This window comes from Molossus molossus, unplaced genomic scaffold, assembly GCF_014108415.1.
Source record: "Molossus molossus isolate mMolMol1 unplaced genomic scaffold, mMolMol1.p scaffold_m16_p_7, whole genome shotgun sequence".
NCBI classification, from domain to species: Eukaryota; Metazoa; Chordata; class Mammalia; order Chiroptera; family Molossidae; genus Molossus; species Molossus molossus.
This window is the reverse complement of record NW_023425401.1, coordinates 15,435,738-15,579,916: the sequence shown is the minus strand read 5'-3', so window position 1 is coordinate 15,579,916 and position 144,179 is coordinate 15,435,738. Positions and strand designations below refer to the sequence as shown.

At 42.8% G+C, this 144,179-nt stretch overlaps 2 protein-coding genes across 4 annotated transcripts; one reads left to right on the top strand and one right to left on the bottom strand.

Annotated features, from left to right (window-relative positions):
* Positions 1–30,770: 30,770 nt before the first annotated feature.
* Positions 30,771–71,141, top strand: MPP6 (membrane palmitoylated protein 6). Of its 3 annotated transcripts, none has more exons than XM_036247426.1 (13): positions 30,771–30,871; positions 32,041–32,159; positions 40,190–40,342; positions 44,649–44,798; positions 45,598–45,825; positions 54,433–54,474; positions 55,912–56,043; positions 58,174–58,273; positions 58,609–58,677; positions 60,474–60,635; positions 66,281–66,483; positions 68,827–68,955; positions 69,968–71,141. In XM_036247426.1, the coding sequence occupies exons 1-13, from the start codon at positions 30,835–30,837 to the stop codon at positions 70,142–70,144; spliced, it is 1,701 nt and encodes a 566-aa protein (XP_036103319.1). In that variant the 5' UTR covers positions 30,771–30,834; the 3' UTR covers positions 70,145–71,141. The 3 variants fall into 3 exon arrangements, with proteins under 3 accessions (XP_036103319.1, XP_036103318.1, XP_036103320.1); XM_036247425.1 differs by having other exon boundaries at positions 32,038–32,159; XM_036247427.1 differs by lacking the exon at positions 54,433–54,474 and having other exon boundaries at positions 32,038–32,159; positions 69,968–70,406.
* Positions 71,142–79,187: 8,046 nt separating this feature from the next.
* On the bottom strand, positions 79,188–129,635 carry GSDME (gasdermin E). The gene is made up of 10 exons (XM_036247016.1): positions 129,582–129,635; positions 123,184–123,413; positions 118,449–118,641; positions 98,207–98,378; positions 96,486–96,606; positions 92,080–92,250; positions 90,082–90,209; positions 88,160–88,355; positions 83,203–83,276; positions 79,188–80,031 (listed from the first exon to the last, which is right to left on the bottom strand). Exons 2-10 carry the CDS (start codon positions 123,392–123,394, stop codon positions 79,798–79,800), a joined length of 1,500 nt encoding a protein of 499 aa, XP_036102909.1. The 5' UTR covers positions 123,395–123,413; positions 129,582–129,635; the 3' UTR covers positions 79,188–79,797.
* Positions 129,636–144,179: the final 14,544 nt, after the last annotated feature.

Below are 144,179 nucleotides of genomic sequence, written 5' to 3'. Positions count from 1 at the left end.
AAGTTAATAAAATTTTATTCAAAGCAGGGCTACTACATTGTGAAAGCAAATTAGGAACAGCATTACTTATTTGAGTGGTTTTAAAAAAAGAATCTCTGTACATCTGACTTTTCTCTGGCTGAGTTCTGCACTTGAACCAGAATACTTATGGATATAGTATGGAGCAGGGACTAGGGTGGAGAAAGGTTGGAGGTTAGTAGACAATTAAGAGGCTTTTAATTTTTTTGTTTGTTTATTTTTAGAGAGAGAGGAAGGGAGAGGGAGAGAGAGTTAAAAACATCCATGAGAGAGAACATCATCCAGCCGCCTCCTGCATGCCTCAAACTGGGCTTTGGCCCACAACCTGTGCCCTGACCGGGAATCAAACTGGTGACCTCCTGGTGCATGCGATGCTCAACCACTGAGCCACAGCGGCCAGGCGACAATTAAGAGGTTTTTAAATGGCTCGGGGCAAAAGAAGATAAAAATTCTAAAGCAGAAGTTGGAGAGTAAAAGTTGAGTTGAGGGTGACTTTGAGATTTAGGAAGCTTGAAAGAAGTATGAAAAGATTTGGAGAAGAATTAGATATCTGGAGGGTAGGGAAAAGAGAGATGATTCTGAGATTTTGAGCTTTGAGGAATGGATAGGTGGTGATGTCATAATAGAGCTAGAATCTATAGTAGGAGGAGTAGGCTTGGTTAGGATGTGTAGTTTTGAAAATGGTACAGGCAACATCTTCAGGACTCCCAGGAGAAGTATGTTAAAGTATTCAAGAAAGGTGAGACCTGAAACTCAGATTTGGAAATTATATTCTGGTATAGAAACTTGTTGAAGCCCTGGGAGTGAATGAGATCACTCAAGAAAAGAATGAAAACCTGAGGGACATTAGCAGTGATGGTCTGACCTCAAGCAGTATGTGTGATTAGGCCTTTCCCAAACTATTCAGGAAGTGTGAGGTGCAGTGATAGGAAGACAGTAATGGCTGAGATGGGGAGGGTGAACTGAAGAAATGATGCCCAGTGTGGCCATTTTGTCCTGCTGACCTATATTCAAATGAGTGCAGGCAAGTGATAGCTAGGCCACTGGGTGAATCTTTTTTCACTAAGTCTAAAGGTAAACTCCACCATTAGTGCCATTTTATCAAATGTAACCTACCATATAAAGGAAGTTCTGTTAAAGCAGGAAACTATCATTATAGAAAATGACTTGTTCAACATTCTGCAAGATTTGAAACAATATGACTATGTAATCTTTTAAAAATGTATAAAAGACTACACAGTTTACTATATTGTTAGTTCATTTTGTTACCAACGTTCTCAAAATATCGGTTCCAGCTCAATCATTAATGGCTAGAAATGAAGGGCTGGTAAGGATATCCTATTGGTCTAGTGTTCATGCTTGCTATAGGGAAGTTCACAGTGAGAAAAAGATTAAAGTAGTACCAGTGTTCAATTGTCATTTCATCTATATAGAATGCTTTTTCACCACTTTGAACATATTGCATATTCCTTAAGTTTCTTACAACCGGGAAGTCTTCCAGATAAGAAATGTGAGGTTAAAGCCTAAAATAATCTCTCCTTTTGGATAGGATATATAGTACCTCTTTAGGCTGTCTAAATTTCTAAAACTTGGTTAAATAATTAGTAAGCCTATTCTGTGTAAGGTTTTTGTCTGGGCACATGGAATCGAAGTGTTCTAACATTTGGACTATGTTTTGACATTTCACGCAAGGAACCCTGACGTGGGGAGCCGTGTTCCCCTGTCTTCTTACCTGTCCAGAGGGCACGACTGAGGGTGGCATTGTACCTGTGAGAAGAGAATGTTTTCCCCCATCAAAAAAATGTTTGTGCTTATTGTTAACACAGTGCCTGGTATTTACTTGTATGCAATGTTTTGCTCAGTGCTTCAAAGGCTGGTATAAGTAGAATTAAAGGACAGTACAACCTGAGTGTTAAGTGAGAGAAAAATAAAATGTTACAAACGGATAGCTAATTCCAGTAGTTTATACAGTATTTTTAGAGAGATCTGTCTCACATTAGTATAACATAGTGCTATTATCTGAATTGTATTTGATGACAGGTCAATGAGTTTTGAGCCGCAGCTCCTCGTTAGCGTGGAACTGGCGGTGTGTGAGTTCAGGGCAGTGATTGGGTTGACACTGCGTAAACATAGCATCAAGTAGAAGCAGTTTTATGATTAACTAAGATCGACGAAAAAGTTTCCTTTTATACCTATAATGTAGAGAATATACATATCTTTTAAAAATGAAAAGATTCTTTATAAACTTTATTGATTTTTGCACATTATATTTTGGTGGAATGTTTTTGCGAAAATATATATCATACTATAATGTATACAAAGAAGAATATGATAAAGCATGTCATCCAAGGACAGTTTGGTCTCTCCCAGGCTTTTGCCTTAAAAAAAAAAGTCCTGTTTGTTTTCAACTTTAGAAGAATGATTACAATTCTCTGATTTTTCTGCATTCAAACTGGTTGCTCTTTACACATGCGAGATGTATTTTTGTAGGTTTTAATTTTTTATTAAAATTGTTAATGCATGTATAGATGAAAGACCAACAGTATTCCCCAGTTCTCTTTATCTCTCATTTCTTGCTCCCCAGAGGCTGTTACTTTGAACTTTTTAGCAGATTCTCTTGCATTTAGCTCCATATCAGTAAGTGGAATATTTAATGTTGCGGATTCTTGATTTCTCAGTTTTGATCATTATGGGCGAGGAGGACTTAACTCTTTTTCCACTCTATCCTCCTTCCCCTGGCCCTCTCTCTCTACATATATTTCATATACACTTCTTTTTTTGTTAATCCTCACCTGAGGATATTTTTCCATTCATTTATAGAGAGTAGAAGAGAGGGGAAGGGAAAGAGGAAGAGGGAGAGAGAGAGAGAAACATCACTGTGAGAGATACACATCAATTGGTTGTTTCCTGCAGGTGCCCCAACTGGTGCTGGGGATGGAACCTGCAACCCAGGTACGTGCCTTTGACTGGGAATGGAACCCGAGACCCTCCGGTGTTTGGGCCAATACTCCAACCACTGAGCAACACCAGCCAGGGCACCGTATATGTTTCTGATCCTTCAATTCCCCCAACATAATTATATTAGTAATTTTTATTAGATCAATATTTGTTAATTGGCCCACTAGTAAATTCTAGTTACCTTTCTCCATTCCTGCATTTTTATTTTCTTGGAATTAATATTTATTTGCTTAGTTTTTCATATGTTCTACTTATCGATAATCCAACCCCAAAATCTTGGCTAGTTTTTTAAATCACCTTTCAGTGTGTTTATTCAAATTTATCAACTTCATTTTCTTGAAGGTGCCACCCCTGGAGCCTTCTGACCCGTCCAATATGGACTCATCACTCTCCATACCTGGTACACACTTATCATTTGAGACTCACCTTTGCCTATCTCCTGGATTGGGTCTTCTAGTTCTTGTATCTCATATCTTCCCTTTTCTATTTTTTCTGTTTCTTAGGGGGTAGCATGTCTTTATTTATTTTTTTTAATCTTGTGTTTGTGGTAGATTAATTTTGTGAAATGTCATAAGCAAGTCTGAAAATTATTTTTAACCTCAGACTTGATTGATAGTTTGTCAAGGTAAAGAATTTTAGGGTGGAAATGTTTTTATTTTTATTTTTCTATTTATGTTTTAAATTTTTTTTCTTTATTGACTTTAGAGAGAGAGGAAGGGAGAAGGGGAGAGAGAGAGAAACATTGATGGGGGAGAACATCGGTTGGCCACCTCCTGCATGCCCCCCACTGGGGATTTGGCCCACAACCTGGGCATGTGCCCTGACGGAATCAAACCTGCAACCTCTTGGTGCATGGGTCGACACTCAACCACTGAGCCACACTGGCTGGGCTAGGGTGGAAATGTTTTTAAATGCATCATTTCATTGTCTTCCACTTTTGATGTCATCATTGAAAGGTTCAAAAGCACTTTGGCTCCTGATTCTTGACATGTGTTTTCTTTCTCTTGTCTATTGGTGTTCAGAAATTCCTCGATGATGTGTCTTGGTGTGAGCCTATTTCCATTGTTGCACTGGGCACCCCATACCCCATTTAGTCCAGCAATTCATGGCTTTCGGTTTAGGGGAGTAGTATTTCATTAATGTTGCCCACCCCTCCATTTTCTATTCTTCTTTCTATAATTCTTACTTAGTGCCCTCTACCAGGTCCTCTAGTTGCCTCCTCTCTTATTTTTCTGCCTCTGTGCTTTTCTGCTTTTTGGTATTTCTCCAAATTTGTCTTCCATGATTTCTATTGAATGTTTTATTTCTGCTTTTGCTTTTTTATTTCCAAGAGTTCTTTTGTTTACCCTGGATGTTCCTCTTCTATAGCCATCTTATTCTTGTTTCATGAATACAGTATTCTCTTCTTGTTCCTCTGAGAAGTTTACTGTTTTCTTCACTCTGAATAGTTTCAAGTAGATTTTACCTGTTTGGTGGTTTATTCTCATCTCTGTCTTTCATGTTGCAGGCTTTTCTCAGCATCTAGTACCCCAGGGTCATTAGCTCACTGTTAAGAGAGAAGCTCTTTTTGCATTTTGAGCTTCTCTGTTGCCATTCTCCGACTTCACTGTTTGGGGTTAATACCTGATCTCCAGTCCATGTCTTTCCCTTAGGCTGGTTGTATGCTCTAGAGAATTCCTTTTACATCTGCCTGGAAGGCAAAGACCAGGCTAGAGGCTTCTGATAGTTAAAGAGGAGGAACAGGCAAAGGGGTTGTCTCAGTGTCTGACAATCCCATTTCCATATGATTTCATTGCCCTGTGTCTAGATACACTTTTTAACACCTCCCCCCCTCCCCCCGAACGTAAACCTCTATTTTTTAGTCCTGTGTGGTGGAGGGTGAGGGGCCAACAATTATTACCCTGCAAGGAGGATGGGGTTGAATTATTGATAAGTAGTATAATGAAAACCTAAGCAAATAAATGGTGATTCCAAGAAAAAAATACAGGAATAGAGAAAGGTAACTGCAGTTTACTAATGGATTGGCTAATGAATACTGACCTGATAATACCTGGGTCTCCTTATTGTAGTTCACCTAACCTCAAGTAATTTGTGCTGCCTTTGGAAGATTTTGTTGTATGAGTAAAATTTTTTCTTTCCTAGCTGCTACTTTTGAGTTTGACCAATTTGGGACTACTAAATCAGTTTCTCTTTTGTCTGTATGTTTTATAGCTTTCAAAGTCAACTTTTCTCTCAGATTTGCCCCATCTTTGTAAATGTATCCCTTTCGAAGTAAAATACAGACACACATCTTTATTACAGTTAGGAAAGGTTTTAAGTGAGAGCAAAATTAGATGAGTTTAATTTATCTTTACCTAGAAAATTTGATTTGTCCTTTTAAATAAATGTATTTGTTCATTTTACTTTTGTATTTCTATTTACTTTTTTTCAAGCTTGACACTTGATTTTGTCAAATCCAAGCACACCAAAATTTTGCTGTTTGAGGGGGAAGGGTGACTACTAGAAAAACATGCTTAATTTTAATTTTAAATTATGCCTTGGGGAAAAGGATCTGTGATAAAGAGCACCCTTCAACTTTCCCTTCTAAAATAAGATAATTTGCCCTAAGAGCCGCTACAGCCATCCATGTCTTGCTCCAATTCCAGTTTTTCTTTGTACCACTTGAACGTTACAGTAAGAAGTGAGTTGGCTCCTTTGGCATACTGGTGCTACTGCAAACTGAGGCTAATCCCATAGTGACTTTGTTTTTTCACTTCGGTATATGTCAGTTAGTGATTATACAAAACTTTGTCTTCAATTTGAGCTGAAAGCTAGGTAATAAAGAGGACAAATAATTCAGAGCATTAGGTGAGCATATACTAAGCATTTGTTGAGTACCTATTCTATACAAGGCCTATACTGGTAGCTATAATAGAAGAGAAAGCTCTTGTTCTTTGAGAGGCTATAATGTAATCAAGAGAAAAAAGGAGCATACATGAAATGCCTAGTGAATGCTGGAAAACCATTCTTCTCCCTTGTTTTACTAAATATTTTTGTTTAAAATAATTGGGAAAATAAATTATGAATGTATTTCCTTTGGATCTTGGCTTCTCTTATTAATCATTATACTAGATTTTTTGGAATTGTATAATGTACAGTGACATAATTAAAATGTGTATGTTTTCACTTTTTCTTCAGCATTCTCTTCTTCTTGATAATTGCTTTTAATCCTAAATGATTAAGCAAAGAATATGAAAGAAGAAAAATTAATAATTTGAAAAAGAAGGGTACGTTTTATATTTAATACTTCCTTTTCTTTCTCTTCAGATTTCAGTAAACACATTTGATTTATTAGCTATTTACCTTTTCCTGTTCAGGGAGACAGAGGTCATGATATAGAGTGGTGAGAAGTATGTTAACCTGCTGTCGTTCTGTGTCATCCAGCATCTCTGGATGCTTCTGATTGCACATAGTTTCTCATGGCCATTTCTGGCCATTAGCCTTGCTTGTATTCTAGTCACCTGTTGTTCTCGGAGGAATTATTTCAGTCAACTGCTGCCCCTGTGCATGTTATCACTGCTACTCACTTTCTTTCATCGTTTTGAATTTTGCAACTGCTTCCAAGTTTCTGAAGGATACTTCTGATTCCATTACTGTATCCAGATACTTGGCATGGCAGTATAAATGAGGAGGGTGGCTGGTGTTGATCCGTAGAAATTTGTGCCTGCTCCTTCAGGGCTAAAATCAATAAAGTCATGCTGCATAGTGGTGAGACTGGTATTAGAAACCACATTTTCTCATGCCCGGTGCTCTCTCCACTGACCAAACGAGATTATTTCATGATTTTTCTTCACTTGTTGAAATGCAAGCTCTCAGTGACAGAATGGAGCTCATCAGATCTGTATGTTCTTGGCCAGTCTCTTGCAAAATGTCCTGATTTGTTATCCTTCTTGTCTCTCAGACATTTTCCTTCTTTAACTTTAGGGAAAGTACTGAGGTTGTTTTGTAGAGGGATCACCTGTGAGGAATGCAGCCTGTGATCTGTGATTACAGCTGAAAAAGATGCGCATAGTTTGGGATCAGTTGAACTGAACTCTTGATTTTTTTCCCTCTCTCTCTTGTTGGCCCACCTCTGACATGTCTCTTAAACATTTGGGGCCTCATTTTTCTCATCTATAAAATGGAGATAATACCTATCCCATCCAGCTTACGGTCATTTCTAAGGCTAAAATGAGATAGAAAATGTAGGTAAAGGCAATAATCTATACAAAAGGTGATTATTATTTGAACTCAAGTAGTGACTTGGAGCAACACTTAGGATTCACTAAGTTAGGGAAATTGCAATAACAAATATTGAAGTGATGAATCTAGGTAGGAGACAATGGACAACTGGCCTAAAAATGAAATTAAAATAAGATAGTCCGTGTATCTACAGTGGTAGCAGGCATAGTTCAATGATGAAGGAGTTGTAAAGAATAAGGAATTGTTAAGACTTCTCCTGATACAACTTGATGGCTTTTGGTTATATTAATATGTATAGATGTGTTTACATTAGCAGAAAATCTAAGTGAACCTTTATAAAAGGGACTCCTTAAAACAGCAATAGTAAGAAATTTTACTTCAGTCATTTAGTATAAATAGAAAACATTGTCTATTTTATCATTTTACAATTGTGTGAGAGTAATACAGAGTATTATAGGAGAGTAAGAAAAGTCATCTGGCCTGATAAGTATTTATCAAGAATCTATATAGAATTTAATTCTTAGTAATCTCAAACAAGTACCCTGGAGCTACACATAGCAACTATAGATTTCATTGTGTGTGTGTGTGTGTGTGTGTGTGTGTGTGTGTGGCTAAAAGTGGAAGGTAAGTTGCTTTGATGTATTCCTACAGTGTCTTGAAGACTTTTTAGTTTTTGAAATCTGTAAAGGTTATGATTAAGGTACAAGTAGAAAAATCATCTGATTTGTTGGGTGAAATTTAAAGAATTAAGAGTAATTGTTAATGAGTTTCATTTATTGTAATTCTTAACTATAGGCATTAAAGAAGTCTTGTAACTTGAAGTGCACCTGTTAAAGTAATTAAAAGGTATTATTTAATGTGACAGACTGAACTGGCTTACTAGAAAAGAAAGCCATGATAAAAAGTACAAATGAATACATAAGGAATGGGTATTTAGGGATGAAGTGTTCCATATAAGTAGGTTATCTTTGGAGAGACAGATTCATGACTTGAGAAATAAGGCTATGCATTTTTGCCTAATAAAATCTTATATATAAGGGTACTTAATTTTATTAGGTAAAGTGATTATCCTTAATTCTTATGAGTCTATAAAACCTCTAGGAACCTTAATGATACTGACTCTCCAAATACACAGTTCATAGCTTGAGTAACCCATTTGTTAAGTTACTGTTTTGCTACACAGGTATACATAAATATATTAATTTTGGAACAATTTCCAAGAACCTTTTTAACTAACCCTTCTTTCAATCTCTGTTCCTTCCCCCTTAGGGTAATAATTATTACACTTTGTTTTCTATCTTTCTAGACTTAATTCTATATATTTATATATTTGTACCTGTGGAAAATATAAAGTACTATTTTGTGTGGTTCACTTCTCTAAATATCACATAATACGATCTCCATGATACTTGCTTCTTTTTTCACAGAAAAATGTGTTTTGGAGAGTTTTTCAATGTTAGAACATGTAAAACCACTTTCTTTTCATTGTTGAAGATTATTCATAGGTGGGTATTTAGTAATTCTCCTGCTGAGGAATATTGATGTTGTTTCTATTTTTTCCCATGTTTTCCATTAATGTCACAACACGCATCTGAAATATTGTCTCATTAGGAGCAGTATTACCAGTTATCATGATAATCTCTCTTGATAATGAATTGTGACAGTGAAATTTTAGTGTGGTGAAAACTGAAAATATTTCATTACAAACATTACTTGAATTCTGATAATGGTGGTATGAAGAGTCTGGCACTTCCTCTCTGTAGAAAGCAAATATAAAACTGGACATATTACTGAGAACAGCCACTTAGGAATATTGGAAATTGACCAAAGGCAATTAAAAAATGGATCTTGCAGAACTGTTAGGGCTTGGAGTGAGAGCAGTGTGAGTCTGTGGCCTTCCTGCCTGGGGTCTGTCCAGATTGCTTCCCAGCTGTACCCCAGCCATAGCCCCCTGAGGTGGTGAGAGCTGAAGTTTTACTGACTTGGAGCTGGCTGAGAAAACCAACACCTTTGTTGCCAAAGTGGGGTTGGGGTATTCAGTGGAGAGATGGTGTATTGTACTTATTCCACTTTATGGAACCCTTTGTAAGTTAGGTTGATTCAAGAAAGGGGTTGAGAGAGAGGACACAGAAACCTGTGGCTTTGCTGGTGAAAAGGAGTGGATTTTGTTGGAAAAAGATGGGGAAAACCTGCCTCAGTAGCTGAAGGTTGTGGACCTGTTTTGGGTGAACAGTGGAACAGTAGAAATTTAATAGGGAAATCCTAGAAATAAGACCCACAGAATGGCTGTGATAGGCTCTCCACACAGCTCCAGTTGATTTGAAACTACACATGTGGAGGGGAGACCCAAGGGAGCCTGGAGAACTGGCGGCAACTGTGAATGCATTCCCCAATCTGTACATAAATCAACTGGCAGAGGTGGGAGTCTTACAGACTTGAGATGTTTGAGCATAAGCTTTGCCCTAGTCAGCTGGCTGAGGATTAAGCTATACAGACATAGGCACAACCCCTAGGAAGCCAGGCTAAAATATAAAAATAAGAATTAAAAAAATGGAACAGAGATGTCCCAACTGCCTACCATGGAGGGAAACAGATTCTGCAGTTTAAATTTAGATGAATTACTAAAAAAGACTCAACAACTCTGAAAGATAAAATGAATCTAGAGTTGTAATAATATATTAAAGGTTCAGTTTTCAACCAAAAACTGCTGGAAGGAAGGAAGGAAATGGGGAAATGAAAAGAAAAAAGAAAAACCAGGAAAATGTAACCCCCCATAATCAGGAAAAAACTGTCAGTGAAAACTGACTGAGTGGGCTTGATGTTGGATTTAACAAAGACTTCAAATTGGCTGTTTTATATATGTTCAAAGAATTAAAGGACAGTAAGTTCACAATACTCAACAAATAAATATTTCCAATAGAGAAATTAGAAAAGAAAAACCAAATAGAAATTTTAGATTTGAAAAGTACAATAATTGAAATGAAAAATTCACTGGATAGTCTGAACAGCAGATTTAAGGTGACAGTGAACATGTGAAGATCAATAAGTGTTCAATTCAAAGAAGAAAGAAAAAAGTTAAGACGAGTAAACAGAGCCTCAGAGACCTGTTGGACAGTGTTAATGCATCTCAACACATGTGTAATGAGAGTTCCAGATAGGAAGGAAGGAAAGGGACAGAAAAAAATATTTGAAGACATAATGGCACCCCAAATTTAGTGGAAAACATAACTTACAAAGGGTTCCATAAAGTGGAATAAGTACAGTACACCATCTCTCCACTGAATACAGCTAAAAACTGGGCAGAATACAGGAGTAGCTATTTGTAGATTCTGAAAGTAGGCTAGTTGGAGAAGACAACCAAAAATTTAAGTACCACTGAATCCGTGGTTAGGTTACCTTTTTGTTGTTGTATTTCCTGACCAGGCCCAAACCCAGAAGTGGGCATCAGAATGAACAGAGAACACTCCAGAAAACCTCTGGTTCTGACTTAAAAAGCAAGATGCCGGCGAGAATGCAGAAATCTCTTTTTATGTTTTGAGTTCTTTTGCACTCCAGCCCCCAGGAAATCCTTTGGCAGTGGTATTGAAGCAGCTACAACAGCCAAGATGAGCCTAATTAAAACTCCAAGGGAGGCCCAGCCGTGTGGCTTGGTGAATTGGGTGTTGTCTCATGGACTGAGAGGTCCCTATTCAATTCCTAGTCAGGACACATGCCCAGGTTGTGGGTTCTGGGCTCCATCACCAGTATGGGGTGTGCAGGAGGCAGCGGATTGCTGTCTCTCTCACATTGATGTTTCTTATCTCTCTGTCCCATCCTCCCTCTCAAAAAAATCAGTGAAATACATTTTTTAAAAAAACTCTAAGGGAGGAAACCTTCCTCTTCATTTGGAGGAGTTGGGGTTTTTTTTGTTTGTTTTGTTTTTCCTTTCTGGGTTCTCTGGCCTCCTGAACTAGGTCATGAGTGCAGTTTTAGTGAGTATATGGCAGAATAGGTTAAACAAAGCCTGAGATTTCTGGCCAGAGGACTGGTAAATCCCAGAGAACCAGAAGTATTTGAATTATGGAGAGAGAGGGGGTCTGGAAAGAGACTCCTTAAATAGTTTATGCACTCCTGGGCTCACCTGTGAGCTGGGCAGTGTGGCTCTGACCCTGGAGACCATGCACAGGTGTTGAGTACTGAAATACTGATAGAATACCACCCACGTCTCAGACTGGCTAGTGTGCTTCCTGTGGGAGAGTCCAGATGACATCGTGAAAGTTTAGAACAGTTCAGTAGTTTCTTATAAAGTTAAACTATGCTTATCATGTCACCCAGCAGTCCCACTGCTAGGCACTCACCCAAGAGAAATGAAAACAAGTTCACAAACAAGGGTGAGATAAGCATGGAAGACTAAACTAAAATGGCATTGGTACCTCAGAAGGTTAGAATTCAGCAGAGCCAATTGCTTGTGAAAACAGCAACATCAACACTCTCCACAAGATTTCAACGAGACACAGGAGTTTCATAACATAATATTAAGAATGTACAGGATACAACCCCAAATCACTTTGCATATGAAGAACCAGGAAAATTGCAAGTCACATAGGCAGAGGTAATCAACAGACTCCAACACAAACGACACAGATGCAGGAATCACCTGAGAAAGATTTAAAGCAACTGTTCATACAAAATAAGGTCAGAGTCTCTTGAAATGAATGGAAATATAGAATGTCTCATTAAAAAAATAAAAAAGCTCTGGCCCTTTTGCTCAGCAGTTAGAGCATGGGCCTGTGGACCAGAGTTGTGGTTTTGATTCCGGTCAAGGGCACAAACCTTGGTTGTGGTTTGGTCCCTGCCCCTTGTTAGGATCGTGAGGGAGGCAACCAGTCTATGTGTCTCTCTCATGTTGATGCTCCCCTTTTCCCCCACTCTGTCTGAAGATAAATGGAAAAAAATATATCCTCAGGTGAGGATTAAAAAAAAGAAAGAAAAATATGGATAATTTGGGATTGAAAAATACAATAACAAAACTCATTGGATAAATTGGAGATGACAAAGAGTCTATGAACTTGGAGATAGAGGAATAGAAATTTATTCACATTAAATAACAGGAAAAAGGTTGAAAGAAAAATAAGCAGAACTTCAGAGACCTGTTGGACCGTACCAGAAAGTCTAATATTTTGTTTCATCATCACACACCCAAAAGTAAAGAAGAAACAATATTGTGCAGAAAAATATATTTGAAGAAACTGGCTAAAAACTTACAGAATTTAGTGAAAGATATAAACCTGTAGATGCAAGAGGGTCAGTGAACCTCAAATAGGATAAGCCTAATGAAATTTATGTCCAGATATATCATAATCAAACTGCTGATAACAAGACAAAGGAAAAAAATACTGAAAAAAGCCACTAATAACTATTTGAATGATGTGGATTTCTCATCAGAGACCGTAGAGGCCAGAAGGAAGTAAACAGTATTTTAAATATGCTGGAAGTTGGGTTGGGGGGTGGGGATTAATTCAGATTTGAAAATGTTCTCCAGAACCTGCCTTTTTATTTTTTAGAGAGGACTTCTTTTTGAAAGCATTACATGTAATAGGAAATTGTTGCTAAGAGGTAAGATTGCCAGAAAATTAACACTAACTGCTTTTGCAAGGCACTTGGTTTAAAATAGGAATATTGATAAGTTCATTATAAACGGTGGCTCACTTTCTGAATTAAACTTGTCACCCAAAGATGACAAGGTACAAAGAGATAGGTTATGATGATGAAATTAGGAGAACCTTTCATTTTTTTTTCCTTTCTATTGAATTTATTAGGGTGACACTGGTTAAAATGACACAGGTTTCAGGTCCACAATTCTACAACACATCATCTGCATACTGTATTGTGTGTTCCCCACCCCAAGTCAAGTCTCTGTCCCATCACCATTTATCCCCCATATACCATCCTCCACCTCCCCCCCCATCCCTTCCACATAGCAATCATGACACTGTTGTCCATGTCCATGAGCTTTTTTTCTTTTCTTTTTTGCTCAATCCTTCTACCCCCTCCACCCAGTCCCCCACTCCCTGACAGATCCAGTTTTGTTGCTGCCTCTGCTGTGTCTGGGTGCATGTAGGAAGGACCATGCTGTTCACCAAGCCCGGCTTTGACCGGCACCTCTTCCAGGCCCAGGGGAGGTCAGCAAAAGTCTCAAAGCACCCAGATAGCCACCTCTGCCTGCCTGCTGCATGTTAGGCTGTCACTGAAATAGCCTCTGGCTGTACTCCTCAGCAGGGCATAAACTCCACAGGGTGGGACTATACCCCCCACCCCCTCTGCTGAGTGCTCCACCCAAGAAAGATGGCTTCTGCGGTAAGGGAGAATGGCTTAGCACAGGTATCCTGATGACTGACCCTTCACCTCTTTCCACTGAACCACAGATTCCAGACTGTCCTCTTGCAACTCTAGTCTGTTCCACCATCCTGCTGCCAGAGCTCAGAGTGGCTGTGAATAAAATTTTGTGTTGGCCTTTTAAGAAGGTGCCTGTGTCTCTGGCTCTCTCCCTGGCTGATGGAAACCCCACTGCTTTTCACAGCCAGATGTTATATGGGCACCTCTTCCTGGCTTTGGTGCTCAGTGCTGGGAAGCCTGACTTTAGGTTGAGACCCCATGTTTCTTTTTTTTTTTAATCCTCACCCGAGGACATTTTTTGATATTTTGTTCAGATAGAGTGGGAGGGAGAGAGAGGAAGAGAGAGAGAGAGAGAGAAACATCGACGTGAACGGGACACATTGAGTGGCTGCCACCTGCACGACCCATCCAAGGCTGGGGACAAACTGCAACCAAGGTACGTGCCCTTAGCAGGAACCGAACCTGGGTCTCTCCGGACCGCAGGCCGACGCTCTAACCACTGAGCAAAACCGGCCAGGGAAAGACCCCATGTTTCTTAGGGTGAACCCCCAAACTCCCACCCCCCGCACTATAATGGAGATATTCCTCCAGAACCTCAACTGTTACCCATGGGAGTAGGGCCAACCCTTTTCACATGTCTGCACTTCCTTCCAATCTTGATGTGGCTTCTAGAAATCCTTGGTTATAAGGCTTTTCTACAGCTAGTCTTCAGTTGGCTTTTCAGGATGATTGTTGTTATTTAGTTGTAATTCCAGTTTGTTCCTGGGAGGAGGTGAGTGTAGCTTTCACCTGTTTCACTGCTGTCTTGGGTCCTAACTAATTAAATTGTTTAAAAACATTGTTTTTAAGAGAAATTGTAATTAACTTGATGTTATTGAGATTCTGATTGTAACCCAGATTATAACTGCAAAAAATGGAAGCAACCTGCACATCTTTATCGATAGAGGACAGATTAAATAAATTTGATAAATCTGTATAGTGAAGTATTGAAGGGAATGAGCCCCAATATGGAAAAATCACTAGATTATTTTATTACTAAGCAAAATAATCACATACATGTAATTAAAAGGATAGATTTAAATACAGGCATACATTTCATCTGAAAGGCTAGAAAGGACTCTCTTTGAAGGAGATCATTCTTTGTGTTTATTAAAAACTATTTCAATATGGTTAGATTTTCTTGTACCACATTTGTATATGCCCACATATACACATATTTGTATGTATATAAGTGAGTGAATGTATAATGGCTTTTAGAAATAAAATATGTAAAAACTGTTAAACTCATTTCTCATCAAAACTTTTGATATTTTTACTCCATTATCTTCTGGTATTCAGTATTAGCAGTAATAAATGTCATGGAAGTCTAATTATTGTTCCTTTTACGTATCTCTGAATATCTTCATTTTCTCTTTTAATTCTCAGCATTTTTAAGTTTTATTTAGATGTATCCATATCTGGGTCTTTTTCATTCTATCTGCTCTGCGCTTGGCAAGCCTTTTATTTTGAAGTTTCATTTAAAACTCAGGGCCATTTTTTTCTGGTATTTCTTCAACTATTTCCTTCCCTTCTCTGATTTTGTCTTGTGAAACTCCTGGTAGGCACTGTTGGTGTTGGCCTATATGTTTTCAGTTTTCTCATATTTTCCATCTTTTCTTCTTTGCTCTGCATTTGGGAGTTCACTTTAATTTGATTTTCCCAATTAGCAATTTCAACTTTATTCTGTCAATTAGTGTAATGTGTGATTTTTATACAATGTGACAATATTTTAATTGCCAGGAACTTTTTCTTCTTCTCGGGTTGCTCCATTTTGTCTGAGTGGCTCATTCCTTATGAGTGTAGTAGACTCTCATGTACCTCTGAGAAGGCTAATAAAAATAAAATTTAAAGTTCTGTTCTCAACACCATCTGTTTCCCCTTAGTTTAGTCTGTTCAGCTCTGTCCACTGTCACTGATATTTCCTTCAGATGTCTGGTGATCTGGAATAGTTGGCCGATATTTATAAATGAGGGGGTAGGTTGATTAATCCAGAATATATACCTGATGAGGATCTCCTCTGTAGTTGTGTAGGCTGTCCCCCACACCCAAGCCCTCTCTCTGAAATAGGAAGGTGTGAGTAGGACTGAGGAAGTGTGATGAGCCTGTCCTCAGGCAGGCCTCCTTCAGAGTGTAGGCAAGAGCAGGTGAGCACACTGGGAACCCTTACAGAGCTAAATTAAGAATTTACCGTGGAGATAGAACATATGAATATCAGTGCAGTGCTTTAAGCTGGCAGAACAGAAAGGGAGAAGGGTTAGGAAGGTGGTAAGGGGAAGTTTTAGTTGTGATAATTGTGGGACACTACAGACATTTGGCAGAGAACAGTCCTGTGTAAAAAGGAATTTTTGCTCCCCAAATGCCAAGTTTCCTGTTTCAGAAACACTGCTTTAGTGTATTCACTCCTGTATTTAGTGTATTCACTCCTGTACAGTCTTTTTTCCTCCATCCCCACCTCCTTTAGTATCTGTTAGGAAGAACCAGATTTACCTCCGCGTCTGCACTCAGCACCTGTGTTAGGGACCCTTCCCACTCACAGAACGAACACCTAGTATAGACATTTGTTGTGAATGGGTTCTTTAATTGCCCTGAATGGCTGCCTGTCCTTTTCCTTTGTTGACTCCAAGCTTAGAATTTCCTAGGAATGCTTTGGGAAATACAGCTCCACATTTTGTTTTAAGGCTTTAAATGTTGATCATGAATTCAAGAATTTCAGGATGAACTGAGTTTTGTTATTTCCACTAGGATATCTCCCACTGGTGTCTCACTACTTTGCCATCTGTTTTAATTAATTAATTTTTTTTCTTTATTGATTTCAAAGAGAGGAAGGGAAAATGAGAGAGAGAGAGATAGGAATGTCTATGAGAGAGAACATTGATTGGCCGCCTCCTGCATGCTCCCCAACTGGGGACTAGGCCCACAACCTGGACATGTGCTCTGACCAGGAATTGAACCGGTGACCTCCTGGTGCATGGGTCGATGCTCAACCACCAAGGCACACCAGCCAGGCTGCCATCTTCTTATCATTCCGCCATCTCCATCAAAGAAAGAGTTAACATGTTGCCCTGGTTAGTTTGCTCAGCGGTTAGAGCTTTGGCCTGTGGAACAAAGAGTCATGGGTTCAATTTTGGTCAAGGGCACGCACCTTGGTTGCGGTTTGTCTCCAGCCTTGGTCGGGGTCGATTAGGAGGTAACCATTCGATGTGTCTCTCTCATGTCGATGTTTCTCTCTTTCTCTTTCCCGTCCTCCCTCCTTCCCACTGTATCTGAAGATAAATGGAAAAATATCCTCGAGTAGGCATTAAAAAAGAAGTTAACATTTTACTCCCTCAATGTTAATAATGCACTAGGAAGTATTGTTCTAAGAATTTCCATGTATTATTTAACAGCAGCAACCCATTGTCATTCTCCTCATAACAGATGGAAGAAGCTGACTTGGGGAGGTTGTCCTTGACGCAGGTTTTCCAGACTAGCGGAGTGGCAGAGTCCAGGCTCGTAACCGCTGTACTGTATCACCCAACTCTGTGATTCCATCGTGCTGTTCTTATTGTGCTTTCTATGTGTTTGCATGTTTTGTTCTGTGCCGGACTGAATTTTTGGAGGAAAGAGTATCTCTATGCTCATTAACATCTAACATTGTGCCTGGCCCATAAGCCACTCAGTTAATGTTGAATAAATTAACTGAACACTTTGAAACTTTTACTTTTCTTCTTTGATTCAGTATATCCGAATTACAATTTTAAAATATTAGTTAGCTAAGGTATTGACAGCATATAGTCATATTATAGAAGAAGTTATTTTATTAACTAAGAGTTTACAAGAACTCTACTGTCATGGTCAAATCAGTGTGAAAATAGTTGTGTCAAAATTTAACTTCAACCTGGCTGGTGTAGCTCAGTGATTGAGCATCAACCCATGCACAAAGAGGTCGCAGGTTTGATTCCCAGTCAGGGCACATGCCCAGGTTGTGGGCCAAATCCCCAGTGAGGGCATGCAGGAGGCAGCCAATCGATGTTCTCTCTCATCAATGTTTCTATCTCTCTCTCCCTCTTCCTTCCTCTCTCTCTCAAATCAATAAAGAAAAAAAAATTTTTTTTTAACTTCAGAGAAACCTGATTTGCCCTGACCAGTTTAGCTCAGCGGTTAGAGCATCAGCCCATGAACCAGAGAGTCTTGGGTTCAATTCCAGTCAAGGGCATGTACCTCAGTTGTGGTTCGGTTCCCAGCCCTGGTCAGGGTCATGCAGGAGGCAATCAATTGATGTGTCTCCCTCACATCGATGTTTCTCTCTCTCCCTCTCTTTCCCTCCCTCCCACTCTATCTGAAGATGAATGGAAAAATATCCTGGGGTGAGGATTAAAAAAAAAAAAAGACCAAAGAAACCTGACTTGATTCACATTTCAACAGGTTCTTTTTTTCTAGATCACTTCTCGGAAACAGATTTTTAAAAGAATTTTGCTGCTCTATTGCAAACATATTAGAAGTAGTCTGACTGACTTTTAGCTGCCTCCTTTGAAAGTATACCTAAATCTTTACAAAAGCACACAGAATGAGATTGTGGTTTTCATTTCCTGGGTTCTGTAAATTATTCAGCATGGTTCTAGTGAAACAATTGTTATTTTATCTAAAAAATGCTTGCAGAAATAATTTTTAACACTCTATGGAACCTTAATTTACCTGTCATTTTAATTGGAGAATTCAATTTGTTGAATTGGAATGAATATGCCACCAAATGTGGTTATAAAAGGATTTTTACAATTAAATTAGGCTCTAGTTCTAATTTATTAAGACTAGCTTATTTAATTACTAAGAGTTCTAAAACTGGGTAGAAATGCTTTTGTAAAACAGTTGTAGAAAGCTTTTAGAACAGAATGTAGGTGAGTAAATACCATTTATTTTATTAAATTTGCTTCACATACTAGACTATACGTAGTTAGAACTACATTTATAGTTAAGAAGTGTTGCTTTGAAAGCTTGCCATTTTAGCAGACTGACCATTGAAAGAGATACCACTTCCTTCTTTATGGCTTGTACAATGTTTGGGAAATCGATAGCTTTAAGATTACTGTTTTCTAAACACATTTTGCTAATTCCAAGTATTATGGAGATGTTTTATTTATAAATAACAATATTTAAACTATTCTTAATTTTGGTGACAGAAAAATGTTGCATTTTTGTGACTGGAACTATATATATTATCAAGAACTTAGGATGTGCCCAGCCAGTGTGGCTCAGTAGATTGAGCATCATCCCATGGACTGAGAGGTTCCAGTTCAATTCCCGGTCAGGGCACATGACCAGTTTGTGGGTTTGATTCCCGGTAGGGGGTGTGCAGGAGGCAGCCAGTCAATGTTTTTCATACATGCTTCTTTCTCTCTCTCCCTCTAAAAAAAAAAATTTAAAAAAAACAAACAGAACTTATGATGTACCAGACTTTGAGCTATTTGCCGGGAATATAGGTTTGAACAAGACAGACACATTTTTTTGTTCATCAGAGTTAGTTTAGAAAATAAATTATACATATTAGGAGACTTTATCCTAATTGAGGCAGCCAGGGACATAGCTATTCTGCTGCTGAAGGGTGTACATGAATTAGGTAAACTAAGGTGGTGGTTATGCACATGTGGTGAGTGCCGGGAGGACTTTGCATCAGGCAGAAAGATGGATATAGCTAAAGCCAGAAAAGGGTGGTATAGATTGAATCTAGCAATGTATTAAAGAGTTTATAGGCCATAAATTTCCTTTTTGGTATCTACCTATCTATCAATCAGTCAATCAACTACGTAGGAGGCTTTTATGCTAGTCTGGGCAATAAATGATTTTGGCTAGGACTCATAAGAAGGTGATGGAAAGAAATTGTTGGATTTCACAACTATTTTAGAAGGTAGAATACTACTTCCTTTGTTCTAAGTTAGTTTCTGTTCTTAGCACTTTCAGACTTTCCAATATTTATGCTGTGTAGATTTTTGTCCATTTTTCCCCCTTTAGCCATTCTCTTATTCTTGTGGGTTTTGTTTTTTTATATATATACTGTCATTAATACTTTGCTGCTGTTTTAATAGAGATTCTGAAAGGAAAGAACATAATCTCAATTTGTCAATCTACCATACTTAGTTGAACTTTACGCTCACTGGTTTGAAATGTCACCTTTAGGGTATATTAAATTCTGTTTAGCTACTGTTTCAAGATGTGTCTGCTTCTGTACCAGTACTGCATAGTTTTAATTTATAGTATTTTATACTTGATAGCTCAGGCGACTCTTTTACATTTGTGCGCTTTTCCAAATGTATTGTCTGGTTTTACTTATTTTCCCTTTCAAGTAAAATTTAGAATAACTTTATCAAAAAATCCTGTTGGGATTTAGATTTATTCACATCCTTTTTTTAAATTTTATTTTTTTAAAGATTGACTTGGAGAGACTTGACATTTTTATACTATTGAATCCTCCTATCCCACAATGTGGTGTCTTTATTTATTTATTTTAAATATTCTTTAGTATGTTTTTTTTGTGTTGTTTTTTTTTTACTGAATGTATTGGGGGAACATTGGTTAATAAAATTATATAGGTTTCTGGTGTACACTTCTATAATGCAGCATCTGTATATTGTATTGTGTGTTCATCAAGACTCCTTCTGTGTAAACATTTTTAATTTAGCCTTATACCTTATTTGTAGATTTTGTTGGTGTTGTGAATGGAATTTCTTTTTTTCCCCCAACGATGTTTTCCAATTGATTATTACAATTATTTAGGAAAACTTTTATTTTTTTCTATATTAATCTTATGTCTAGTCACTTAGCCAAACTCTTGTAACTAGAATAATTTCGCAACTGATTCCTTGAGATTTTCTAAGTAGATTGTTATCTGTATTTTTATAAAACATGTCATGTCTTACTACATTGATTAAAATGTTCAATATAGGTTTGAAAAGTAGTCTTAGTGGGCATTCTTATCTTGTCCCTCACCTTATGGTAAATCTTCTGACATTTCTCCATTAAGTGTGATGGGTGCTTTATGTAGATGCTGCTATACAATGACTGGTTTCCTTCTATTCTTAGTATGGTAAGATCTTCCATTAGGACTGAGTTTGAATTTTATTTGATGTATTAGAAGCATTGAGATGATTGTGGGGTTCTTCTCTTACACTGAAAATATATAAAGTATATATTTTTTAATGTTGAACTATATATTACTAGGATAAACTATCGTTGGCTTTTAATCATTGTTTTTTTCTTTATTGATTTTTTAATATTTTAAAAATTATTTTTATTTATTTTTGTTACAGATGTTTCTCCTTTTTGCCCCATTGACACCCTCCTCCCAATCCCTACTTGCCCCGTACCCAGCATTGTTATCCATGTCCATTGGTTCTGCATACATGCATATAAGTTCTGTGGTTTATCTCTTCCCCCCAACCCCTCTTCTGAGGTTTGTTACTCTGTATCCTACTTCTATGTCTCTGGATCTGTTTTGTTCATCAGTTTGTTTTGTTCATTATATTCCACAAATATGTGAGATCATATGATATTTGTCTTTCTCTGATTGGCTTATTTCCCTTAGGATAATACTCTCCAGGTCCCTCTATGTCATTTCAAATGATAAGAGATCTTTCTTTCTTACAGCTGCATAGTATTCCATTGTGTCTGTGTACCACAGCTTTTTTATCCACTCATCTATTGATTGACAATTGGGCTGTTTCTAGATCTTAGCTATTGTAAATAGTGCTACTATGAACATAGGGGTACATATATTCTTTCTGATTGGTGTTTCAGGCTTCTAAGGGTATATTCGTAGAAGGGGGATCACTGGGTCAAATGGCAGTTCAATTTTTAACTTTTTGAGGTAACACCATAGTGTTTTCCATAGTGGCTGAACCAGTCCTCATTCCCACCAGCAGTGTACAGTGATACCTCGGTTCTCGAACGCCTTGACTTTCGACCAAATCGGTATTCGACCAGGAGATTCGAGAAACTTTTGTCTTGGAATCCGAACAAATATTTGGAACTCGAACTTCCGAGATGAGCCGAGTTGAGCCGAATGGCGTTCATTCGGCCCAGCGCGCCTTGCTTGCGTCATCAGTGTGAGTGCAGAGAGAGAGTCACGCTTTGTGGAGAGAGTCACGCTTTACACTGAATTTAACCCTTAGACATACTGTACACTTTTATTTCTTGTTGAGACTTATGTTTTTCTACATATTATATACAAATTAGGCCAGTAAATAGGCATTTTCTGGGGCTTGGAACGAATTAATCCAGTTTCCATTATTTCCTATTGGGTTTCATTGCTTCGGTTCTCGAACAATTTGGTTCTCGACCGTCCTCCTGGAACGAATTATGTTCGAGAACCGAGGTATCACTGTACTAGAGTCCCCTTTTCTCCATACCCTCGCCAGCACTTGTTTGATGATTTGTTGGTGGCAGCCTTTCTGACAGGTGTGAGGTGATACCTCATTGTTGTTTTAATTTGCATCTCTCTGATGATTAGTGATGTTGAGCATTTTTTTATTTGTCTCTTGGTCATTTGTATGTCCTGTTTGGAGAGGTGTCTTCTTAGGTCCTCTGCCCATTTTTTAATTGGGTTCTTTGTCTTCCTTTTGTTGAGTTGTATGAGTACTCTATATAATATTTTGGAAATTACCCCTTATCTGATGTATCGTTGGCAATTATGCTCTCCCATAAAGTAAGTTCCCTTTCCATTTTGATGGTTCTTTCTTTTGCTGTGCAGAAGATGTTTACTTTCATGTAGTCCCGCGTGTTCATTTTTTCCTTTGTTTCTCTTGTCTTAGGCATTGTATCACTGAAAATTCTGCTGCGTATGATGTCTGAAATTTTATTACCTACATTTTCTTCTAGGATTTTTATGGCTTTACGAGTCACATTTAAGTCTTTTATCCATTTTGAGTTTATTCTTGTGTAGGGTGTAAGTTGATGGTCTAGCTTCATTGTTTTTGCATGTAGCTGTCCAATTTTCCCAACACCATTTATTGAAGAGGCTGTCTTGTCTCCACTGTATGCTCTTGCCACCTTTGTTAAATATTAATTGAGCATATTGTCTTAGGTCAATGTCTGGGTTCTCTGTTCTGTTCCATTGCTCTATATGCCTGTTCTTGTGCCTGTACCAGGCTATTTTGATTACAGTGGCTTTGTAGTATAACCTCATATCTGGTATTGTGATCCCTCCTACTTGTTCTTCTTTTTCAAGATTGCTGTGGCTATCTGGGTTCATTTTTGGTTCCATATAAACTTTTGGAGTATTTGTTCTAGTTCTGTGAAGTATGTCGTTGGTATTTCGATGGGGATTGCATTGAATGTATAGATTGCTTTGGGTAGTATGGACATTTTAATGATGTTAATTCTTCCAATCCATGAACAAGGTACTGTATATGCTTCCACATTTTTCTATCTTCCTATTTCTTTTTTCAATGACCTATAGTATTCTGTGAAGAGGTCCTTTACTTCTTTGGTTAAGTTTATTCCTAGGTATCTTAATTTTTTTTGCTGCAGTGGTAAATGGGATTTTTTTTAGTTTCTTTTTCTGTGAGCTCATTGTTGGTGTATGAGTGCCAGCAATTTCTTGACGTTAATTTTGTATCCTGCTCCTTTGCCAAATTTACTTATTAAGTCTAGTAGATTTTTGATGGATTCTTTAGGGTTTTCTATGTACAATATCATATCATCTGCAAATAATGACAGTTTCACTTCCTCCTTTCCAATCTGGATCTCTTTTATTTTTTTCATGTCTAATTGCTGTGGCTAAGACTTTCAGTACTGTGTTAAATGAGTGGCAAAAGTGGGCATCCCTCTCTTTGCTGATGCCTCTGCTGATGGGTCTCAGCTGCCAGTCTGTGCTGCTGCTGCCTGGAGATGGATGTCTGCTCCCAAGTCTCAGCTGCTGTTGGGGGTGGAGCTCCATTCCTGCCCAGTCACTGCTGCTGTGGGGGAAGGTGCTGGGCTCCAGTCAGGCTGTTGCTGTGACAGATGGTGCTTGGCTCTGGCCGGTTTGGGCTACTGCAGCAGGCACCTCGATAGCACCACTACTGTGCGCTGGTCTGCCTTGACACAGTGGGGTCCACTGGACAGATGGTGCAAGGGGCTCTGGTGGACTCCAGTCGCTCGGTCCTAGCCACTCCCTGCTTCCTCCTCCCAGAGAAGACCAGCGATCTTCCAAAATGGCGGGGCCTCCTCAGGGAGGAGCCGCCTACTGCGGCGGCCGGCTGCTCCAGTCCCCAGCACAGGGACCTTCTGCCCCGCGCTTCTCCACGGCTCAAGGTTGGTCGTCCGCACTCACCTTCACTCACTCGCTGACTCACTCTCTCACACACTCACCCTCGCTCCAATCCTGCCCGCTGCCATCTGACTTTTTATTGATTTTTAGAGAGAGGAAGGGAGAGGGAGAGAGATAGAAACATCGTGAGAAAAAACATCAATTTACTGCCTCCTGCATGCCCCCCACTGGGGATCGGGTCCACAACCTGGGCACGTGCCCCACTGGGAATCGAACTGGTGACCTCTCGGTGCATGGGTTGATGCTCAACCACTGAGCCACACCGGCGGATCTCTTAATAGTTATTTTTAAAGACATTGTTAGATTCAATTTGCCGGTATGTTTAAGATATTTGCACATATACTTATCAGTAAGTTTAGTTTATAATTTTCCTTGAGTTTTAAAATCCACATAGAAGTTGGAAAGCTTTTGATCTTTTCTGTGTTTTATTTAAAAAAACATTAATGTTCTCTTTCTTGAAGTTTGATAGAATATATTCTTTTTTTTTTTTTTTGGTATGTGCCCCTAGCAGGAACCAAACCCTGGACTCTCTGGTCTGCAGGCCGATGCTCCAATTGCTGAGCCAAACGGGCCAGGGCTTTTTTTTTTTTTTTTTTTGGTAAGGCTTACCAGAGGATATTTTTTCATTTATCTTCAGATAGAGTGGGAGGGAGGGAGGGAGGGAGGGAGGGAGGGAGGGAGGGAGGGAGGGAGGGAGGGAGGGAGAAACATTTATGTGAGAGAGATACATCGATTGGCTGCCTCCTGCATGACCCCGACCAGGGCTAGGATGAACCACAACCAAGGTATGTGCCCTTGACAGAGAATCAAACCCATGACTCTCTGGTTCATGGGCCAATGCTCTAACCTCTGAGTCAAACCAGCCAGAGCTGATAGAATATATTATTAATTCTGCCCAGGGCTAACATCTTTATAAAAGTGTAGCTTTGAAAACCTTTACAACTTATTCTACTTTGAACTATTTATATTTTTATCTTTCGACTAAACTTCAATAATTGACATTTTCTAAGAAAATCTCTACTTGTCTGGATTTTAAAATAAAGTTCATTGTGTTTTCTTTTTAATGTTTATGCCCACATTTATTTTCTCATTCATTTGTAATTTGTGTCTTCTCTTTTTCAATCAGAAAGCCAAGTACTTGTCTATTTTTATTGGTCTTTTGAAAAAGTTTATTGACAAAATCTATGGTTCTTTATTTTTGAATTGATTTCTTTTCCCTTTTATTAATTTTTTTATCCATTTCTGATTTTTCTATTACCTTGTAAATTTTGGTCTTTCATGATCCATAGTAGTTTCTCATACTTTCTCTCTCACCGCACTTTTCTAGATGGAGAATTCCTCAGTTTGATCTTCCCACACATTATAATTTAATCTTTTTTCATTCTCTCTTTTGCTCTTTCTTTTCTCCCCCCACCACACCCCCAAGTAATTCTGTTTCCTTGGCAGTTAATGCTTCTGTGTTGAATTTGATGAGTTGCATTCATGCTGCTACTTTTCATAAGTGTTTTGTGATTCTTGATTTGTTCATATTCATAGTTGAAGGGTCTAAATTAAATATGTTAATTTTCCTCTAGCTCAAATTAGAATCCCATTGGTATGTCACTGAATTTAGTTTCTGATTAAAGGGTCTGTCCTCTAGGATTATGGAGGAGGAGTGGAACTTTCAAAAAAAAAAAAAACAAAAAAACTTACCTTCCTAGTTTGGAGAATTTCCTTTCTTCCTGGAATTTCTGAGTAAATTGGGACTCTTCCCTATTTTTTTTGGCTCCCAGCCAATTTTGCAAGGTTCCCACTACAGAGAACTTCTATTTCATATATTAAACTTTTACATACTCTACGGTTACCTTATGGTTTTCTCATTTATCTTGTCATGTGTTTAGGCTAATTTAGTTAAAAAGAACAATTGTATTTTTTTTAACAGTTCATGTTATTAGATAACTAATTTATAAAGTCAGACTATTGATGTGACTTGTTAGGGAAACCATTTCTTCATGCTGTCACATGTCACCCCAGTAAAAGAGGGGGGATGGGATTATGCCAGGTGTCAGAACATTATTCATTTTATTCACAGCGGTGTATAGAAGAAAGTGTTAGGACAGACCTTGTAAGGCAGGAAACTTGTGTTGATGTTTTGACATCCTGGTTTAAGTGTAGCCCCAGGGTACGTTGTTCCACACACACCCACCACCTCACCTAACCTCCCCATCAGTTTCTGTCTGCCTTTCTCACCAGTCAACCCTGAGATGCCCCAAATTGTTGCCATTTGACTATGTACAATGGGGAAGATATGGAAGATACCAAGTCCCCTCACTCCAGCTTTCACCTTTGGGATTAAACAGCCTGGAGCAGGGAAAGTAAACTGTGATCAAAACCAAGTGAGAAACTTTAAAGAAGCTTTGACATGAACATTAAGAATGACATCCACGCTCTGGCCGGTTTGGCTCAGCGGTTAGAGCTTGGCCTGTGGACAAGAGAATCCCGGGTTCGGTTCCCACTGAGAGCACGTACCTCGGTTACAGTTTGTCCCCGTCCCCAGTTGAGGTTGTGTGGGTGGCAGCCAGTCAATGTGTCTCTCTCACATCGATGTTTCTCTTTCTCTCTTTCCCCCTTCTGCTCTATCCGAAGATAAATGCAAAAATGTCCTTGGGTAAGGATTAAAAAACAAAAAAAGAATAACATCCTCCCAGCTGGTGTGGCTCAGTGGATTGAGTGTTAACCATGGACCAAGAGGTCACCCATTTGATTCCCTGTTAGGGCACATGCCTGAGTTGCGGGCTCAATCCCCAGTAGGGGGTGTGCAGAAGGCAGTGAATGGATGCCTTCTTTCTCACATTGGTGTTTCTCTCTCTCTCTTCCCTCCTTTCTCTTCTCTCTCTAAAAAAATAAATCAAACATATTAAAAACAACAAAAAAAGAATAACATCTGACTGAAACTTGAGGAAAAAAGGGCAACCAGGGAAAAGAAAGTAAAGTCTTAGCAGATGTTCTGAAACTGCCCGTAAGAAAGGGCTGGGGACTGATCCTCTGAGAGCTTTGGACTCAGTATGGCTCTGGTTGGTCCAGTCTTCACCTGCCGAGCTGGATGACCTGGGGGCTCCCTGGCAAGCATATTGCAGTCTGTCTGACTCCATCTTCATCAAGAGTCCTTCAGTTCCATCACAGAGAACTGCCCGGTATGTTGCAGTTATCTATAAAGCACTTCAATTCAAGTAAGTGCTTGGCAAGTTGACTCTTCTGACAGGATGTCAATGAGGGCCTTGCGCACACCCTCACAAGGGGTGCTGGTGTTTTAGAGATCTAGCAGGTAGGGGCAGAAATTCTTGCTCATTAGGAATGGGGGTGCCAGCCTTCACCTTGAAATGGGATCTGGACGTGGATGGCATCCAGAGCTTTCAGCCTGTTCAGGTAGTTGCACTCTGATTTCCTGGGTTTCCAGCTATAACAGTCTTGCGCCATCCTCCGCGAGGAGCTAGGGTCCATACTTGATAGATTGAAGCCTAAATAGTCGAGTATCAGTCTCCTCTTTCAAGTCTTTGGGGCATGTGTCCCACAGAGACATGAAGTCTCCTTCAAGATTTCATTGAAAAGCAATGATTTGCTTCTTCACAAAAATAACTAGCAGTACAAAGACCAGGCTGCCGTCAACCTTTGCAAGCATCACAGTCACCATGAACCACCAGTTACTGCCAGACACCAGGGCTTTCCCACCCTGTGCAGAACGTCATGGGTTTCACCAGCAATTTTCAACCATTTTCAACTTGTGGCACATGTAAACTAATTACTAACATTTTGCAGCACACCAAAAAATATGTTTTATTTTTTTGCTGATCTGACAAAAAAAAAATAGGTACAATTTTTATTCATTCACATCAGATGGATATTGTTGTGTTGGCTGTTATTTTATTTGATAGTCTAAGAGAAGAGAGGTAGGTGCCCCTTTTACTAAATAGTCAGGTGTTGCATGTTTTTAGAATTCTTGTGGTGCACCAGTGTGCATGCTGCCGCACACCAGCTGGAAATCCTGGTTACGCCATTGCCCTGCATTGTGTGCCCAGATTCCCTGGAGCTCCATAGCCATTTCCTTATGGGGAACGTCCAAGCCAGACCTGGCCTGAAAACATGGCTTTGTAGGCGGGTCTGTTGTGTTTTAATTAAAAATCTGTTAAATGTACAGATTAGTTTCAGAGTGTTTGGCAACTTGATAATATTCAAGATTCCCTTTCCAGGACATGGGATATTGACAGACTTACCAGTTTTTAATTTAATTTTGTATAATCAAAATCCAAACAATTTATGAAGATCTTCAAAATAACCAAGGGTATATTTCACAATTTCCACTACTTTTCTTCCCAGTTAATTAATTCAGTACAAATATTTAAAAAAAATTTTTTTTTTCTTTTTTTTGTTCAGATAGAGTGGGAGGGAGGGAGAGAGAGAGAAACATCGATGTGAAAGGGACACATCGAGTGGCTGCCACCCACACAACCCAACCAGGGCCGGGGACAAACTGCAACCGAGGTACGTGCCCTTATCAGGAACCGAACCCAGGTCTCTCTGGACCGCAGGCCGATGCTCTAACTGCTGAGCCAAACCGGCCAGGGCAAAAATGGTTTTTTTTCTTTATTGATTTTAGGGAGAGGGAGAGAAAGATAGAAAAAGAACATCAGTTGGTCACCTCCTGCATGCCCTGCACTGGGAATCGGGCCCACAACCTGGGCATGTGTCCTGACCAGGAATCAAACCGGTGACCATGGGTCGACGCTCAACTACTGAGCAACACCGGCCGGGCAGAAGATACATTTTTTAAAAAAAACCTTTACTACAACTGGAAATTTGAACACTAGCTAGATGTTTGATAATATTAAGGAATTATTGTATTTTTTTAGGTGCTAACAGTATTTTGTGCAAATAGTATTTTGTTTGAAAAGAATCCTGATCCTTTAGATGTATACACTGTAATATATCTGAGGTTTGCTTCAAAGTTATGTAGGGTAGAAAGCATAGATAAGTATGAAAAAGATTTTTATAAGTTGCTAATTGTTGAAGCTGACAATTATTGGGTTCATTCTATTATTTTGTCTCGATTATGTATGTTTGAAATTTGCCATAATAAAAATTAAAAATATAAATAATTGCAAATCACAATGCCAAAGGAAAGAAAATATAATAATGAAAAGAGAGCTTAAATTACACTTACATTCACAGTGTAAAAACACTCCTAAAGATTGTTGATTCTGTTGTTTCCTGCCCACTTAAAGGTACACATTGGACTGCAAACAAAATTATGATCTAGCCTTTGTTTATATTCTCTGTTTTTTAGTGTCTTCTTTCTTCTGCTTAGACAATGCCAGTTTTCCCTTAAGGACACATTTTTCTTCTGTTCACCTCCTTACATTCAAAATTGTCAGTCATTTACATATACTGAGTACCTAGTTAGCGATGAACTTTTTCTCTAGATTTAATGTACAAGAAAAGAATACTTTGGGAGGGAGTTTAGGGGTTGAAGTCAGGGATTAGATCTGATAAAGTGCTAGGAAATTATTTGATTATTTGGAAAGTTACTGATAGAACTGTGAAAAGTTTATTGGAACATTTAGAAAAAACTTATAGGAGTCCCATAAAAAATTTACCTGTTGATTTTTTTTTTTTTTTTTTAAATGCCAGTGTGGAGATAGCAGAAGGTAAGAGCTTAACCTTCTAGTATTGTAACAGAAATAAATAGATCATATCTAAGAGGGTAAATTAAAAAGTAGCAACATTAGCATATATCCAGATACATAGATGTGATTAAAAGAAACTTCAATGCGAGGTAGTTATTTTTGGAGAGGTGGGATAAGTTGAGAGAGGGGTGGATAGTATGAAACAACTGCTATATTTCATTATAAGCCACTTAGTAATACAATTTGACTTTTAAAAGTGTTATGTTTTATTTAAAATAGAAAATGAATATTAAAAATAAGTGCAATATAAGTAGACTTATTCTAAAGAAACAAGAAAAGTAGTAAAACTAATAAAGTTAATCTGAATAAAATTAAAACTGATATTGAATGAAGTTAGAGGCAGAGTGTACTTCACTTTCTTGCATGTGCATATTCAGTTGTCCCAGTACCATTTGTTGAAAAGACTGTTCTTTCCTCCATTGAATTGTCTTGTCACCCTTGTTAAAAATCAATTGACTATGAATTTATGGATTTATTTCCAGATTCTCATTTAGTTACATGTCTATCTTTATACCAGTCTTGATTTCTGTAGCTCTTTAGTCAGATTTGAAATTAAGTATGGATCTTCCAGCTTTGTTCTTTTCGAAAATTGTTTGGCTATTTTGTGTCCTCTGCATTTCTCATACGAATTTTAGTATCAGCTTATCAATTTCTGCAAAAAAAAAAAAAAAAAAAAAAAAGAAAGGCAGAGGCATCCAAGATTGTGAGAGGGATTGCAGTAAATCTGTGGATCAATTTTGTGTATATTGCTGTTACCATCTTAACAGTTTGTGAATATAGGATATCTTTCTATTATTTAAGTCTTCTTTAATTGTTTCAATGATGTTTTATAGTTTCAGTGTACAAATCTTGCACCTCTTTGGTTACATTATTTCTAATTGTTATAATTTGGATACTGTTGTAAAGGAATGGTTTTCTTAATTTCAATTTCAGGTTGTTCATTGCTGGTGTATAGAAACACAATTGATCTTTGTATTTTGATCTTGTATTCTGTAACCTTGCTGATCTCACGCATTAGTTTTAATAAATTTATTTGTATATTTCTTAGGATTTTATATATACAAAATTATATCATCTGCAAAAAAAACCAGTAATTTTATTTATTCCTTTCCAACCTTGTTGCCTTTTATTTCTTTTTCTTGCCTACCTGCCCCAGCTAGAACCTCCAGTATAGTGCTGAGTAGAAATGGCAAGAGTAGACTTCCTTGCCTCGTGCCTGATCTTATGGGAAAGCATTTAGTCTTTCACAGTGAAATATCATGTAAGCTAAAGGAGATCTATGTGAGGATATTTCCTCTTCTATTTTTAATGTTTTGTGTGTGTTTGTTTTTATCATGAAAGGATATTGGATTTTGTCAAATGCGTGTTTGTGTTTTTTTTTTTTTTTCTGTGTCTATTGAGAGATCATGTGGGTTTTTGTTGTTGTTTTTGTCCTGTTAATACAGTGTATTACATTGATAGATTGCCATATGTTGATGAACCATCCTTGCATTCCTGGGATAAATTGTACTAGTCATTATGTACAATCCTTTTCAATGTTTATGGATCTAGTTTGCTAGTCTTTTATTAAGTATTTCTGCATCTTCATTTATAAAGGGTATTGGCTACAATTTTCTTTTGATGTCTTTGTCTGCATTTGGTATCAGGATCTCATAGAATAGTTGGGAAGTGTTTCCGCCTCTCCTTTTTTGGGGGAAGAGTTTGTGAAGTATTCATTTTAATTCCCTAATGTTTGATAGAATTCACAAATGAACCCATCTCATTCTGGCATTATGAGAAGTTTTTTGATTACTAATTCAATCTATACTTTTTTATAGCTCTATTAAAATGTCATGTTTTTTCTTAAGTATTGTTTTTTTAAAAATTTTTATTGATTTTGGAGACAGAGAGAGAACTGGAAACACTGATGAGAGAGAACCTCGATTGCCTGTCTCCTGCATGTCCCCCACTAGGAATTTGGCCCACAACCTGGGCATGTGCCCTGACTGGGAATCTAACTGGTGACCTCTTGGTGCATGGGTCAACACTCAACCACTGAGACACACCGGCCAGGCCTAAGTAATGTTTTTTTTAACTTGAAGATACAAAGTTAAGTGGAAGATTGTAAGTATGTATAAGGTAGCCTTATAAAGCTCAAATTGCATATAAAAACTTGTCCTGCTACTAATTCTTGGGAATTCAATTTGAAACTTATACTGTTTAACAATTCAGTTTTTAAAAATGGGATTTTTTCAAAAGAGTGTTAATTGTTAATGCCTTTTTATTTGAATTATTTTATAGTCATATTTCATAATAAAGGTTTTTTTAAATTTATTGAGGTGACATTGGTTAATAACATATGTTTCAAGTGTACAGTTCTATGATACATCAGCTTTAATATTGCATTATGTGCTCATCAAAGGGTTTTTTACATTGTTTTTATCTCAGCAGCAATGCAGCAAGTGTTGGATAACCTTACGGAGCTGCCCCCGTCTACAGGAGCAGAAGAAATAGACCTAATTTTCCTGAAGGGAATTATGGAGAATCCTATTGTAAAATCACTTGCTAAGGTATGTTGGTTTATTCATAAGATTACTAAATTATTTTTTAAATTGTTTTTGCAGAGGTCTTTTCAGATATTACTGTTTTAGAACTTAGTCTTAGCAAATAATACTTACTGCATAATGAAATCTCACTGTACATCAGAATTGGACCACTTTGTGCCTTTTCTGTGCTGACTTTAAATATAGGATGAAATAACTCTTAATTTTAGCCTAACACATTTAACGTTTTATGGAAATTGTAACAGAACAGTTATGTTATAATGGCACCTGTGAAAAAGATCCTGGTCCTATCTCCATTTTCAACAACAGCAAGATACTGGTTTTCTTTTTCTTCTTCTTCTTTTTTTTAATTGAATTTATTGGAGTGACATTGGGCAATAAAATTATACAGGTTTCAGGGGCTGATTTTCTTATTTTATTAGATTGTGTACCTGTTTTGGACTTCTTACATTTTTTTTTTTTTTTCATTTTATCTTCAAGTAGAGTGGGAATGAGGGAGAGAGAGAGAAAGAAACACTGATGTGAGAGAGACACATTGACTGGTTGCCTCCTGCACAACCCCAACCAGGGCTGGGGACCAAACCATAACCAAGGTATGTGCCCTTGACCAGAATCGAACCCATGACTCTTTGGTCTGCGGGCCAATGCTCTAACTGCTAAGCCAAACCAACCAGGGCATGGACTTCTTATATCTTACATCTAGTACTTTTTTAAATCTTGTTTCTCTTGGATAACCCTGGTATTTTAAGTCTGTTTCCATAATCAGCTCTATAATAATCTCTTTAACTCATCTTTTATAACCATTTTAGTTCAGTTTTATTTCACTTATACTATTTTCCTGGAGTAATTTTTGTATACATCACTAAAGCTTAGTGTATTAACTGCTCACAGCCCTGCCCTCCCATTCATTCATGTTCCCCAAATGGTTCTTGCTTTAAAGAACCTATGCCGATGCCCTGGCTACTTTTGCCCAGTGGTTAGAGCTTTGTCCCATGGACCAAAGAATCTTGGGTTTGATTTGGGCCAAGGGCACATACCTCAGTTGCGGTTCGTTCCTGGACCCAGTTGGGGTTGTGCGGGAGGCAACCAATCAATGTGTCTCTTTCACATTGATGTTTCTCCCTCCCTCCCTTCCTCTCCTCCCTCCTCTCCTCCCTCCTGCTCTATCTGAAGATAAATGAAAAAATATCCTTGGGTGAGGATTTAAAAAAAAAAAAGAAGAACCTATGCCTGTGCTCTCTGACCTTTTTTTCACATCGCTATTTGTCATTCCCAGACTATTGCTTTCACCCTCTCCTGTCATCATATTTTAGCCACTTGTCTTTTTTCTGAGACTTCTGAAAAAAAAAAAATCATACCTTTTAGAAAGTTTTCTATTGGTAAGAGTGAATTAATTAATGATGCAGATTATTTATTTTATTCATAAACTTAATAATTCTAAGATCACATAATATAAAGGTTTTGGCTCCTAACTAATCCACTTGTAGATTGCCCAACTGGATATTTTGTTTATTTATTTTTTGGACATAAACTTTTTAAAAAATATACTTTTATTGATTTTTGAGAGAGAGAGAGAGATAGAGAGAGAGAGAGGGAGAGAGAGAGGGATGGAGAGAGGGAGGGAGGGAGGAAACATCGATGTATTAATTGATGGGTTGCCTTCCGTACTTGCACCAAGGGGATCTGACCACAGCCTAGTTATGTACCCTGCATGGGAATCAAAACCATAACCTTCTGGTGCATGGGCTGACTCTCCTGCCAACAGAGCCACATCAACTAGGGCAGTAATAAGTTTAAATCAGGAAATGGTAATCATTCTACTTTGTTCCTTTTTCAGGATTGTTTTGGTTATTCTAGGTCCCTTGCAATTCCATATGAATTTTAGAATGAGCTTGTCAGTTTTAACAAGGAACTCTGCAGGAATTTCAATAGGCATTGTATTCTGTAGATCATTCTGGGGGAGTGCTGCCATCTTAACAATGTTAACTCTTCAGATCCATGAACAGGAAATGGTTTTCCATTTAACTTTTCAACAATATTTGATAGTTTTCAGAGTATAAGTTTTACACTTTATTAAATTTACTCTTGAATATTTTATTTTTAATGCTATTATGTATTATTTTCTTAATTAAAAAAATTTTTATTGACATTTTAGAGAGAGGAAGGAAGAGAGAGATAGAAACATCGATGTAAGAGAGATACATTAATTGGCTGCCTCCTTCATGCCTCCTACTGGGGATCATGCTTGCCACCCGAGCATATGCCCTGACCAGGAATTGAATCGGGATCTCTTAGTCCAAGGGACAACGCTCAATCCACTGAGCCACACTAGCCAGACTATTTTCTTAATTTTATTTTTAGGTTGTTCATTGCTAATTTATAGAAGTACAATTTATTTTTGTACATTAATCTTGTATCTTACAACCTTGCTGAACATGTTTATTGGTTCTAATAGTCTTTTAGTGGATTCTTTAGACTTTTTTAAAGACAAGTCTATGAATATAGATAGTTTTACCCATTTTCTTTTTCCTATCTACATTCCTTTTATATCTTTTTCTTGATGACTGTCCTGACTCAAACACCAGTGCAAATGTTGACTAGGATGTTGAGAGGGAGAAGCGTTTATTAAATATAATAGTATTAATTATTAAATGTAATAGTAGCTGTGGGTTTTTCTAAAATCCAGTCTTGATTTTTGGCATATGATTTTATAGCAACACCTGAGAGCACGCTCACTCTTTGTAAAAGTGGCATCATACTCCATTGTATGAAAATAACAGAAATATTGTGGTTAACCTTCTGATAGATATTTAGATGGCTTTTTCTCCTACAAACCATACAGTAATGTAGAGTCTTGCTACATGTTATTTTGTACATGTATGTGTATCTTAGGATAAATCTTAGAACAGTTGCTTAATTTCGTTAGATGTGATCAAATTGCTTACCGGAGTGTTCCCATCAGAAGAGTGTGTGAGAGTGCGTATCTTCTGCCATATTCTCACCAATATGGTCTGTTTATCGGAATTTTTATTTTTGCCCGTCTGATAAGGAAAAAGTATTTTTTGTTGTCTTTTTTTAATTTTTAAATTTATCTTTATTGTTGAAAATATTACAGATGTCTCTCCCCCCACCCATGACACCCTCCTCGCCCCTCCTGCGTCCATTCACTATACTCTTGTCTGTGTCCATTGGTTATGCACCTATGCATGAAAGTTCTTTGGTTTATCTCTTCCAACCCCTTTCCTTCCCTCTGAGATTCCTCATCATGAATAAGGTGTATCTTTTCATAAGTTTAAGAGGTGTTTGAATGTTTTTTTTCTATGAACTCTTTGTTCATATTCTTTGCCCATCTCTCTTAATGTGTTGTTGATCTTTTTCTTATTGGTTTGAAGAAGACTTTTTAAATATAGGGAAATTAGTCTTTTGTCTATAATGTGATTTGTAAGAGTTTTGACCCTAGTTTGTTATTTGTATTTTGGCTTTGCTAATTTTTGACAAGAAGGAAATTTAAATGTTCATGTAGTTAATTATATTAGGTTTGTTTTTGTTTGTTTAATTTATAGCTTCCAGATTTTTTTTGTTGTTGTTGAAAATATTACATATGTTCCCCATTTTTCCTCCCATTTACCCCCTTCTTCCTATTCCTACCCCACCTCCTGCTTTCCCCAAACTAATGTCTGTGTCCATTGGTTTTGCATATATGCAAAAAAGTTCTTTGGTTTCCCTCTTCCTAACCTCCCTACCCCCCATCCCTCTGAGTTTTGTCAGTCTGTTCCCTATTTCCATGACTGTGGATCTGTTTTGATCGACAGCTTATTTATTAGATTCCACATATAAGAGAGATCATATGGTACTTGTCTTTCTCTGAGTGACTTATTTCTCTCAGCATAATCTCCAGGTCCCTTCATTTTGTTTCAAAGATAAGAGATCTTTCTTTCTTATAGCTGCATAGTATTCCATTGTGTAAATGTACCACAGCTTTTTTATCCACTCATCTACTGATGGACACTTGGGTTGTTTCAAGATCTTAAAAATGCTCAACATCTCTAATCATCAGAGAGATACAAATTAAAACAACAATGAGGTATCACCTCACACCTGTCAGAATGGTTGCCATCAACAAATCCTCAAACAACAAGTGCTGGTGAGGATGTGGAGGAAAGGGGACTCTAGTGCACTGCTGGTGGGAATGCAGACTGGTGCAGCTGTTATGCAAAACAACATGGTGCTTCCTCAAAAAATTAAAAATGGAATTGCCATTTGACCCAGTGATTCCACTTCTAGGAGTATATCCTAAGAATCCTGAAACACCAATCAGAAAGAATATATGCACCCTTATGTACATAGCTTCCAGATTTTGAATCATAATTAGATCTTTTTCTCTCAAAAACTATAAAAATACTCTTTTATATTTTCTTGAATACTAGTAAAACCACGCTTTGAAAAAACATTCTTTCTCCTTTTAAAAAATATGAAAGGTTTATATTACTAGGGGTTTTGTTTGTTTGTTTGTTTTTACACCTGTGTCATCTTCCCAATTCTACAACTATCTCTAAGAGTGGCTCAGCAGTGTCATTTAGAAGCTACCTGGGTATCTTGAGATATAATTTATCTAGTCTAAGAATTTGAACTCCTTTTGGTTAACTGAGTGATTCTGACAAATTCTTTACTCATTAGAGAATTTAACTCTGTTGGTACTTATTTCATCTATTTTTTTGTTCAGAACAAATCTTATCCTTTTTGATACAGTGTATGGAAAAGCAAAATAAAAATTGAGTTCTCCATTCCCTCTGTCTCATTTCTACTTTCTGCTCAAGTTCTAGGTTATTTTTTACTATTTGTGGATTTCTCTTCATCTTTCTTATTCTAAAGTCTCTGTATTACAAACAAGGATGACTTACTGTCAAACTAATTTCTCATTTACTGAGTTTTATTAAGAAATATTTAATGAGCAAGTGATACACAGCCATGTTCTAGGAAGACAGAAACAAAATTCATGATATTTTGTTTCTTGTTTTTAAGGGAGAAGGGCAAAATTACTAAATGGTGTATTATCATTAATACAGAACAGTATGTGTCACTTTCTATAGAGCCAACAACTCTTGTTAAAAATTTCTTTTTGTCTACAAACATGGTTTCACTGTGTTTGGGTGAAATACTCAGAAGGTCTGAAAGAACATTTTCTTCTCTGCAGTTTATTCTTCTAAGGTACAGTGGTGAGTAAGATTCTCAGAACTGGCCATGCAAGAAGGCTAGGCCACATTTGTGTCCGCTCCGAGTGTCCTGCAAAGCCAGTCATGGCATGTTCTTCCAAGCACTTGGGGCAGGTGGAATGTGTTTTTATTGAGGTATGCTAGCTTTCTAGTAGTGCTTTTTCTTAAAGGAAACAAGACCCATTTATTCCAATGCGTGTGGTTCATCTGTCCCTCTGGTCAGTGTTTCCTTTGTCCTTGGTTTGATCAGTTAAATTCCAGTTTGTACTTGTCTCTTGAAAGATACTAAATAAATTCTGACTTTAACCTTCTTTCACAAAATAGTAGAACTTAAAATATGAACCTGCATTTGCTTTCTTGGAAAAAGTGAAATTGATCTCGATTGAACCAAAGTATATTTCAGAAATGAGTTTTCCATGATAATATAATTACAGCTGTAGTTTTACTAAGAAACTTTATCTTCCTCTGAAAATTGCTGTATTGTATTGTGAAATTCTTTCCTACCACAGAACCAGTGCAGTTGATGTGACAGTATCTTCAGGCATGTTTTTTTTTATCACATAATTCTGCTTCCTCCTTGACTTCCTCTTTTCTCTCTTGCCATTAGTCTTTCCACATTCCCACCTGTCCCGACCCAGTTGGGAGCATTAAGGTAGATGAACATAGAAAGGAAGGAAGGGAGCTGTATTAGAATTTTCAAGTCAGTGACCATTTCTCTTTCTTTTTGTCTCAAAGTCTTGAATGACTCAAAGTCCACCAATGTCAAAAGTATTGTTACTGTACGCTGATCATGTGACATAGAATTGGCAAATAAGCCATTCATGATCTGCTTTCTGAAGGAAGAGATGGTCTCTATAGCTCTCACTCAGAGCAGAGGAGTTAAAGTTGAAGGGGTGGGTGGTATTCTGAACCACAGAATTACAAAACAATGATGGGAATAGATGTGGTGGAACAGAATTAACACCTCTGGACTGGAAAAGATCTGCTAAGATGCAGACTCTCTTACACATTTAAATAAATGAAAAGTGCATCATAGATTAGATTGAATAATTTAACTACAGGGTGATGGTGGCATGGCTGTTTGTGTACTGATAAAGTCAAATAAGCTATAGTAGGTAAGAGCTCAAACAGTGATATTAGCCTACCAGACTGCCACTTACCAGCATTGTGAACTTAAAGAAATCACTTTATCTCATTCTGCATCAGTGTCTGTGTCTTTAAGGTGAGGATGATAACAACATACCTATCTTTGTCAAACATACACAGACACACCCAAACCCTCAATAAATGTTAACTTTTTTTATTTTTGTCTTAACCTTTTCTGTACTCTCACAAGAATGTTAGAGTATTACAAGGTTAATGATGATAAATATTTATTAAAACAAGTATCTATATTAAAACAGTTAATAATTCTAACTTGTAAGAGTTAACTAATAATGTATATTATTTTAGTGTGTTTTTTCCCCAATGTTGATATTCATTCTGTGACATGTACTGAGTGTCTTCATTATCCTATCCTTATTGGGCTTTCAAAAAAATTAAACATTTGCTATTCTTTGTGGCATTGGTAGTCTTAATTTTTTTCTTATCTGAATCTAATAGAAACTTTTCCCTCTGTTTAAATTACATTTGGTCTTTTGACATTTTTCTTTGTTTAAAAGCAATTATTATCAGTTGACTTAAAATTTCTTCTGCCCCGGCCAGTTTTCTCAGTGGTTAGAGCATTGGCCTGAGGACCAAAGGGTCTCGGGTTCAATTTCTGGTCAAGGATAGGTACCTGGGTTGCAGGTTCGATCCCCAGCCCCAGTTGGGGTCGTGTGGGAGGCAACCAGTTGATGTATCTCTCTCACATTAGTGTTTCTCTCTCCTTCTGCCCTCCTTCCCATTCTAAAAAAAAAAAATCAATGAAAAAATATACTTGGATGAGGATTAACCAAAAAAACAAAATAATCTTCTGAGGTGTGTCTTTAAATGAAATGAATCTTAAAATATTATGTGTAAGACTTGACATCTTACATGGTTTCATTTATAAACTAAATCTTAATAATTATGCTTTGCCTATCTTCAAAATCAGACAGCAACCATTGATCAGAAAAACGAAGAAATCTAAAAGGTAAAGACCGCTCAGTGTTCATTCTCAGTTTGAATGTAAAATTCTGCTTTACTCCCACTACGAAAGGATAATTAGGACTCCTGGTTTTCTGTGACAGTGTGATTCATGGTCCATTTTATGTGGAAAAGGTTGTGAGATTTAAAAAAAACAAGCAGCTTAAGATATATAAACATGAAACGATACAGTCCTTCAAGGTCCAGTTCAAGAACTTCCTCCCCTGAGCCAATTTTGTTTGTGGTTCAAACTCTGGGTTCCCCAACATGATTTTTAAAATTATTTCAATGGTAATCTGTATAATGATTATGTTCCTATTTTTTATTTTTATTATGCTTACCATATATTTTAATAAAGCATGAACTGTATCATCTAGAGTTTGAGCCTAGACTAGAAAGTCGTTAGGAAATTCTGTTGGGTAAGAAATAAGTTTTTCAGGCTCATGAGAGGCCTATTTAGTTTTTTTCATAATTTAATTATAAAATGAGTTTTTCATGACTTAGGAATAGAGGCCAAGATTTATTATACTGCATGAATACATTTACTAAAAAAATTGATATATTGCCTCCGATTGAAGTATTAAATTTAGTTTTAATGAATCGAGTATTCAAGTCATATCTTTTAAAAGTTTATGTAAAAGAAACAAATCAAGAAGAAAACCACAGTCTAGAGCAAAACAATATGTATTATTACCTCACTGTACTGTTGTCTTTCAGGCTCATGAGAGGCTAGAAGATTCAAAACTAGAAGCTGTCAGTGACAATAACTTGGAATTAGTCAATGAAATTCTTGAAGATATCACCCCTCTAATCAATGTAGATGAAAATGTGGCAGAGCTGGTCGGTATACTCAAAGAGCCTCACTTCCAGGTAAACCTCCCTAGCCCTGTTCTCGCCAGGTCCCCTATGTTCCCAGATATTCTCCTTTAGTAATTAAGTTCAGTTTCAGATGAGGTTTTTAAATATTTAGGGCCATATTTTATAAGATGGAAATTCCAATATAGGTATTTTAATATTCCAATATTCTGACGATACATAAACAGGCACATGTAACTAATACACATTACACAAATGTCTGATGTCTGTTACAGAATTACAGCAGAATGGGTTTTTCTTTGTGTAATTAAAAAACAAACACACACCTGATTCACTATCAGACCACATGCTAGAGAAGTTTTTCCCCATGATGGTGGATTTTCTTCCTCACTAACACTCTTTCCCAGACCTCCTTGTGACCGGTCATACACATTTTCAGTATTGCTTCTAGGACTGGAGTACATTTGATGATCTGGGGACAACAGAGAGCAGTGTGAGGAGGGAAACTATTACATATTTTTGACAGGTACAAAAACTAAGTGCACTATAAGCATTGGTCTACATCAATAAAGAGTTAATCATTTTAACAAAGAAAAATCATTTTCAAAAGAGAAAGGGAGTGGGAAAGATTTCTTATAAATCTGTAATGAAGATAGTGTGGTATTGGGTCAGCATTAGAAAAATAGATTAATTGATGAGAATAGCAACCTCAGAAATATATCCAAACACGCATGACAACCTGGTCTGTGATAGAGATATTACATTTTAGTGGAGAAGGAATGAACTATTTAATAAATGGTTGTAGGATATAGAGGAATAAAGTGTCACTTGCTTTTCACTGCAAATCTTAGGGGGCAACACCTCCTTGCTTTTTCTCAATGACTTTCTGTGACTTGCCAACAATGTTATTGTAAAATATGAAGATTCACAATGAGATGGTTCCTACCTAAATCAGTATCTTAGGTACAAGAAAATGGACACCTATGAGAGACCTTTTATGCAGGGGCCATTGATTGAGGCTTTGCAAGGCATGCTAATGTATCTGGACTTGGTCCTTAGGACAGCGGGAAATCTTGGGCGGGGATGAGAGGAGGTATTGGACAGGGAGAGGTCAGATTATAGAGCTAGATTGTGAAGTACTGAGGCAAGAAATCGTGATGGCAGTATAAAAAGAGGATTTTCGAGTCTGAAGCAATAAAATCAACAGGACTTGGTGACTGGTTACATGTGACAGTTGCAGAAGAGAGATGTGGGAAGTTGATGAAGGATAGGATTTCTGACAGTGGATCGCACCCCTGAGATTAGGAACACTAGGAGAAACTGGGCATGTAAATGGTACTGGCCGTGTTAAGTTTGTGATATCTCAGGAGCTTCTGGGTAGTGCTTTCAGGCATGCTATATACATTTTTAAATAAATATATAAATTTAATAAATATACATCTATAAAAAGTTTAATAAATACATAAAATTAGAAAATAGCAACAAAAAATTTTTAAAAATACAAAAATTAAGACTGCATTCTTACTACCCAAATCACATCTTAGTGCATATTCCTCCATTTTCTATGCATAAATGTACATGTTTTTTTCCTTACTAATTGATACCATTTTTCAATCATTGATTTCCACTTTTCCATTTCAGTAGACCTCCATCTCATGTAGTGCATGTACTATATTCAAATGTGTTTATTTGATGCCAAAATATTATTTATAGCTGGTTTGTTGTACATACATGTTTCCAGCCTAGGTCCTTGTGTAGCATCTGGTTGGGTCATCCTTCTCTCCCTTGATTACGATGTTAACCTTTTGAAGAGACTGAGTCATTGCCCTATAGAATGCCCCCACTTCCTGGATATATCTGGTTGCTTCTCTACTGTGTTGTTTAGTTATCTATCCCTTCTATTTCCTGTAAACAGAAATTCTATCTAAAAGGCTGGCGATTCAAGTTAATTATTTGGAACTAAAATTCATCTTATGTGATGCAACATGAATTAAATTACATCAGAAATGTATAATGCTTGGTTGGCCCACCATTATTGATGCTGAGATTTGTCCCTTGATTAAGGGCAATGACCATCTAATCCTTCCTTTGAAAGCCTTTCCACTAGAAGTAATCTAGTGTGTTATTATTCCAGCATTATACAAATGATGTTTCCTTTCAACTATTTACCTACATTAATGATTCTGCCTGAATCAATATTTTCATTAGAGGTTGCAAAATGACATTTTTCAAACTCGCTCATTCTGCATTTATTAGTGGGTGTTCTTACATAAAGTAGAGCTCATCTTCATCAAGTATTTAGTTACTCTGTAATCCACAATCCTTCCCATTACCAATTTTCAAAGTAAAGAATTGTTTAAAGGAGCAATTTTAAATAGTAACAAATATGTTTTTTCAGTTTTTTTGTTTTTTTTTTTAAATGCTCACTCGAGGACATTTTCCCACTTTTTGTTTTGATGGAGGGAGAGGGGGGGAGAGAGAGAGAGAGAGAGAGAAACATTGATGTGAAAGGGACACATAGAGTGGTTGCCACCCACACGACCCAACCAGGGCTGGGGACAAACTGCAACCAAGGTACGTGCCCTTAGCGGGAACCGAACCCAGGTCTCTCTGTACCACGGGCCGATGCTCCAACCACTGAGCCAAACTGGCCAGGGCTCATTCTTTCTTAAATTTTTATTTTTAATAAGTTTGTATTGATTTTTTAGAGAGAGAAGAAGAGGGAGAGAGAGACATTGATGTGAGAGAGAAATATCCATCAGCTGCCTCCTGCATGCCCTCTACTGAGGCTCAAGCCTGCAACCCAGACATGTGCCCTGACTGGGAATCAAACTGGGACCTATCAGTCCATGGGGCAATGCTCAATCCACTGAGCCACCCCAGCAGGGCCAGTCTTTTGTTTTTTAAATAGCATTGTAGGGTTACGGATTTTTCATTAATTCAATAAGAGTCTGTGCTTTACAATCCTTAATACTTTGATTTTCAAATGACTATAATTTTGTTATGTTGTAGGCAAATTTTTAGTATATGAATCTGAAGCTCATGCAAGTTCTGCACCACAGATAAAAAATTGAGAATAAGCAATGTATAAATAGTGGTTCAAGTCACAATGGATAATATTTCCTAAGACAAGAGAACAGGGTAGAAACAAAGACCAGGCTACAGATTTGAGTAATTTCCAGCATTTATAGGAATAATGCTTATATATGGATTTGTACCTTTTTTCTTTTTTGAAATTTTTCTTTAGTCTCTTACACATATTTTCATGAAATAACCAAAAATTATCAATTAAACCTTTATGCTAATTATCTCTATTCTGAACCTTTTTCATATTTTGATTTATTGTTTAGAACTTGCATTTTATCCACTCAAAAAAGTTTTAAACTTAGCTTTTTGCTGAGTATACACAATTACAATACAAATAAAAAATAAAAATAAATATGCAAAAAAGTAAGAAATTCCTAGAAAACTAAATCAAAGTCATCCATGAAGATAGTAGTACATATATGGTATATGTAGAAGTTAAAGTATATTCAGGCCATCACTGGCTCATTTTGTCCACCTAAAAATGTATATTTTGTAGACTGCAACCTTTATTTCTAATATAAAATTTCCTATCACTAATATAAGATGCTAATATTTTTCTGTTTTCTATTGGACATCTTTTTAATAGATATTTTGTACATGTAATAAATATATGGTATTCTTAACATAACAATTTTAGTGTAAAAAGTAGGGCTTCTGCCAGTTGAATTGTGGGGATTGGTGGTACATACTGAATGGTAATGGTGGTGGCGACAGCGGTGGCAGTGGGTCTGGTACCTCCATTGCACCACACTTGGCAATCTAGGTTCAGTATCCATTGAACATGCCGCTTTTTTAGAGTAACAAAACTCAGTTTCTTCAAATGTTTTAAAATAAGGAATATGTACTGTTTGATGATTAAAATATGTTAATACTTCTTTTTTTTTTTTTATCCTCACCCGAGGACATTTTTCCATTTTTTGTTCAGAGAGAGCGGGAGGGAGAGAGAGGAAGAGAGAGAGAGAGAGAAACATCGACATAAAGGGACACATCGAGTGGCTGCCACCCGCATGACCAACCAGGGCCAGGGACAAACTGCAACCGAGGTACGTGCCCTTAGCGGGAACTGAACCCGGGTCTCTCTGGACCACAGGCCGACTCTCCAACCGCTGAGCCAAACCGGCCAGGGCTTTCTTAAAAAGATTCTATATACATGTGCTTTTAACTCATATTTGGGGGTTCACTAATGTAGTCCACTGGAATAATGAACTAAGTTATCTTTAATACCTTATTCCATCTGTAATTAATAACCAGTGGCTCTTTTGAATCCTTACAGTCACTCTTGGAGGCCCATGATATTGTGGCATCAAAGTGTTATGATTCACCGCCATCAAGCCCAGAAATGAATAATTCTATCAATAATCAGTTATTACCAGTAGATGCCATTCGTATTCTTGGTATTCACAAAAGAGCTGGGGAACCGTTGGTGAGTAGATAAATCAGTGCCTTCTTATATCTGAAATCTGACATACTTGTGGCTCGGTGACTATTATTATTTTTTTCTCTTCCATAACTTGTATTATTATGAAAATGTTATTTGTGTTTGCTTTATGTCTTTTTTGGCCTCTGTAAAAAATACACACCTAATGTTCTCTTACTTGATTTAGCATACAAAATTAAGCCAAGAAAAAAATTAAACTAAAATAGATGCCAGAAGAAGTTTGCTGGTGGGTAGCAAAAGTTTCAGAACATAAGTACTTTATGTTTTTCTTATGCCCTTTGAAGAAATTATCTCAGGTTGCTTGCCAATAATACTATCAAAACATGGAAGAATGCTGTTATTAAAAAGTGGAGACATGGTAGGTAGGGCTCTATAAGTAGTGAAGTTTACGATTTCCTGCTAAAATTATTATTTCTGCATCCTGACTATAAAAACAGTGAAATGGGAAAAAAGAAAAGCCAGGAACAAGACCATCAGAGTGCACAACTATCTTTTCTTGTTCCTTTGAGGTTCCTTTTATCCTGTGGAATGCAGCCTAATATATGTTTCATTTTTCAGGTTAACCTTATCATGGAAGTCCTTTTTTAAGGGTGGTATATATTGTCACAGTTGCTCATAGTTTAAGGAGATTAGAATATTGACACAGGAGTGAACATGGGTAAAACAGGAATGATTCATTCACCTACTTTTAGAATTATTTTCTTAAAAATACATATTCATGAGTACTTAAGATTTTTTTAAAAAGTCTAAAGTCGATGACAATTCCATTCCTTATTTCCTTTAGGGTGTAACATTTCGGGTTGAAAATAATGACCTGGTAATCGCCCGAATCCTTCATGGAGGCATGATAGATCGACAAGGTCTGCTTCATGTGGGAGATATCATTAAAGAAGTCAATGGCCATGAGGTTGGAAACAATCCAAAGGAGTTACAAGAATTACTGAAAAATATTAGTGGAAGTGTCACCCTAAAAATTTTACCAAGTTATAGAGATACCATTATTCCTCAACAGGTTAGTAATACAATTCTTGGTAATATTAAGAGTGCTTTTATTTCTTTAATCACACTGTTGTATACAACTTCCAGTCACTGCTCTTTTGCTAAAGAGAAGGAGTGGGGGAGGAGGAAACTGATTTAATTGTTCTGAATTGCCTTATTTTGTCATGGGTGGCTTTTTGAGTTATTAAACAATGTTATCTTACTATATAAGGAATTAGTAAAGAAGTCTCTGTGTGAATACCATGAACCTGCCATTTCATTAACATATAGCTTGGTATCAGAAAAACCATAAAGCCTTTTAGTCATTGATCTAGCAAACTTTTTTTGATACTGTTATGTTCCAGGCCCTGTGAGAGAATAATGTAATCTCGACCACCTGTAGCTGTACCTGTAGCTCAGTGTGCACGGCATGGGCTAGTGCAGCGGTTCAGCCGGTACGCCATAAGAATGCTAAACATGCCGTACCAGACTGTTCAGTCAGGGGCACTGACCTCTTTTCTCTTACTGTCAAATAAAAACATGACAACAGCCAACACAACGATATCTGTCTAGTGTGAATGAATAAAAATTTTACCTATTTTTTTTTTTGTCAGATCAGCAAAAAATAAAATAGATTTTTTTGGTGTGCCACAGAATTTTAGCAATTCGTTTATGTGTGCCATGAGGTGAAAAAGGTTGGGCCCTGGCCAGTTTGGCTCAGCGGTTAGAGCGTCAGCCTGCAGACCAGTGAGTCGCGGGTTTGATTCTGGCCAAGGGCACATATCTCAGTTGTGCTTTGTCCCTGGCCCTGGTTGGGGTTGTGTGAGAGGCAGCCACTCGATATGTCCCTTTCACATCAATGTTTCTCTCTCTCCCTCCAACTGTATCTGAACAAAAATGGAAAAATGTCCTCAGGTGAGAATAAAACAAAGAAAAAGGTTGAAAATCACTGGGCTGGAGAATGAGGCCAGAAAGAGAGGGTAAGCCCAGATTGAAAAGAATCTTAAACGCCTGGTTTGTACACATTCGATCTGTATTTTGTAACTAATTTTTAGGTTAAATAGATTTTTGAACAGGGGAATGTTTTAATGACATTGATCATTGAGCCTCATTATCTGAGTGAATTTCAAAAGAAGAGAGATGATATTGTGAAACCAGGAAGCAGATTTTTGAAGGTGTTGGGATGATTTTGAGAGGCTGTGAAGATCGTGTGGGTTCAAACACCAGTGCTGCCACTTACGAGCCTCTTTTCTCGGTGCTTCATTTTCTCTCCTGTGTAGTAGGGGTACTCTTTCTTCTCGCAAAAGGTTGTTGATGGGGATTAAAGGAGTTGATTCATGCAAAGCTCTCCTAAAAGCGCCTGGCACATTCTGAGTGCTCAACACATAGCTGCTGCTTACTGGTGTGATAGTGCTGGTGTAATACAGCCGCTTTAATGGTGAGCGCAAGAATGTTTAAACCACGCAATGCCCGGCTTTTAGTCAGGGACATTTACCTCTTTGCCCTTAGATCAGTGGTTCTCAACCTGTGGGTCGTGACCCCTTTGGGGGTCCAATGACCCTTTCACAGAGGTCGCCTAAGACATAACAGTAGCAAAATTACAGTTACAAAGTAGCAACAAAAATAATTTTATGGTTGGGGGTCACCACAACATGAGGAAAGGGTCGTGGCATTAGGAAAGTTGAGAACTACTGCCTTAGATTGTCAAATAAAAGAATGACAACAGCCCTGGCCAGTTTGGCTCAGCAGTTAGAGCGTCGGCCTGCGGTCTGGAGAGACCCGGGTTCGGTTCCCGCTAAGGGCACGTACCTCGGTTGCAGTTTGTCCCCGGCCCTGGTTGGTCGTGCGGGTGGCAGCCACTCGATGTGTCCCTTCACGTCGATGTTTCTCTCTCTCTCTCCCTCCCACTCTATCTGTACAAAAAATGGAAAAATATCCTTGGGTGAGGATAAAAAAAAAAAAAGAATAACAACAGCCAACACAATAGTAACTGTCCAGCCCGGCTAGTGTGGCTCAGTGGATTGAGCAGCATCCCATGGACTGAGAGGACCTGGTTCAATTCCTGGTCAGGGCACATGTCTGAGTTGCAGAATCGGTCCCCAGTAGAGGGCGCGCAGGAGGCAGCCGATGAATGTGTCTCTCTCACATCTATGTTTCTATCTTTCTCTCCCTACCACTCTGAAAAATCAATAAAATACATGTTTAAAAAAAAAAGTAGCTGTCCAGTGTGAATGAATCAAAATTATACCTATATTTTCTTGTCAGATTGGCAAAAAATACATTTTTTGATATGCTGCAGAATTTTAGTAATTAGTTTATATGTGCCATGACATGAAAAGCTTGAAAATCACTGGTATAATAGAATTGTAAAGGAGGAAAAGTAATGACATAATTACAAAGAAACAGTTGATGATTATGGTGGGAGTGTTGGAACTGAGAGGGTTTTCAAGCCTAGGTAATGTAGAAATAGGAAATGTCTACCAGTGTTTTTAGATGCAATTAACCATTCAGGTTTATTCCAGAAATGTATTATTTCATCTGTGAGTGAAATTGTGTTTTTTATCTAAGATACTACTGGTATATCATTGTCATACTATTAATAAGAAAATTTAAAAGGTTACTTTTTGTATTTCCATGTAATTCTTTGAAATATGTGTTGAATACCTGTTTTATAGTGTTATTCAGAAGATAGGATAGAATTTAGTCATGATTTTAGGATGTAAATTGGACTTCTGAGAATATACAGGCTTGCAATGAACTTTGGTTGTCATGAAGGTAGAAACCTTGTCTTGAAGGTAAAGAATAATGAATTGGCACATTTCCATTTGGAAAAGTAGAACCAAAGATTTAATTTTTTTAAATTATGTGTTGTGATACTTAGCTCACCAAGCCCATAATGGACTGTCACAGGAAAAATAATTTTTTCTAATATTAATAGCTAGGATTTGGCCTAAATTTCTCTGTAGATTCTACAGTTGGTGAGCTAATCTTAGACCTGTTTTAGGCATAAATCATCCCCCCCCCCCCCCCCCCCCATTCTATGCCTTCTCAAACTCTGGTTTTTATTTAGACTTTAGGTCTGGGAGAAGGGATTGAAATGGGGGAGGGGAGTCATCCAAGCCTAAGGCAGTCTCAGGCCTATCCTACCATAAGAAAGAAAAGAGACTATACCATGAAGGCTTCAAACAGGAGAGCTAAAACATTCATATTGGGACCTTTTCTACAGTGAAAGGTGAGGGAGTGCTAATTATGCTGTAAGGACAGCATAAACGAGCAGTGTCCTGGGCAAACTGTGGTCATGGTGCTTAACAGTCACTAGGGGGGAGGAAGGGCTTTTAGCCTCTCAGCTCTTTTACTAGACGCTCCACCATGTAGTCCTGCTGGGCCTGTCTCAGCTTTCCCTCTGGCTTGCTGAGAGAGAAATGAAAGCCAGGAGCTCTCCTTCTGCAGGGCGGTGTTTTTTCAAAGCCTGGCTTTTAGTCAGGGGCCAAGATAAATTTGCCAAACTTCAGGCATAATTGTGATTGGTAACAAGGAGTTGCCCTGAGATGATATATAGAGTAACAGATGATAAAACAAATATCTGCTATAGCACATGATAAAAATCTTTAGTTCTCCTTAAATTAGGAATAACTAGTATCTCTGATATCAAAGAGGTAACTGTGTTTGCCAACCAGAGAATGGTGACCTGCTTGAACAGTCTTAATACTCATACATCTCTGACAGCAAATACTTTTGCCATTATCAGCCGTGCTTAGACAGCAGGTGACAAAAGTGCCACCCAGCATCTGAGACCAGCTCGATGTCAGTAAGCTTAAGGTCACTGGCAGAAGCTGGATGGAAAAGCACCACTTGCTTTGGGGGAAGAGGGTGATATTGTTCAGAATTTTGATGAGGCTCCAACAATAAGGCCATTGGAATTGATTCAACTTCGGAAAAAAAAATTTAAAACTTCAAGAAAATTTTGTTTGGTATGTAATGAAATTCTGAGGCCCTTGAACACTGCTGCTTTTAAATGATTATTTGTATGCAATTATTTATTTGCAGTTAATTAGGCCAAAGAAGGCAACACATAAAGTTTAAAATAGATTAATAAAGTCTTTGCCTATTTTGTTTAAATAAAGAACTAGAGAATGATATTTACTAATGCCACTCCTATTCAATATTTTATTGACAGTTCAGTAAGCACAAAAAGACAAAAATAGATTATAGAAGCAAAAGGTTTGAAAAGAAGAAAACAAAACATTATTTTCAAGTAATATTTTTGGATAGAAACCCCCAAAATATAAATTATTAGAAATAATACAGTTTAGCAAGGTAATTGAAAATAAGACATACAAAAGTCAGTTGTGTTTCTGTATGTCATCAGCAAACATCTAGAAATGAAGATGAGAGAGACATTTACAGTAGAGTCAGAGAATATCACATTTTTATGTCTAGAAGTAAATCGAAAAATACTCAAGACTGCTACACAAAAAAGTTATGAAAATCTATCTATATATATCATGTTCATGGGTAAAAAGATAACATTGTGAAGATGTCAGTTTTTCTCAGATTGACTTGTACATTCAGTGCAATCCCAATAAAAATTCCAATAGGGTTTTTTATAGTATTTGATAAGATGAATAACCAAAATAGTTTTGAGTCAGAAAAGCAGAAATAGGGGCTTATTATTAAAGTGTAGGAATTAAGATATTTTCAAAAGTGGTAGTACCAATTTATGTTCCCACCAGCATTATATGAGAGTTTCAGTTACTGCACATTTTGACCAACATTTGGTATGTGCAGTCTTCATCTTACCATGATTTTAATTCACATTTTTCTAATGATCATTAACATTAAGCATCTTTTCATGTCCTTATGCCATGCTTATGTCTACTTTGGTGATATCTTCAAATCTTTTAATCTTTTTTTTTTTTTAAATAAATAGGAAGGGAGAGAGAGAAAGATCGATGTGAGAGAGAAACACTGATTGCTTGCCTGCACCCCGACCTGGGATCGAACTTTCATCCTGGGTGTGGACTCTGATAGGAATCAAACCCACGATCCTTCGGTGCATGGGACAATGCTGCAACCAACTGAGCCACACTGGCCAGGGCTATCCATTTTTTATTGAGTTGTTTGTTTTCTTCTTATTTGGTTTCGAGAGTTCATGTTTTCTGGATACAAGTAGTTGATCAGAGTTAAGATTTGTGAAGGTTTTTCTCCTAGGGAAAAGGCTTGTCTTTTCATTCTCTTAACAGTATAATACAAAGAGCAGAAGTTATAAATTTTGATGAAGTTCAATTTGTCTAATTTTTCTGATTCTTAAAAGAAAAAAATGTATAATTAAAAAGTTTGCTTTTGTTAATTCTGTGTAAAAAAATATTTTATATAACTCAAAGTCATAAAGATTTTCTCCTATGTTTTCTTCTTAAAAATTTTATAGGTTTATGCTTTACAACTTAGCTCCATGATCCATTTACTTTATGAGTTTTTGTATAAGGTATAAGATATGAGTCAAAGGGTTTGGGGTGGTCCTGGCTGGTTTGGCTCAGCCTGCAGACCAGAGAGACCTGGGTTCAGTTCCCACTAAGGGGCACGTACCTTGGTTGCAGTTTGTCCCTGGCCCCGGTTAGGGTTGTGTGGGTGGCAACCAGTCAATATGTCTCTCTCCCATCAATGTTTTTCTCTCTCTTTCTCCATTTCTCCCTCCTGCTCTATCTGAAGATAAATGCAAAAATGTCCTTGGGTGAGGATTTAAAAAAAAAAAAAAATTTGTGTGGGTTTTGCACATGGATATCCAATTTTCCCAGTTCCATTTGTTGAAAAGGCTATTTCTTTCATTGAATTTGGAAAAGTTTTGATTGTTTTTTCTTCAGATATTTTTTCTATTCCTCCGTTTTTTCTGTCCTTTGATGACACCAGTTATATATATATTGGGTTCCTTGAAGTTGTCCCATAGCTCATTTAATACTCTGTTCATTTATTTCAGTTTGATTTCCTCCCAGCTTTTCATGTTGTATAGGTTCTATTGCTATGTCTTCAAGTTTACTAATTTTTTCTTCTGGAATGTCTAATCTGTTGTAAATTATATCTGGTGTACTGTTCATCTTCGACATGGTGGTTTACATCTCTAAAAAATCAAATTGAGTCTTTTTTATATCTACCAAATTTCTACCTGACGTGCTCAACCCTTCCTCTAGCTTCTTGAACATATGAATACAATATGTAAAGTGAAAGTAACTATTTTAATGTTCTTGTCTATTAATTCAATCATATCTGTTATTTCTGGATCACTCTTGATAGATTTTCCCTCACGTTTTAGGTTGTATTTTCCTCCTTGGTCATTTTTGATTGGTTGCCAGACATCATGAATTTTGCCTTGTTGAGTACTGGATATTTTGGTATTCTTAGAAGTATTCCTAGGCTTTGTTGTAGGATACCTAAGTTACTGGGGAGTAGTGTGATCCTTTTCAGGTCTTGCTTTTTAAGCTTTATTAGGTGCAGCCACAGCAGGGTTAAGTGTAGGGTATAACCCTTCTGAATACTCAATGCTTCATGAATTCTGAGCTTTTCCTACTCATCCTGGTGAAACAGAGACTATTTCTGACCCTGTACAACCTCCTTAAATTGTTTTCTATTACACTGGTTCCTCACTTGGCCTTAGGGCCGCGTCCTCAGACACATGAACTGGTCAACTTCACTGAAGACCCAAATGAGTCCTCTGCAGTTCTCAAGCCTTCTCTGTGCAGCCCTTTCCTCAGTGAGGATCTGCTCTGCACTGTACCCGCCTCCGTCTTCCTGCTCATGGCCCCTGGGAGGCCACCAAGCTCTAGTTCTCCTTTCCTGAGTTGCTAAGTGGAAACTTTTCTGTGCATTTAGCTAGAGCAAATTTATGGCTCATCTTGTTTCCACTTTTTAGGAATCACCATCTTCGTTGTCTGATGTCTTGACAAATGTTTTACATATTTTGTCCAGTTTTTTAGTTGTTTCAGGTTGGAGAGTCCTTGTTACTTCATCTTAGAAGCAAGAGTTATTTTATGTTTACTTTACCATAAAAATTTAATTTTTGAATTAGATGAATCATTCTCATGGTTCAAAATAAAGAAATTTGTATTCAGTTGAAACCTCCCTCCTAACTCTCTACCAGTCTAATTCTCACTCCCCCTAAAAGATACCATGCTATTCATTTATCTTTCCAGAGTTTCTTTATTCATGTGCAAGTAAGTAAAAATTATATTTTCTTTCCTTCTTCTACCTCCTTTCTTATGAAAAGGTTACATAGTGTACTCACTCTGAACCTCGCTGGTTTGTTTTCAATTAACTGTTATCTTGAGGATCTTTTTTTTGGTACATAGTCTGTCTGTTGAAATGCACCCCTCCTCCCCCCTTAAACATCTGCACTGTGTTGTAGTACATAGATTTACCATCATTTGTTAAATCAATTCCCTTTTGTCAAATAATTAGGTTGTGTCTGATCTTTTCCAATTAGGAATAATTCACTAGTTAATAGTCTTCTACATAATTCACTTTGTGTATATCTGACTAACATTGCTGTTGAATACATTCCCAAAGGTGGATTGGTAGGTCAGAGAGTTTTTGCATTTGTAATTTTGGTAGTTATTGCCAAATTGTCTTCCCAGTGGAGTGAACTAGTTTTTTCACCAACCTGTTAGAAAAATGACTCTTGGCCCATATCTTAGCCGTGGTATATTAAGTATTTGGATTTCTGCTAATCTGACAGGAAGAAAATGCTATCATTACACAGTTTTAATTTGTTTTTCTACTCTGAGTGAGGTTGAACATCTCCAGTGTTTAAACCTCTTTTCTCTCCTCTATCTACTTTAAATTGTTAGTCATTCACATCTTTCTTTTAATGATAAGGATATGAGATTGAAATATTTTAGGTTGTGTTTAGTAACTTTTTAATAACAGATGAACAGTTGACAGCCATAACCTATTAGTGAAACACTTTTAAATGCTCTTAATAAAATATAATTATACTAGACAAATCTGTAATGATTTTAAGGTCATTACAAAATGTTTAGATCAAAGATTGGGTTCATTGATTTTTTTTCAGACAAAATTTCAAAGTTCAAAGTAAAACCAGTTTAATCTGAGTTTTTGAGCATGAGCATAATGTTTCAAAATTAATTTGATAAATGGAAAAATAAAAATTATTTCTTCTACAAATCCTTTACATTTGAAATGTATAGTTTTTGTTCCACAGATAATAACATTTTCAGAACAATTTGATGGGAGTAGAGGAATGAATATTTGACATTTGGACTAACTTGGAAAGTCTGAGCTTTATGATTACAAAACATGTTCTGTCCCACAGATAAGAATGATAAACATAGGCATGGTTAGGTGACAGGGTGGGTGCTCTTGTTATTCACTCTGCGGCTTCTCGAGAAGTAAGGCGTGTCCCCGCGTTTTTACAGCTTTGCTCACCCATCCTTTTTCTCTGCCTCACCTCAGACTTGTTTCTGTCATTTGTAATTTTCAGGTCTTATACCCTCGGACAATTCTTTAGGGAAATAGTTGCTTTACTAAATGAGCAAAGTAATAAAATGGGCCAGTAGTTTGTTTATATTCTTTTGGTTTATTATCACTTTAAAGCCTGGCTTTATTTATGCAATGAAAAATATATTTTTAGAGTTGCATCAATATGGAGAGGCATCCAGCACACGTCCGTCAGGTATGGTGACATTCCAGACATGCTCTGGTACTGTGTTTTTCTGTCTTATTAGCCAACTAAATTTACCTTGATTAACTTAATCATTTTGGGTTTTCTTCATTGCCAAATCATGGAGCTGCATGCCATTGTCAAGTTAGCCATTGTCACATTTTTTGGCAAGCTTAGTATTATTTGTATGCTTGCCTTTTAGAGATTTCTAAAATTGTATATCAGAAAAAGTTATTGGCTTACTGGTTTTTTAAGCATTAATATTTAGCCTTTCCAAGGTTATTGAAAATGTTCTGAATGCTTTTTTTGAAAATCATCTAATTGTAAATAACAGTTTGTCAAATGTTCCCAAATTTAGTTATTTTTAAATTATCTAATCTGCATCCATCACATTACATTTTATTACACTAATAATATAATTTATCTATTTGTGTTATTTGAATATCTTGTGTGGTTATAGAATATGAAAAACAATAGAAAAATAACATCATTTTGACTAATTATGTGCTTTCCTGCTTGTTAAAGTTTACCTGCTGATTAATGCTAAGTCAGTTCTTTAGAAGATAAAATTTGAATTTCTATAAATGTGCATGAAAAAGTTTGTTTTAAGAAAGTAATCTGTCTGAATTTATCATCAAATACTGTCAATGCTTAGCTTAATTAGAATTAAAATTAAAATGAATAAGCAAAATAGTCTAGATACTGGAGATCATAACTAACTGGTAACTGACATACTTGTAATGATAAAACAGATTTAAAAGAAATTTGTATAGTTCAGTGAATTTTAAATAGTGTCCAGGCTTTTTCAGTATTTGTGTTGCAATTAATTTAATACTGATCCTTTAAATCAGAGCAAGATGGTTCCAGGAAAGTATTTTCCACACTAGTTTTGGCCAGTGTAAGTCTGTGTAATTAAAAAAACAAACATATATTACCATGGATAAAAGTTGGGGTTTTTATTTTATTTTATTTGTTAAGGTTACTAAATATATTTCAGGTCTGACTTCAACATGAACTCTTATTTAATTTTGGTTTCAGGGCCCTTTCAAAAAGTCAGTCTTAATATATCTGAAATATATGCCTTAAATCAACTGCATGTATCATTTCAGGATGTTAATTAGGAAGTAGCATTTGCTGGCATAAAAATTATACAGTGTTGGAAAATCATGTGAAAAGAATGTCAGAATTAAATTATTGTCAAACTCGGTTGATTTAAGATTAGACGTTAAAATAGAAACAAAATTTTAATGTGCTAATGTGTATGTCATATTTTCTGGTACCAAATTATTAATGTCCTAATAATTTAAATTTTATTTGAGAGAGACAAGGTCCTTAGTTGAAGTATTAAATACATTGTCAATTACAATAATATCACAGTGGTTTGAAAAAGATTTCAAAAATCTAGTAACAAATGATACATCTATAATTTTTTTATTCTGTGTGTTTTAGGTATTTGTGAAATGTCATTTTGATTATAATCCATACAATGATAATCTGATACCCTGCAAAGAAGCAGGATTGAAGTTTTCAAAAGGAGAAATTCTTCAGATTGTAAACAGAGAAGATCCAAACTGGTGGCAGGTTAGTGTGCTGCTCAGAATTTCCTCACCTGCTTTTTATTTTCAATCTTCGATTTGGTCAATATCTGCATATTCAGGAAGAAGGTAAGGTATTAGCATTTGTTCTAGTGATTGGTTGTTCCTGCATGAACAGCTCCTGCTTCATGGCTGCTAATTTTGTAGACAAGACTAAATTGAGAAGGAATTTGTGAATAGCTGTTAATAAATGCAGAATTAACTGACCTGTGGTGCCATCTCTGGTTTAGGGATTAGACCACTTGGTTCTTCCACATGGGTGATTGCAGTAAGATATAGAATTAGACAAGAACAACTCATTTGGGGTCATCAGTTTTCAGCGTTTGTTTTTGTTAGTTTTAACTGAGGCCATTTTTTTTTTTTTTTTTTTTTCTGGTCATTGTAGTAGTCTTTCTCTTGTCTCCCCTTCCTCTGAACATTCATGGCAAATGCAGCTTAATTTTTTAAGCTCTTAGCTCTCAAATCTATTTGCCTATCTCTTCTGATGTGTTAAATGAAGGCGTGCTTTATCATCAGTGTTGTTTTTGATCATGGATTGAAATCTGTGTATATGGAAAAGGATGTGTGTTAACACTGTATTTTGCCCCTTCATTTTCCAGATCTGTGGGATGATGGTCTTTTTTTCCTCCCCTCAATACAGTTTTCAGAAATCTCTGGCGGCCACAATGAATCTGTTTTTGTCATTGTTTACATTGGCTAACAGTCACAGTGTTTACAATTGAATAACTAACAAATGGGAACGTCTAAACTCAAACTGTCAGAGGGTCTCATTAAAGAACAAGCTGTGAGAGAAAAAGACCCAGGATCTAGCACCAAACTATAAATTAAACTGAGATGTCAGTAACTAACTCACATTAGCTCCAGTAACTTATATTGACTTCTAAGGGGAATGAATTACAAGAATGAGAACGATCTTACTAATGTGTCCTTAAATTTAAATGAAGACATTAATATGTACAAGTTTACTGTGTAACTGGTTAGAAAACTAAGAAATGAGTACATTAAATAGAATTCATGATTTCAAGAGGTTTACACTGAATTTCTTAGACTACTCACTAGAAAATCTGCCTTTTGTGGCTGTGGCCTTTATTGAACTTATCCAATGTTTTCTTTTTTTCCACTTTTTGAATGCCATCTCTTAGTTTTCTCATCTAATTTCTTTCACCATTATCTCATTTTCTTCATTTTGTGGTCTTTTCCTTTAATTCTCTTTTTTCCACCCAGGATTTTACTTGCTAAGAATGTACCAGATTTTTTTAATGCTGATTTATTAGAATAAAGTCACTAACTGTGGGATAAGCCACTAGTAGCCAGTTCTCCAGCCACTGTATTAAACTAGCACTTCTTCGAATTTTACTTTAAAAGTTAGTTCTTGACAGTAAGTGAAGTTTTACCTCCTTTAAACTTACGATTTCTCAGGGTATTCAGATTGCTGGTGGACTGAATTAAATGTTCCACTCCATTTTCCCAGTGCTGTCTTTTTCTCTGATTTGGCCTCAGGATATACCAACATGGTGGGATTAAGGCTGATAGTAAATATCTTACTAAAGGATGCTAGATGAAATGTCCTATAAACACATAAAATAGCATTTATTCCTGCCCAGCTGGTGTGGCTCAGTGTTTGAGCATCAACCCATGCACCAAGAGGTTGCCACTTTGATTCCCAGTCAGGGCACATTCCCAGGTTTGGGGCCAAATCCCCAGTGAGGGGCATGTAGGAGGTTGCCAGTCGGATGTTCTCTCTCATCGATATTTCTATCCTCTTCCTCCCCCTCTCTCTAAAATCGATAAAGAATAATAAAAAAAATCTTAAAGAAGAGCATTTATTCCTTTCCATTCTTTGACTTAGTATTACAAATAAAAAGGTTTAGTAATTTAAAGAGCCTGGCTACTTTTGTATTTTGGTCCCAAAAATGTCATACCAGATTGGGGGGTTGGGGGCGTTGAGTAGGTGTTAAGGTGTGTAAATAACTTGACAATGCATGGATTTAAATCTCAAGGTGAGTTTTTAAGAGCAAATGTGGTATTTTTTTAATGACTGCTGTTTGTTCTACTTTTTAGAATATCATCTTAAATGTTGGTTACTGAGATATACAATTCATTAATTTGATTCTAGGCTAGCCACGTAAAAGAGGGCGGAAGCGCCGGTCTCATTCCAAGCCAGTTCCTGGAAGAGAAGAGAAAGGCATTTGTTAGAAGAGACTGGGACAATTCAGGTGATGAGCTCCACACAATAAGTAACAAGTTGCCCTTTGTGGACACCTTTCTTTGCCTGTTTCATCTGAATTAGCAAGTGAATTTATTGACTATGTGTCTAGAATTAATCCCTCTCATCTGCTTTATTGCAGCTCTCTCAAAAGTAAACTTTTTGATCCCTTTCTGCCACCTGCTGGTATGGCATCAGAATTCAGTGACTCAGCTGCGCCCTTCTGCTTTGTAGGATGTAACACTGGGAAGACAGATAGTTCTCCCACCCCTGTTGAATACCACAGGGCAGTTTTATCATATTTTGACATTCTGTTTAAGGTATATTTGTCTTATCATCCTTCAGGACCTTTTTGTGGAACCATAAGTAGCAAAAAAAAGAAAAAGATGATGTATCTCACAACTAGAAATGCAGGTAATGTTTGAAATACTTTTTGAGAAGTCTGAGTGAAATAGGTTTATACTGTTAATCAATGTGGCATAAAGTCTAAATGTATAGTTTTCAATGAATATAATTCAGATTAGTACCCAGTTCAAGGGGTTGGCATGTGAATGCATGGTACAATTTAATATGAAGACATTTATTTAAATCCTGATGTTATATATGCTTATACTATGACCAATGTGCTTTATTTTATGAGTATAGTTTACAGTATAATGAATTGCTTGGGATGCTTGTATTAATAAAGGAGCAATGTTATAATTGAAACTATTTGTTTAGAGGACTTTGATGGTAATTTAGTGTCATTTCTAAAGAGCAAAATACCTTTATGAAGGTATAAAGAGAGTATGATTAAGGGCAACTATATTCAGCCATAACATTGTCCATGATACTTTTGGGAAATTAGTACTGACCAAATAAATCTTAGTCTGATCCAGTAGAATTCTTTCTTAAATGTTTAGACTTAAGGAAAGATAAATGTAACAACTACCATAGTATTTTTCAGTTGCAGAGGCTAATAAGAGCGAGTCAGCTCTGGAGGCTCACTCAAAGGAATGGTCCATTTTAAAGTACTTTTGTGACTTCAGAGCTGCCTCTCAACTGATAATAAACTAAGTAGCCATTCTGTAAAGGAAATAATATAATAATAGGGAGGAAAGAGGCTCTCCCTTAATACTGATTCAATCTACTGTGAAGAAATTTTATAAAGAAAGGGTTGCTGTTAAAATAACCTAAGGAGGAAGTATTATTACTACAGATTGAGAGTTGTAGCTATAATAATGGCAATATAATATTTCAAAATCAGTTTAGCCTTATTATTAATTAAATACATGTTCTTTTTTTTTTTTTTTGTAGTCCTTACCCGAGGACATTCCTCCATTGATTTTTAGATAGAATGGGGGGTGGGGGGGAAGTGGGGGAGATGAAAGAAAGAACAAACATCAGTGTGAGAGAGAGACATCAATTGGTTGCCTCCCACTTGACCCAGACTGGGGTCACAGATCAAACTTGCAACCAAGGTACGTGCCCCTGACTGGGAACTGAACCCGCAACTCTTTGGTCTGTGGGCCGACACTCCCAACTGCTGAACCAAACTGGCCAAGGCTAAATACATGTTCTTAAATCTTTCTTGCAAGATAGAAAATTTGTAATTTTACCATTGACCAAGATAATTTTGGAATGGAGTTCCACTGAAAATAATTTGGATCCTATGTTTTATTTTATACATATTTTCAGAATCTTAATATTTAAATGTCAGTGTGTTGTCTATATGCATTTTATTAATCAAATTGATATTTGCAGAGTCACCAAGACACTGTTTATTCATTTATGTCACTGGACGGGCATTCTCATTCTGTAAGAACTTATTTAAGCAGCTATGCTGGGTATACTGCTGTCCTCCATATTTGATACATAGCTTTTAGCTGAATAAACTATGTGTCATTGGATTATTTAGATTAAAGAAATTATTTATACTCATGAATTGATAAAAACATTTTATGAATAGAATATCCATAAAGCACAGGCATTTTTCCAGCTTGACTAGACAAAATTTTAAGGGCAAATGGATGGTTGCAGATGTTTAAGTCAAAATATAAAATAATTTCTTGTTCTTTACCAAAGTAAAACAAACAAATCTGTACTGAGTACAATTCAAGTGGTCTTTCACTATCTTGACAACTAAATCATTACTGAACAGAATAGCAGAGGTTTCTCGTCCATATGAGAGACAGTTGAATATGATCTTTTCCATTTCCTTTTACATGTAGAATTTGATCGTCATGAAATCCAGATCTATGAGGAGGTAGCCAAAATGCCTCCCTTCCAGAGAAGGACATTAGTATTAATAGGAGCTCAAGGTGTGGGACGAAGAAGCTTGAAAAACAGGTTCATAGTATTGAATCCCACTAGATTTGGAACTACGGTGCCATGTAAGTTGTGTGTTTTCTTTGCTGTTTAATTGATAAAAAAATGTAATAGGGGCAGATTATTATTATCTTTATTACCAAATAATATTATGTCAGTGAAAAGAGACAAATAGAAGATACTGGCAATTACTCTATAGCTCTCTCGAAATAGCACTGTTCCCCTGTCAGCCTGCCGCCCGGTGGTAGTCGCTGCTCCAGACTCTCTAGTCCAGAAGTGTTAGTTAAATACAACTATTAAGAGTTGTGGCAAAATCAGCATTAATTTTGTATTTCCTTTTACATCTGATGTCTGTCTGAAAAGTTGTATTTTTCACCTTATTTTGGTGTAAAGAAAAAGGAGAAACCTGCTGGATCCTCAGGCACTTCTCAGTGTGGCAGTCCCTCTGTTAATGTATGTGACCCTGCAAGGTCATAGACCTGACTTTGATCACAGATCAAGAGTGATTCCAGAGCAGGCAGCATTCATTAAGGTCACAGAGACTGATACATATAATGATACTGATGGGAAGTATAACCATTAAATGAACCAAACACTTATTTTATGATTTTTGTATTCTTTCCCTATTTGCATATTTACATGGAAGTTCAGTAGTGATGTCAGAAGTGTGCTTGATGAGAATGGAATTAGATCAAGAAGTTAGATGATATCACAGACTTATTATAAGGACTAATATAATTTGTCTTTATTTTGAAGATCCATGAGCCTTTATTACATGCTCTGTCCCCTGAAAAATGCAGGAGACAAGCCAGTGTTACCTGTATAACTCTCCTTTCTGTGCATTTCTGAACAAGCCCCCTTTTTGATTAACAGTATTTTTTAGATATATCAATACCTTTAAGTTGCTCTGAGTCAAATCTTAGCCTCACGTCATTCCATCTCTTTTAGATAAATTTTAGAGTTTCTCCACTTTCATCCAGTTTGCTTTGAGGTTTAATTCTCAGGGAGTAATCTTATTGCTGAAGTTTTCAGGGGTTGGGTGGGGGAGTAACCTTGTCATCGCCCCGTGTGCTGTTTGTAATCCCTCAGGTAGGGCTTTGGGTTCCACTGTAGGCACTGTAAACCACTGCGCTCAGACAGGTCCTAGTTACGTAGTTACACAAACCTCACTGTGGTCAAAGTATTTGAAGTATTTTATTTTTTATCAAATTAATACATGTACAATATTTTAATCAAATAGTATTAAAAACATATAATAGAAAAATAACCCCCCGTTTTCCTCTACTCCCACCTTGGACCTACTTACCAGAAACAGTTGCTTTTCTTTTTCTTTTTGCTATTTCTTTTGGTAGTTTTCTGTATTTCTCAATTGTCTTCATTCTGCTGTTTCTTGCCTTGTCCAGTGTGAGCCTCATTTATTGACTTCCTGACTCTCCTCCCAAAATAAAAATAGCTTTAGTTTTGGTTAATTCATTTTTATTTTCTTGGACAGCCTCTCCCTTATCCCCCACCCAGCAATCACTAGACACCTTTTTTTTCTTCTCTTTACCTTGATTTTATGTGTATAATTTTGTTTTAAACCAAAGACTCACTTATCTATTAAGTTATGCTTTTTTCTCGGAGACCTGTCTCAGGAAGCACTGCGCCGTCCTGGGTTGAAGCTGCTCCCTGATCCCATTCTTCTTTCTTGGTTTATTGCCTTGTTTTGCTAGTTACATCCTATGGTAACTTCACAAAAAATTGTGTATGGGATGTAATTTTCACATCTTTGCAGTTGAAGGTGTATATTTTCTGCCCTACATTTGGTTGACTATTTAGCAGAAATTCTAGACTAGAAATTGTAGATGGTAAAACGCAGATGTTTCTCTTGAATCCAGCTCTGTTAAGTTCAGTGTCGCCCTGGCCAGTTTGGTTCAGCAGTTAGAGCATCAGTGTACGGTCCAGAGAGACCCGGGTTCGGTTCCTGCTAAGGTCATGTACCTTGGTTGCAGTTTGTCCCCAGCCCTGGTTGGTCGTGTGGGTGGCAGCCACTCGATGTGTCCCTTTCACATTGATGTTTCTCTCTTTTTCTTTCTCTTCCTCTCTCTCCCTTCTATTCTATCTAAACAAAAAATGGAAAAACGTCCTCGAGTGAGGATTTAAAAAAAAAAAGTTCAGTGTCATTCTAAGTCTTACTAAGTCCTTTCATTCCGCACATGACCTGGTTTTTCTTTCACAGATAGGTAGGGTATTTTGTTGTTTTTAGTATTTTGAAATTTAATAATGATGTGCCTTTGTGTGCATATTTTTTAACTCGTGTTGATGATTAGTGGACTTTCTGTCACAATAAACTTGCCAGACACTTCACAGAAATGTAATTATACAATATGTAATGTTTTGTGATTGACTTCTTTATTTAGCATAAAGTTCCCCAGATTCATCCATATTAACAGCTGCTGTCAGTACTTAGTTTCTTCTTACTGCTAAAGGATGTTCCATTTTATGGCTGTACCACATTGTGTTTACCTGTTCATCACTGGATGGACATTTGGATTGCTCTATTTTTTAGCTGTAATGAATAATGCTGCCGTGAACATTTGTGTGCAAGTATTTATGTGAGCATCTATGTTTTCTTTTTCTCAGGAATGGAATTTGTAGGTCCAATGATGACTTTGTGTTTAAACTTTTGAGAAACTGCCACATTGTTTTCCACAGTGGCCATATTATTTTACACTCCCAGCCATGTACGAATGTTCCAATTTTTTAAAAGTTATTATTGAATTTATTGGGGTGATATTGATAAAATTATATAGATTTCAAGTGTACAGTTCTATTACTCATCGTCTGTATATTGTGTTGTGTGTTCACCACCCCAAGTCAAGTCTCCTTCCATCAGCATTTATACCCCCTTAACCTTCTTCTACCTCCCCCCTCCCACCCCCACTCCCTTTGCCTCTGGCAATCACCATACTGTTGTCTGGGTCTATGAGTGGTATTTTGTTGTTGTTGTTGTTTCTGCTTAATCCCTTCACCTTTTCCACTCAGCTCCTTAACCATCCTCCCCTTTGACAGCTGTCAGTCTCTTCTCCGTATCCAGGAGTCCTTTTCCACTTTGTTAGTTTATTTTGTTCATTAGATTCCACATGTAAGTGAGATCATATGCAATTTGTCTTTCTCTGACTGGCTTATTTCACTTAGTATAATACTCTCCAGGTCCATCACACAGTATTCCGTTGTGTAAATGTACCACAGCTTTTTTAATCCACTCATCTACTTATGGGCACGTGGGCTGATTCCAGATCTTGGGTATTGTAATAATGCTTCAGTGAGCATAGGGGTGCATATATTCTTTTGAATCAGTATTTCAGGTTACTTCATATATATTCCCAGAAATGGAATTGCTGGGTCATAAGGCAGTTCTCTTTTAATTTTTTGAGGTAACTGTATACTGCTTTCTATAGTGGCAGCACCAGTCTGCATTCCCACCAGCAGTGCATGAAGGTTCCCTTTTCTCCACACACTCAGCAACACTTGTTTGTTGATTTATGGATGATAGCAATTCTGACAGGTATGAGGTGTATCTTATTGTGGGTTTGATTTGCATTGTTCTGATGATTAGTGACGTTGAGCATCTTTTCGTGTCTATTGGTCATCTGCGTGTCCTCTCTGGACATGTGTATATTCAAGTGCTCTGACCATTTTTTAATTGGGTTGTTTGTGTTTTTGGTATTGAGTTGTATAAGTTCTTTATAAATTTTGGGTATTAACCCCTTATCAGATGTATCATTGGCCAATATCTTCTTCATTCACTGGGTGGTCTTTTCATTTTGTTAATGGTTTCCTTTGTTGTGCAAAAACTTTTCAGTTTAATGTGGTCCCATTTGTTTATGTTTTAGTTTTGTTTTCCTTTCTTGAGGAGATATATCAGAAACAATATTACTACAAGAAATGTCTGAAATTTTACTTCCTATACTTTCTTCTAGGATTTTTATAGTTTCTAGCCTTACATGTAAGTCTTTAACCCATTTTGAGTTTATTCTTGTGCATGGTGTAAGAAGGTGGTCTGGTGTTTTTTGTTTTGTTTTGTTTTGCATGTATGTGTCCAATATTCCCAACACCATTTATTGAGAGACTATCTTTATCCCATTGTATGTTCTTGCCTCCTTTGTCAAATATTAATTGACTGTAAAGGTGTGGGTTTATTTCTGGGCTCTCTATTCTGTTGCATTGATCTATATGTCTGTTTTTATGCCAGTACCATGCTGTTTTGATTACTGTGGCCTTGTAGTATAGTCTGATATCAGGGAGTATAGTTGATTTCAGGTAGCATGATTCCTCCAACTTTGTTCTTCTTTCTCAAGATTGCTATTGCTACTCAGGGTCTTTTGTGATTCCATATAAATTTTGGGAATATTTATTCTACTTCTGTGAAATACACCATTGGTATCTTGACAAAAATTGCATTCAATCTATAGATTGCTTTGCGTTGTATGGACATTTTAATTATGTTAATTCTTCCTACCCATTAACATGGTATATACTTGCACTTATTTTTATCTTCTTCAATTTCTTTCTTCAGTGTCTTATAATTTTTCAAGTACAGGTCTTTTTTCTTTTTATCCTCACCTGAGGACATTTTTTGCATTTATCTTAAGATAGAGCAGGAAGGGGGGGGGGGGGGAGAAACATTGATGTGAGAGAGAGAGACATCAACTGGTTGCCACTCACACAACCCCAACCGGGGCTGGGGACAAACTACAATCAAGGTACATGCCCTTAGCGAGAACCAAACTCGGGACCCTTCATCCATGGGCCAAAGCTCTAACCGCTGAACCAAACCGGCCAGGGCTCAAGTACAGGTCTTTTTGCATCCTTGTTTAAATTTATTCCTAGGTATTTTATTTTATTATGATACAATTATAAATGGGATTGTTTTCTCAGTTTTCCTTTCTGATAGTTCACTTTGGGTGAACTATCAACTGATTTCTGGATTTGTACTAAACTCATTAGTTTTAGTCGTTTTTTTGGTGGAATCTTTAGGGTTCTATATATATAGTGTCATGTTATTTTCAAATAATGACAGTTTTACTTTCTCCTTTCCAATATGGATGCCTTTTATTTCTTCTTATCTGATTGCTATGACTAGGACTTCTAGTACTATGTTGAATAAGAATATGGGTAAAACTACACTTCACAAAATTGATTAATACCAACTAACAATTGGTAATTGCTATTCCTTAAGGGGAAGGGGAGTGCCGTTAGCTGGAAAAGATACTCACTTGCAACATATCTCACACTTATTAGGATTCGCCATAATTAAGAATTTAAATGTAGGACTCTGTTTCTAGGTAATTATATTTTGAGTTTAAAACTTACTTTATCAAGCACATTTTTTTGGATACAAATTGTATATTGGGGACTACCTTCTAAAACATTCCTATACATTATGAATCAGCAAACTATTGTACTCAAGGTCCACAGTAAGTATTTTAGGCTTTTCAGGTTATCTACTCTCTGTTGTAACTACTCCATAAAACAAATAAAGTCATTGATAATAAAAAGAATGAGCGTAACTGTGCTCCAATAAAACTTCATTTACAGAAATAAGGAACAGGCCAGATTTGGCCATCGGCACTAAATGGAAAAATCTCAAGCTACCCTGTTTATTTTAGTCTATTTTCTCATATTCTGCATTCTCTATGTATAAATTCTCAACATTTATTTTACTTAGTTACCTCACGGAAACCGAGGGAAGATGAAAAAGATGGCCAGGCATATAAGTTCGTATCACGCTCTGAGATGGAAGCAGATATTAAAGCTGGGAAATATTTGGAACATGGAGAATATGAAGGAAATCTCTATGGAACCAAGATTGATTCTATTCTTGAAGTTGTCCAAACTGGACGAACTTGCATTTTGGATGTCAACCCACAAGTAAGCTACATGGATTCCAAAGCTGTTTTGTTTTATTTCCTGTGGAGTTTTGGTTTTAATTTGTGACTATGAAGGTAGCTCCTTCACTTCATTACCTGTTGGTGGTAGAGAACCTTTTTATGTGTCCACTAGTTAAATACATCTCTCATCAATTAGCCAAGCACTAGAAACATGATAGAAGTTTTTATTTAAAAAATATGTTTTTATTTCAGAGAGAGAAAGGGAGAGGGAAAGAGATAGAAACATTGATGAGAGAGAAGCATCAATAGGCTGCTTTCTACATGCCTCTACCAGGGATTAAGCCCATAACTTGGCATGTTCCCTGACCAGAATCTAACCAGCAACTTCCGGGTACATGGGAGGATGCTCAACCAACTGAGGCATACCAGCCAGGCGGTAGAAGTTTAATATTTATTTATTTGTTCAAGTAGTGTATAATTACATATATTAGGAAATGTTAAATTTAAAATAGGCTGCAAAATAGTCACGGGGATATAAAGCACAGCATAGGAAATACAGTCAATAATATTACAGTAACTGGTGCCAGGTGGGTACTGGAAATATCGAGGGAACGCTTTGTAAAGTGTATGATTGTCTAACCTCTACGCTGTACACCTGAAACTAATACACAATAATATTGAGTGTAACTGTAATTGAAATAATTTTTTTTTTTTAATCCTCACCCGAGGACATTTTTCCATTTTTTGTTCAGATAGAGTGGGAGGGAGAGAGAGAGAAAGAGAGAGAAACATCGATGCGAAAGGGACACATCGAGTGGCTGCCTCCCGCACAACCCAACCAGGGCCGGGGACAAACTGCAACCGAGGTACGTGCCCTTAGCGGGAACCGAACCCGGGTCTCTCTGGATCCCAGGCCGATGCTCTAACTGCTGAGCCAAACCGGCCAGGGCGAAAGAATTTTTTAAATTAAAAATATATAAACAAAAAGAATAAAAATTTGAAGTCACACCACACACACAGAATTCCTTTCTCATTTTATTCCATATTTCCCTCACTGACCCATCCAACCCTCTGCATTCAACCCAACCTCGCTTCCCTCCTCAGAGGTAAATATTATTGAGTTTAGTGTGTATCTGTCTGTCTTTTTAGTATGCCTTAAGCAAAAATATATATATAGCCCATGGACCAAAGAGTCGCAAGTTCAATTCCAGTCAAATTGCAATACTTCGGTTGCAGTTTGATCCCCGGCCCTGGTCAAGGTCATGCGGGAGGCAACCAATCAATGTGTGTCTCGCACATCGATGTTCCCCCCCCCATCTGAGAATAAATGGAAAAATATCCTCAGGTTAGGATTTAAAATAAACACACACACACACAATGTAATGGGCTTTCTATTTTTGTTGATTTTTTTTCTACATAAATGGAAAAGTCCTATACAAATTCTTTAGCTTTTTTTGTCAGATAATATTTCTTTCCTTTTTTTAAAAATCTGCACTAGAGGATACCTTTTCACTGATCCTCAGAGTGGAAGAGAGGGAGAGAAAAAGAGAAAATCATAGATGTGAGACATCAATTGGTTGCCTCCCACACAACCCAGACTGGGGCAGGAATCGAACCCACAACCCTTCACTGCTGAACCAAACTGGCCAGGGCTAAACAGTAGTTCTTTTTTTTTATTCCTCACCCGAGGATATTTTTCTGTTTATCTTCAGATATAGTGGGAGTGGGGGAGAGAGAGAGAGAAACATCAGCATGAGAGAGACACATGGATTGTTGCCTCCCACATGACCCTGAGCAGGGCCAGGGACTGAACCACAACTGAGGCATGTGCCCTTGACCAGAATCAAACCCAGGACTCTCTGGGCCAAGGCCAGTCACTCTAACTATGGGGCCAAACCGGCCAGGGCTAACCAGTATTTCTTGAAGATCTTTTCATATCAGTTACTGTCAAGCTTTTTTTTTATTCTTTTTAATTGCTGTATAGTATTTCATAATATAAATGTGTATTAATTTATATAATCACTCTCCAATTAATAGACACTGAAATTATTTCCAGCTTTTTCAATATTAAGAGAATTCTACAATTCACATAGAAAACATTTACATCATTCTTGATGACTTTGGGTCCTTCATTAAGAGTCACGCTTTCCTTTGTTCAAGAGGATCAGAGAGTAATGAGACTGAGGTCAGAACACAATAAATGATCACTGTTTTAGAGAACTACTGCATGCAGTCCAAAGGATAGAAGTGGGGCAAGTGTTATACTGTATTCGTAATCCTTAGGAAGAGGGCAAATAGACTTTGATTGTTTAGTAAAAATTAAAAGGTAGTGATACAAATTCTAATCCTGTGTAAATTGGTATGTGATTGTTCCCCTGCACAGGCCCTGAAAGTCCTGAGGACGTCCGAGTTCATGCCCTACGTGGTATTCATCGCTGCTCCGGAGCTGGAGACACTACGTGCCATGCACAAAGCTGTGGTGGACGCTGGCATCGCCACCAAGCTTTTGACGGTGAGCAGTTCTTTTTTGGTTGACAATATTACTTCCTCTTATAGATTGTCCTTTTCCTTTTCTTTGGAGCGTGTTTAATCCTATATAATCATATTTATGAAATAAATATACTGCGTAAGGTATTATAGAATAAAAATTCATTCACTAGATGTAGTTAGGGTTTGGAACAGTATTGCTTTTACTTAAAAATGAGTGTTCACTTTATTTTAAAACAGATGTTTACTCCCCCTGTGTAAATACAGCGGGCCAGTATTAAAATACGCATATTAATTCACCCCCTCATTTTACCAATGAGGAAACTGGGCCCCAAAACCAGTTTTGTTTCTGTTCCATGTTTTCTTTTGTTCTCCCTCTCTCCTTTCTCATATTATGGAAATTTTTAAATATGTACCACCAAGGAATAAACATGATCCTCCTTGTGCCATCACCTAGCTCAATAACGTGGCCATTTTTGTTTCTCTCATTTCCTCACTTTGAATTATTTTGAAGCAAATCTTTGATACTGTATCAACCATAAATATTTAGTATTTATCTTGAAAAGATAAAGACTTTTTAAATATAACCATAATATCATTAACATGTAAAAAAATTAAGAGCAGCTTCTTAATATCATCAATATACAGCCCTTACTTGAATTTTCCCAAGATTTATAATATTTTTTACAGCTGCTTTGTTTAAATCAGGATCCAAATAAGGTCAGCACATTGCATGTACTTGATGTCTTCTAAATCCTTTTTCCCCAACTTACTGAGGTGTGATTGACATACAATAAACTATACATATTGAAAATGTACAACTTAACACATTTGAGCATATGTATACACCCATGACACCATCGTAGTCAAGGTAATGGACATGTCCATCACCTCCAAAAGACTAGATTTTGAGAATTAATATTAGCATCACAGTAAAGTATCCAACCTACTTATTTCTTATGTTCACTTTGAGTTGGTATTTGAGCAAGTAAATGTACATTATAATAAAAACATTGCCTTTTAAAACTCTTTGACAGGACTCTGACTTGAAGAAAACAGTGGATGAAAGTGCACGAATTCAGAGAGCTTACAACCACTATTTTGATTTGATCATCGTGAATGACAATCTCGACAAAGCCTTTGAGAAACTACAAACTGCCATAGAGAAACTGAGAATGGAGCCACAGTGGGTCCCCATCAGCTGGGTTTACTGATAATTCAATAAGGTTCACAATTAAAATACAACTTTTAGAAAGTGACTATAACAAGTAAAGCTTCTGCTGAGAAAATACGTGCGCAGACAGAAGATCCGCCAAGTCCAGGCATCTTCGCTGTGTAGATTGAATGACCAGTACACTATTCTGAATTTTTATAGAAAATGTGGTTGGGAAGGTGTACTAATATATAATTTATCTTAATTTTTCTAACTTTTTATGGACAATCTATTCATATCACATAAAGAAATGCGTTGAAGCATTTTGTATATGTTTTGATTCAGTACCTTTGCCTTTTTCATCACAGGAATTTTCAACTCATTCATTGGAATATTGGTCTCACATTTTCACTGTGATAATGAATACTTGAAATAGTTTTGTAAAGTTGTCATTTAGTTCAATATTTAACTAGTGAAGGGTCAGTTACTCTGATTGGGAGAAAATAGTAGGTATTGGCTTTCTTTCCTAATATACTTTCTTACAGAAGCAGAACTTTATGCCAGTGCCACAGCCAGTCTACCACCATCGAATCTGACCTCAGAAGTCTGCTCGATGAGAGTTTGTTATTTCAGAGACATATGGCTGTCCATTCTGATTTATACAGATATATTGTTTTTCCCCCTTCATTTCTGTCTTCAGTGAAGAAGTGAAGAGCAGTACCTTGCACTCTCATTTGTTGCAAAGACAAGCTGATATTAACGTGTATACAGCACGCAGCGCTGGGCAGGCTCAGAGAGTGCCTTCTGTAACCCTTACAGTTGATTTATTTTCACAGTAAAAGTTAAACTGACAAAAATGAACCTACTTCTTCATACAGTTTTTTATTAGGAGAGAGATGGTCAGCAGCTGTAGAATGCCTCTGCATATTTCTGGGGTGCAGAAAAAGGCCTCTTGAGTGTGCTTTTTGAAGTATGATGCAATCATTAAGGTGTGTGTATGATTTGTTGTGTTGAGAAACCAATCCACTGAATGATTTTTAAAATTTGGAAATAATTGTCAGCTGTTTTATCTATATATAACATATACATTATATAATATGTGCATTGTATGTATTATATAATATATGTTAAATAATGTGTGTGGTTTTTTTACATTTCTGTAAGGAAGTGCACTTGTTTAATGATTAGGGAAAAAACAGTTCTCTAGATGCATTAATGTATACGAATTTCCAAATTCACTGCAGTTGATACCTTCCTTTAGGATAAGTCAGCTATATTTTATATTGCTGCTAGCTTTTCACATAAAAGTACTCACACTTAAAAGGCTAGGTGCCGGCTGCTGAGTTTGCTTTCCCATCACCAGGGCTGTCCCGGGAGCAGCAGGGCCGGAGCAGGAGGGAACGCGTGGCGGGGAGAGGTGCGCACACTTGGTTTGAAGTCTTTTCACAGTTAAAACTCAAGTTTTTGTATTGTTGAGATTGGAAATCCATACGTATTTTTTAATTCCAGAATTTCATATTCAGAACACAAATTCATATTCTTTGTCCTAGGATAGGAAATGGGGGGCAAAATGGCTCACATTCTTTTAATAACTTTGATAACTTTTAAACCACATACATTTCCATCACATTGTTGGCTTCTCAGAGCAACAGAAATCAAGCATAGTGTTGAGGTGATGTCCTATGACTTAGTGTTTCAAGACACTGCAGACTTTAAGAGAAATTTTATTTCCACATTCTCCAGTGTGCCTTCATCTTTGAGCAGCTTTGGGATCCTTGTAGCAGCACAGTTTATCCACAAATTATTTCAATCATCTTGGCAACATAGAGATGATTTTTACATCAGATGTATTTCTAGCTTTGTTATAGGGTATAAAATGCATATTATTTAGAAAATAGTCTACATGTAAAGAAGTTATTTCTATTACAAATGATACTCATCACTAACTATTAGTCAATACACTCTAGCTCCTTCCTAATATGAAATAAAACGACGCAGTTTAGTTCCTTTCAGCCTAGAAGCCAGAGTTGAAGAGAATACATGTAGCAAAGCTCGTTGTACCTCAGTGAAGAGTCAAGTCCCAGCTGCGTCTGCAGGAACCAGCAGATTCTCCCACAACAGTGAGGGTAGGGCTGAGGTCATTAGCTTTACTGAAGAGAAAATGGTTAAAAGTGATGTTGAGCAATTGTTAGTTGTTAAAATACACACACACACACACACACACACACACACACACACACACGTGCGCACGTGCACCTATGCTTTTGGGAAACATGATGTGCCTGTCAGTACCCTGGTGCACCTGAGGGTTCGTTCCTTGGGGGCAGGTGAGGATCACATTCAGGGCATGACTGTTTATGTACAACTAAAAAATATACATTTATAAATGTATTTTATTTTCAAACATACAAATACCCAGAGTTGATGTCTCTGGATAAGTAATTTAACCCTATCTACTGGAATATATGTGATGTGTTATAAGTAGAATTTCATCTTTATTACAACCATGCCTTGATTTTGCATTCTCAATTTCTGTTTGATGTTTGGGAAATACCAAATATCCAACACATCAGGACCTGATTTACTTTTGCCAACTCTAACTATACAATTGCTGAACATAGCTTACTAAAAGCCATTATCATAAACCCAGTAAGACTACAGCAAAAGTAGCCTGAACCTAGATTCTAGAATCTAGCAAAATTTATTTACAATTGCTTATAAGGACAAGTGTTCCTGAAACGAACAAATTGGTTATTAATACAAATTCAGAAAAAGCAAATTAGCAATAAAATACAATAACGTGGCATTACAGATTATGGCCAGATACCAGCTGCTTTGACCAGAATATCCCAATAACAATAAAAGATGATCTTTACTTTAAAATTTATTAAATTGGTATTTCTATGTATATAACAAGTGTCATGATCGTGATTGGGGTTGATTTTCAAGATGGATAGCCATGGAATTAGGTACAATTATTTTGAATTGAAAACATAAAAGTTTGAAAATTGGTCAAAATAATGATCTGCTTAACAGCATGCTTTTACAAAAACTTCTGAAACAACACTCCATTTTCCAGAAATCACAGTCTAGAGAGCCAATAATTTTGTAGTAATGAACCTTTATACTAAGTATGGAAAAAGCAATCCTGAAATTTTATGTATATAGATAGCAGGTCATTTTTTATATGTTTGAGTCACCATATATATAATATATGTATACAGCTATGTGTATAATATGTAAAATTCTCCCAAAATCCATGAATAATAAAACTAAATATATTCACCCATGTAATTATAACTAGTGTTGTTAAATTTGTAATTACTTCCAAATTCTTATACATTCTGGAACTTTTTTCACATTGTTTGAAAGGGCTTTGGTCTTACCTTGAGTCAAGTACTGATCTCCTTTTTGAAAAATAAATGAAGTAGTAAGCCCATAAAATTAACATTATAACTTTAATTTCCTTAAGGAAAAAGGAGAGGCCTAGATGGAAACCTCTTGGGAAATACTTAAGCCTTCTAATGAATTCATGATAGAGTTTAGGTTTAGAGATATGGTACCTGCCCTCCTCTTGTTGCAAAGGATGTGCTGTAAGAATTCACGTAACAACATCTGTAATATATTTTGAGTTTTTGGAACAAATTCAGTATTTTAAATGATTAGATTATTGTATATAGTACAAGTGAATGTTATTCACAAACTGAAGGATGAATACCTTTGACTAATCAGCATCATATCAGTTTTTATGTAAATATTGTATACCTGAGGAAGATAACAATTCTATAATTTTTTAAGGTAAGATTATTTTTTAAATGGATTTTTGTTAGCTTCAAGTTTTATTAATTTTTAAAATAGTTCCCATAATTTGTCATGTTACTTTCTGTGTTCCTGGAATGATTTAGTGTAGAGAATAAACAATGAGTCCTTAAGCCACCAAAAAGTGAAGGAAATGATTATATCAAATTTAAAAGCATAGTTTTCACTTCTGCAATATACTGCTTTACTTTCTTTAAAATAGTCTCTCCCTTGATAAAAATAGAGACAGTGTACTTCTACTGACTGAGATACTAATTCTTACTCCTGACCATGTGACCCTTGGTAAAATTTATATATCTCTTTACTTTTAATATTCTATTTGTTAAATAAGGCTAACTTAATACTTGTCTTCAGCTTAAATTACAAGAAGTAATTTGTAATTCTGATATGGCAAATGCTAAACTAGAAAATCTTTATTAGGCTACTTTGTTTATTATATGAATTCGCTTACATTGAAGTTACTTATCTTTTAGTTCTTTTAAAGTGTGCCTCTTTTGGAGCTAACAGTACATGGTGTATGTACACTATTCTGGAATCTTATCTCCAGTTTTAAAACAGCTCTGAGGACCCATTCCAGCCTAGAAGAGGGTCAGTTCTGCTCTCAGTGGCCCTGGGCCACTCCCGGGCAGGAGGTCCATTTTAGTTTAGAATCTCATTCCAAGTCCAGCCCTTAGCAAGTCCTTGCTGCCAACCAGACCACTTACCGATCAGTTTTAAGGAAGTAATCCAGTCTACTCTTCCATCCAAAACAAGCTGATCTTTGCCCCTTAAAGCTGCCCTACCCTATTCTTAGCCTGAAACTTTTCACCGCAGCCCATATTGTTTAATTGATAGTATTAAGTTTAAAAGGTGTCTTTCCTAATAGGGAGAAACATTCACAGTTAGGTCATTAGTGGACCACTAGTCTGACAGGAATGCATTTTAGTGACCTCTCTCTCATGGGTGATGCAGCACTATGACGATAACCGACTTGCGTCCACACACCCAAGTCCGTCAGGTGCCGGTTCTCTCTTTTTTTCACTACTTGCTTTTACTGTTTTCTAATCTCCGGCACAAACTGAATGAACACATCTACAGTTAATATCAAATACTCTGCTTGTAAACCTGTCCCACCGGACAGGCTACCAGAGAGCAGAAGCCCAAAGGTCTCATTTTAACAGTTGGGATTTGAAGTCCTTGTACTTCAGAAACAGCAAGCCAGGGGTAGAAGCATCTGGCAGCCCCACCTGCAGTTTGGTTTTCCTCGCGTAGTCAAGGCGGCCTGGGAACTTGGAGGAAGGGGAAAAGCGCGGAGATGGAAAGCTGCTCAGCTGTAAGTGGCCTTGCTCCTACCCTCCAACCGGAGGGATGGGGAGCGCGTGGCCACGCGGCTTGGAGCACACAGCGTGTTCTGGGAGAGGCGATCCAAGGGAGAGACGCCCGAGTCTCAGCAGACCCAGACCTGAGGAATGGCTCATCTCGTCTGCTCTTGAATGCGGGAGGAACTTCCTCTGGCTGGGTGCTGCCTTGGGAAAGGAACTGGCTCCCGTCTCCGCAGAGGAAGGGGTGTCTTGGATTTCGCGGTGCAGGGGGGAGCACGGGGGTCGGGCCGTCATTTCCTACATCTTGGGCTGAGCACCCTTAGAGCCGGTGATGAGTATGTGCTGTGAAAAGCTTCTTTGGGGGATTTTCTTCCCCATTTCGTTTTGGTACATCTTTATTTTGAACACAAATGCATGCTCTTTTTAACCTCGAGTCTGTGAAGTGATTGTGGAACTTTTTTTTTTTTTTAATGGAGGACAAAATCTTGTTAGCAACCTAAAAATCAGAGCTGAACGAGCCGCTAAAGTAAATTTCTGATGGAAAAGTTGAAAAGTGAAAATTGCTACTACTTTCCAATTAATTGTATTGCTAATTCCCGTATAAAGGAAACATGACTGTTCTTGTATAAATAAAATTGTCCTGCAGTACAATTAAGTATTGCTTTTTCAGAAGCTGTCCCTATAACATTTTTCCTTTCACGTATTTCCATATGCTGTCCAAAACAAAAATTACTGAAATGTTCAATCTGTGAAATTCCATATGCCTGGTAAAATATTTTTGTATGTAAAAAGAAATAAATATTTAATATTGGAAAAATGTAGTGTTTTCATGTATAAGTAGAATTACAGATAATAAAATACAGAGGCTATGAGCTTAGCTTTGGAAACTTCCTTTAAATGATAATGGTTTTTTTGCCCCGGCCGGTTTGGCTCGGCGGTTAGAGCGTTGGCCTGCGGTCCTGAGAGACCCGGGTTCAGTTTCCCCTAAGGGCGCAGTTTGTCCCCGGCCCTGGTCGGTTGTGCGGGTGGCAGCCACTCGATGTGTTCCTTTCACATCGATGTTTCTCTCTCTCTCTCTCTGTTCCTCTCTCTCCCTCTACCTGAACAAAAAATGGAAAAATGTCCTCAGGTGAGGATTAAAAAAAAAAAAAAATGCTAATGGTTTTTTATAAAAAGCCTCTAATGTCATTTAGTTTTTCCCACCAAAACAAATAGGTAAATTTTTCACCTGCCTCTCCTCTCTAACAAGGAAAGAATAACCACGTCTCCTCTACACCAGCCCAAGTTTCAAAGACAACATACTCAAGGGAAGACATTCAAAGACAGAGAAGACTAATTAAGATTAAGAAAAGGCCGCTGTGCTTGGACCGCACGAGGTGACACCAGGACCACTTCCCAGCGACCAAGACAGCAGCCCTGGCGGGGAGGACGAGTCTGCCGGTACCGGTCAGCCGCAGGCCTGCAGTGAGGAGGGGGTGGGCCCGCCTCGCTGGCCAGGGGACCAGGGTGAGTCCAGGAAGCCCGTTCCAGAAGGCCGACTTCGCTGTGCTTCCCCAAGCTGGATTCTGGGATTCCACACCTCATACGTAAGAAATGGCTCGTCCAGTGCCTTCCTGATGTCGCCCAAAGCATCAGGTGTTACATACAGCAGTTCCGAGTACTGTTGTTTCACTCAGTGTCATTTCATTCTAACGATGAGGGAAAAAATCAATTACTGGCCGGGGCCATCGTCTGTGTGGCGTGTGCAGTTCTTGCCGTGTCTGCGCGGGTTTTCCCCTGGTGCTCTGGTATCCTGCCACATCCCAGAGAGGGGCATGCTGGGTTCGGGCGTGTCTACATGCCCCAGTCTGTGTGGCATGTGGGTAGCCCTGCGATGGAAGGGCATCCTGTCCAGGCTGGTCTCCCCTTGAGCCCCCAGCTGCCTTAAAGGCTCCACCACCCGGAACCCTGAACTGGTTTTTCCAGGTTGGAAAACCATTCTCATACTTGTTTTTATTCATCTTTCTTAAATGTTTGTATAGCTCACATCTGTTTCATTGTTTAATATTTGAAGTGTTCAGAGTCTCTATAAGTTTGGGGATGTTTTTGTGAGTGGAAATAGGCTGTACAAACTTGTACTTTTTGACTCCTGTTTATATCAATTAGCTTCTGGGTAAAAATGGTTTTGTCAGCCCTGGCCAGTTTGGCTCAGTTATTGAGTGTTGGCCTGTGGCCCAGAGAGTCCTGGGTTCGGTTTCCGCTAAGGGCACATACCACAAAAAAAAAGGTTTTGTTACGTGTTATTTTGTTTCAAGTCGCAGTTTCCAAGAACCTAATCAACAGTGAGGACTTACTGCAGTTCATTCTTCCGTCTTATACTACCTGTCAGTTTTCTGTCACCACAGTAACCAATTATGACACATTTAGCAGCTTCAAACACAGACTTGTTATCTCAGTTCTGGGGTTCGAACCCAGCACGGGTCTCAGCAGGCTAAAACCGAGGTGCGTCGGCCTCCCTGCCCCTCCGGAGGCCTGGAGGAGGCTCGCTCGCGGGCCGCTGGCGACTGGTTCCAGGCAGTTGCCGAGCTGGTGTCCCCACGTCCTCACTGCTGTCAGACAGGCGGCTCTCCTTGACCCAGCAGCACTGACCCTGTCGTGGTAACCTTCCCTGCGTGCTCCTCGGCCAGCGCTCTCGCTGACCCTTCTGCCTTCTTTCTTTGAGGGGCCCACCCAGATCGTCCAGGATAGCCTGTCGTCTCAAGGTCCCCAACCTTAAAGCCACCATAAAGTCCCCTTTTGTCATGTAAGGTAACGATCACAGGTCCCAGACACCTTTAAGAGGCCACCGTCGGGGTAACTGGCCTGTGTTAGGGCAACTGTAGAAACAGCTAAAATGCCTTAGCTGCCTGTTTGATGTAACCCAAGCTTTTGACCCTGGCTGGGTTGGCATATTTTCTTTCTGTCTGAAATCTCTCCTTGTTTTTTTTTTGTTTTTTGTTTTTGTTTTTGGTGTTTTGGTATAGTTTTATTATTATTATTTGGAGGATAATGCATACAAAATTCTAACAGGAATAGAAGGGTGAACCACCCTCATCCCCACCTCTAAATCTTCTCCCCAAAGGACCCCCCCCCCCCGCCATTGGGTTTCTAGTGAACTTGTGAGGTTTCCCATGATTGTGATATGTGTGTATCTGTTTTTCACACGGGTAGACTCACGTTGCACACTCTGTCTGCGGTTTGTTCTGTATACTTATTTTATTTCAGGAAACCAGGGGGAAGGTGTGGGTTGTGCCACCATTGTAGCTCCATGTTCACTTGGGCATGTTCCTTTCCAGTTTGTGCACAAGGTGCTGTTTTTGTTTTTTTTAATCCTCACCCAAGGATACTTTTCCATTTATCTTCAGATAGAGTGTGAGGGAGAGAAAGAGAGGGAGAGAAACATCGATGTGAGAGAGACACATCAACTGGTTGCCTCTCGCACAACCCTGACCAGGGCCAGGGACCAAACCACAACCGAGGTACGTGCCCTTAACCGGAATCGAACCCACAACTCCTGTCCATAGGCCGACGCTCCAGTCACTGAGCCAAAGCGGCCCAGGCAAGGTGCTGCTCTTTGATGCTGTTGCCACCACAGTGTGCACCTCTGTACCCTTTTCTTCTCATGTGTCATGAGTACTTTGCATGAGGTTTAGCCTCATTCTTAAAAGGTGATGAAAGGGTTATTTGCTTTCATCAAAAGCTGAAGAGCAGGAAGGGGAGAAGTAGATGATGATGAGGTAAAAACCATGTATTGAGTAACAAGTTTCTCTCCCAACAGCCAGTGCTCCTGGTCCCCACCTCCTCCCTGCTCCTAAATTACACTCTGGCAATAGGGCTTAGCAGTGGACCCCGGGGCACCAGGGCCAGTCCAGGCGGTTTGTAGTAGAAGGATGTAAAATAAGAAAAAGCAAAATACACACCATTCCTTTGATATCATATGTATTTTACAAATTAAACATCCAGCATGCAAGGGAGATCGGCACGTTGTTCTCGACAGAATTAGCCTGTTCCCCGAAGCGTGGCAAAGGCAAATAAAATGCATGGAGCCAGGCCCCTAAGGAAGCGGGCCCACTCTTGGGCTTTTTAGTGTAATTTTATTTAGGAGAATATGTGTGCTCCAGTGGTATTCATGGTTCATTTCTGTCCTGCAGAGCTTCCAGCACGTCCATAACGTAGCCTTCAATGAAAAGAAATCGCTTTCCCACAGCATTCAAGATTTAAAGTGAATTTTTGGATCAAAGTCTCAGACCCATCTGCTTTTGTATAACAGGAAGAAAGTGGGAAATACAAGTGATAGATGAGCCATTTTTCTGCAGGGAGAAAAGTCAGTGTGTGCTGGCTTAGACTCCTCAGCCCTCGTCCAGCTCCGCAGGTGCTGGAGTTTAGCTCGCACCCTGGTGGCTAACCTCGAGGTGATACACGGTGCAAAAAGTCACTGCTGCTTGAATTCTTGCAAATTCATTTCCTTGATCAACTTTTAACTTGGCTTTGACCTAAGCCCCAAAGTAGTACCTTAACGATGCTGAAAAGTCCGCAGCCTTGGCTGGCAACGTGTCCTTGGGATTCGCCTGTGACGTTATTGACGAGCTCTGCCTAAAGCGCGGAGTCCATGCAGGCTTATGTAAAGAATGAGTGGGAAAACGTTCGGGACTCTGCAGGTGACAGCTCTGACGGACGACTGGCGTCTTTCCAGCTGAATGTCGGCTGTGGCAAGCAGGTGCTGCACGATCCCAAACCTCCCTGCATCCCTCAGAGGGGCCAGGGCTGAGTCTTCAAGATCAGATTCTCCATCAGCGGACAGGGCGCGGAGCTGAAACGGCACATTTGAAACACTTTCACTTAAACACGTTACAGAAAATCCACATTGTTGGACAGTAACGCACTTCTAGCTCATTATGAAAAAAATAAATTTAAGTTGCTATTCAAACTTCCCAAATAGAGGAGGAAAGCCTCAATATGTAACAAGATATATCTGGGCCAGGATCTCAGGCCTGATGGTTCTAGTTCGCCTGGAGTCCTCTAATCCCTACGCCCTGAACTCTGCCTGCTACTAGCCCCATTAACACAGTAGGTCAGGAAGGTCAGAATGCAACCTTCTCGTACATGCAGTGCAGTATGTAAGGCTTGTTTGATGTTTTTAAAGAAAATTTTAGAATATTTGCACTTGCGCAAACTCCTCGAAGGGGTAGGCACCATAGTTTATCTTATGCTTCTGCCTCAAGAACCTGTGCCCTTGTTCTTCCTGCGACCTGGATACTCTTCCTCCAGGGTCCCATGCAGACCTTTCCGTCTGCTCCCCGCTGCCGGCTGAAATGCCACATTAGAAGGGCCTTGCCCTTCACCCATCCACCCCACCCACAGCCACCAGCACATTGTCTTCTTGTGTGTACTAGGTCCGCAGTTATCTCGACAGTCGCTGGTCTGTCCAGGAGAGCAGGGCCTGGTCTGTCGTGGTCACCACTTACCCTGCCTGGAACTAGACCCTCCGTGTTCCGCATGAATGTTAGTTCTCCTGAGAGGTCACTGTTCTCACTGCGGTCGCTGAGAACAGTAGGAACTTAGCGTTCTGGGATCTTGGTCAGGGCCTGTGACACTTTATTTTTTAATCTTCAGTAAACAGGTATTCAGATCAGATTAGGAATGTAGAGAGTACATTTTAAAGTAAAAAAAAAAAAAAAAAAAGCCCTGGCCGGTTTGGCTCAGCGGTTAGAGCGTCGGCCTGCGGTCCGGAGAAACCCGGGTTCGGTTCCCGCTAAGGGCATGTACTTCGGTTGCAGTTTGTCCCCGGCCCTGGTTGGTCGTGCGGGTGGCAGCCACTCGATGTGTCCCTTCACATCGATGTTTCTGTCTCTCTCTCCCTTCCTCTCTCTCCCTCCCACTCTATCTGTACAAAAAATGGAAAAATATCCTCGGGTGAGGATAAAAAAATGAAGCCTAAAAAGGATGCATGAATTTTAACCAAATCTAAAGAATTCCGGAAGCGTTTAGAGTAATAATAACCTCACGGAAAGTGGAGGCAGCTTGGCCCGCGGCCGACGGGCGGCACTCATTTGAATACAGAAGTACTTGGGTGTCTATTATCAAAATCAGCCTTACAAAACTGCACCTTGCAGACTGGCCAAATACACTTCACGCAGTGTAACCGCAGGCCTAAGCGCTTGGCCCAGCCGGTAAACCACCGCTTATGCTTCGAGAGTGGATTAGGCACGAGCTCCGCAGCCCAGGGCTTAAGGATGAGCCCCGGGGCTGGTGCAGAAGTGCCGAGCGGCATCCAGCCTCCTTCTCCGAACAGCTGCCAACCCGCACTTCCAGGAATAAGAGTCACCCGGAGGGTGGTGTGAGATTAACACTCTACCCGTGATTCTAACTCACCTTCTTACCATTTCTTTTACCAGTTCGGCACACGTGTTCGTGTGTCTGACACTGTCCTCCCAGAAGGCCTTCAGAAAGCCTCTCAAGGTTACTCTGGCCACCAGATAAGAACAGACAGAAATGCAGGTGGATTTTTGTGCCCTATTCTAAGTAAATGCCTGTAAGAAACACATGATACCCAAGTTCCTGGGGAGGCAAGAACCTCACTGTCTTAAGAGTTGTTGCAATATCTAAGGGAGGTCATGTGAAGACGCCCAGGAGGTCTAAAGAAAAATGAGTTCTTAGCCCATGAAGGCAAACAGAGGACTTTGTGGGTGGGGAGTTTGAACCAGGGAATAGCAGCCAAGCTGGAGCTCGGAGTGTGTCCTAAGGGCTACTTGTCCAACTCCAGCAGAGCTGGTCTGCAAGGAAGATGTCAGCTAAGCATGAGCGTGTTGGGAGAGGGACTTACCTAATGCGGTCTTGGCAGTATTCTCTCTCCCATATACTTTCTGATTTCTGATTGCAGTCGATGACCTTATAGATACTTGGTAAAGACTAACTAGGGACATGCTAGGTGCTCAGTTGTTACAAAATGGAGCTGGGCTACCACGGCAGACCTACCGCCGAGCTCATCATTGCAGACAGATATGAAGCGCAGTGTTTCCATAACCAAACCCCACACTAGCGTCTGCCCTCAGCTGGCCACAGGACACGTGCGCCGGCACATTTCCAAGTAGTTCGGGTTCTGTGGTCAAAGCACAGCAATGCAGCATTCCCCTGGCAGGTGGAATCTGCCTTTGGTTGTGAATGACATTTAAACTGCTGCTTGGCACGGTGCCTCGCTGCAGTCCTCAGATCCTTTCCTGTGCAGAGAAGCGCCAAAGGCACGAACCACAGTGCTCAAATCTCCCTGGGGGGAGGGGGGAGGGAACACTCAGGGCCCTCGCTAGGCCGTCTGCCTGATATCTGCTGGTCCTTAGAAACCAGGCCTTAACACGAGCCAGGCAGGTATGCTCTGCTACTCCGCCCCCGGCCGAGCTGCCCCCTTGGGGTGGCTGAGGCAGCCCATTGATAGTTCCCTCTATTAATGACCCAATTTGTAATTTCAAAAGGGAAAGCTTCATCTTGAGTCTCAGGGCTAAACTCATCATTCTCTAACTCTTGCTGTTGCCATGACATTCCCGGAGGGCACAAGTCTGATGACAGTCCTACGAGAGAGTAAAGTGTCTCTCTGAGACGGCTGTCCTCTTGAGTACTACCTTCCCTGTGAAATGGGTACAGAGCTAAATATAACGGGTCAAACTCCTTCCTTGCAGTGTTGCACCTTACAATGTGGCCCAAATTTTCTCCAGACGAGAAAAAAGCATGAGGCTTGGTGTCTAAAGACAAGGTTCAAGTCCTAGCCTTGGTAGCAAGTTCTTTGAACAAATCCTCTCTCTCTGGGCCTCGGTCTTCCTGTGGTGTAGGTGGGTGTGAAAAGTGGAGTTAATAATAATACCTGTTTAACCTATTTTGAAGGGCTGTTGTGGATGAGAAAGCCTAGACGTGTTACCTCAGCTGCTCGGTGTCCACCTCCTCCTCGTCCCTCCACCTGCCCAACCCAGGTGCCTTCTGGGGGGTGCCTTACCAGGTGACACAGAGTAGGAATAACCTGGAGTTCCCAGCAGGTGCCCAGCAGAGTTGCTGTGTTGTCTGGCATTTCTGTAGAAGACAAAAACCAGTCACTGTCAGAAATAAACGAAGCACCCGTGGGGACAGCCAGCCCTGGACTGCGCCTGGCTCACACGGCTGTGCCCTCCAGGTGCCAGGCAGTCCCCTCTCCGTAACTGGGGTGAATGGTGCCAAATGGGCGGCAAAGAACGGTCTGTGAGAAAATGGCTGTGGGAACCAGGTCTGTGTTCCCCAGGGATGCTCCTTGGCATCAGTGTGCCCAGCAGGACGAACTGTACAGACTCAGGGAAAAGTAGGAAGAGCCTGGAATTTGGTGGCCAAACAGGTATGTTTAAGCCCCACTACATATTTGGGGTGTGACCTTGGATACACCTCTCTGAGCATGTCTCCTCCGGTGACCAACTATAGACTTTTTTGGGCATATGTCAGAGAGCTGAGTAAACTATCGTGACCAGGGTTTAGAACCCTGTAGTCATTTTTAACTCTTTTTTTTTTTGTACGTGCCCCTAGCGGGAACCAAACCTAGGACTCTCTGGTCCGCAGGCCGACGCTCCAACCGCTGAGCCAAACCGGCCAGGGCCCTGTAGTCAGTTTAGGAGAAGAATGCAACGTGGCCTGATGAAGGGATGGCACAGCGGACACCAGGGACCCAGAAAGATTCGGTCAAGCCCCAGGGAAAGGCCGTCCAGGTCAGTGCTGTTCAACAGGGATTCTAAACACCTCCCAGTCCCTTCAAGGACTCACTCCCTCGGGACACAGCCTTTGAGCTGAAAAGGCAAAAGAGTCACCTGCTGAATCATCTGGCCCAGGGGCCACCAATGAAATCCCTCCGCCTCCTGCATTCATTAGCACCTTATTTATAAACAGGTGTGTCACCCAGGCTGTGACCTAGCAGAATACGATGAACACGTCCATTCCCAACAGAAGGCTGGTAGAGGATGGGGTGGCCCCAGGGGGTAATCCTGCTAGAGAACCCCTGAAATTGCATTGAGATGTTGTTTGTGCCTTTGCTTACAATGAGGGGCCACAGTTTTCAAGGCTTCTCAAGGAAGCCTTTATCCCAAATCCGAAAGATAAGACAGGGGCCTAGTGGAAAGGTCACCTGGGACATGATGAAGTCCTGGCTGGGCCTGTCACAATGACTTGCTCGTGCACCCACCCCCTAATTTTTCAGGAGGTCCCTGAGTCCTCTTTCGCTCAGGTGGTCATTCACTGTTTTGAGCAGGGTGCTAGGGCCACGGGGAATGAAAGAACAGCATCTGCTTTACAAAATCTACCAACTAATTTTATTTTACTAATTTCCTTGAGGGTGAGACTGGTTTTCTACCTCATCATGGAGCGGTGTCTAAAACGCAGCACTCAGCATAGGCTTGTTCGCTGTTTCTCGAATGGAAATGATTTATTTGTATTGTTCTTCCTTATTCTGACTGTTTTACAAGTGAGGCCTGGGGCATTCGGTCTGAAGGTCCGAGTGGTACAGGAGGCAGGCCAGAGGCTGGGGCTCGAGAGCTTGAAACAAGTTCAACACAAGGAGGCCAGTACAAGACGGTGACATAGATCCTGAACTCACCTCCTCCATGGATGTACCAAACCCACGCGGAAGCCGGTAGGAAAGGCGAGGCACTCTCGCCATAACCCCCACCCTCTGCTTGGAACTCACAGCCGGGAGCACGAAGGGTTAAACCCGACACTGGGCTCCCACCTACACCAGAGAGACAAGCTCCCCCAACACCCAGCTTTGAGCGATTAGGCAAGAAAAATAAAAGGCATTCAGATTGGAAAGGAAGTAAAGATGTCACTGTTTGCAAATGATATGCTATTATGGTCAAGTCCTTAAAACTCTATTAGAACTAATACATTCAGTAAAGTTACAGGATGCAAAATAAGTATGCAAAAATCTGTTGTGTTTCTATATACTAATAACAAACTATCAGAAAGAGAAATTAAGAAAACAATACCATTTAAATTTGTGTCAAAAAGCATAAAATACCCAGTAATAAATTTAACCAAGGAGGGGAAATAGCTATACACTGAAAACTAGAAGACATTAATGAAGAAATTGTAAAAGACACAAATGAATGGAAAGATATTCCATGCTCATGGACTGGGGGAATTAATACTGTTAAAATGTCCTTACCACCAAAAGCAATCCCTATCAAAATTCCAATGGCATTCTTCATAGAAGTGGAACAATCAATCCTAAGATTTGTATGGGGCCACAAAAACTCCAACTAGACTAAGGAAGCTTGAGAAAGAAGAACAAGCTGGAGGCCATATGCTCCCTGATTTTAAACTATATTGCAAAGCTATAGTAATCAAAGTAATATGGTATTGGCACATAGACAGACACACGGATTAGAATAGAGTGCCTAGATTAAACCCAAGTAATTTATGAGGAAGGAACCAAGAATATATACAAGGGGGAAAGGATAGTCTCTTTACTAAATAGTGTTGGGAAAAATGGACCACTACCTTACACAAAATTAATTGAAAATAGATAAAAGATTTGAACATAAGACAGCTCCTTGGCAATGTTTTTGGATTTGATACCAAAAGCAGCCCACTCAATGGGAAAAAAAATATCTGTAAATCACCTAATAAGAGGTTAATATCTAAAATATATAAAGAACTCGTATAATTTAATAGCAAAAAAATAGGCAGAGGATATAAATAGATATTTTTCCAAAGACAACAACAGATGACCAGGCGGTACATAAAAAGGCATTCGGCATCATCAGAAGTTCAAATCAAAACCACAATGAGATAAATGGAGGCAAGGATGTTGAGGAAATCTGTATGCACTGTTGGTGGGAATGTAAATTGGTGCAGCCTCTTTGGAAAACCGTAGGGAGGTTTCTCAAAAAATTAAAAAAATAATTACCATATGATCCAGCAACTCCAATTCTGGGTATATAGATCCAAAGTAAATTAAACCACCAACTCAAAAAGATATATGCACCCCCATGTTCATTGTAGCATTACTTACAATAGCTAAGATATGGGGGAAAAAACCTAAGTATTCACCAATAGATATACATTGGAATAGTATTAAGCCATAATAAAGAAGAAAATCGTGCCATTTTTTTTCCTCCTCACCCGAGGACATTTTTTGCATTTACCTTCAGATAGAGTGGGAGGGAGGGAGGGAGGGAGGGAGAGAGAGAGAGAGAGAGAGAGAGAGAGAGAGAGAGAGAGAGAGAAACATCGATGTGAGAGAGATACATCGAGTGGTTGCCACCTGCACAACCCCAACCGAGGCTGGGGACAAACTGCAACCGAGGTACATGCCCTTAGTGGGAACCAAACCCAGGACTCTCTGGTCCACGGGTCGATGCTCTAACCGTTGAGCCAAACTGGCCAGGGCTCAATAAAAACATTTTAATTAAAATATGGGCATGTAATGTACAACATGATGACTTTAGTATTGTATATTTAAAAATGGCTAAGAGTAAATCTTCAAAGTTCTCAATACAAGAAAAGGTTTTGCAACTATGTATGGTGATGTATGTTAAGTAGACGTTGTGATCATTTTGCAACATACAGATATTATGTTGTACACCTGAATCAATATGTTATATGTCAATTATGTCTCAATTAGAAAACAAAAGTTAAGCCTATGAAGCCAAAACTGGTGTTATTATGTAGAGAGCTGGAAGTAGGCCTCGAGAAGAGGCCGTTTTTTTCCGTTCCAACACTGTCCCCGGAATCTGGAGAGGAAGGGGCTGGGGATTAACAGGAGCACCAATGAGACCTCAGTTCAGAGAGGCCCAAGGGCACTGCTGGCTTAGAAACAGGCCGCGCGTATTTTCGGCTGCACTTCGAGATGTAAGGACCCCTCGGCTCCCAGCTCAGCAATAGCAGCTGAGTCTCCTGTCACGGGGCAGCGCCAGGGGGCCGCCTGAGTGCGAGGACGCAGAGAGCTGCGGGCGTGTCCAACCCGCTGTGGTGCACGCAGGGCGCTGGCGCGGACCAGCCTCCCCCAGAAATGGTTCGGTGCGTGTTCCAAAGGGCTTCGCGCGGGCTGGTGAACTCGGGCCTGTGGCTCAGCCACAGGCAGTGCCTGCGCTTCAAGACCGTCTGATCCACTGACCTCAACCCTGGGAAAGGCTCTGTCTCACGTCCTGTCCCAGCCGAAACTTCCATCTGACTTGGAACAAGACAGCGCGCGCGCACGCGTCGGCGTATAGGTCTGGGAGCGGCGTTCTCGTTTTTCATTAGAAACTGGAGACCCCTAGGCCTCTGTTCCTGTGCGGTGCAGGGGGAAACCGTGACTGCATCAGGGACTCGGTGCCCTGACTAATACCCCCTTAAGGGAAGTTGGGACCAGGAGATGGGCCGACTGCCCGTCGTGCCTCCCTGAGAAGTTTCCTCCTGCAGGAGGACCCCGGAGAGCAGAGCCTCCAGCGTGGTGGGCCGTGGGTGGGGGGCGAGAAGCGACGGGGCGGCCCGGCTCAGGGCTCGCGGTGGCCGTGCCCCTGGGGGGCCATCTCAGGACCCCCGAAGTTGTGGAGCTGCTGAGCCAGCACCCCATACTCCTCTGCTCCTCCCTGCGCTACTGGCTGCAACGGTTGGGGCGGTAAGTTTGCCAAGAGGAACAAGAGGATCAGAAGGACCAAAACACTGGAGGAGGGAACAGCTGCCAAGCGCAAGCCTCTGCCCCCAGCACTGCCGGCTCACGTGTGACTGGCAGGTGTGTTTTGGGAGCAGCTTTCCTGTGCTGGGAGGGGAGAGGGAGGCGCTGGCAGCACGCCGGCCGCCACGCTTGGCGCTAGGACTTTTCATGGCAACCTCGTGACCGTCCACTGCCCTGCAGTCTACCCTCCCCCTGCTGCCGAAACGGGGGAACACAGGCGCCACCCTCCCCCGTGGTCAGCAAAGCGATTTCATAGCCACGGTCTTGCTGTTTTCCGTACCTGCCAGCGCGCTGACCAGGAAGTAGGCCGTAGAAAAGAGCTGCTGCTTGCTGCCCGCACCCTCCAGGCCCAGACGTCCGCCCTGCACACTGCACCCCACCAGCTGCAGGAAGGCCGTGAGGTTCTGCCTCTGTGGGGGCTTCAGCTCCCCCAGTGTCGCCAGTGAGGGTGACAGGCCACAGACCACGTCGTCACACTGCAGGAGAGGAGAAAGGGATAGTGTGATGAAGCCAGAGGCCAAGCTGGGTCCTCTGACCCACCCCGTTGCAAGCCCTACACTGCTCTCTGTGCTTTGGAGTGTAATCCTTCAGGTTAGATTCCTCGCAAGGAGACAGTCGACTTGAAAAGGACTATTCTTTAACGGGGCGGGGCAGGGCGGAGCACGCAGGAACTATTGGGTAGAATTTTCCAGGACAGGGTCTGTCCGGTGGGACCAGGGACCAGGAATACGTGACTACTTGCAGAGCCGAGGAGGGGAACATAAAGTCATCACATCATGGTTCCTGAGGTTTAAACTTGGCACTCCAGCCCCTGCCACATTCCCCACGGGACCTAGGGCAGCCTCATCCATCAGCTGGGGACCTGCTGGGAGGTCTTGCCTGCAAGGCTGCCTGGCACCACCGCGGCACCACCCTGGCACTACCCCTGCTCCACTGTGGCCTCCACGTCCAGTTGCATTTGTATGAGAGCCCAGCAGCCCACCACCCAGGCAGCCGGTGCTCTTTCCCTGGGGTGCTGGTCTGACGTTTCCCTCTGGGAAGGTGGCATTTTAGGAATAGAAGTCTGGGTTTTTTCCAACATCTGTGTTCTCCTGGGCTAGCACTCCCTGCCACGAGCTCTCTATCCTCCAGAACATCAGGATGTCCTGGCTGTTGGACCGTTTCAACAACTGCTGGTTTCATCACTGGTCACTAAGCTCTTTTGACACAATCCAGTTTTCGGAGAGAAAAATAATTTGAATGCACTCCTGGAAGCCATAAAGCATTAAATCAGAACATCAGAGTTCAAACTCTGCATGAAAGAAAAACAAAAAGATCAAAAACAACACAACTACAGCAAAAATTAGGTTTATAGCTCCCAGCATCCTCCAGAGCAGAGAGTCGGGGGGGGGGGGGGGGGATGGAGGCTGGTAGCTGGCCTGTCCCTCGCCATTTCTACAACCAGGAGTTAAGGAACTCAACCTCCCTAGAAAATCCTTCTGCTGCAAACAGAAAAATACAAAAGCCTGCTTTCCCATCTGTCCTGAGTCAAATAGGTTGGCTTGTTGGACTCTACCACATAGCCCCCTTCTACTGGGTTGAGCAGTGACCCCACCCACCCACCCAAACACACATCTACCTGGAGCTTCAGAATGTGGCCATATTTGGAAAAAGAGTGTTTGCAAACGTAATTAAGGGAAGGATCTTGGGATGAGATCCTCCTAGGTTGAGGGGGGCCCTAAGTGCCCTGGTGGATGTCCCCTGAGAAACAGAACAGAGAGGAGAAGGCCACAGGAAGACAGCACACACGGGAGCGGCCACAAGCCAAGGACACCAGGAGCCACCAAGGGCTGTAAGAGTCAAAGGGGGGTTCTCCCCTGAACCTGGCCCTGCTGACACCCTAGCTTCAGCCTCTGGCCTCCAGAACTGTAGGAGAGTCCATTTCTGTGCTTTTAAGCCAAGAAGTGTGTGGTCATTTCTTACAGCGGCCCTAGAGAATTGATACACACTTGAGATTCCTGACATCGGCTACCTTCCTGCAGTTAGAAAACTAAGGACCTGGGAGTAAGACTAAAAAAGAAGCTTTAGGGTTTGAGGGAAGTGGGGAAATTTTAAACACGATTGTATCCCCAGCTCAAAGCCTTGTCCCAATAGGTCCGGCCCATCCACATCTCCAGGACACCAAGAGGGAGACACCGCGCCTCGGGATGTCGCTGGTCTTACCACTTGTTCCAGGACCAGGAGCAGCTCCTCATCAAACAGCACCGCCTGGAGGACGCCGCTCAGCGCCGTCCGCTGCTGCTCCGGCAGCTGCACAAAGGGGTGGAAATTCCTCTCCAGGGGCAGAGTCGCTGTGGAAGCAGCAGACACGCCGAGCTCAGGACGGCTGTGCGCGCCTCAGAACAGGGACGGCAGACTGTCCCCTGTTCTTCCAGACTCACAGCCAGTCGTAGAACTCGGAACCGAAGGACAGCGAGTGCAATCCCACCCTGCGTGCTTTTATAACCAGTCAAACTACTGGGGGGGGGGGGGGCAGGGGTAGAACAGGCGCTGCCCCACTTCCTTTCAGACGTCTCTCTGTTTTCTGGACTCACTACAACATGAAGTCTAATCGATTACTTTCCAGAAAAGTCACCCAGGTTCCTCTTTCTATAGAAGGAAATCGTCAAGGCCGAATTACTGAACATCAGTACATTTAACAATTCAGAGCCATGCAAATTGCAAAATACATTCTTTTAAATCCTTTCTTCTAATACACGGTGGGTTCTGCGTCCTGTAGTGTGTAACGCATGCACTTCAGAGGGGCTGGCACCCCGTTTTCACGGCAAACAACTGCTCTTGGCCCCCTTTCCTCTCCGCTGCCCCCGACCTGCTGGCTCACACCCTCTGCAGCGTGCTTGGGCCTCTCTCCCTAAAATCATCTTCTTCTTTTTTTTTTTTAAAGCCGAAAGCTTGTAGTAAGTCAAGCCCAGTGGGGATTTAAAAGCTTTTGTATGTAGGGTGCATACTAATACATAAACGCACTCCTTCTGCTGATGGCAAATTCCAGCCGAGGTTTGTGGACAGCCCCCTGGGGAGGAGCGTGGCACATCAGTAATGACTTATCCATACGCTGCCTTAGAAGCACAGCCAGGTCTTTGCTGCCCCAGCCTGCAGGGCCGAGCTGTCCTGGTGGGTCTCGGGTCCCAGGGCACCAGGGCCAGGCCAGCCCCACCCGACTCCTGCCTCCCTACTCTTAACCCCCAGCTCCCTGGAATGGCCAGCCTGCGGGACAGACGGGGAGGGACGTTCCAGGAAAGCTGCAGCCCAGACTCTGGTCGCCTCCCTGTGGCACAGGTCAAGGGCCACGGCTGCTGTGCCTCTAACGTGACGTCACCGGTGCTTAAGTGAGAGCGCAAAGTGGCACCCAGTTACCCACCTGCAGGAGGCGGGGGAGGGGCCTGCCTGAGACAGGGAAGCCTGACCATAGGCTGGCCTTTCGCTCCATTCCTTCCAACACTATTTTTGCTACAGAAACAAATGCATCTTCTGGCTTGGGACCCACTGAAGCCCCACTGGTGGGCCTAATGCTGACCCTTCAAGCCAGAGCATATTCCGAGCTGCTCCGGGCTCTTGGTACTAAGTTCTCACACAGCTCTTTGTTTCTCCTCTTCTTTGCTCATTTCCTATATTATACAACACTACTGCCCTCCTCACCCCCAAAAATCCCACCAACTTTTAAAACCACTCTGGGGAGCAGAAGGGATCGCTGTAGGCGGCACAGGTCATCCGTCCCCTTGCCTCCCGGATGCCAGGGCACCATATGGCCTCAGGCCATGTGGATAAAGAGCCTCCAAGAGACATCTTGCAGTGCTGACAAAGCCTTGCCTGTCTTGGCAAAAGCCTGGAACCTAATGAAGCAGATGCGGAACTGGCTGCTGACTAGCTATTCTTGGGGTCTGTACGGCTTCTATGGTTACGGAGAGAATGCCAGGCCCCTGCCTCGTACACGCCTCGGTCTCCGGCCCCTCTCTCAAAACATGGCCCCCAAGACTTGGGGTGCCCTAATATCCGAAAAGGTGAATCCTGAGTGGACTAGGCCTGCTTCGGAGGCACTGTCCTCTCTGTTCTCAAATGCTTTCTGTGAAGTCACTGGAGTCACCGCTCCTGAGGGCCACATCATCTCGGGGTACAATGGTCAAGTGGCCATCAGCTCCCCATGCCCCACCCTGCTGGCATTACCTTGTTTTAAAACACTCAGTGGTCCATCTGGAGCAGACGGCACCTGCCCGCCGTCTGGCATGTCCCGAAATGCAAACTCTCGAAAGGGCAGGGTCTCCAGGAACATAGCGTCGCTGTCGCTTCTCCTCTCGCGCTCAAAGCCACCATGCTTCCCTTGCAGGAGGCAGAGTTCTGCAACCCAGGAGAAGAGTCCAGGTCCACACGGATCGACCCGGCTTTCCCTGACTCGGCTGGGCAGGGAGGCCGACCACCCCCCACCCCCAATCAACCCGCTTCCTGCACACACCACGCTGTCTGATCAAGACTCATCTACTTCCCCAAACACAGGAGAAGTGGTTCTTAGCGTGAGACCCTCCTGTCCTCTTCGAACAGGCTGCGAGTGATCCTGCACACATCAGAAGTCTTTCCTTAGCCTGAACCTGACAGGCCAACTCTACACAAACAGAACTCACCAAATGTGAATGGGACGGAGGACATTCGAATTTGATCTGACTGCGCTGATGGTCATACAGAATCACTGACGCTATACTTAGGGGCACACGTGGTTATGGTGCCCGGTTCTCTTAAAGAAGAGTCAGCCTTGCTTCATTAATAAATGGAATGCATAGCAAAACACACGAACTTATTTCTGCAATTGTATGAATGAATCTCAAACATGCTGAGTGAGAAATCCAGACACAAAATATATTCTACTGGAAGCCGTGTGAAGGCAAAACTACTCTTTTTTAAAGCCTAACTTTTAGAGATACTGGAACATTGTAGAGAGAAAACAATAGCCGGCCTAGGATTTGCTTCGAGCGGCTGAGTGGGGGTGGGGCAGGTGCCCAGCTTGCCTGTGAGGCAGGAAGTTGCCTCATTCCTGGAGCGGGAAGCACATGCGGATTCGTTACCTTATTATCCCTCCTTCTGAACGTATGTGAACTGTCCCATAATAAAAACATTTCCTTATGTACTTCCACATTTGAGAACCCAACTGAGGGATCTGAATCGTAGGTAAAAATGTGGCCATTCTAATGTCCTTGCTGAGCAAAAGCATAAATGACCTCGTGACTTGGGGTCCTTTCTGTGCTGCTGAATCGTCCATGTGCACAGGCTGCGGATAAGACCTGAGCCTGCGTGTGGTGTGGGAGGCAGGGGCAGAAGCACGTTCACGGGTTTGTGGGCACTGGTGACATTCCCAGGGGCAGAATGGCTGAGAGACAAATGAAACAATCCTTCATTTACTCGCCCATGGACCCACGGAGCACCCAGGGCGCCCCCACCCCAGCTCGCTCCACCCTTTGCACCAGGCACCGAGGTGGGTCAGGGTAGACCTCCCCAGGTGGCGACTTCACTCCCCGAGGACAGGGACCATGACCATTCACACAGCCTCAAACCCGGCCGAGCGCCTTGGCCCCGTGGTGTCTCAGGAGTCCATGGCACCAGCACTCTAGCCGGGGCACGTCCCCGGGGATGCACTGCCAGCTCCTGCGTTCTCCACGCTGCTGGGGCCAGAGATTCAAAAGGGCCTTGGCCAGCAGCTGGCTGCTGGGGCGGGCAGTGCAGGGGTGTTGGAGGAGGCGGGCGGGCGCTGGAGCCGGTGGCAGGTGCAGAGAGAGAGCCCGCCAAGGTTTCTTGGACAAAGCAGTGTCGAAGTAGCCGCCCAAAGGTTCAGCAGGAGTTAGCCGGCCAGAGGCACCGAGCACGGGCTTGGAGGTAAGAGAGTGGAGTGTCCTGGACGGTGACAGGACCGGACACGCCGGGGCTGGGCCACAACGCACGTGGGAGGCTTTATCTTGGGGCACAGGGCGCCTCGGAAGGGTGTCTGAGCAGGTAAGTGACATGACCAAATTTTTATCTTTAAATAATCACATTAGCCACAGTGCTGGGATGGAGGAGACGGGGAAGGTTCAGAGAAGCAGCGAAGCCAGTCGGGGCGGGGGGTGCAGTTGGTGAAGGAAGGGGTCGTGGCTGAGAGAGCCCCTCCCGAGGGCGGCTGGACAGATGCCTCCCCCGAGGAACGGAGGGAGGCGGCCTCCTCGCAAAGTTTCAAAGGGCGAGCAGGATGCTAGTCAAGTGTCCCCCCACCCGGAAGGGGGGAGATCAGGCAGGCTTTTCGGGGCCCTTCCGGCCCTGCAGGCCTGTTTGTGAAGCCAGATCAGAACAGTCTGTGGCGAGAGGGACAGGAAACACGGGCGGGAAATAAAAGCAGAACTGGCTTCAAAGCAGCCGAGCGGAGGCCGAGGGCCTGGCCGCCAAGCTGCTCAGCGGCCAGCCCGGGGCCCAGTGGGCACAGCGGGCTCTGGGTTCGCAGGATGGGAGCCTCAGAGTCCCCAGGGCACCTCTGCTCAGCAGCACAAAGGAGTTTGTTTTCAAAGACAGCGGAAGCAAGCTGAGATGAAAGGCTTGAAATTGAAATGCAAACAGGAGAGTCCCACCAGGCCAGGCTGTGTCTTCCCAAATCCATCTGAGGAAGGAGGGACAGGTGCCCACAGAGGGCAGGGAGGGCACCCACCTCCTCAGAGAAACAGGAAGGTTCCCTCGGCCCCCTGGCCTGGCCCCAGCCACCGAAAGGTCCTCACAGCACCCATGAGCACCCTCGGGTGCAGGCCATGCTGGCCAAGTGACACCTGGACCATCAATGCGTCTGCACAGAACCAAGGAGTCCACATCCCGGGCTGGATCCCCGTTTGTGTGTGGTATCACGGCTTCTCATTACTGATGACAAAAACAACTCTCTTCACGCAGTTTAGTCAGTAGACAAACGGCTTTCAAAGAGAAAGAATAAAATAGTAGCCCAGCCAGTGTGGCTCAGTGGGCTGAGCATCATCCCATGGACTGAGAGGTCCCGGTTCAACTCCTGGTCGGGGCACATGCTGGGGTTGTGGGCTCGATCCCCAGCAGGGGCCGTGCAGGAGGCAGTCGTTGGATGTTTCTCTCTCACATGATGCTTCTCTCTCTCTCTCTCTCTTTCTCTCTCTCTCTTCCTCTCTTTAAAAAAAAAAATCAATAAAACATTTTTTAAAAAAGAATAACATAATAAAAATGACCAGGATAACAAATTTGCAAACGGGATCGAAATGATGTAGGTTCCAGTCCTTGGTGTCATGGATTCCATGTGTCCCTGTCCTAGCTCTTCAGGCCAACTCCTTACAGCTGCCACCCCTGGGAAGGCCACCCTCTGGGAATGACACCCCCTGTATACCACACACACACACACACACACACACACACACAGACCCCTCTTCTTACAGCTGCCACCCCTGGGAAGGCCACCCCCTGGGAATGACACCCCCTGTATACGCCACACACACACACACACACACACACACACACACACCCTCCTGGGGAATGCAGGCAGCTCCGTGTGTGAAACCAAAGAGGGAGGCTCCGGGACCACGCTCTGTGCCTCCAGCACCCCTCTCCCAGGTCCCCCCAGGCCCAGGAGCTTGTCGATTGTCCCAGAAGGACAGTCAGTGTTCTGAGTCTGTGGCTGTCACAGTGGTGGGGACGCGTGTGGTCTCCGTCAGAAGGCTGGCTCCCACAGACTTCCTCATCCCGAGCCTGGCCACGCCCCCCGACAGAACCCCCGGGGCTGTGGGGCAGCCACAGCCCCCTGCTCGGTCTGGGGACGGCGCCCTGTCCTGCACATCACGTGCCAACCTGGAGCTGCTCATGGACTCACAGCGAACCTCCACACACCCACCGACCAGCTTGACCCCTGCTCTTGACCTCTTCCCCCCCCCCCCACAGGTTACTTCCCACGCGAACTACAGATATCACCCCTTATCCGGTGAAGACAAAGCTCTATGTAGATGTCTCTTTTATAAACATAATCATAATGTTGCCGCACCTGAAAAGGTCAACAGTTTATGTTACGTGCATTCAGTCATGTCCCCAAGAAGCAGTTTCTTGGACTCGACACGGTGTCTTCTCAGGAAGAGCGCGGGGGACCACGCACACCTGAGAGAGCAGACACGCCCGAAGTAAAGCCCTTGTTGTCTCCGGAGGATGCAGTGGCCAGGACCAGCCGCCTCACACACACTGGTGATCGCAGAGCAAGGTCAAGAGCAGGGTTTGGGGTGGGGGTGGTGAAGCGAGGAGGAGGGTGATATCAAGAGCTGAGGTGGGGCTCTAAGGAAACGGCCACTGTGCCAGGCACTCCTCCTGCCTCCTCTACTTAGTCTTCCCTCCCAGCGACGGGAGGGGCTCAGCGAGGCTTAGGACTGCGGGCACCGGGGCTGGTCCCAGTGTTGCACTGGTGAGACCTCACCCCACCCGTTCCCAATGCAGCCTCTTGTCCCCTCGTTATGGGACAGCCCCAAACTCTTAGGGTCTCTCGCGTCGCCACCCCCAAAGCGGTGGGGATCCTCTACCAGTGTGTGCCCCTCCTCTCCCCACAGCCCCTAGCAGCAGACAACACTCACCAAACAGGCCGTCCAGTTTCACGTACAGCTCGATGACGCCGTAGGCGATGGTGGTGGCAGCCGGGATCTCCAGCACCACGTTGCTGTCCTTGCTGATGGTCCCATCCTCCGTAGCTGACACCTGTGGGCGACAGCACACACTCTGACCTGCGCACTCAGACTCTCCTGGGCGCCCCCACCCCCGGAACGCATGGAGAGGAGGAGCCAGCCGGCAGAGGTAAGGATTCCATCCCCATTGGCCTCGTGATGTGCACACATAGTCCCAAGTGAATGGCCAACCGGTGGCACAAAAGAGATCCCAGGGTTTGGGAAACAGTGAAGTTGGGTCTAAGAAGAAAGTATGACAAATAAGTTCCCATTTCCTCACAGAGGATTACGGAAACTGCTCTGAAGTCCCGATGAAAACCCTAACCAGCATCAAAGCCTGAGGGAGAACTGAGCTGAGAGAGAACCCCCAGCCATCGTTCCAGACCCTGGGGTGGGGGCGCCCTGTGCTGTTAAACCAGGGAGGCTGGAGGCCGGAGCGAGGACGAGAAGGCCGGGCAGGAAGTGCCCCGAAGTCAGGCACCAACGCTCTCTCCTTCCAACACCGCCACAGACACGAAGCTTTCCCACGGCCTGGGGAGACTGAGGCACACTCTCCTTGTTGCCCAAACACTGGAGATCAGATACGTTTCTGAGCAACTTGATCCTGGTCAGAGTGGAATGGCAGCCAGCCTGCTGACTCCCAGGCGGGCTCTGGGTCTCGGGTGGGGTCACCATGGGTGGAGACATTGGGGGGACCAGTGGCAGCCATCTCTCACTGGGCACGTCCCTTGTCACTGCTGTCTAGCCCGCCCAGTCTGTACACCAAGGGACAGCCCGGCTCCAGATCTATAGCTCTACCTTCTTCCGAGCACACCTTTCCTGGGCCTCAGCAAATGCCAACAGTTACCCCAAGAAGGAGGCCCGTACAAATCAAGTATCAGGCACCATGACAAGCTGGAGGGGAAACAGCATGGGTTTGACAGCCTTTACTGGTCCACCACTTTGGTACCGGCTCAAGGTCAGCTGGGTAAGACTGTCTATAATGTAATCCAGAGCATCTGCTTATGCACAGACAGACAGACAAACAGAGGTACAGATCCTTCCCTTCCCTGACTCAATCTGCAAAGGACTTGAAGCAGCGAATCCCAAAGCCATCCTGAGGCCCCGACTCCAGGGTCTGCAGGATGATCTGTGCGTTTGGCCTGGCCTGTGCTCGTTCGACCCCTTTTCAGTGGGGAATATGCCTGGCCCTAGCTGGTGGCGTGGCCAAGGGGAGTCCCACTGCCCTGGCCTGGGGTCCACCTCAGGAAAGGGCAGCCCAGGATGGTGCGGTGAGATCCAGGCCGGAAGCTCTCCCCCTGGGGTCGCAGCAGGTGGGAAGACAGCCTGGAGCTACTGCACCCAAGGAGAAAGGAGAGAGCCTGTCCGAGGGAGTCCATCCCGGGAGGCAGCTCGCAGCCCCCTCGGAGTCCCGGATCCAGTAGTCACCACAGCTGGCTGAGCCCTGAATGCTTCGATTACAGGAGCCAAGCAATTCTTTCTCGTTTAAGCCGACTGTACTTGCACTTCCTTAAGTTGCTACACAGAGTCCTGATGAATGAAGACACCACCCAACCAGGACCCTCCCTGACCAAGGTTCTCGGCTAGAACGAGAGAGGCCACTGTGGCCCGCGCCTCCGCCCGACTGTGCACACCTGCACAGTCTTGGTCTGTATCCCCACCATGCCGCCGCACTTGTCCTCGACCTGGACGTGCTCGGATATCACGCACTTCTGCGTCGTCACGATCTTCTGTGTCAGGACACACAGGACCTCGTTCTGCCTCTCCAGCACCTGCTGCAGCACAGGGCTTTTCAGATTGATCGTTCTGGAAAAGAAAAGTGGCCGTGAGTGGCCTCGGGCCCTGGGACCTGGCGCCGCGTGAGTGTCCTCCTCACACAGCTGGTGGCTGAGCAGTGAGCAGGTGACAGCCAGCATCTTTTATTTCCTGGCGATGAGAGAAGGGGCAGTTCATCAGTAAGGCATGGGCCAGACCCCCCCCCCCCCGGGGCCGCCTGGGAGCTGCCAGACCTCCGGAGACAGGCTGGATGCCAGAGGGAGGGGCCCTGCCGAAAGCAGCGCTGGTTGTCGAGGAGGGAGAGGCACCCAACCAGCACAGGAACCGAAATCCGTCTGCCTTACAGCTGGGGACTCCGTTTTGTCATTTAATCAGAGGCTGAGGGACCACAGACATCACCGCCGTGGCCCAGTAAATACAGAATTACTGTGGGGTGATGCTGGCCAGCTCCTTCTCAGAGAGGGCAGGCTTACAGGGCATGCGGCAGGGGGCAAGTTGGATTTGGGTGAAAAGGAACATCCTCACCTTTCTGTCCCAGAAGGATGAACCAACCGTCTCCTACAAAGGGGTTTCTATCATTTTACAGATAGGGATACTGAGGCCAGCAGACTCGGGGCTCCCACGAAACTACTCTGGGGAATTTCAAGAACAAGCTCAATTTCCATCCACAGAGCTGATCTCACACTTAAGAGCAAACGATAAAGAAACCTCTCTGGAGATTTCACGCTCCGAGTCTGTGAAGTGGACGGGAACAGCACCAAATGAGAGTCGGTCTTGGCATGAGAACAGTCTCAGTGTTCGTACGGGGCTGTTCAAACATTCTGAGGTCAGTTACCTTGAAAAGCTCAGCATCACCCCTAACCACACGGTGGAGGGTCACCCTGCCTGTCCCCCCGCCCCGCTTCAGGCAATCAGACTCTCCAGGCTTCAGAAAGTACCCCCAGAACTGCAGTGAGCGTCTGGAAAGGTCTTGTCTCCACGTAATTCTGCCTGGAGTGGAAACAATGTGTCCTTCAGCAGAGAATGGCAGACGATGTGTGTCCGATGTGTGTCTGCAGAAGGGGCATTATTCACACATGACAGTCCCGAGGCATGCTGCAACATGAACAGACCTCACAGACATCATGCTGAGTGCAGTAAGCCAGACACAAAGGACAGACATTGGGCGATTCCGCTTCTGTGAAACATCTACTCGTATGAACATCCAGGCAAATTCATGGCGACAGAAAGGAGATTCGAGGTAACCAACTCTGGAGGTGGGGGAATGGGGAGTTCTTGAGGTGATGAAAAAGTTCTAGAAATGAACAGTGGTGTTGGTGCCACTGAATTATACTTAAAAATAGTGTCCTGGCCCCAGTGTGGCTCAGTTGGTTGAACTGCCCTCCTGTACAATGGAGGTCAAGGGTTTGATTCCCGGGTGCTAATGGGAGGTAGATGTTTCTGTTTCTCTGTCTCTGTCTCTACCTCTCTGTCCCTTCCCCTCTCTCTGAAAATCAATGAACATGTCCTTGAGAGAGGATTAAAAAAATAATTTAAATGACCAATCTTATGTTATATATAAATATATATATATAGTTATAATAAAAAATGTAAAGACATGAAAAACTGTTCCATTTCAGAAGCAGGTCAAAGAAATGCACATTGTAACCATGTTTCACACTTATTAACTAAGTAATGAAAACAAATTGACAACAACAACAAAAAGCTTCCCAAACGCTCCATCTCCAGGAAGGCATATAAAAGGGGCTTGGAGCCTGCCCAGCTGGGGTTCAAGTCCCAGCTCTGCCCCTCCAGTCGGGTGGCCTTGAGGGAAACAGTCCAGGTCTGCACCTGGGTTCTCTCATGGATACACTGACAGTAAGGACACTTTCCTTGTGGGACTGCCATACGGTTTAGATCAGCACAAAGTTAAATGCCACACAAACGCTAGCTGACTCCAGTCACCTCCCTGTGTTAGTGTGGCCCACAAACAAAGCCACGTGCTGGGGATTATGGGCTATTTAACTGGCTTACGTTGCTCACTCGCTTAGAAGCCCTCAATGGCCACATGGCATCTCAACCGCTCCCCCAGCCCACAAGGCATCGCGACCGGCCCCGCCCCGTCGGCCCACCTTCTGCTTTCTCTGTGCCCTAAATGGGGCAGGCACGTGCCAGACCCCAGGCCTTGGCCCCAGGTGCCCCATCTCCCTGACGCTCGTCACCTCGGGGGAGGCAGGTGCTCCCTCTCACTCCTATCATGCTGTCACCCCGAAGCCGCTTCTCTGGAGAGCACAGTTCCACCTGACACTTCTCTAGCTCCTTCTTTTGCCTGTTCCTTGCCCGGCTCCTCCTAAGTGCAGCCTCCACGGAAGTCGGCTGTGCCGGTCAACCACTGCATGTCTCGGCGCAGGCCCGGGGACGGCCCCCGTCCACACCGGCTGTGCCGGCTCCGCTGCGGCGTGTCTGGGGCAGGCCCGGGGACGGCCCCCCGTCCACACCGGCTGTGCCGACTCGACCACTGCGTGTCTCGGCGCAGGCCCCGGGGACGGCCCCCGTCCACACCGGCTGTGCCGGCTCCGCTGCGGCGTGTCTGGGGCAGGCCCGGGGATGGCCCCCCGTCCACACCGGCTGTGCCGGCTCCGCTGCGGCGTGTCTGGGGCAGGCCCGGGGACGGCCCCCCGTCCACACCGGCTGTGCCGACTCGACCACTGCGTGTCTCGGCGCAGGCCCGGGGACGGCCCCCCTCCACACCGGCTTCGATACACAGTTAACTAAAACGCGTGGGTTGTTCCCTCTTCGTCGATGCGCCTCAGTGAATGTGCAAATGTCTGAACCTAGGTGCATCTGTGTGCGTGGAGAGAGGACACGTGGGCGACGGAGGACATGCGACCGGCAGCGCGGTTTAAGGAGCCACAGGCAGGTGGAAGCCTTCCTACCAGACCTGGCGGAGATGCGCGGGTACGGGACTACGGGGCGACAGCCCGTGCACCCACCACGCACAGCTCGTCTGACTGTCCTTTCGCGTGCTCCGCCGTCTACCGCACACAACCCCACCTGCCGGCAGGTCCTGAACATCGACTCCCTCGGTTCCAGACCAGGCTCATCCCCTGTGAACACACAGGAGGATCACTCTCGGCCTGCACCCCGGAACTGGGCAGGCCGCCGAGGCCGCCTGGAGGGGTCATAAGCGACTCTGGCGTGTGGAAACCACTGTGCTGCCTGAGCCTTAGCCAGAGCCACTAACACACTCGGTGCCTCAGCCAGCGGCAAAGTGTCAGAAGAAAAACAGCCTCCACCACCCAGGACTCCAGTGCTTAAGACGCCCACCTCCCTCCAGGACACCCCAGACACCAGGAGGGGGAGGGAAAGTATCCACTGCAGGAGCCTCACTTCCTTCTGCACCTGACAGGCCGGTCCTGAGCTGCTGGCAGGGCCCGCCAGGCACCCACCAGGGGGCAGGGAGCCACTGGGCCAGGGCCAGGCCCATCTCCCAGGCGAGTTCAGGGATTCCATGCATCAGGCCCCTGGGAAAGGTCTCCTGGCTGCCGGGTGGGCAGGCGATCACTGGCCAGCGCCTCTCACCTGGTGGCTGGGATTCTGTTTCCTGGGACACTGCTGCCACCTTTTGGAAACCGAGTGCTGGACGAACCTACTCACCCTCGGTTAGGAGAGGAGACCTGATAGAGACGGGGAAAGCGAACTGTCGGGAAAACAGAGTCCTGACTCTGCAAAGCAGTCTCCGAGGGGATTTCTCCACAATCCTCCTCGGCAACACCGCCGGACCCCAAGCAGCTCGTGGGGGCCACACGTGGGCACTGACCCTCCTCAGAGCAGGAGTCACTGGGCAGTGGGCCTCCCTGGGGCTCCCGGGGGGAAACCAGCCACTTCGGTGCACTTCATGTACACTGACGACCCTAGGTGGCGTTTGCACTGAAAGAGGTCCATGGTTTCTTCAGACTAAGTGGGTAACAAAGAAGTTACCCAGCTGGTGTGGCTCACCATCCCGTGGAGGTCCCAGTTCGATTCCTGGTTGGGGCACATGCCCAGACTTCGGGCTCAATCCCAGTGGGGGATGTACAGGAGGCAGCCGATTGTAGTTTCCATCTCTCTCTTCCTTTCTCTCTCTAAAATTAAAAATCAATAAAAACATTTTAAAAACTTTTTTAAAAAGTTTGGCCCTGGCAGGCTTGGCTCAGCGGTTAGAGTGTCAGGTTCGATTCCAGTCAAGGGTACATACCTTGGTTGCAGTTCATCCCCAGCCCTGGTTATTATCTTCACCCTCCCTGGGCCTCCTTCCTCCTCCATCTATGAAACCCTTAATATATGGTTTTAAACTTTTTAGTTTTAATCCTCACCTGAGGATATTTTTCTGGTTATCTTCAGGTAGAGTGGGAGGGAGGAGGAGGGAGAGGGAGAGAAACATTGATCGATGTGAGAGAGACACATTGACTGCTTGCCTCCCGCATGACCCCGACCAGGGTCAGGGACAAATCACAATCGAGGTACGTGCCCTTTGGTCTGCGGGCTGATGCTCTAACTGCTGAGCCAAACTGGCCAGGGCTAGCAATTTTTTTTTTTTTTTAATTTAAAATGTCCTTTGGACAGATTCTAAGCTCTTGGAGAATAGAGTACCCTTACCTAAGACCTATGCTGTCCACCCACTTGGTGGATAAATGAGTAAGTTCTCACAGAAATGGTAAAGGCAGGGTTAGAATAAAACTCCCTTCCCAGTCCAGCCTGGGGTCAAAGCCCACAGACAGGAGAAATGGCAGCAGCTCTTGGACCAGAAAGTGAGCAGCCAGAGGTTCCTCATCCTCTTCACAGATGTTTAAGGACCTGTTTTTAAGGACAGCCCAAACCTGGCCAGTATGGCTCAGTGGTTGAGCATTGACCCAGGCACCAAGAGGCTGCTGGTTCAATTCCCAGTCAGGGCACATGCCCAGGTTGTGGGCCTGATCCCCAGTGAGGGCATGCAGGAGGCAGCCAACTGATGTTCTCTCTCATGGATGGTTCTCTCTCTCTCTCTCCCTCTCCCTTCCTCTCCTTCTCCCTTCCTCTCTCTACCATCAATAAAGGAAAAAAAAAAAAAAAACTAATTTAAGAACAGCCTGAGGTGCCTCCCTGTTCCTGGGGGATGGCACTATGAAAGCAAGGGCAGCCATGGAGACGGCATGGCACGATCAGTTTCACAGGGCTGGACCCAAGGACGCATCGGAGACAAGTGGGGGTGCACTCGCACCACAGACTCCTGCCATCAGCCTGGAGGTGGCTCCCAGGTTCAGCCGCTACTCGCTGGGTTACCACCTCCTGCCTCAGCCTCAGTGTGCACATCTGTGAACAGAATCGGCTTTGAGGCTGATTTTATCGAGGTTTTGCATAAAGTGACCCACACTGGACCCACCTTCCACTGTTGGCAGGAAAGCCAAGTCAAGATCCCTCCCCAGGCTGGTCAGAGACATGGCCACAATCCCCAGGTGCTCCACGGGGCGAGCCCTTGGCCAGGGACCAGGTGGGACTGCGGGGAAGCAGCAGGCAGCACGGTGGCAGGGGAGTGGGGCTCAGAGCCCGCAGGCTGCTGGGGAGCCCACAGCCAGCCAGGGTGCCAACAGGAAGGGCGGTCCCCTTCCTAAAGCCTGTGAAAGCCCGCAGGCCCAGCCCTCACGAAGCTGCCTCTTCTCCCTGACTGAAGCTGTCATTCCCGTCCTTTCTCCTCGGCCTTTGAAAGTCAAAATGCAAACTCACAGAGAAGAAGCTCAGAAGACTTGGAAAATTCTAACAATACCCACAGGAAGGAAGGAAGCCGCTTTCTCTTTCAACACAGAGATGCAGTCCCCAGGTCCCTCCTAGAGATGAGCTTCCTCATGCAGACCCCCACCCCCAAACTCATCATTCAGCTCCACAGGTAACAGTCCGTGTGTGCCAGGCCCTGGGCTGGCTGCTGGGGCTGCCTCAGTGAACAAGACCAGGGCAGCCCTGTTGGCATGGCCCTGCTGTGTCCCAGCCCTTGATAAGAACCTGTCCCAGAGGAACAGTACGGTCTGCTGTGGAGAAATTATAGAACCACAGGGCCCCAGGGACTGGTCGTGCTGAAATGGAAAGCCGGGTTCATCTCCAGTGCCCACTCTGATCGATCCATCCACCATTGCTAAGGGCCCTGGGACAGAGTCTAGGTGGGGAGGCAGCGAGGGACGCGAAAGCCACGACGGAGTCGCAATGTCTGCAGGCATCTGGACTGCGGTGGTCCTGATCTAATCCAATGTCTGCTGAGAAAGAGACACGGTGCCCCTTAGAGATGACAGACTGGCCTGAATCACATGGCACATTCGTGGCAAAAAATCAAGACACACATCATCTGACTCTGGGACCAGTGCTCTTTCCACGAACCGCCCTAAAACTGACAGCAAGAGAGACGGGGCCCAGAAGCCCTGGGAAGAGATGGTGCCAGAGGGCAGGAGCTGGGAGCACCACCCCCCCGGGAGCAGAGATGGTGGCCGGCCTGCTACTGTGAGAGTATTAGGCAAGAACTACTAATCCACAAAAATGGAGGCATGCACTGCTGACCAAAGCTTCAGTGACCTGGGCATTCCTCCCGAAGGGTCTGATGTATCGGCCGACGCAGCAGTGGAGACGTGTGTGTCCACGGACCCGCCGTAGAGCAGAACTTTGAGAAAGTGCTCAGACCAGGCCTGTGCGTGTGCCTGGAAACTCGCCCCTGCTCTTCTGACACTTCCTGAAGCCACAAGCCTGCGTCTGTTGAAAGCCAACCGGCTTCATCTATAGATGCAGCAAAACTCCCACCGAGCCATGACTAGAGCTCAATTTCGGTAGCCGCCTCCTAGAATTCTGAAATGCAGATGCCTTCTTCCACCTGCCTGTTCACCCCTCCAGGGGGTCGTCCTTCCCCCTTTGAAATCTGTAGGCTCCATGAGAGGAAGGGAGGACAGCAGCCCCTCAAACACGCCTGTGTCCCTACAGCACGCTGGACCCAAAGGCTCGGACACCCCCGAGTGCCACTGGCCACTAGCCTCCTGCCCTGATTTAGTCCAGGTGTGGGGGCTGGGGCTAGGGGACGGAGGGGGCGCACCCAGACACACGGTGAGTCTCTGGGCCAATCCTGGAGGCTCCCTTGCTTCTAGCAGTCAGGGTAGGACGCGGCAACCTGACAGAGACCCGAGGAAAGTCTGCTGAGGGTTCCTAAGAGGAGTTTCTCTCTCTTAAAAAGAGGCACAAGGAAGACACCCCTTTTCTGCCTTATCTCAGTGTGGTCATTTCGGGACCAAGCGACCTAGGCTGCTGAGACCAGCGATGCATGGAAGCTGCCACAGGGGGGCTCCACTGAGCTGCTGAATTAACCATCCACCATTAACATAGGTGAAACCCTGGGGATGTTTTTGTATGAGAGGCGATTGCAGACGTTCTTTGCAACTAAGACACTCTGATTCATGAAGTTAATGCTGACCTTATTTCACAGAGGGACGTGAAGCAGAGAGAATTCATAACCAGTGACCCAAAGGCGCATGGCTAATGAGGACCAGGATGAGAATCCCCAAAGCCCTGTATTTTTCCAGCCTCTTTCCCCCTGGACTTTGCCTGGGCCCAGCATACAGAAGGCACTTCATACACGCTTGTTAACAAACAAGGAGTCTTTCTGCTCAGTCCTTCTGTGGGAGCTGCCCAGAGGCCAGACGCCGATCCCCACAGACACAGTCTCCATTTCAACCATGAAAGAAACTTCCACACTCCAGAGATGCTCAGCCGAGCCAGAGCCAGGGGCAGGAAGTCTCTAGAAACCTGAACTATTCACCCACTTTAATGGAGGGAGAAGGGCCTCTCTCTCTCTCTCTCTCTCTCTCTCTCGTTCTGTCACTTGGCTGTGACTTCAGGATTCTACATTGCCTGAGAAAAGACACAATCAGGGCACAGTGCTAACCACACGTGATTACCAAAGTGACCAGGCCACCCCGCAGTGCGACTGCCCCCTCGTTCACACTACAGTCTATATAACACCGAATCCACCCAAACACAGGACGCGGAGAGGAAGAACGACTGCAGTCGCGGACTCTCGGGCTCTCCACGGGGTAGCTGACTGCCTCCCGCGGTGGGACCAGCAGGTCTGAAAGGCGAGCACCACGGGCTGGAGCCGGGACAGCTTCCTGTCCGAGCTCTGCATCGGCAGCGGGACGCGGGAATCGTGGGCCTGTGGACCTGGGATGGTCCTGGGTCCAGGCAGAGGAGTTGACTCCTGCACCGCAGGCTCCTCGGAGGGGGATGAACCCAATGGTCCTTCCCACCGAGCGAGTCTGCTCTGCGGTGAATAGGACGACGTCCCTGGAGGGACGGAGACCCGCGGTCAGCCGGTCAGGACCTGCGTTACTGTCTCACAGACAGAAATCTGGGGTGATGAGGCTTAAAAAGGAAGTGGGGGCTCATCGGAGGAACCTGCCGGGGGAAGTAGAGGGAGGGAGCCTGTGGTGTCCCCTGTGTCTGTGGGCAGGAGGAGTGAAGGAGCCTTCAGACAAGGCTTGGAGGTGAGGAAGGTCCTGGCACACTAGTCCCAGGAACTGAAATGAATTCAGGGGACTGGCTAGAAAGGGTAGAACGGTGAGAAATCAAGCCGGAGAGCAAAAGCAAGGTGTTGTCAAGCAGGGGTGTGCCATCCTAGGACAGCGGAGGGCACAGGGCCCGGCAGTGTGTCATCCTAGGACAGCAGAGGGCACAGCAGTGTGTCATCCTAGGACAGCGGAGGGCACGGGGCACAGCAGTGTGCCATCCTAGGACAGCGGAGGGCACAGGGCCCAGCAGTATGTCATCCTAGGACAGCGGAGGGCACAGGGCCCAGCAGTATGTCACCCTAGGACAGCGGAGGGCACAGGGCACAGCAGTGTGTCATCCTAGGACAGCGGAGGGCACAGGGCACAGCAGTGTGCCATCCTAGGACAGCGGAGGGCACAGGGCACAGCAGTGTGCCATCCTAGGACAGCGGAGGGCACAGGGCACAGCAGTGTGTCATCCTAGGACAGCGGAGGGCACAGGGCACAGCAGTGTGTCATCCTAGGACAGCGGAGGGCACAGGGCACAGCAGTGTGCCATCCTAGGACAGCAGAGGGTACAGCAGTGTGTCATCCTAGGACAGCGGAGGGCACAGGGCACAGCAGTGTGTCATCCTAGGACAGCAGAGGGCACAGCAGTGTGTCATCCTAGGACAGCAGAGGGCACAGCACTGTGCCATCCTAGGACAGCAGAGGGCACAGCACTGTGCCATCCTAGGACAGCAGAGGGCACAGGGAGCACAAACCAGGCAGTGACATGATCTGAATGGCTGCCGTGTGGAGAATTCACTAGAAGGAGTGAAACTACGGGCCCGAGACGCGTGGAGACCCGTGGACATGCGGGGAGAGCTGGCGGAAGCCTGCACCCGGGAAACGGTTGTGAGCCTGGGCAGTGGGAACAGGTAGGACTGACTGAAGAGGCAGACTCAACCATTTCCGGCTGAGATGACTACACTGAAGCCTCCCCAGCCAGCACCTCGGGGGGAGGTGGGCAGAGAGCGGGTTTAGAGAGAAGATGAGACATTCAGTGAGGGGTACAGTCCTGTGTCTGTGTGAAAAGCCCAGACAGAATAAACGTCTGCTCCCCTGACTCATCCCAGCCAACCCCGTTTTGTACATTGTGCCTCCTCAATACCAAAACAGACTTTTTGTCGCATCTTAACCTCTGAAATCAGGATGCTTTACAATCGACGGGTGACGGGTTTGGTAGCAGGTTCTTACTCGGGTGCAGAGTGGTGAAGCATCTGACAACGCGCGGCATCTTGGAGGTGATAAAAACACGAGCACATCTATCAACCTTAGAAGAAAATGGTACCCCGATGTCTCTCCTCAGGACTGAAATCCCATGTCATTCCAAATAGATCTGAAGTAGCCGTTCAAGGCAGAACTCATAGGACAGGACAATTTTTGTAAAAAGACAAAAACCACTCCCAGGATCGACTATTGGAAAGAACCCACACGCCCTTCTCTCCTGCAGGAGGGGCATCGGCCATCTGTGACGGCACCGTGGACAGAAAGGGCCGAAAGTCAGAGAAAGTCAGGCACGCCTCCGGGGCTCCCAGTCCTAAGAACTAAGACCAAAGCCAGGACACTGAATAATGTAAAAAAAAGAGCTGACGTTAAATTGACTGACTCCCAGACCACACAGAGACGGGTATGGCCCGGGAGGTCTCGGCAAAGACATCTTTTCAGAGAATGAATTTGATGGGACCTTGAGAGCTTCGCAGCTGCTCTTCCCACAAAGAATCGGATGGAAGACAAGGCCCATTTACATCTTACTGATGTTGTTCAAGGCTTCATACAGCTTTGTTCTAGAATTGAACAGGCCTCCCCCGCAATCAACAACACATGCAGAGAGCACCTTTCTGACTTTCCCATGGCCCAGCTGTCGCCTGGGACAGCTCACTTTCGAGGGACCAGAGCCCCTGGAAGTACTTAGTCCTCTCCCACACGTGGGGGTCAGGACAAGCTACTTGGCTGTCTGCTCCCGAGCAAATAAGGCCCCGAGAAGTGGGCATCAGAAATGCCACACGTCAGGCCCAGCCGGTGGGCTCAGTGAATTGAGCGTCGTCCATGGACTGAGAGGTCCCAGTTCGATTCCCAGACAGGGCACATGCCTGGGTTGTGGGCTCCATCCCCAGTAGGGGGCGTGCAGGAGGCTGCCGATCGATGCTTCTTTCTCACATCGACATTTCTGTCTCTCTCTCCCTACCATTCTCTCTCTAAAAAATTAATAAAAACATATTTAAAAAAGAAAAAAGGAAATGCCACATGTCAGAAACTCCACGGACTTCGCGTCATCCCTCTCCTGAGGCGCTGCACCTCGAACCTAACACACCTCTCCTTCCCCAGCTCTGGGCTGCCCCGGCTCTCGCAACCAGGCTCGGGTTGGGCCCAGTAAGAGGAGCAGTGATTACCGGCCTGTCGCACTGTTAGCTGGTTGGTGAGAACATGCCAGGGGCCAGGTGCTCCTCCGTGTGCCTTGTTTACATTCTCTCACTGAACCCTCCCACGGACCCCTTGGGAACGCTCGTGCCATCTCATCAGTGAAACCCTGGGCTCTGAAGGCAGAAAAGATGGCTCCTGTGTCCTGGTTTAAAGAAAAAGACCTTTTTGGGGTTGGGGGCAGGTGGTATAATAGTGCTTGTTATATGATGCCTTAGACTTCTGGTTCCACAACCAAGTTTTTCCATCTTATAAAACAAACCTAAGTTCACCACTCTGTGATCAGCCTGGAAAGACCCCCACCACCCACCCCAAGAGAGCAGCACGAAGAGGTTCCGGCTGCTCCCACCCAAACTTGGGGTGCCTTCCCCGGGTTTTAGGTGAAGGCTGCCCCTGAAGGTGAGAGAGAGAGAGAACCAGATTCGGGAAACTCTCGCTCTCCAAGGCCTCGTGGCCGGAGGGCTTTCGATGGTTAGAAACACACTCTGTTTATTAAAAATAATGATGCCCGCGCTGGGCTGAACACAAAAACAAGCGGAACGATTTTCAAATCCTCTGCTGCCCACGGGGGAATTGATCAAGTAGAAAAGAAGACCAGTTCCTATCTCATTAAATGTTGTTTTCAAGAAAGACACAGGCCCTCAAATCTCCCCCCCCCCAAAAAAAACCTCCTAAATGTTGACGGCGGCGGCAGCAGGACGCGCGAGAGCGACTGACAGCTCGGGAGCGGTCACGTGTGGGCCACCACACACAGTGCCTGACAGTTCGGGGTTATGGAATTTGGAACTACGTGAGTGTAAGACTTGGAGTGTAATTTGTAAATACTTTGAATAAATATGAAGGTTCATCACTGCCATCCCATTGATTGCACAACGTCACTTCATAAAGAACCAAACTTCTAATCCCCAGGTATTTATTGAAAACTGTGATTGGTTTCACCAGCATCTGCGTTGCCATAGGGCAGAGAGTGAGCGTAGGCTCGGCCTGCAGGCTGGCACCCACCTCCCAATACAGTCAACGAAGCACAGAATGGCACCATCTCTGGAAACCGCCGGAACCGAGGCCCCGAACACACAGGGAAGGACCCGATAGGACCCCTCACGGCTGGCAATGAGCCTCAGAGATCATCTCGTCCAGCTATTTCACCTACAGGCCAGGGCACTGGGGCCAGGTTAAAGTGACATACCAAGCCTATGGAAATTATTTACCAGGAATAAAACTCTCCAGGCCCTAGTTGATTAGAAGCAATAAATCTCAGTGGCAGAGCCCTGGCTGGTTGGGCTCAATGCCTTGAGCATTGGCCCATAGACTGGAGAGTCACAGGTTCGATTCCTGGTCAAGGGCGTGTACCTGGGTTATAGGTTTGATTCCCAGAGCCAGTCGGGGTTGTGCAGGAGGTAACCAATCAATGTGTCTCTCACACCAATGTTTCTCTCTCTCTCCCTTCCTCCTCCCTCCCACTCTATCTTTAAAAAAATAAAATCAATGGAAAAAATATCCTTAGGTAAGGATTAAAAGTACAAAAAAAAAATCGGTGGCAGAGATGGGGTGGGTGTGCTTATGATTCAGGCAGTGACATGTGGCAGCTGTCCATGGACAACAAGGCAGAAAACCATAGATTCTATTACAGGAGAATACATGGTCCTAAGAACAAAACACGAATGTGAGGCATTACAAAATGGTCTCAACAAATGTGATATCCTTTCTTCTTCTTCTTCTTCAGAAAAGAAGAGGTCTCCATCAAGAATGTTTTAAGGCCTGGCTCAGTGGTTAGAGTGTCAGCCCACGGACCGAAGGGCCTCAGATTTGATTCCCAGCCTTCAGATTTGATTGTCTCTCTCTCTTCCTCTCTCCCTCCCTTCTATTCTATCTGGGAATCAATGAAAAAATATCCTCAGGCGAGGATTAACAAAACAACAAAAAAAGAGAAGGTTTTAAGATAAACACGGAGCTCTCATTCAGAGGCGTCCACTCCATGCATCTGGAAGGTTAATGTCTGTGGAGCACCTCCCTGCCCAACAATGCAAGACAAGCTTCACACACACACACGCACACACGCACACACACACAGACACACAGAGACACAGACACACAGAGACACACACACACATGCACACAGACACACAGAGACACAGACACACACAGAGACACACACGCACACACACACGCACACAGACACACACACGCACACACACGCACACATACACACAGACACACACACAGACACACACACAGACAGACACAGACACACAAGCGCACACACGCACACAGACACACACACGCACGCATACGCACACACACGCACACAGAGACACAGAGACACACGCACACACACAGACACGTGCGCGCGCACGCACACACACAGACACACATGTGTGCGCACACACAGACACACACACAGACACGCACACGCACACACACGTGTTTTCTAGGATAAAGTTCGGTTTTGAGATGTGCACACATCTCGTGGACAATAAAGAGACTACTCTGGATTCTTAGGGCTAAAATAACTTGTATACAGATGACAACTTATCTAAATGACCTGAAATAAAAATAACTGACTGCAAATAAGCCCTCAAGAACGTACAGTACTTAAGCATTACCAACTACCACGCCCAAAGCCACAGTGTATCAATAATGTCTTATCCGTCTGATGACACTGTGGGAGTCCAGAGATAGGCTGATGACATAGGTAAAAATTTTGTTTTAAGTTTTTTTTCTTTATTGATTTGAGAGAGAGAGAAAAGGAGAGGGAGGGAGAGACAGAAACATCAATGAGAGAGAACATGGACTGGCCGCCTCCTGCATGCCCCCCACCAGGGATCGGGCCCACAACCCGGGTATGTCCCTGACTGAGAATCAAACTGGCGACTTCTTGGTGCACGGATCGATGCTCAACCACTGAGCCACACCAGCTGGGCAATGTAGGTAAGAATTATTACTCCAGCAAAGTAGCAAGAATGATAGCCTTACATCTGTAGCCCATGGCTAAGAGAGCCACACCTCCCTGGCCTCCCCTACAGCTCAGTCACCTCTTAGCAGCAGAACAAAGAGGAGGTGGCTTTGTGATAACACACTTCTTCCATTTCAAGACTTCAAATGTGTCCTTGACCACGTTCCTGGTGCCAGTGTCGCCTTCCCCCGGCCACCCCTTCCCGGGACCTCTGCAATGAACAGGGGTTCAGGCTGTCCCGAGGCGATCTCATCCCGTGTTGAGCCTCCAGGTCGGCAGACCTGGCTATTCACGTGGGCTTGCTCAGGATAACGTCCAGTCCACTGTGCCCCCGGTACCCTCACTGGGGACGCAGACTCACCCCTCTGCCTTTACATTCTCGGCTGTAACTTTAACTGTTTCCTCGGCCAGTTTCTCTGCTTCACAGTCACTCGAGCATGATTTCGAGGAAAGAACAGGAGATTTGGAGGCAGGAAACCCAAACCGAGCTCTGGGACCGAGCACAAGTTACTTCTCCTCACGGAAACTTCGATCATCAGATGTAAAACAGACACAGCGCAGAGTAAGTGAGGCGCCGTCTGCAGGGTGCCTGGCACACAGGAGGGGCTCAGTGGATGCCTGTTTCCCTCCCTCCCCAGGTCCCCACTGATTACTGCTTCTTTCTCTTCAGAACGGTGCCTCCCATCGAGACTCACTGACCTCTCCCCATATGCTTCCCATCGGCACTCGCTTCTATACCTGATTCAGAAAGAGTGTTTGAAAACCTACATCAGAAAACGTGACTACAGACCACTGCCAGACTTTATAGCTCTTGAAAGGGAAATAACAAGACTGCAAAACAGGGTAAGCTGTAGAGGGCTGTCTAAAGATGGAGGGAACACAGGTCCCTCTTCTCCCTCATTTGCCAGACTTACCCAATACAAATGCGGGATGCCAAGTTAAATTTTATTTTCAGATAAAGTAATATTTTTCTAGTATGTCCCAAGTATTGTCTGAGAGAAGGAACATGCCTCTCTAGAGAAAGGAAAATTAAGATCATGACTATCAGAGAAAGAGGTAACTGTCCCTCCCACCTGGTGTCACCAGAGAGAGCTTCATGTTCTGTGCCCAAAAGGGCATTCCTGCGGGGTCCCAGGAGGCAACAAATACCAGCCGAGCATCAGAGGCTAGCAGAGAGGGGAAGGGATTTGAAGACTGCAGGAGCCCAAGCATCCTCAATGTCTGTACAAAATCTGTCCACCAAGTGCTAGACACCTGAGTTTCATGGCATTTTTTGTTTGTTTGTTTGTTTGTTTGTTTGTTTTGTTTTTTTATCTTCACCTGAGGACATTTTTCCATTTTTTGTTCAGGTAGAGTGGGAGGGAGAGAGAGGAACAGAGAGAGAGAGAGAGAAACATCGATGCGAAAGGGGCACATCGAGTGGCTGCCACCCGCACGACCAACCAGGGCCGGGGACAAACTGCAACCGAGGTACGCGCCCTTAGCGGGGACCGAACCCGGGTCTCTCAGGACCACAGGCCGACGCTCTAACCACTGAGCCAAACCGGCCAGGGCTCATGGCATTTTTAAACATAATTTTATTTGGTCCATGAATGTATTTTATCTTCCATATAACTGTAAGAACGTTGGAAAAGAGGAGATAAGCCACCCATACTTAAACACGAGTGACTTTTCTCTTAATTATTTGGATTTGCGTGTCCTGTTTGCAAAGAAAAAGGGTGATATAATTATCCACAAAAATGCTCATACGTTACTGTACAAACTGGAATATCACCTTTTGTCAGGATCATTGCAATAACCTCTCATTTGCACCCCCTGCTTCTGCCCATTCAGTCTGAACCCAGCAATCAGAAGCCTTCTGACATATAAGTCAGACGCTGTCACTTCCCTTCTCGAAGTTTTCCAGTGGCTTTCCATCTCTCTCCAAGGAAGGGTGAGCCCTTCCAATGGCCCGCAAGGTCCTATGGCACCCGTCGCCCACTCCTTTTACCCCCTCTGACCTCACTTCCTCCTGCCAGGCTTACTCAGCTCCAGCCGCTCTGACCTCTGCCTACAACATTGCTGCCTAGATACCCCTGTGCTCGCTCCTTCCCCAACTTCAAACCTTCACTCCAGTGGCAACTTCTCCAAGATGCCTTCTCTGGCCACATTTTCAAACCATAGCCCCCATCACTGGCATGCCCTATCCCCCTTCTCTGCTATATTTTCCTCCATTCCAATGATCTCCATGAAGCTACTATACATTTTACGTAGTCGGACAGTCTGTGTCTCTCCCCACTAGAACGTAGGGCAGAAATGTTGGCATTTTGTTCGCTGTAGCATCCCCAGCACATAGAACAGAACATGGTACATAGCAGACAATAAAACAAAAGTATGCATTGAATGTCTAATCATCATAACCTAAAAATAATGATGTTATGCTGGGCTAAAATATATTTACTGAAAACTAAACAGTGAATAAATGTGGGGTTTTCTTCCAGAATTCTATGTTGAAAACCAGCTCTTCCCCTGAAGCCTCTCACTTGACTGCTTCCTTTCTTAATCAGAAAATTGCAATGAGCCAGAGGGGTTTGTAACTTTCCCACTTCTGACAGTAATAGTCAAAACTAGGACAGAGGATTCTCACTGTTGGCATTTTATAAATCCTATGATTTTTAAAAAGTGCATATTTGCCTGAAGTAACATCTTTTGAAAGTAATTCTCAAGTCTCCCCTCTCAGGTTAGAAATAGTAAAAAAATTCCAGACTAAAGAATGAGCTCAGTCAATTACAAAAAGAAAACTAAAAAAACCCCCACAAACATACTGAGGCTAAATAACATGCTACTAAATAATGAATGGGCTAACAACAAGATCAAGGAAGAAATCAAAAGATACCTGAGACAAATGAAAATAAAAACACAACACAAAATCTTTAGGACACAGACAAAGCAGTTCTAAGAGGAAAATGTATAGTAATACAGGCTACCTCAAGAAACAAGAATAATCTCAAATAAATAATCTAACTTTACACCTAAAGAAACCAGAAAAAGAACAACAAACATAGCCCCAAATGAGAAGGAAGGAATTAATAAAGATCAGAGCAGATATACAATATAGAATCCCAAAACAAACAATACAAAAAGGTCAGTAAAACCAAAAATTGGCTCTTTGAAAGCACAAACAAAACTGATAAACTTTTAGCTAGATTCATCAAGACAAAAAGAGAGAGGGCCCAAATGAATAAAATCAGCAATGAAAGAGAAGATTATAAGGAAATATTACAAACAATTATATGCCAACAAATTGGACAATCTGGGAGAAATAGACAAATTACTAGAAACACACACTTGTCCAAGGATGAAGAACAAAGAAACAGAAAATCTGAAAAGACTAATAATTACTAAATACTTGAATCAGTAATAAAAACAAACAAACAAACAAACAAAATAAAAACCTCCCAACAAACAAAAGTCCTGGACCAGATGGCTTCACTGGTGAATTTTACCAAACATTCAAAGAATTATTACCTATCCGTCTCAAACTATTCCAAAATTAAAGAGGAGGGAAAACTCCCAAGCTAATTTTAGGAGGCCAGCATTACCCTGATATAAAGGCCATGTACAACAAAACCACAGCTAACATCATACTCAATAGTGAAAAGCTGAAAGCATTTTCTTTAAGATCAGGAACAAGCCCTGGCCAGTTTTGCTCAGCGGTTAGAGCGTCGACCTGCGGCCCTGAGAGACCCGGGTTCGGTTCCCGCTAAGGGCATGTACCTCGGTTGCAGTTTGTCCCTGGCCCTGGTCGGTCGTGCGGGTGGCAGCCACTCGATGTGTTCCTTTCACATCAATGTTTCTCTCTCTCTCTCTGTTCCTCTCTCTCCCTCCCACTCTACCTGAACAAAAAAATGGGAAAATGTCCTCGGGTGAGGATAAAAAAACAAAAACAAAAATTAAGATCAGGAACAAGAGCCCTGGCTGGTGTGGCTCAGTTGGTTGGGGCACTGTCCCATATACCAAAGGGTGGTGGATTTGATTCCCAGTCAGGGCACATATCCAGGTTGCAAGCTCCATCCTCTCTCTGGGCACAAACAGGAGGCAACCATTCGACGTCTCTGTCTCTGTTTCTCTCTCTCTCTCAAATTGATTTTTTAAAATCTTAAAAAAAAAGAGAAATACACAGGAACAAGAAAAGAATGTCCACTTTCACCACTTCTATTCAACAATAGTATTAGAAGTGGTAGCCACAACAATCAGACAAGAAAAAAAAAGAGCATCCAAATTGGAAAGGAAGAAGTAAAACTCATATTTTCAGATGACATGATATTATATATAGACAACCTTAACCATTCCACAAAAAAACTAATAGAACTGCTAAATGATTTCAGTAAAGTAGCAGGATAAACAATTAATATTCAGAAATCGGTTGCATTTTATGCCAATAACAAATTATTAGAAAGATAAATTAAGAAAACAATCCCATTTACAATGACATTAAAAAACAAACATAACACCTGGAAACAAATTTAAATAAGGCGGTAAAAAAAAACCTATACTTAAAAAAACTATAAAACATTAAAGAAAGATATTAAAGAAGATACAAATAAATGGAAAAATATACCATGTTTATGGATAGTAAGACTTATTTTTGTTAAAATGTTCACACTACCCAAAGGAATCTACAGGTTCATCACAATCCCTATCAAAACAACAACAAAAACAAAAAAAACAACCTACTGAATGGAAGAAGAATTTCACCAATGGCACATCCAATAAGAAGTTAATGTTCAAAACATATAAGTAGCTCATACAACTTAACATCCAAAAACAAACAATCCAATTAAAAAATGGCCAGAGGGTCCTGGCCAGTTTGGCTCAGTGGTTGGAGTGTTTGCCCTTGGACCAATGAGTTGCAGGTTCGATTCTGGCCAACAGCATGTACCTCGGTTGTGGTTCATCCCTGGCTGTGGTTGGGTCGTGCAGGAGACAACCAGTCAATGTGGCTCTATCACATCGATGTTTCTCTCTCTCTCTCTCTCTCTCTCTCTCTCTCTCTCACTCCCTCCCCCTCCCTCCCTCCCACTCTATCTGATGATACATAGAAAAAAAAAAGTATCCTGGGGTAAGGAATTAAAAAAAAAAAAAATGGCCAGAGGACTGAAGAGACATTTCTCCAAAGAGGAACAATGAATATATGAAAAGTTGCTCAACTAATTATCATGGAAATGCAAATTAAAACCATAATGAGATATCACCTCACACATGTCAGAATGGTTATCATCAATAAATCAACAAGTGTGGCAAGGATATGGAGAAAAGGGGAACCTCGTGCACTGTTCATGGGATTGTAAATTCATGCAGCCATTATGGGAAACAGTATGGAGTTACCTCAAAAAATAAAAAATAGAACTACCATATGGCTCAGCAATTCAACTTCTGGATATATACCTGAAGAAATGCAAAATACTAATTAGAAAAGACATATGCATCCCTATGTTCATTGCAGCATTATTTACAAGAGCCAAGACATGGAAGCAACCTAAGTATCCACTGGCAGACTATGGATCAAGAAGATGTGGTACATATATACAATGGAATATCACTCAGCCATAAAAAAGAATGAAATCTTGCCATTTGCAACAACATGGATGGATCTAAAGGGAATGTCACACTAAGTGAAATGTCAGACAGAAAAAGACAAATACCATATAATTTCACTTACATGTAGAATCTATAAAACAAAATAAATGAACATGCAAAACAGAAACAAACTCTTAAAATACAGAGACAAACTGATGGGTGACAGATGGAAAGGAGGTTAGAGGGCTGGGTGAAAACGGGGAAGAGATCAAGATGTACAAATCGCCAGTAACACAGTCACAGAGATGTAAAGTACAGCACAGGGGATATTGTCAATATAATAACCATGTGTGGGGTCAGATGGGTACTAGACTCATCAGGGTGTTCACTTCATAAGTTATATAAATATCTAATCACTATGTTGTACACCTGAAACTAATATAATATTGTGTGTCAACTGTAATAACAATTTTTTTTTAATTTTTAAGTTTTAGCACAAGCATTCCATAATGTTTATTGATTTGCCAAGTTTCCATGGGTCACTCTTTTAACAAAGATCCAACTTTAAATGTGAGACACGTCAAAATCCAAAGTGCCAAACAAAATTCCCCTTACCTGTCCACAGCGTGTCCAAGGAGCTGCTGCAGGTCCACCTCCTGCTTCCTCAGGCTTCCAAACGAGGACTGACTCTGCACCAGGCCTTTGCCTCCAACATTCAGCTTGACCTTCCCCAATGCCGTCTCGATGGTCCCACTCACATGGTTTTCAAACTTGCCCTCGTATTTCACAAAGTCCGACTCCACGACCACTGGGGTGAACGAGACATGTAAGGGAATCTGATGACGACACGGCCCCCTCTGTGCCTTAGATCACCTAGCTTTCCCATCCTGGGGAGCCCCGTGGGAAACATGAGGCCGGCATCCCAAATGGAAAGGTGGCCACATGCTGTGTGTGTGGGCACAGGAAAAGGCATCAGCACACCTGAGTGCTGACCCGCTGGCATGCATGGATGGCCTGGGGCTCTAATGGGTGTCTTTTTGGTTTTTCATCTTCAATTATAATACATACATGTATAAACAAGTACACACACAGTATCTGTAGAATTTAATGATTTTTTTAAATGTTTTAATTGATTTTTTTAGGGAGAGATAGAAACATCAATCAGCTGCCTCCTGCACGCCCCCTACTGGGGATCAAACCAGAAATCTGGGTGTGTGTCATGACTGGGAATCCAACTGGGATCTCTCAGTCCATGGGATGACGCTCAATCCACTGAGCCACAACAGCCAGACTAATGAATATTTTTTAAGTAAACATCCATTTAACCACTATTTTAGGGAAGAATGAGAACTTTTTTTTTTGTAATCCTCATCCAAGGATATTTTTCCATTTATCTTCAGATAGAGTGGGAGGGAGGGAGGAAGGAAAAGAGAGAGAGAGAGACATCGATTGGTTGCCTCCCACACGACACTGATGGGGGGTGGGGCGTGGGGAAGGTGGGACCCCCAACGCTCTAACTGCTGAGCCAAACCGGCCAGGGCAGATCTAGAACATTTTAAATGTGTGCTATTCTAGGGTGAAGGGACTAGATGAAGATGACGTGAAAACAGAAAAGAGCAGGTCCAGCCCAGGACACACGCGAGTGGCCTGCCTTACTCAGTGTCCGGCAGGTTGGCCACCTGGATTTCTCCTTGGGGATCTTCCCGTCCCACCCACCAGTCTTGGAGAACATTCTCCCGGCCTTCATTGCCATCTCCCTGCAAATAATTCCCTTCCCAGGCTTATCTGTTTGCATCTGACCTCTACCCAGTTGCTCAGTTCCTTGTCAGCAATCTCTTATCTCCAACAGCCGCGGGCACGCCCTTTCTCCCCCCTCAAACACCATCCGGGAACACACAAGCTCAGACTCCATGCTTCCCTCCTGGCCCCCTAGACACTAAGGACGATGCTACCACCCAGGGGTGTGCTGGCTTCACTCAAGTCTCCTGGGAACTCCATGCTCCTCGGCTGGTCATATCCATGACTGCAGCAGACGGCCTTCGAGGTCTGCCCTTCTTATCTGAACACTGACGATAAACATCTGATGACCTCCTCCCTGAACTGCCGGTCTCCAGATTGCTACTGCTTAGATTTTTAACCCAACCAAATGTGACCAGAAAAATAGTCTCCGTCCTCTTCACTCTGTAACATACATTGAGAGTCTCTCAGGAACTCCACACACTTGGCTTTTTTCCATTTCCCTCCCCCAAGGCTCTCTGGGCCCCTGGTGGTCATTCATGAAAGACTCAAACCCACATGGAGTCCCAGAGGCCTCTGTCTTTCCATTCACTCCGCCCTCAGCACCTGTATTTCTCACTCCCACCCATAAAATCCATTCCTCAACCTGGGTGAATGATAATTAATCAGCACTCATTATCTCTGACATTTGCAAAGCAGAGAATCATCTCCACCACCACCACCACCACCGGAAACAGGAAGCCTGTGACAATGCCCCTAATTCCAAAGCTTTTTCTATTCACATCGTGTGGAATACGAACACGTTGGGAAATGCTTTAGGGATGAGCACAGAGCAGTGTTAAGAGCTCAAGATTTTATCACTAATATTCCTAGCGAGAGACCTTGGGCAATATTCTTCTCCCCGAACCTCAGGTTTGTCATGTGTAATTTGGAGATCATTAATAACACCTACCTGATAGATTCTGTTTCAAGTCCATGTATATAGAACATGCAAAGCAGCGCCCAGCAGGTGCTCAGTCTATCCACTGGGTTTGGGCCAAAACAAAGTCATTTCTAATAAACAGGGCAGGCCTAGATGATACACAGGCCTACACAGACATAAATTCTGTCTTCAGGTCACAGTCTGGTCTCAGTCAGGTTATTACCACTCCTGGAAACTCTGTCCTGAAGACTGGGCCCTACAGCAGGTGAGGACAACCAGGACTGTCTATGCATTCCAAAGAGCCACTCTAGACACACTTCCAAAAGAGATGTCATTTGTGCACACTTCTGCCTTAAGTCATCCAGGGGATGACGGAAGGGAAGAGGTGAGGAAACCAACAGGCTACCACGGGGACAACCATCAGGCCACCAGCCCTCCCTGCACCCTTCCACCCTGGGCAGTGCAAACACTCCAGTGTCGCTGGGAGTGGCAGGAAATGACAGAGGAAAGCATCCGGGTCGCCTGTAGATGAGGCAGAGGCCCTCTCGCTCTCAGCCCTGGTACCATCAGCACCCAGACCAGGGGTGAGCCCTGGCCTCATTAGCATATTGGAGACTTCTTCACCTGCAGTGACGACAGCTGACTTCACCCACGAGACACTCATCGTCATGCATTTTCTGGCCACCACTAAAGAATCACTTCAACAGCACAGAGCAGTTCAATTCCAAAGACTCGGGGCCCAGGGACTTTTCGGTGCATTTCTCTCTCGCCCCTCAGCGGATGTTCTACGGGAACCCGGGCAGGGGGAGATTACATGGACATCAGTGCATTTGCCCTCCACCGACAGCTCTGAGAATGAGCCCGGCTGGAGAAAACTCTGGCTGGAAGCTGGTCTGCAGGAGTCTGGAGAGTGTCAGTTCAAACGACCTCTCGCTCTTCTCCCCTTGAACAGAGCTGTGCTCACAAAATTAGAGAACTTTAGCACTGAAAGAGGACTCGGACAACATTTAGTCCGAAAATTGAGAGTTGAGGATAATACTTTCACATCTCACCATGTTCCAAAAAGTAACGTAGTAATGAGTACCAAAAGCCTTCAAAAATCCCCAGCCCCTGATCCATTGATTCTGTCTCTAAGAATCTATGCTAAAGCAAATACTTCAAGGAAACAAGAACAACAAAAATCAGATCAAAATGTTCATTGCAGCCTGATTTCTTAAGCACTCGATTAAAATGATGCGCCCTGGCCTGTTTGGCTCAGCGGTTAGAGCATCAGCCCTCAGACTAAAGAGTCTCAGATTGGATTCCGGCCAAGGGCACAGACCTCGGTCCCTGGTCAGGGTCATGTGGGAAGCAACCAGTCAATGTGTCCCTCTCATGTCAATGTTTCTCTCTCTCTCTCTCCCTCCCTCCCTCCCTCCTTCCTACACTCCCTCCCACTCTATCTGAAGATAAATGGAAAAATATCCTCAGGTGAGGATTTAAAAAAAAAAGAAAAACAGTGAAGCAAAGTAAGGTAGAAACACAAAAAGGAATAGTATGTGTTTGTTGAAAAGAGTATTTAACAATATTTTAACCTGTGAAGGAAAAGTTATATAAAGTTAAATTAAAAAAAATAAGGTGTATATAAAAATTATATGTAATATGTTTCCAATTTTGTTTTTCAAAAAATGCAGAGGGGAAAAAAAGACCACAGTCCAAGAATTAATGGGAAGTAACCCTTGATGGTAGATGGTAGAATTTCGGTTGGTTTATTTTCCTGTCTTTCTATATTTTATACATTCTCGACAGTAAAAGGATTCTGACTCCATTGTTTGTTGCTGTTGACAGCTTCCGAGCCCAGCACGCTCTGGTCCCCTTCTGTCACACACCTGGGTGAGCAGAAAGAAAACCCAGGTGTCCCTCCATTGCCACGGGCAGGAAGCTCAAACCCCGCAATCCCCAACCTACATGGGGGAACCCTCACCCCTCCTCTGCACAATAAAAGCCGACTCCATCTCCTTAACCCCCTCCTCTTTAGCTGTTTTTGGACCAGCTTGGGAGCCTGCCATGCTCCCCCAGAAAGCTTCATTATATGAGTAATAAACCTTCACACCCTCCCGACGGACAGGTGGCATCAGCAGCCTCAACACCAAACCAGACTTTGGGTGGCAGAGCATCCCACTTATGTCGAGTGGGCACAACATCTACAATGGGCATGTCTTACTTTCATACCCAAAACTGCAATATTGTTTTTAAAAGATTAAGCTATAACTGTCATAGCCAGTTTGGCTCAGCGGTGGCCCACAGACCAAAGAGCTGCGGGTTCGATTCCAGTCAAGGGCACACACCTTGGTGGTGGTTTGATCCTCGGCCCTGGTTGGGGTTGTGCAGGAGGCAACCAACCAATGTTTCTTTCTCTCTCTCTCTCCCTCCTTCCCTCCCACTCTATCTGAAAATCAATGGAAAAATATCCTCGGATTAAAAAAAAAAGTCACAAAGGATTAAAAAAAAAAAAATTAAGCTATAACCTTTCATGTCAGGTCTACAGAATTTTGTCATTTGAAGGAAAAAAGATGTTCTTAAGGCAGTAGGTAACGAAACAGGAGAAGTCATAAGGCATCACCTTACAATCACTCAAGAACACATGTGTCTAGAAGAAGCATCACCTTCTGTTCTGGGACTAACTATAAAACGGAAGGAAAAGAAACATACCTGGACTCAGAAATTGGCCTTCTGTAAGCACATCTCCAAGGGTGACGGATAAACACTGGTATTTGGGTCTCTGCCAGCACCAGAATCTGTTTTTCTTGGTCACCAGACTTAGAAGTTGTAACTTATCAGAGTCGTTCAGGTTTGATACCGCAATCAGGTTCCCTCCATCATCAACTTCTCTAAGAAAATTCCTTGTTGCTTTGGCAAACATTTTGAGAACTCCAGATTACCTGAAAAAATAATGTCACCCCCTAATTAAATCAGTCATGGTTTTGTGACTTTTTTCCCCCTAAAATCACCTGATTTCTCCTTAGCATCAGTCAGTATACATGAAAAAATACCTCTCTCTAGAAAACCCTCTAGCTTGAGTTTAGTAGATAATAAAGAAATCAAATTGAAATACTGAAAAGGAATCTGTGTATAAGTCAGGATAGGCGAGGTTATGCTTCTGAAACAAATAACCTCTAAATCTGAGTGGTTTATGACAATAAGTTTATTTATTTCTCACGTTACACGTCCAGTGTAGAAGGACAGGAGAGCTTGGCCATCATAGCCATTCAGGGATCCGGACCGAAGGGGCAGCCGCCACCTTCAGCATGCCAGTCATCATCCAACAGGAGAGAGTTCTGGAGAGTCTCGCACCAGCCATGAAATGCTCTGGCCCCAGACTGACATACATCATGTCTCCTCACAGTTTGTTAGAACTAGTCACATGGCTTCAGCCGGTCATAATGGTCAGGAAATACAATCATACATCAAGTATTTGGAAGGTAGAGACTTGGAAATACCTGTTGAACAACATACTGGCTACCCCAATTTGTATCATACTTATGACCACTCTATGAAGAGTCGAATGTGCTTTTTCTCTACACTCTGTGATGTCCCCTATTCATAAATGGAAACTAGTTATTGCTTTTTAACCCAGAAATGAAGGCCCAGTCACTCTTCAGCTGGCGAGATTGGTGACCAGCAAGATCGTGATGAACAGGAGACACGGTTTTGTGTTGAGATGCCCATCACCACTTGATTGACAGACCTGGAATTGTTTTTCAGGCTCTGGGATTGGCTCCTGCAGGGTTCTGGGGTGGGGAAAGGCAAAGGACAAGGATGAGGGGCCTTCAGTCCAGGTCTGGGGAGGAGAGACTTTTCCATGAAATGACCACTGCTGTGCCCGTGAGCAAGACCCAGGCCAGAACAAAGAATGCTTCCCATAAACACCCCCAGGGACTATCTGATCATGTTGAATGCTTTCCTTCTGACACAAACCAGTACCTCTCCCACGTCCCATGGGTGCTAGTTCCTGGAACAGGCCTTGTAAGGCATGGAAGGCATTTTTCCGCACCTGGGATTGATCACGTAGCATCTATCCTGCCCTGTTCTATATAATTCTTTGGCATCTGTCTAGTGGCACAGAAGATACCCAGGTCATCTTGCAGTCACCCCAATGCATCCCGTAAGTTTCCCTGAATAAACTTAACTGCCAGACTGGAGTGGCCTGCCTCTTCCTTTGGTCTTTCTCTGCCCTCCGCTTACAGAGGTAGATTTTCAGTCTCAGGCTTTTCCCAGGGTCTGCGTGTACAAATAAGGTTCTGAAGATCCACGCCTCCCCTGCTGCCCCCACCCGGAGCAGCAGAAGCCATGGGTGGGGTGGGGCTGGATAGAAAGCAATGTGATCAGAGTGGTCACTTAAAAAGACCTTTTGGATGCAAACTAGGAAACAGGTTTGGAGACGGACAACAAATGTTGAACTACGTCAGTGGCAGAAGGACAGAAAAGATACTGGTTTGGTGGTTTCCCCAGACTGTGGTTGGATGTGAAGATGCCGAAGAAAGAGAGGACACTCCCTAAAATACCCTCCAGGTAACCCAGGTGTGGCTTGGCTGATGAGATGGAGATGCTGGTCACCAAGAGAGGGGATTCAGGGGGAAGCAGACTGGCGGGAACATGTACCTGCTGAGAGTGCATCCAGGATAAGGTGCAACGGGAATTTGCCAAACACAGGAGGAAAGAACTTTTAACAAAACAAGGTCTCTCCAGTGATCTGTGGGAATTCACCCTGCTGGTCCATGAGAGGAGCTGCAACAGAACCTGCCTCAGTTTACCACTGGTGTCAGGATCTCTATTTTTATGGTTTCTTTTCTGGAACAACCTGCAAGGAAGTTCATTAACTTGTTGTCAGATCAAACAGGTTTCTGAAGGAGCCAAACCAGGCCTGCCATCGCAAAACAAAGCAAAACATAACAAAACCCATGTGGGTGAAAAGCAAAGTCTTAGTAATGATACCAACCCTCCCTCCTAAATTATTCTTTTTTTCACCTCACATCAAAGTGGCCACGTTTCCTTCTTGACAGGGTGGGCTGCTTTAGGAAGAGTGTGTGGAGGTGGCCATTGCTTTGTAGGTTTTCATTAGAATCAGACTCATTCAGCCAGGGAACTCAGAATATTCTCCTCGTGCAGTTAAATTAGAGGTTTCTTTTTTATAATGTTTGAATACATGATGTGTTTACATGGCTCAAATATCTAAACTATGTAAAAAGATATACACCAAGAAATCCCATTCCTGCCCAGGTCCCATCTACCCTCTCACCCCTTCCCCTTCGGGTATACTACCTTCATGTATCTATACACAGATACGAGTAAAAGGAGTCTGCACCCCGTTCAGCACCCCGCTTTTTGTCATGTAACAATATATCCTGGAGATCTTTCCATGTTAGTCCCTTCCTCTCTACGGCTGCACAATACTCCATTGTGTGGATATATCATTGTTTAATCTGTCCTGTACTGCCCATCACTTGGGTTATTTCTACATTTTGTTATTATAAAAATGCCACACTAAATCCTCCTGAACATATGTCTTCTTCATACATAGGCAAAGGTAAATAAAGGCAGATTTTTAGAAGAGGGATTGCGAGATCAGTGGGTAAATGCATCTATAATTTACAGGTTGTACCATTTTGCACTCTCACCAATAAGATACGGAAGTATCAGTCTCAGCAACGCTGTATTGTCTAATGGTTGTATTTGTGTCAGTCGCACAGGTGAGAAATGGCATCTCAGTCCAGTTTTAAGTTACATTGTTTTAACATAAACGAAATGAAGCATCTTTTGTTTAAGTGAGTCTATTGTGTATTTCTTTTTCTTCACTGTGTCACTGGCCCATTTTCTATTGTTTCTTTTTCTTTATTCCTAGGAACTTTTGATATAATAAATAGGCAGGATAGAGGCTAGAAATTTAATACAACAGAGTTAGCCATGCATTCTCAAACATCTCAAGTAACTATCAAGCCAGGAAAAGTTAAATAATACGCACAGGGCCAACTGCAGGATCCGAAACCCATGTTGTTGGACACAGACAAGCATGAAACAATCTCAGTGAACTAGAAGCCAGACTTCAGATTCAAATTCCCAGAATGCCCCAACCTGGAAATAGATGAAAATGGCCTCAGGCTAGATCTAGCCCTAAATGCTCCTGGCCCACAGCCCACTGCACCCCACAGCGGCACCACAGACCCTGGGCTCTCACACAGGGCCTTACGGGTCCTATCTGCAAAGCCCCTACTCTCCTGCCATGTGGCTTCCCAGCTCAGAGCAGAACCGGGAGCCCACGTGCATGTGGTAAGGATATGCAAGCTTGGGTCAGACTCCCGGGCAAGGGAGAGACCAAGAGAGCAAGACAGCACAAAGTTAGAAAGCACATGGCCCACTGGGGCCACGGGCTCCTGGGAGCAAGGAGTCCTAAAAACGGTTGCCAAGTAATGACTGCATGAGAAGATACTGTGATCACTAGTGTCCGTTCGTAAGACTGATTCAGAGTGAAGGGATTATCAAATCTTTGTGTTGGAAAGGACCCAGTTCTTTCTAATACCCAGTTCAAGCTTCTCCTCCAGAGCAGCTCTGGTTGACCACCAGGCCTCTGCCTGAGTAGCTCTAGGGGAGAAACGTCAGTGTCAGAACAAGCCAGATCAGGAAGAGGGAGGGGTAGCCTTATGTGGAGTACCTGCTGCGTCAGGCGTGGGTCTCAATCCTCTCTACCCAGTTCCTCATTTGATCTTCACAACAACCCCAAGTAGGCATTGAGCACATTTTACAGATGTGATATTGAAGTTCAAAGAGGTTAAGTAACTTGCCCAACATCACAAGAAAAACAGCAGCAGCCCCGACATCCTGAAGCCGGCCTGGCATTCCCCTGGTGAACGTGGACACTGTCACAGAACATCAACGTCAGGGAAGGCCACGCTAGTCATGACAGATCAAGACCGAAACAAGACCTCTGATAATCTTGTCTGACTGCAGACAAAACATGAACAAACCACAAAAATGACCAAAGGCTTCCGCTAGAACCTCCAGTCCTGGCTGAGTGACTGCTGCTTCTTGGCCAACCACAGCTTCCGTCTTCTCCTTTCAGACAAGATTTAGGAAGAAATTCAATACAATTTCCCCCACTTCCTGGTAGCATCCATCAGAGAAAAGTCCCATTTCCTTAAACTCTCCCTCAAATTGCCTACAAGCCCAAATCCTTTAACTTCTTCCTAACACCCACCTCTGAGACCCCCAGGGGTTCCTCATGGTGTGAGGTCTCCCTCAGTGCAACAAACCCAACTTGTTCACTCTAAGTGTGTTCCTGGAGGGAACTGAATGTCACATTAGAGAATCAATGCTGAGCCCAGATTCCTACTGAGGTCCACCTGCCTCCCAGGCCTGGGTCCTGACCACCCTGCTCTGTTGACTCCTCGGTTTTTTAATTTTATTTATTTTTTTAATTTGGGCTACAAATTACACATTTGGTAAAGTAAAAAAAAATGTGCTTGAGCCCTGGCCGGTTTGGCTCAGCGGTTAGAGCGTCGGCCTGCGGACCAGAGAGACCCCGCTAAGGGCACGTACCTCGGTTGCAGTTTGTCCCTGGCCTGGGTTGGGGTTGTGTGGATGGCAGCCAGTCGATGTGTCTCTCTCACATCGATGTTTCTCTCTCTCTCTCTCTCTCTCTCTTCCCCCTCTCTCCCTCCCGCTCTATCTGAAATGCAAAAATGTCCTCTGGTGAGGATAAAAATAAATTTTTTTAAGAAATGTGCTCCAAAGGGTAAACTTCAGTTATGGTGGATGCAGAAATCATGGCTATGGGACACTACCTAGGGAAACGAGACACTGCTGCACTTGTCCCAGTTCACTTCAGCACAGTTTGAATGATTTTCGGTTTTCTACATCACAAAGTGAAAGTGAGTCTATTGAAACAGAGGTGTCGCCCTTTCTCACCTTTCTTCGGTGCTCACAGCCCTGTACCTGAGCTCATTTTTATAAGAAGAAGACAAATTAAAGGCTGGGTAGCCTACCAATTCTTTCTAAAATAAAAATCATTGTGTGAAATAAAATTTTTAAAATGATGGTCACAAAACAGGCATGGGCTAGAAAAGGGAGTCAGGATGAGGCGGCAAAGGCTTTGGGGAAGTGGAGGGGCAACAAGAGACTAAGAACAGAGAAAAAACCTCCGGTGCCCTTTAGGGTTCAAAAAGAACAAAAAGAAAAGCACTTGGGGGAAACTATAAAGCTTCCTCCGAAAGCAAGGGGCTAAGGGGCAGGCAGGGAGCAGGAGCATCTTTGCCAGGCCTCTCCACCTGCCTGGGCTCACTTCTCCCGCTGCTTTCCTTTATCCGAAGAGCACGGTGGTGGTGGATTTTGAAACCAGTTCATTGACTGTAATTGATTCAGCTTCTCTGGCCGCACCGCACGTGCTTCATTCCACTCTGACCCAGTTGTCTGTCTGTCTCCGGAGGCAGCGATATCAGGACGTGCTCTCGCATCCCGTTCACTCCCGGAACACAGAAGGCTCTCAACGGGGACGCGCTCACTAACGCCCATCAACCAACGCCCCGAAAGGGCGCCCCCCCCCCCAAGAGCGCCCGCTAGTCTTCACCTCTCAGGTGCAGAGGGAAGCGGGCACCAGGGCCCCAGGAAGCCAGGGGAGCAGCTGTGATGTCATCCCACCGGAGGCCGAGAACACCCGGGGAGACCCGGCCTCCCATCCAGACACAGGCGAATGGGGCTCCTTCCGGTGCAGAGACCGAATCCCACGCCCCCCCCCCCCGGCCCCCTGGAGGGGAAACCGGAACAAAGAATGAAGGAGTGGGGAGGGGGTGGTGACGCGGGAAGACAAAGGTACAGTACCAGCTGCCCTTGCAACAACCAGGGAAGAAAGTGGCAGTGGGAAGGGGGGTGGGGGGCAGGGGGAAGGGATGGGGGACTTAGGGAGCAGGACGAGAGGAAGGGGCGCGACGTGGACAGCTGTCCAGCTGCGGGCAGCCGACGGCTCGGCCTCCCCGGGGAGGGACAGAGGAGGGTGTCCCAGAGAGGAACGAGCCTGTGGACGCGCTCCCGCAGCGGGACGCCCGCCCGCCGGCACTTACCTCCCGGGCAGCACTGTCCCCACAGACCCGCTCCGCGCGCGCACGCCGGGTACGGCCGAGTCAAAGATGCCCCGGGGGAGGGGCGGGCTGGGGCGGGGGCTCAGGCTCACAGGGCAGGGCAGGCAGGCGGACCTTGGCTCGTCCCCGCCCCCTGGGGCCAGGGGCTGGTTGGGGCTGCGGGCTGCGGGCTGCGGGCTGCGGGCTGCGGGCTGCGGGCTGCGGGCTGCGGGCTGCGGGCTGCGCAGGCCGGCGGAACGCTACCCGGCGCGGAGGCTGGCGAGGGGCGCAGCGGGCCAGGAAGCCTAGGCGGGGCCGGGGACGGCAGGCTGCGTCCCGAGACCTGCCCGAAGGCCCAGGGTGAGCTGTCCCCTTTCTCCGTGGGACTTCCCCGGGGCCCATCGCTTGCGCCCCAGGGCTCACCCCAGAGACCTCACCTGCCTCCCGCCGCGCCTTGGTTTGAGCTCTGCGCCTGGAAGCCGCCTGAACCCGCCACCAACAGTGGGGCGTGGACTGGCACCGCGGCTTCGCGGTCCCACTGGGACGTCCAGGCCGCTCTAGCCTGACGCCCGCGCCTGGAGGGTCTGGATTTGTGGTGTGACGGTGCCCACACTTAGTCCTGACGCTTATTAGTAATAATTCACGTAACTACATTCTGAGTTCCTCCAGGCAGAATCCCGCATCTCTCACATACAAGATGCTCCATGAACGACGGACGAGTGAGTTTGCGCATAGTTGACGCCCAAAGACTCTTGCTGGTGGCCTGGCTTGAACAGTAGAAGCTTTCAGGCGGTATTTCTGGGCATCTTCTCAGCAGTGCCCTCTGATGAAGGAGAAAATGTTCTGCCCTCTGAGAACTTACACTCGGGACTGTTAAGTTTCATGGCCGCCTTCAAGGCTCAAGAAGAGGCGGGGCTTTCTCTTGGGCCCAGTGCTTTGGGTATACCCTTAGGCTACAGTTACCCCAGCTCCCCGCATTCATCTCAGTAAAGCCTTCCCTGACTACAGGTGCCCCTCAACTTAAGATGGGGTTACATTTGGATAAGCCCATCCCAAGGTGAAAATACATTGAATACACCTAACCTACCAAACATCATAGCTTAGCCTAGCCTGGCTTAAACATGCTCAGAACAGTTGGGCAAAAGCATCTAATACACTGTGTGGTACTAACGTTTTCCCTGGTGGTGGTGTGGCTCACCGGGAGCTGTGGCTGGTTGCCACTGCCCAGTATTACAAGAGAGTGTCCTAGTATGTTCCCAGGTGTAATCAATCCACTCACTGCATATTGCTTTCACACCTCTGTAGAGTAGAAACATGAAAAGTGGAACCATCGTAAGTCAGAGACCATCTGTATTCGAATTCAAAGTACAGATGGTCACCAACCTGCAGGAACTCCTGGTTCTCTCCTGCTTTAGTTTTCTCCTTTCCATTGATCACCATTTGAAGACTATGTGGACACATCATACTTATCTGATAGAGTATTTTATCTGTCCCTTCCCTAGAATGTCAACTCCATGAAGACAGGGCAGAGCTCGGCTGGATGGTTCTTCAGTTCCTTCCATGTGGCACTGACCAGGATCCCTCAGTGGAATTTAGCCAGTGAACCTGTAGTCTGGGGAATCCAAGGAGGCTTTGCCCACATGCCTTAGGCCTTGGCAGGAATGGCCGGAGGGAGCACACAGCTGGGGTTGTGGAGCAGGCCCCCCGCAGGTGCCCTCTTTATCATGGTAGTCTCAGGGAGGTTGGACTGCCCATGTGGAGGCTCGGGGCTCCAAAAGGGAGTGTTCCAAGAAGGAAGGCAGAAGTTCTGTCTGGGACCTAGCCCCTGTCGTGACTTCCACAGCATTCTATTGCTGAAGCAAGGCCCTGTTCAGAGAAGATTATACCTCAATGAAAAACAGCAAAGAATGGCCAGAACTCTTCCATCAACCACACTGGTTTCTATGAAATGCCCTTTTCATAAACAAAGCTAGTAAAAACTGCTATATATTTGTTCGCCGTTCATGTAGAAACATCATTGGCAGCATTAGGATATATGCAGCGAAGACCAGCAGTGTCCACCGGACGCCAGGTGTATGGAAACACTCCCGAGGAAGGCAGTTCCGAGCGGTGCATGCTTTCCTCTTCTCATTGTCATTATTTGTAATGATCGCTCAGCGTCTGATTTTGCTACACTCAGTAAGAGAGGGGTGGAGTCCATGCATCCATTTGGTTAATCTACCAAGCATTTCTTAAACCTACTATGTGTCAGGTATATTAGATACTGAGGATACAATGGTGAACGAGGGAAAATCAGTCCATCCTCTCAGAGCTCAGGAGTCTATCTGGTAAGGCAGACAGAGAAACAATAAGGATAAAGGGTGAGGCGCTCAGTGGTCCTGTGCCATGGGGGGGCTTGGCTGGAGCATCTAACACGTGGAGGAGGAAAAGTATCAGGTCAAGGGGAGTCAGTGAACAGTCAAAGGTAGATCCAGAGTGTGGGAGGTGGAGGTGGAGGAGACTAGTCTGTTCCTTCTAGAACCAGGCTGATGGAAGCTCTGCCCTTTCCACTCAAGGCTGCCAGGGTGGCCCGGGCATGGAGGTCTCTAGCAGAAGAAAAGAGCTTGGAGGCTCCCTCATGGAAGATTTTCTTTTATTTTTAAAAATTGTTTTTCTCTTTATTGATTTTAGAGAGAGAGGAAAAAAGAGGGAGGGTGAGAGGGAGAGAGAAACATCTATGAGAGAGAACATCGATTGGCCCCCTCCTACATGACCCCCACTGGGGATTTGGCCCACAACCTGGACATGTGCCCTGACCGGGAATCAAGCTGGTGATCTCTGGCGCACGGGTCGATGCTCAACCTCTGAGCCACACGGGCTGGGTGCTCACGGAAGATTTTCATGGGCCAGAAACTTCAGTGTACCTTTCTTTGCCCAGAAATCAGTCACATGGTCCCCCTAGCCACAAAGGAAGCTAGAAAATGTGGACTTTGAGGCCAGGAATAAAAGGGGAAATGGGTTTCTGAGAGCAGCAGCAGACCCAACTTGAGGAGAGTCAGATGGCCACCCTGTTTGCAGTTTAAATAATTTATTTTCAGATGAGAGAACACATACTATTAAAAAATTAGACCTTTCTTAATCCTACACCTGGCTTAGAGCATATATAAGAAAACATGGAGAAGCGAGTGATAGAAAGAGATGGTATTTTCATCAATAACAATTATTACAGATAAAACTTTTTACCTGAGTTTTAATTGTCCGGGGAGAGTGAGAATTGTATACACTTTTATTGGGTAAGGTTCTTAAAAAAAGGCTAATTGCAATGGAAAAAAGCAGTCTGTTGAGGAAAAACCGTCTTGGCATCTGACTCAATCTTGACTGGTTGCTAAAAGCACCAGTGAAACACTGTGTTCATCCGAACCACAGATGGGCAGACCGTTCAGAGAGCCGGGCATGGACGCCACCTCTGGGCACCTTTGACACCCTGAGAGTTTACTTTGCTTCGAAATATTGGTAGAGGTGGATTTTTTTTTTACTTAATTCTCACCCAAGGATATGTTTTTACTGATTTTTAGAGAGAGGGGAAGGGGATGGAGGAAGAGAGAGAGAGAAAGAGAAACAATTGCTTGCCTCCTGTAAGTGCCCTGACCAGGGACCAAATATACAACTTAGGTATGTGCCCTGACGGGGAATTGAACCTGGGATGTTTTGGTGTACAAGCCGATGCTCCAACCAACTGAGCCACCTGGCCAGAGCATTTTTTTCCCTAATAGTATACTTTGAAATCTTCAAGCTTCATTTCCCCATGAGAACTGCACCTGCCGTGAGCAGGCTGGTTCTCTGACGAGTCGATGCAGCCAGTGGGAAATGGACACCCGGGGCCTTCGCAGTTCAAGTAGGCTCGCTTTCTGCCAGTACAGCCGTCTTCCTGGGCTAACGTCCTCACATGCAGAGCATCAACACCGTGATGGTGAACGGGTGACCAGATAGCTGGTAAGACATTATTTCTGGGTGCATCTGTGAGAGTGTTTCTAGAAACAGATTACATTGGATCTCCAGGCTGAGTAAAGAAGACTCCCTCACCGACGCAGTGGGCATCATCCAACCTTCAGGGTCTGAACAAAACACGAAGGTGGAAGGAGGGAGAATGTGCTCTCGCTGCCTGAGTTGGGGCATCCATCCTCTCCTGTCCTCAAATCTTGGTGCTCCTGGTTCTCTGACCCTTAGAGTTGAGCTGAATTACGCCACTGGCTTTCCTGGTTTTTGAGCTTGGAGATGGTAGAGATTGGGACTCTCAACTTCCATAATCATGAGAGCCAATTCCTATAATAAATCTATTCATATATAGATATAGGTAAATATCTATATATTGAACCAAACAGAACCAATAGGATATATCTATATATCTATATGTAGACATACAGATATCTTTATAGAAGTACAGAGAAAAATTTCCCCAGGTAATGTTATATATCTATACAGAGATATTGTACATCTGTATATTATACATCTGTATAGATATATCCTATCGATTGTGTTTCTCTGGAGAACTCTAACACACCAAAAACCAACCAAACAGGCAAATGCCATGCCCACGTGGACAGCTTATTAAGTCCTGGCTGATTCAGGATTTTGGAGTTGGCCCATGCACTAAGTTTGGGGCCCATGCACTAAGTTTGGGGCCCATGCCCACCTCCCACTTGCTGCTACCCCTCCTCCAAGCCTCAGTTTTCTCATCTGTAAAGTGGAGATGATGACGCCCGATTCGTGTGGTCACTGTGATTAATCTGGCACCCAATAGATACAGGAAAATGGTTTCCAATTCCTTGGAATTACCTTTCATTCTATAAACATCATCAAGTGCCCACTATGAACTTACATTAAACCATTCCCTGACCTTAAGAAGCCCATAATGACTAGCAGAGTGACCTGCAGGAAAATTCAAAAAAGAACTGTGGGGTTCATAACAAGCCACCCCAAGATATGCCTCCATGGTATGCAGACTACTTTGAGCTAAAGGCAACTTTAGCCCCAGACTCAAGAGAAAATCCTGCCCCTCCCTTTAACTGCCTAGGTGAATTTGAATTCTTTGAATTTGAGGCCTTGCCCATAATAAGCTATTATCAGAGATAACCTCTTGTGATCTCTCTATATGGCAGGACAAACTTCTATTTACTATTCTTATCATCCTGCAATGACCCTCTGAAGCTCCCAAGTGCATGAACTCAGCCCTAGCTCAGGATGCCTTATATCTCACCCTTTCTGTCATAAACCTCTCCTGCATGCCGTCTCTGACCCTCTCATAGATGTGGGGTTCCCGTACATATGTATGTATTAAATTTAGTTATTTTCTCTTGCTAATCTGACCCATGTCTATTTGATTATTAGACCATCCAGAAGAACCTTGAGGGTAGATGAAAGTTCATTTCTCCCCCACAGAACCCAGTAATTCTTACTTGGGAAGGAAAGTTGTCAGAAAATGCATCCTGGAAAAACTAGTCTGATTAGGACTTTGCAAAGAAGGAACCAGGAAATTCAAACAAGCATGCTTGAAAGCTCCCAAGGTTCCATTTCTCATTCCTCCCTCCTCACCAAAAACCCTGTCCCCACAGGGTAATGCCAGACATTCCCTCTAGCAATGATTAGCCAAGTATTCCAGAATTATAAGTAGGCTTGAAGCCCAAGCCTGGCTGAGTATTGTACTGTGCACCAAAAGGTTGCTGGTTCAATTTCCAGTCAGAGCACATACCTGGGTTGCAGGTTGGGTCCCAGGTCACGGAATGTATGGAAGGCAACTGATGGATGTTTCTCAGGCAACTGATGGATGTTTCTCTCTCACATCAATGTTTCTCTTTCTCCCTCTCCCTCCTCTCTCTCTCAAATCAATAAAAATATATATTAAAAAAAAGAAAGAAAGAAATAGGCTTTGCCATCTCTCAGCCTGCTGGGATTGGTGCAACGCAATGAACTACAAGCACACTCTGGTTGGAGTGAGAGGGAGCTTTGCAAGGGAGCAAATGCTCCAGATCTTTGGATGCAGTCCCATTTATTTGTGGATTGGTTCCCCCAGGTTACAAGTGGATTTATGTAAATTATTTCCTTGAGATGGCATCTCTGCAAACCATATAGCCTAGGGTTGTCTCTCACTTTTTATGGTGGAAGGAGACTTTAAAGCTAAAAATAACAAACCCAGCCATGCCTGGGCCTACGGCCCATTATCCTCGCTGAGTGGTCTTCCAACTCTTTGTCATGCAAACCTTATCTTATTCACATGCAAACAAAGCATTCATTTGCACCCAAGGCAGTCTTCCTACCTATCAGTCAAACCTGTCTGTCCACACACACACACTTTGTTCCTGGGCTGGCCAAGTTTCAAGAATGCATATCACAAGGTTACAAATAATTCATCCACCAACCCCTTATCCCTACAGGCTTGAAATTAAATATTCCCAAAGGAAGTCATACTGCAACAAACATTCACATGAAGGCATAAATGTTGATACAGATTTTTTTCTGAATAGCAGGGTTTGGCCAGGAAGTTGAAAGATCGGAGGAAGAATTACAAAAAGGAAACCACTAATTATTTCACAACCCTGTTAACTTTCAGCTTAGTAACAGTTGGTACCAGGTTCATGTATAGCTACATTTTTTTGAATGATTAATTTGTGTCCAGCATGGTCCTTTATATACATTAATTTGTTGAATCTTTGTACAAATCCAAAGAGTACAACTATCTCTATTTTACAAAAGAAAAACACTAAATCTTAGAGGCATCCTACAAATCTGAAACTGCTGATACCAGGATTTAAACTCAAATCTGAGTCCATGCCTTAACTCTGACTCTGCCCTGACAGATAAATTTGGGGAGGAAGTAAACATTTAAATGCAATTCAGAGCCCAGCCGGTGTGGCTCAGTGATTGAGCATTGACCCATGCACCAAGTGTTGCCAGTTCGATTCCTGGTCACATCACATGCCCAGGTTGTGGGCCCAATCTTCAGAGGGGCATGCAGGAGGCAGCCAATCCGTGTTCTCTCTCATCCATGTTTCTATCTTTCTCTCCCTCTCTCTTCCTTTCTCTCTAAAATCAATAAAGACATAATATAAAAAGCAAATAAATGCAATTCAGAAAGTCCAACTTTTCCCTTTCAGGTAAAATAATATTTACTCACTCAAAGGAGGTTGTTAATTCTTCTGTTCTTAAGAGTTCTCTGGAATAGTGACTCCTACAACTATGTCTGAATTTCAGTTTAATGATTTCTATTGTGCTGATATTAAAACATATTCTTTTTTTATGTCATCCAGAAATCTCTTTTTCTAGGAAAGTGGGAAAATGGGGTAACCTAGTTTGGGGCTGGATTTTCAGCTAAGGTGGAAGTTATTGGACCTTCCTTCTGTTTCTCCTGAAGTGTTGTCGTTGGGATCAAATTATATTTAAAATCTTTTATTATCCAAAATATCTACTAGAACCAAAAACATTTTCTCAGATCACAATTTAGAGGCCGATTTCCTCTTTTACGTCTTGTCTGGTAAATTCTTCATTATTAGCAGGTCCAGAAAAAAATGCTGTTGATGGCTCTCAGGCATGTTTGTATAATATTTTATTAATGCCATCTGCTTTTGCTTTATTAATGTTTTATTAGGGACCATCTGGCTGTTGCTACAGATCTTATAGACTCTCCAATGTGTTGGTTCTCACCCATCAATAAATTATCAAGTTTCATCATTAGCAAAAGAGATTAAACTGGGTAGTACAAAGAGCAAAAGACCAGGACACTCATGTTCTAAGGTTTCCCCCAGCTGGCCTGGTGGTCCCTCTACTTCTCTGGTCACAGATATTTCATCTGAAAATTGACTTCTGTGGATGAAAAAGGAGTCACAGACTAAACCTGACAAGTTCATGAAAGGTTCACATGACAGGCCTTACAAACTCAGAGACCAAAAGTAACCACATAGGATGATCTGAACAGAAATTCCTAACCAAAAGCAGGTCATGGCGGGTAGTCACGTTCTGGGCCTGTAGCTCACCTTAAGTGAGTCTATTATCTTTTTGCACCTAAGATAACATACCTGTCAGAATGATATTTTTTAGACCCTCAGGGCATGACAGCTGACCAGAGCACAAGACCACAGAACACTTACCCTGGTTGGGTAGCTCAGTTGGTTAGAGCATCATCCAGGCACATCAAGGTTGTGGGTTCAATCCCTGGTAAGGGCATATACAAGAATCAATCAAAGAATGCATAAATAAGTGGAACAACAAATCAATGTCTCTCTCTCTCTCTCTCTCTCTCTCTCTCTCTCTCCCACCCTTCTCTCTTTCTCTCTAAAATCAATCAATCAATAAATTTTAAAAAAAGACCACAGAACATCTCATTGGTATTTTGTTCCTGATGCCGTCTCTATGTGCTGTGAATGATTATTATTAATTGTCCTGTACCCACCAATGTAAAAGAAGTATGTGTTTCTCTATTTTGTCTTTTTATCCAATCCCAGAGATTTCCTCGATTTGCTTTCTTCCACCCCCTTAATCTACCTCCAATGGATTTCATGGAACCCTCCTTACGTCCCCTCCTTTTATTATGATGTATAAAATAAGCTGAAAAACTGCCATTCTCCAGAGCATTTTCTCATTCTACTGAGATTTTGCTTCCAGGCCACTGATAAGTTTGGCTCAAATACTCATAAAAATTCCCTAAGGTTTGGACATTTCTTACTTCCAGAACTCAATCTCTGAGGTGACTTCTAACTTTAAATTCTGGGTCAGAAGCTCAAATGCCGTGCTGTGGACGCCAAACCTAGGAGCACCCGAGGGGGGATTCTGCACGGGAGGGCTGGTAACACCTCCCTGGCTGTGCCCGGACCTGGTGGATGGAGAACTGGTAAGTATCAGGATGGGTGAGGAGTATACTCCAAGCCAGGTGGGACATCACCCGAAGTTTGTGGCAGGAGCGGGGAACTGAGCCCGGAGGCTGCGAGCAGACGGGACAGGACTTTACCTGACAAGGTGGAGTCACCAAGTAGACCCTTTCTCTACACCAACTGTAGGGTGAGCAGTTGGCACAGTGCCTGGTATATATTTGGTGTCTAATAAATAATAGCAGTTGATTTTATGGACATCTTTCTCATCAGATGCCAGGGGTTTCCATGACTAACTTGGATTTGCAGACTTGCAAAGGGTATGGGGATTTTGGAAATGGATTTGCGTATGGTTCAGTAATTTTTCAGAAATCCAGGTCACTAGAATTTCAAAAGGTGTTTTTTTTCTGGCTTTTTGCCTCTCCTTCTACATGCTAATGCCTCTTTTATTTATAAAGAAGGCCATGAGATGAGACTTGATTTAACAGATAAAGAATCTAACTGCCGCTCGGCTGGTGTGGCTCACTGGTTGAGCATCGATTCATGTGCTGAGAGGTCACCGGTTCGATTCTCAGTCAGGACACATGCCCAGGTGTGGGCCCTATTCCCAGTGGGGCATGCAGGAGGTGGCCAATCCATGTTCTCTCTCATCGACATTTCTATCTCTCTCTCTCCTTTCCTCTCTCTCTAAAATCAACAAAGAAAAAAAAAAAAAAAGAATCTAATAGCCAGGCACTTGGTTTATTTCTCTCCCTTTTCTTATTTTTTCAAAATTTTTTATTTTATTTATTTTTTTATCCTCACCTGAGGACATTTTTCCATTTTTGCTCAGATACAGTGGGAGGGAGAGAGAGAAACATCGACATGAAAGGGACACATAGAGTGGCCGCCTCCTGCACAGCCCCAACTAGGGCTGGGGACAAACTGAAGCCGAGGTACATGCCCTTAGAGGGAACCGAACCCGGGTCTCTCTGGACCGTGGACCAATGCTCTAACCATTGAGCCAAAGTGGCCAGGACCCCTTTCCTAAATTTAATGTATTTTGTATGGGACTTGGTTATTTCAAACAATGAAACACCCAGTAACATTTAAGAATCTAGAGTGACGGGGTGGGTAGTGGGGGCTGATTAAATTATGGGGTTGCATTGTTACAGGACACTATGCTCTTGAACCCTGGGCTGCCTCCTGGAGTGGCAGGCAGCAGGCACGGTGGCATTCAGCCAGCTCTCAGCAGCTGACGAAGCTTTCCTTTCTCCCACTTCCTCCCTGGAGCCTGTCTGGAGTCTCCTGCAAAGTCATCAATGCCAATAAACTTTTTTTTAAATTTTATTTTCTTCATGAATTTGATTTTGTTCAGGCATCTATAAGCTCTTGGGTGTGAAACAACTCAGTTTTTAGTTTTACGTCACTGTTTAAATCATTTGGGCTATAATTCTGTTTTATGATTTAGACATCTCAAGTTGTACGGCTAGTATCTGAAGCACATTAAAAAAATAAGTTTGATAGCTTAAGATTAAGTGCTATTATCATTCTTTCACATTTTAGTGCAAATCATAAATCCACCTATCCGTGGCCTTCATTTTAATATAGTTTATGACTAATTCATTTTAACTGTGTTCATATTTGATGGCAATTCATGTTGTTCTTCCACTTACTGACGCGTGCCGGTTCTTATTTTCATGTTTTATGGAGACTCCGGGATTCAGATATATTATGCACATCTAAATAATTTTTAAGGCTCATTATCTGTCATAGTCATGTTATAATTTGCCAATATAACACCCTCTCTGGCCCACCTTTATGTGAGCCTTTCTGTGTCTTCTGGAATATTGATGGCACCGGCCCTTGGGCTCTGCAGAGCAGGCGCTTACGTACACAGAGATGGAACAGGTCCTGGAAGAAACATTGCCTAGAACCCAGCCCTCTCCCGAGCTGGTGCAACTCCCTCTGTCAGCTGTGGAGAACTGTGACCCCGTCTCCCTGGGCTTAGCAGAAGGCTCAGATGCCCAAGCCACACCTCCCCTCGTTCCCACACTCTCTCCTTGCTTCTTCATGGTTCTCATCTCGTTTTGTCTTGAATTTTCCTGTGTTTACACAGATGTGTGTCTCTTAGATGCACACATCTCTTTGGAAAGCATGAGAGGTCTAAGTTACAAGCAAATTGTCCTGCTTTTTTAGGAGGGGGGAAGTCTGTCTTTCTGAGAGACTCTTTTCTTGGACCAATCCGATTTATGAGGGACTTGCAGGCCCCATTCATCCTCCATCTCCTCTGTAACTATCAGGACAGCTCCAAGAAGCCATCTCTCTAAGTTATTTCCTGGTGGCATCTGCCACTTAGCACAAACAGTATCATGGTCGCTTGCTTGGCTTTTCTGTTTAAAAATAATCCATATTTCAGCGGGAGCCCTCAAACCAGAACTAGGACCTCACCAAAGGAGTCATGCATTTCACGGGACCTTAATCTCCTGCTCACTTCTGGCTTTAAGATCCTGGGTCTGCAAAGTCACCGTGCTCACCTAGTCCCTCCTTCCTTGGGAGGTGATCTGGCGAAAGAATCCAGCCCTGTCTTTCCTGTATACAAATACCACCCGCACAAGCATACGTGTGTGAAAGATGTTACAGAAAAGAGTTTACAAGAAAGCAACACAAGCAACTAAAAATTACACGATAGGTGGCCCTGGGATCTTGCTGTCTCCGGGGCTTGTCTTCGGCCAGATTCTTAGAATGTCGTATTCTGCCCCCAGTGTTACTACCACATTCATTTTCCCAGTGAAGACAGTTCCTTTCCTCAGAGGAATTCAAATACCAGGTTTTATGGCAATATTTTTCTCATCCTGTTACAAAATATTATATGGACACAATGTCTATTGTAAGTTTAGATGTCAGCGTAGCTCAGGAGAAGGGATGGTGATGAATACTGGCCACCTGCAGGGTCAGGCACGCTGCCAGGTAATTTTTTAAAATTTATATTTTAATTGAGGTATAATGGCCATAACAATATATTAATTTCAGGATAATAATGTAATGATTCAGTATTTGTATATGACCATTATATATACATTATTTTTTAAAATATGTTTGTGTTCTTTTTGTTTGTTTGTTTTTTTAGAGAGAGAAGAAGGGAGAGATAGAAACATCCATGTGAGAGAGAAACATGGATCAGCTGCCTCCTGCACACCCCTACTGGGGATCGAGCCCACAACCCGGGCATGTGCCCTGACCAGGAATCAAACCGGGACCTCTCAGTCCATGGGATGATGCTCAGTCCACTGAGCCACACCGGCCGGGCTATATGCATATTTTATTTACTTCTGTGCTATGAAGTAAGGGTAATTACTCCTATTTCACTGATTTCGAAACTGAGGCTCAGAGGTTTAAAAATTTGCCTGAAAAACAAGAATTAACACAAATTTGTGAAACAACCATCAGGCTTGCAAAGGGTTGTTGAGGTTGCTGCCCCCACCCCCACCCACCTTTGGTATCCTGCCTCCCGGAATCTTTGGTGAGGATGCCTTGAGGTAAGGGAGAGCTTGTGGGCTGGCCATCGTGGTCGTGGTGTTAGTTTTATGTGACTAGTCACTGGTCATGGCAGCGGCGCTTTTAGGGAAAGAGAAGTCCCAGAAATGGGGAGGGAAGGGCCTCAGTCAGTTTTTTTATTTATGTATTTTTTTAACTTTATTGTTGAATGTATTACAGATGTCCCTCCTTTCCCCCTATTGACCCCCTCTGCCCCACTCCCACCCCCCTCCTGCCTTCCCCACACTATTGTTGGTGTCCATTGGTTATGCATATATGCATAGAAGGTCTTTGGTTTATTTCTTCCCACCCCACAACCCCCTTCCCTTTGAGGTTTGTCAGTCTAGCAACCAATTTGTACTTCTTAATCCCTTCACCTTTTTTATCCATTCCCCCAACCCCCTTCCCATCTGGCAACCAACAAAATGTTCTCTATATCTATGAGAATGTTTCTGTTCTGCTTATTCACTTTGTTTGTAGATTCAGTTGTCAATAGATATGTATTTATTGCCATTTTGTTTGTTCATATTTTTTATCTTTTTCTTCAAGAAGACCCTTCAACATTTCATATAATAATGGTTTGGTGGTGATGAACTCCTTTAGCTTTTTCTTGCCTGGGAAACTCTTTACATGGCCATCGATTCTAAATGACAGCTTTGCAGGATAGAGTAATCTTGGTTGAAGGGTTTTGCTTTTCATCACTCTGAATATTTCTTGCCACTCCCTTCTGGCCTGCAAAGTTTCTTTTGAGAAATCAGCTGACAGTCTAATGGGACCTCCCTTGTAGGTAAGTAACTGCTTTTCTCTTTCTGCTTTTAAAATTCTGTCTTTGTCTTGAACCTTTTGCATTTTGATGATGATGTGTCTTGGTGTGGGCCTCTTGGGGTTCATCTTGTTTGGGACTCTCTGTGCTTCCTGGACGTGTATGTCTGTTTCCTTCACCAAGTTAGGGAAGTTTTCTGTCATTATTATTTCAAATAGGTTTTCCATTTCTTGTTCTCTCTCTTCTCCTTCTGGCACCCCTAAGATGTGAATGTTGGTATGCTTTAAGTTAGGTTTTTTACACTCTCCTCATTTTTTTGGATTCTTTTTCTTTTTGCTGTTCTGATTGGGTGTTTTTTGCTTCCTTATATTCCAAATCGATGGTTTGCTTCTTGGCTTTACCTACTCTACTACTGAATCTGTGTAAATTATTCTTTATTTCAGTTAGTGCCTCCTTCATTTCTGACTGTGCTTCCTTAATTTCTGACTTGTCCTTTATTATGCTCTTGAGGCCCTCACTAATTCATTGAGCATCCTTATAGGCAGTGTTTTGAACTCTGCATCTGTTAGGTTGCTTATCTCCATTTTGCTTAGTTCTTTTCCTAGAGTTTTGTTCTGTTCTTTCATTTGGGACCTGTTTCTTTGTCTACTCATTTTGGCTGCCTCCGTGTTTGTTTCTATATATTAGGTAGAGTTGCTGTGTCACCTGTGCTTCCTAGGGTGGCCTGTTGTAGTAGGTGTCCTGTAGGGTCCAGTGGCACAGCCTCCCTGATCACCCAGCTGTGCCCTCAAGGTGCACCACTTGTGTGGATTTTACACCCTTCTGTTGTAATTGAGTCTTGATTGCAGTCTCAATGTGGCTTCTTCTTTAATTTCGTAGTTGTAGGACTTCCATTCAGCTTGATTTCAGGTGGTTTTGAACGATGATTGTTCTGTAGTTTAGTTGTAACTTTGATGTGGTTGTGGGAAGACACGATACTGCATTTACCTACGCTACCATCTTGACCGGATATCCTCAGTCAGTTTTATCTATCATCATGAGCCAGTTCCTGGGCTTATTGTTGTCTGTTTTAACTTTATTATCAAAATGTCCAACTCTACCAAAGATGAAAGAGTATAAGAAGCCCCCCATCTCTATCATCCCACTTCAATAATTATCACTGTGGGCAGTCCCTCTCATCTACACTCTGCACCCCCACACTCCCAATTTTATTTTGAAGAAAATCTGAGGTTTCATTTTATAACCAGGTCTTCATCACCTCACCAGGGTGTACTTCTACATAATTTAAACATCCAATTAAAATTAAAGCATTAATGGATTTCCTTAATTAAAACTTCCTGAAACAGACATAAACTGCAATTACACAGTGAACCTAGGTCAACATTCTCACTTCCTACCCCAAAGGTGATCTACTTCCCAAATCAATCCAATGCAAATAGTGTCCTTATATTTCTTTTTTAAAATATGCTTTTATTGATTTTTTTG

Bases quoted from the DNA above. Each gene is read 5' to 3' on its own strand.
- MPP6 (XM_036247425.1), top strand. From the start codon at position 30,835: ATGGGAAAGCATTTAGTCTTTCACAGTGAAATATCAT. The intron at 40,343-44,648 runs GTAAACCTCCCT...GAATCCTTACAG, and splicing joins TCAAAGAGCCTCACTTCCAG to TCACTCTTGGAGGCCCATGA. The intron at 54,475-55,911 runs GTATGGTGACAT...TGTGTGTTTTAG, and splicing joins ATCCAGCACACGTCCGTCAG to GTATTTGTGAAATGTCATTT.
- GSDME (XM_036247016.1), bottom strand. From the start codon at position 123,394: ATGTTTGCCAAAGCAACAAGGAATTTTCTTAGAGAAGTTGATGATGGA. The intron at 88,356-90,081 runs GTAAGACCAGCG...CCTCTCCTGCAG, and splicing joins TCCTGGTCCTGGAACAAGTG to TGTGACGACGTGGTCTGTGG. The intron at 80,032-83,202 runs GTAAGGCACCCC...GTGCCGTTTCAG, and splicing joins TTCCTACTCTGTGTCACCTG to CTCCGCGCCCTGTCCGCTGA.